Source organism: Argentina silus (genome assembly GCF_951799395.1).
Source record: "Argentina silus genome assembly, chromosome: X".
Lineage (NCBI taxonomy): Eukaryota > Metazoa > Chordata > Actinopteri > Argentiniformes > Argentinidae > Argentina > Argentina silus.
Genome location: NC_139653.1, coordinates 21,034,652 through 21,174,247, shown reverse-complemented (window position 1 = coordinate 21,174,247; position 139,596 = coordinate 21,034,652). Strand labels below are relative to the sequence as shown.

Genomic DNA, 139,596 nt, shown 5'->3' with positions numbered 1-139,596 from the left:
AAGAGTTGGCCCTGTTGGAGTGGGTAAGTATGACGTTAGGCTAGTACGCAGCTTACTATTTGACATGGCATCCCTTAGCCCTGGTCAATGCAGACTCTTGACTTTGACGCACCTTTTTCTCATCACTAGATCAACAGCTTGAAATTGGACCAACCTGTGCTCAAAATCAATCATTTACAAGATGGGGTGTTGTTGCTGAGATTAATGCATAACTTGTGAGTAAAGCGAATGTGTTCGGTTATATTTTACGTTAAATTCCTGTTTATTTTTTTGGGAATGTGGCTTCCATTCTCTCAGCATTTTCAGACTGTCACTTAGCTACTGTGTGTCACCTCTTTGATGTATCTGCACAGCAGTCCACCATGGGCTTTTTGACCATTGGCCATGCATCTGGGGCTTTTTGTGCAGATGATCTTGTCTGTCATGCTTGTCTTTATTGATGGCTTTCTCCCTAACAGGAAGGGAGAGGAGGCCCCTCAGTCCTGCCTGGACCAGCCCGTTCAAGGGAGGCTGAACTTGCTCTCTGACTTCCTTCGAGGTGGGGCACACGTCTAAATATGTTGCCTTAACTATCTATCAAGCGTTATTTGCAGTGTCTTTTCCAAGTGTAATTGCCACATTAGTGCCGAACAGTTACCCACACTGCCGGCTTTGACTACTTATTTAACTACTTGACTACTTATTTAACCACTTGACTACTTATTTAACTACTTTTCAAGGATAAGAGAAGCAGTTTAGAATCTGTCTGGATAGGTTGTCCACTCTACAAATGCCTGTCAGCTTATTAGTCTTTTACTTAATGTGAGATGCAGCTTTTGCCCCCAGATGGGTAGCTCCCTCTGTCCGTCAGTACTCATAACTCTCTCCACATCTCTCCTATCTATCTGTCTTTCAGGAGACTGCAGGTACCGTGCAGACCACAGAGCTATGGTCTCCTTGGACAATCTCAGTAATGGAGTAAACCTAGAGATGGAGCTATCAAAGGTATCTGCTTTATGTCACTGCATAAATGACAGTTATTGATTTTCCAGGAATGATCTGACTGTCCTTACCCAATCCCTTATATAACATCACATGATCCCACAGCAAGGCAAGTATATTAATGCATCTGGGAAATATCAACCACCACAGACCAATCACAGACCACAGGAGTTTCAGAATTTTAAGCCACTCTCACCGACAGTTCTGGAGTTAGAGCATTGCTATTAGTGGGATCACCCTGTAGCTGCTCAATCATACCTGTTGTGTTTTCTCAGGTGGTTCTACTGCTGCTCCACCATGCTGTGTATAATGATCATTATACCCTCCACAAGCTGGGGCATAACATTGAGGTAGGGGGGAGGGCCTCATTATTGTAGACCTCAGTAACCACAGTTTTTAAAGAAAGTTCCATACTGTAGCATGTCATTTATAAGATATATTTCTAAATACATAAGTGGCTCATTCTTTATCCCTTAGGTTGAGCTTGTCGCCATGCTTCGCTTTGTTGTGGACGACGAGAATAGCCTCTACGTGAGTGATGACCTGGAGAAGTATCTGAAAAGGAAAAGTAAGTCACAAACATGTTTCAGCTTATATTTCAACAACACTGCCCCAGCAGTGGTCTGCAATAAATTGGTTCTGAAATAAAAGCAAGTCTCTCTCTCTCTGATCTTTCAGCCCTTTTTACTAGTAGTGAGAGCACTAGTACCTCCTCTTTCACGGATGATGAGTCGCCTGTCTTCAACCGCATACAGAGTGTCCGGTTCATGGAGCTCCACACTGTGGCCTCCTCCTTAGTCAGGTATCATTTTCCACTCTGTGATCATGTCATTTTGGGGGTGTTGAAATGGGCACAACGCCACTTCAGACTCGAGGTGCTACAGTGCCTGTTCCGAGGCATGGGAGTTGCCAAATTACTGTTTAATTAAGTTTTCCCCAAACCGGTAAACCTAACCCATGTACACTACAGACATTTATGCAAAGACTTTTCTTGAACACATAACCTGAGATTTTCCTTGGTCATTTTGATCCAAGTGTAACAGGATTTTGTGTTTTTTTCCTCTTGCCCTTCTCTTTAGTTCTCCCTTGCAGGACATGATGAACACTCCTCAGTTCAGGATGAGGAAGCTGCAAAGGCAGCTGTACCAGGAGCGAGACATGAGGGATGAGGTGGAGAGAGAGTTGGCTAACAGCAGCACCACTATCACCGAGAGAGGTGGGCATTTCTCTGCTATTTAAGCAATCCATCAAGTTGATTTTATTTGTGCAATTGGGTGAAATTTGCTTTTATATCTTCAGGGACTACTACTCATGCTGAGCCTGCATTCTAATTGTTCCTCATCCCCCCCTTATAGAAGCCCAGATCTACCAGTTGCAGTACCGTTTGGAAAAGCTGGAAAGAAATCAGGCTGAACAGGAGCAGGAGCCCAGAGAAGAGCTACAGGAACTTCAGAGCAAGAACCAAACGTAGGGATGGAGGAAGGGTAGAGGGAATATGAAAAAATATGAATAACGTCATGGAGGGTTACGGAAACTAATCTCTGAGTCACTGTGGTGTCTGTCTGTCTTGTCTGTCTCACAGCTATACAGAGTCGTCATTTTGAGGTGCTACAACCATGTAATGTAACCATCTGTCTCCGGCTGCAGAATGTGCATGAAATCCTGAAGAATGTTGCTATAGTGTGTATCTCTGTGTTTCTCTCACAGGTTGAAAAAACGTCTTCAAGAGCTTTTAAACCAGTGCCAGGACCTGAAAACCAACTCATCTCACTCAGAGCGTAAGGTGGATCAGCTCACAGAAGAGAATGGCACTCTCTCTGTCCAGGTGAGACACACACACACACACACACACACACACACACACAAGAACAGTCATGGTCACCAGAAAATAATGTTTAACCATGTCACAGAGCACTATAGACTTGTACGGGTATAAAAGACGCATACTTTACTGCTGGCGACCTTACAGATTTCTGTATCTGAGTGTTCGGTATTGTTACACCGTGCCCCTGAACTCCTCCGTCTCTGTCTGTCTCTGACAGATGCATACAGTGTGTGCACAGCTGGCCAGAGCGAATGCTGAGGTGGAGAGGCTGACCGAGGCCCAGGCGTCGGCTCAGGGGGAGTGTAGCGCTAAACACGGCCTTCTACAAATTGAACTCCACCATGCCACCACTCAGAAGGTAAGGGATAAGAGTGGTTTGTTTGTGTTTTTTTCCAACTAACTAGATATGAAACAGATATTAACCTTTATCATATGACATTGTATCTGATAATGTGGAAACTCCTAATGTCATACAGGATCTGTTTATTTCCAACTATACAGAATATATCATAGAATCAGAGCCAGTGGTGGAAAAAGTACCTGAAAGTCATAAAAAGGATGGATTACTTGCTAGAAAATGACTCAAGTAACAAGTAACTTAAGATCTATTCAATTGCTACCTGAGTAAAAGTCCAAAAGTATCTGGTTTTAGTTCTACTTCTAGATGTAGAAGTATCAAAAGTAAAAGTAAGTGTTGTTTATTTAAAAAGCAGATGTTTATTTATGCTTTATTGAGTTGTAAGCCAGAGCTGAAATTAAGTTAGGCCATATCGCCCAGCCCTATCATTAATATTTATAAAAAATAAAAAATAAATGTTTACAGTATTTTTTTTCTTAATAATAAAAGTTCTAAATATGTTTTATGAGCACAGCTCACCTTAAAACATTACCACCAAAGATACAGGGGATACCCTGAAGCCTATAGCCTATAAAATAACTTGTGCCTCTTTGAGCTGCCATTGTAAATCTAAGACAGTCATACATGTTATAGGCTTACCAATATGTTGCTGTATGTCAGGTGTCTTCATTCTAGCGCAACGCAGCTTCGAATGACAGATGTGAAACAGCGACGACTAGTGTCTGAAACTGAGGTGACATGTTCAACACTCAACACATTACGAATATAACTTAACACTTGCTGGTTTTGATCACAAAATTAATTTGTAATAATATTGTAATTTTAGACCTGAATAATTATGTCACAATAACAAATAAAAAAAATAATAAAATCACATGAGGTCCAGTGATGTCTCCAGTGTTTTGAATATTTAGTTTGTGTAGTGCTATTTTTGTACACAGTCTTGTACAAGTAACATTTGAATGGAAAAAATTATATCTGTGGTTGCTTTCATGTTGTTATAATACACCAGGGAAGTTTCAATCAGTCACATCTTTATATTTATCTGAAATGGTTGATGGTACAAAGTTTCGATGGAGCATCTCCTGTTTTAAATTCTTACTTCTGGTACCAGCATGTCATACCAGGGGGGTGGAGACTTCTGGTACCAGCATGTCATACCAGGGGGGTGGAGACGTTGGTTCTCTATTGTTCATTGATATTGTCACGTGTATGAATAGCTGCTAGTTTTACAGATGAGCGGTTTGAATAGTCATGCGTCTTATATTCATGTCAAAGTATTAATTAAACTGTTAAAACGCACACAATCTGCACATGTTATGTGGAAAGGAACAAAACCGGTGTCGAAGGTACAGAATATAACAGCTATAATCAAACAGATTAGTAGGCTATGATCACTCCATATCAAAGCCTTTTTTCTCTTTGTCGGTTGGACAGATTTCATGCATTTGTAACAAGGTTGTCAGTGAAGCACGTGCCTGAGTAAACATGCAAATGTTCTTGTCAAACTTGCCAGATTTATAAATAATGTATGTTTTATGGATATCTGTACTTTATAGTAGCGAAGTACTTGTACTTAGTTACTTTACACCACTGATCAGAGCATAATATCAGCCATTTAGTGTGTGTGTATTTTCAACTAACTTGGCATCTCTTCCTCTCCCTCAGGAGTGCTTGAGTGAGAATATTCAGATACTTCAGAGTAAGATCTCGTCTCTGGAGGATGAGCTGAGTAAAGCTCAGACTCAGGAGAAAGGAGAGAACATGGGGCCCGTCATGGAGGTGAGGCATTGAACTATTGTTATAGCTAATTCATAAATTGGTTATGAACTCTTAAACCCCCAGTAGTTCTGTGGCCCCCACCATATTTTTTTCTCGCTATTCAATACATTTTCTAATCATTTTTAGTTGCCCTGAGTGCTGATTCTGGGGTGTCTGTGCCATACTTTAATAGAACATTTAAGGTTAACTAACATTAATTGATTTACCTTCGGTGGATTTGTCTTTAACCATAAATGGCTCCATTTCTCCACAGTTAGAGCAACTGAGGCTGGAACTGTCTGATGCCACCCTCAGACAGTCAGAGCTGGAGAGCACTATCTCCTGTCTGGAGGAGGAAAAGCATCAGGCTCAGTCTCTGCATTACCAGGAAAAGGCCTGCCTCCAGGCAGAGAGCCAGCGTCTACAGGTGGTTGTTTCTGACCTTCAGGGGGCCCTGAACACACTGCAGGCTGAGAGAAAAGTATTTGAGGATGCCTCAAGGGAGCAGAGAGAGTCTCTAAACTCCCAACTCAAGGCCCTGACTGAGGAGGTGGGGGCCCTTTCCAGAGCTGTCGAGCAGAGGGAGCTGCAGGTGCAGGAGCTGAGTGAAGAGCTACAGGAGGAGAAGAAGAAGAGAGGGGAACTTAACCTAACCATGGAGAAGCAGGAAAGGGAAGTCAGAGAGGTGATGCAAGGCCTGAAGGGTCAGGTGGAGAACATGGGCGCCTCTCTGAAGAAGGCTGAAGAGGAGGTGCAGCTTGGAGAGGAGAAGCTGGCCCAGCAACAGGAGGAGAGCGCCCAACAGAAGGAGATGCTACAGGAGCAGATGTCAGCTTCTGAGGAGCAGGCTAGAAAACTGAAAGAGGCACAGATGGAGAGGGAGAGCCTCCTGCTCCGGGCTTCAGAAAAGATGGAGGTGCTCCAGACAGAGATATCTGCTGTAACGTCCCTGTCTGCAGTTAAAGACCTGCAGATCAGCAGCCTGAAAGAGGAGGTGCAAAGCCTGCATGTGTCAATGAGGAGAACTGAAGAGGAGATCCAAGCCAAGGAACAGGAGCTGTCTAGGACGCACAAAGAGAGCTCTATTCAGGAGGAGATGCTGCAGGAGGAGATCCAAGGCCTGAAGAGCCATGTGGAGAGTGAGGGTGCTTCTCTGAAGAAGACCATAGACGAGCTGCAGGTTAGAGAGGAGCTGCTGGCCAGGGAAAAGCAAGAGAGCTTCCAGGAGAAGGAGGTGCTGCAGGAGAGGGTGTCTGCCTCTGAGGAGCAGGTAAAGAAGCTAAGGGAGGAGATTCAGACTAAGGAAGAGCAGCTGTCTAGGAAACTGGAGGAGAGCACCCAACAGAAAGACTTGCTGCAGGAGCAGATGTCGGCTTCTGAGGAGCAGGCTAGAAAACTGAAAGAGGCACAGATGGAGAGGGAGAGCCTCCTGCTCCGGGCTTCAGAAAAGATGGAGGTGCTCCAGACAGAGATATCTGCTGTAACGTCCCTGTCTGCAGCTAAAGACCTGCAGATCAGCAGCCTGAAAGAGGAGGTGCAAAGCCTGCATGTGTCAATGAGGAGAACTGAAGAGGAGATCCAAGCCAAGGAACAGGAGCTGTCTAGGACACACAAAGAGAGCTCTATTCAGGAGGAGATGCTGCAGGAGGAGATCCAAGGCCTGAAGAGCCATGTGGAGAGTGAGGGTGCTTCTCTGAAGAAGACCATAGACGAGCTGCAGGTTAGAGAGGAGCTGCTGGCCAGGGAAAAGCAAGAGAGCTTCCAGGAGAAGGAGGTGCTGCAGGAGAGGGTGTCTGCCTCTGAGGAGCAGGTAAAGAAGCTAAGGGAGGAGATTCAGACTAAGGAAGAGCAGCTGTCTAGGAAACTGGAGGAGAGCACCCAACAGAAAGACTTGCTGCAGGAGCAGATGTCGGCTTCTGAGGAGCAGGCTAGAAAACTGAAAGAGGCACATATGGAGAGGGAGAGCCTCCTGCTCCGGGCTTCAGAAAAGATGGAGGTGCTCCAGACAGAGATATCTGCTGTAACGTCCCTGTCTGCAGCTAAAGACCTGCAGATCAGCAGCCTGAAAGAGGAGGTGCAAAGCCTGCATGTGTCAATGAGGAGAACTGAAGAGGAGATCCAAGCCAAGGAACAGGAGCTGTCTAGGACACACAAAGAGAGCTCTATTCAGGAGGAGATGCTGCAGGAGGAGATCCAAGGCCTGAAGAGCCATGTGGAGAGTGAGGGTGCTTCTCTGAAGAAGACCATAGACGAGCTGCAGGTTAGAGAGGAGCTGCTGGCCAGGGAAAAGCAAGAGAGCTTCCAGGAGAAGGAGGTGCTGCAGGAGAGGGTGTCTGCCTCTGAGGAGCAGGTAAAGAAGCTAAGGGAGGAGATTCAGACTAAGGAAGAGCAGCTGTCTAGGAAACTGGAGGAGAGCGCCCAACAGAAAGACTTGCTGCAGGAGCAGATGTCGGCTTCTGAGGAGCAGGCTAGAAAACTGAAAGAGGCACAGATGGAGAGGGAGAGCCTCCTGCTCCGGGCTTCAGAAAAGATGGAGGTGCTCCAGACAGAGATATCTGCTGTAACGTCCCTGTCTGCAGTTAAAGACCTGCAGATCAGCAGCCTGAAAGAGGAGGTGCAAAGCCTGCATGTGTCAATGAGGAGAACTGAAGAGGAGATCCAAGCCAAGGAACAGGAGCTGTCTAGGACGCACAAAGAGAGCTCTATTCAGGAGGAGATGCTGCAGGAGGAGATCCAGGGCCTGAAGAGCCATGTGGAGAGTGTGGGTTCCTCTCTAAAGAAGGCTGAGGAGGAAGCACAGATTAGAGAGGCGCACCTAGCTATGTTACAGGAGAAAACTGATCAGAAGGAGGTGCTGCAGGAGAGGGTGGCTGCCTTTGAGGAGCAGGTGAGGAAGCTAAAGGAGGAGATTCAGACTAAGGAAGAGCAGCTGTACACAAAACTGGAGGAGAGCACCCAGCAGAATGAAAAGCTGCAGCAACAGCTTTCAGCAAAGGACGATGATCTCGGTCATTACAGAGAGGCGCATACTACCATTAAGGAAGAGATCTTGCAGCAGAAAGAGGTGTTACAGGAGGTGCAGGCTGCTGCCCACAGGGAGAGGGAAGTTCTTCTCCAGGAAAAGGAGGCTCTGGTAATCCAGGCCCTCAAGGCAGAACAGAGTCAGACAGGGCTTGAGAGGCAGCTAGAGGCACTCGGCTTAGAAAAAGAGAGGCTAGTTGACGCTAACAAGGCACTGGAGAGGGAGAGTGGGGCTTTACATAGACTAGAGGGAGCACTTCAGCAGGAGCTATCCTCACTGCGAATGGAGAGAGAGCAAGCAAAGGAGGAGGAGGAGAGACAGAATGGAGGCATGCAGGAGCAACTTGCAGCTTCTAAGCAGACCATAGAACACTACAAGGCCCAGGTCAGTCTGACAACACATACATACAAAAACACACCTCACTGCTTACCACAACACATACACCCTCCATCTGAGATGCATGTAAACCAGGTCTAGTCTATACGCTATGAAAGTGTCCTGTGTTGAAATTCCATTAGAGAGCCATGTATGTATTCATAGGCAATCAGACAAAATAACAATTTTCCTGGGTCCTGTTAGTGAATGACTGATCCCTTTCATGGATTACTCTCTTCCCAGATGGAGAAGGCCAAGAGTCACTACTCGGGAAAGAAGCAACAGCTACAGGAAAGCCAGGATCAGGTACATGAGCTGCAGTGCACCCTGGGGGTCAGGGAGAACATGGTCAAAGCTGTCACCACTGAGATGAAGCTGCTCCAGATGGAGTTGGATAAGGCCAGGAGCAGTGAGAAGATTCTCAGCAGCAAGGTCACCAGTCTGGAAGCACAGGTACACACGTGCAAACTCACACAGGGGTTAAGGGTTGGAGCCCAGCTTAGTCACATTGGGTAAAAGAATAAATAGAATTATTAGCCCAGCCATCAACCTCTCTCATCAGAGGACCCAAGTACTTTATTGTATTTGTTTTTACAGTTGTTACAGTTCGATTTTATCTGCAGGGTGCTTTTATTATTATTACATTTTGTTACACATTATTACATTTCACATGATAATTTCAGTCCTTCATGGTATATTTGGGTATTATTTCTCGTGTAAATGCTAAAATATGAGTTCTTGAGATTTTATTTAATCCCACCCCTCAGTTGCTCTCAGCCCCTCCCATCTCTCTCAATATACCTCTCTTGGTTTCCTTGTGCCATAAGTTGTGCTGTGATGTCTCATGTACTTCCTGAATCTTTCTTGAAAGTTGCACAGATTAAGATAAACATTTGTTGGGAGTATAATTATATTTACTATTGACTGACCATCAGATACTAAGTCACCCAATAATGCTTTTGGTAGGGTTGTTTTTAGATTAATATAGTTTTTTTGCAAGACATTCCTGAACCTTAAACCAAAAGTCAGACACCTGAGGGCAATACCAAAACATATATCTATATATCTTTTAATTAATATAATACTTCATTAATTAATTGCTGGAGTTAAGTAAATATGTGAGCTGAGATCTGATTTTTCCATAAATTAATAGGTACTTACCTCTCGGTCTTATCTATTTTAGTTACTTTTTATTGAAATTTATGGTAGTAAGTTATTTTCTGTCTTTGGGGATATGAATACCAAGTATTCTCTACTGCTCCATCAGCAGTAGACGACAGCAATCTCCATTTTATCGGGAAACTGCTTGGTAATGGAAATGTGTATCTTTCAGCGATCCAATACGTAGTATAGTACATTTTTCATAATAAGGTTTTAATCCAGAGAGACTACAGGAGTTGTCCAAGACTTTAAAACCTAGCAGTGATCTGAATTGTGGACTCAAGAAAAAGCTTGAATCATCTGCATACATTGACACTTTTGTGTTTAAGCCCTTAATATCTAACCCCTTGATCATATTATTGTATTATATCTGATTTTAGTTGCTAGCAACAGACAACTTTGTTTAACACCTCTTGACAGTTCAATACTCTCTGATTTGCTCTGGGGTTGTAGAGCAAGGTTGTATAATATCTGGGAAGACTTAATTCTGTGCGCTATATATTTTGCCAGGATTTCTGCATCACAACACTGTAGGGTAAGGGGCCTCCAGTTTTTTTTAAATAGATTGGGTGTTTATACTGACCACCTGGATCCTGTTTTAGTAATAGCATGATCAGGTCCTTCATCAGATTAGTTAAAACGTGCTAGCAATGGATCTTTCAGTATCTCCAAAAAAGTTTGATATACTTCTACTGGTATGCCATAAAGACCATGTTTTGTTTTTTCCATTTGTTTTGTTTTGTTTTTAAAAGATTCAATTGCCTTAAGAAGTTCATCTCTCCAAAGTCCAAAGGCATTGTGGTCCTCCAGTAAGATGGCAGCGGGTGGGCAAGAGTGGAATATTACACTCACATAAAAACAACAACAGTATTACACACATTAATAACAACAATTACAAATATTCACAACAATTTACAACTAAAACAAAGGTGCAAAGTGCTTCCTATCCCCCTTCTGCCATCACCCCGGGGAGTAAATCAAGCTTTTTTAATTGCTCATTCCTACTTGCTAACAGTGCACTGTCAACTTTGGAGAATGTTGTAGGGAAATCCTCTTCCATTGGTTTGTTTGGTAGGCCACACCTCTTCGGTTTTGCTGGAGGACAGTACTTCTCTTGCCGCCTTGTTTGTTGACAAAGCAGGTTGTTGAATAGATCAATAAAAAGCTCTAGCTGTGCTCTCATTCAGTTTGTCTTTTTTTATGGCTAGTTTAGTTAGTTTTAAACAGCATCCATAGAGCTTGGTATAACACCGCTACCTCTGCTGGGCTATTACTGCATTCATCTACATCTAAACTCAAGCCCATTTTAGGCTACATGTCACCTTCCAAATGTATTTCAGGTTGTCGGATTTTCTCTAATTAATTCTCTGAATGATGAATCGATGTGCCCAGCTAATTTTTGCCTGTCTGCATCATTAGTCAGGGAACGGAACACTCCACAAATTTTTATATATTATGACTCGGAGACAATTGTAACCTTGGTAGTCTGTATCAACGAGCGGCTCGTAAAATCTTTCCAGCGCCAGTTTGTCTGATGTTATTGTGTTGCCTATGCAGCCCTCAGACTAAATGTAGCACTTTGCACTAGTTGGGTGCTCATTATAAAAACCCCAACCCTACATCCACACTATCGCTAAATTAGCAATATTTATAAAAAAAATAAAAAATAATGTTTTGCCATCGGTTTAGGCAGATAGTAGGTTACAAGTAGGGCAGAGGAGGATAATGTGCAAACAAGTTAGGGCATACCATTTTTTCTTGAGATTATTTTCCTTGAGACCATTTTGCATTTGGCCAGCATAGTTAATCGAGAGGGTCATAAGTTGCTGTTCCATCTGTGAAAAAACAGGAAACGTATTTTGGGGAAATGCTCTAAATAGCAAGTTGTTCAGTTGTGTTTGTTTGTATACGCTACCAATAAATTAAACCCAAATTGGCCTGTGCTATCAATTACAACTATCACAAAATGTGTTTTTTTTAAGTAGGTGTCCTGCGTCTGTTGGCTACATTGGATGTATAACCTTTGGGATGGGTCATAAAGATGGATGCACGTTTTCTGTCTCATGCTAAACTGTGGTTTCTCTCTAACTGGCATTTGCTGACCAACAGCTGCAGGAGCAAAGCAAGATCCATGTTGAGAAGAAGAGAGGCAAGAGTGATAAGGCAAGGGGAAAAGATGTTGCACAGCTTCCAGTGCCTCAGACGCAGACACCCCAGGACACCAGCAGAGATAGTTTTGATCTTAGTCTGGATGATTCACTCAATGCCACAAGGTAGCTCACTTTTACATTTACCTCTACCTTCTCAATGTACCTTTGCTTCTCACCTCTGCCCCTCTCTCCTGTACCTTTACTGCTCACCCTTACTATAATGTGTAACATGGAACTTCTCACATCTACCATTACTCCAAACCTATACAGGAGACCCTCAGTGGGCAAGGAGTCCAGTACTCCAGTGTTGCGTAGTTCAGAGCGTTTGGCCTCGAAGCGTTGTGCTCTTGGAGGAGAGTCACTGGAGACCCTCTACTTCACCCCGATGAATAAATGCAAGATTAACAGGTCAGTTGCCATCATAATGCTGCTACAGTATATAATAACAAAATAGTATGTGTCCGTTTACAATATTGATTATGTATCAAGTTGAAAATATCTAATGAAGAGGCTTATAGTCATTAGTTGTACAACTATGAAAAGGACTTGGCAGGCACTGAACATAACATTGTTCATACAACATTTCAGTTATCTTTGTTATTGTCATTAATTACAGGACCAGTACTGAATGTAAGTTGGAGAGCAGTATGACCCCTCTAGGTGAGCTGACTCAGAACTCTGCCAGGAGGTCTACCACTGCCTCAGCCCAACGACGTAGGACCACCCAGGTTATCAACATCACCATGAGCAAGGTGGAGGGGATAACACACATACTTGGCATACAGTTCTACATTACCCGTGTAACCTTCTCCCTTCATGAAAGTTGGATTTCAAGTTTCAGACTTACCTGGTGTTCAGCACTGGTGCTGGTTAGCTAGTTGTGTTTTTTTTGTTGGTTGTTGACCTCTGGAATTCTGCATAGGGAGTGAGTGAATGAGTGCTAACTCGTCTACATTCCTCTCCCTCACATTAGAAGACCCCAGGTCACGGTGGTGACGAGGCCGAAAGTGACAGTGAGACCTTCTACAGCTTAGCGTCTTCTTGCTCCCATCCCAACCTCGCACACACAGGACGACCGGTCTCCATGGAGCTGTTTGACAAGCCTGCCAGAGACCAGCTCCTCAGCTTCCCTGGATACAGGCGAAGCACCACTCACAGCGTAGCCCCCCCAAGGAGTGAGTGACACACACTCGCACCTACACAGACCTCCACTCTGCTGCTGCTTTGGTTGCATATGGGGACATGCAATAATGTTTCACACTGTGTGCAGGTGCAAGCACATTCTGTATTGGGGCAGAGAATGAGCCAGAGTATGCAGGCGATGACTGGAGGAGGATAGCAGAGATTCAGGCCAGAAACCAGACCTGTTTACCACACCTCAAGAGCAGCTACCCTCTGGAATCCAGAGTATGTACACAGACACACACACACACACACACTCTTGATACAATTCAAAATCCATCTTTCTCGCTAATCTGACTAACCATCATCCCCTCCAGCCCAGCCTTGGCCCATCGTTCATCATCACGGATGAAGACGTCCGTATGGGCGACCCAACCGATACCATCCGCCGAGCCTCTGTGATGCCTGGACAGATCCTGGATTCCCTCTCATCATACCGCCTCTCCGTGATGCCGGGACCGATCAAGGACGGTAACAGCTCCCAACATCTCTCCATGATGCCCAAAGCCAGCGCCCCCCAAAGCCAGCAGAGCCCAAAAACACGTAGCCTCAGAGGCAGCAACAAACGCCCAGCCACTGACCTGCAGCAGCCACTCACACCTGAGGTGAGGAAGGAGGGGCAGTGGGAACTCACAGGTTCATGCACATCCTACCCTATCCTCCAAAGTAATTGTTGCACTTTTACTAAGTCCATCTCTCTCTCAGGCTAAGAGGCAGGCCAGCTGTTTTCCTCGTCCTTTAACTCCGAAAGAAAAAAATCGCTTTGGACCCTCCAACTTCAACCTCCTCCCCCTGAGCCCTGTAAGTCAATCAGAACACCCTTATTTCTTCTGAGGGTGGGCCAGGGCTCCTTGGGAACCAGCCATCAGGGCTCATATTCAGAAGGGTGACAGGTTCATAATGTTGCATATGAAAATATCATGTGTAGAACAGACATGGCTCTCTGTTGTGGAGTATAGGCATTACATTACTCTAATTATCATTTATACATTACAATTTTATCTGAATGTTATGTAACTTTGTCCTACTGAATTTGGGACAATCTCTTGCATCATTATCTCATCTCAAGTAGGGAAATGTGTCACATTGTGTTTTCTAGGTGCACAACTGGTAAACCAGACTACGTGAATATCGTTGTGTGTGTTTGTGTCTAATTTTCCTCCTGTGTATTCTCTCTCTCCCCTCCGTCACTCTCAGGCTGAGCGTAGACAGTCTATGATGTTCAGCATAAACAACACGCCTCAAAAGAGTTCTAAGAACACTCTCCTGCAGCGCGGAATGAACAAGTTACGTAGCTCCACACGCAAGTCTCCTGGCAACTCATCAAGGAAGTCCCCTGCACATGTGACACGCAAGTCTCCCGGGAATGCTACCTCTCGGTTTACAGCAGGAAAGGCTAACAAAAACTTGAGTGGGAAGTTTCAAGTAGGAGCCAAAGGCCAGAAAAAGTCTCCACGAGCCAACAGCAGCAAGTCCCCAGTCTGCCCTCCAGCGCTCACAAGGTGAGCATACAATCACATAACCAGTGTATGTGAGAGGGTAGTCTTGTGTTGCCAAACTTCCAAGTGTCGTTAGCATTCGTCTTTTGGAAGTTTGATGAATTCATGATTGGAAAGTGTGTTTAAAAGGAGTGTGGGCTGCGTTGCTGACATTTTGATGGGCTCTGAGCAGAAGTGGTGTTCTGAGAACAACCTCCTCCCCTTTTTTGTTACTCTTGAAGAGCAAATTAGTCAGTGTTAGCCAGTCAACTTAGCTAACATTGCTAGCAGGCTATATTTTGGAAAATGGGCATTGCTGTTGTGGTTTTATTTATTTTATTTTCCACAAATTATATTTTGGTTGTTGGGACACTGCCTACGTGGGGACCAATGAAAATTATTGGCTGTTCTGTTTTGAGCTGCCTATTGACTTGGCAGTGTGGTAAACCACAGCGTGATTGGCTAAAAACTTTTGGAGTGTAGAGCCAAAAGAAGAAAAAAAGACTTCCTTTTCCCAAAACATATGGAGCGCATTGCATGTGCCTTATGCAGTCCAAAGAAGGCACTTTGAACTGTTGGTCCAAAGTAAAAATCCATCAACACTTTGTATGACACCGCTCATGGTTAAAACCAGTCTAGAAGTGTTGCTGAGCTGATTCGTAGTAAATACCAAGTTTAGCCTTGCAATATTATTTGTGTACAGTCCATTATGTGCTCTATGTAAATCATAATGATAAAAAATATTGTGTATATATATTAAAAAATCCTTATTTCAAGAAAAATGATCCCACACTTTCCAGTTATCTCTTACGTCGTGCTTTTGTCACGAAAATGAAACCGGTCTTAATGTCGGTCACAGAACAGATTTTGAGTAGGCAGCCAATCTGGACCCAGGCCCCCTGATAATGGTGTCATGTCAGATAGTGTATCTAATCTGTGTGTTTTTAAGAGTTATCTAAATAACATTATTGAAAAATGACAGTGGCTTACACTTAAGAAACTTGGTCCTCCAAAGCAGTTTCATGATGACAAATTACAGTTATTGATACCATGAATATGAATGTTATATTACTAAACTTTTGCGATTATGATGAATTACTACTTCAGTTATTTACTACATCAACCATGTTACATCCTTGTTCACCACAGTTTTGTTGATATTATAACAGGGATTTTGATATTTTTATAAACAGACTCATGATTGACAGATTCATTGTTTCAGTTAGAAGTAGTTTGCATTGAGCAAAGGGAGGAAGAGAGGGTTAGGGTCATTGCAATTGCCATTTCAGTGAAAAGAGGGCGCAATCCTGCATATGGTGCCTTTTAAGATACGAAGCTTTTGGGAAACTCATCCCTGTTTCCATGTGATCCTGATCAGATTAAACTGATTTTCCACTTTCCCTCTCCTGCGCCCTCCCTCTCTACAGATGATGAGCTTCAGGATGAAGGTGTGAAGATGTTTTTTCTCTAAACAACGTATCTACTCTAAAATCGCATTTTTATAATAATGTGCAATAAATTACATTTAATTGTTCAATAACCATGATTTTTTTTGGGGGGGGGGGGGATTTTGTTGTTTTGTCAATACATTTTAATTTGAAGGTCATTCTTGTTTAACGGTCATGGTCTTTTTTCTTTTTGTCAAACAAATGATTTAATAAAATTGAATAATCAGGACTTGTTGCTGCATTATTTTATATTTGAAAGTTGAGAAACTCCACCCACCGGAACGAGAACAACCGGCGTAGACATCGCGCGGACCCGTTCAGGACCATGACGCTGGATATCAGCAAAAAGCCTGTTGCTTTTTGAAAATACCCTGAAAAACATATATATATATATATATATATATATCACAATTATATACCACTAAAACAAGTTATATAATTTAATGAATATGATCAGTAACTTCGCAGGGAGTGAAATTACAGGAAGCCTATCTAATCCACAAACATTGTTTGTCAGGCTTTTTTTTGACCACCCCTAATGTTCAGCCGTCATTACCGCTAATTGATCTGCCAAATGCTAGCTGGCTAGTCTTAGCAAAATGTTAGTGAAGCTCAAATATAATTTAGTATTTACACCCAATAGTTGGATATGTTGGGAGGTAAGGTAGATTAGTGCAAGAACCGTAGACAATCAAGATCACACTTTTGGCGGATCGAGCATAGCCACCCGATGATTTATTGCCGTTGAGTTTGAATTGAAAATCTGTTTGACTAACGTAACAATAATCCCATAACGCTTTTGTTTTGTGCAGACATTAATACAGTTTACTATGTCTCGACTTTCCAAGAAAACACGATCTGTGTGCACGGATAATCCATTGGACAACCGTGAAATCTGTCGGAAGATAACAGTTATGAGGCAGATCTTCACGTCTTGTTTTGGACCTAATGGCAGACTGAAACTAGTACATAATAACGTCGGGGGACAAGTCCTGACCACCTCTACCTCTTCTGTTCTTCTTCAAGCGGTTCCCTCATCTGAGCCTTTGATCAAGCTCATAACGACGTCCATTCTCAACCATGTCTCTCGTTTTAGTGACTGTGGTTTGTATGCCGCTATTCTTTGCTTTGCCCTTATTGACCAAGCAAAGCAATCTAGCCTCAGAGAAAGCCTTGCAATCAAAGTGAACAAGCAGTTATTGGGGGTATGCACCAATTACTTTAATAAAGACGATTGCAGTTGTAAAGTGAAGATCGACTTCTGCAGCAGTCAGAGCTTGGTCACAGTAGCCCGGGGTGTTATCTCTAGCAAACCAGCCTGTGTGTTAACAGAGAGGGAAGCACAGCATGTAAGCACACTTGCCGTGCAGGCCTTCTTACTGACTGTTCCCTCAAACTCCCCAGGCAGGGTCTGCCTTGGAAGGACATTGACTGTGTCTATTGAGGGCCAGTCTGTGGTTGACTCTGCCGTTTTTCCTGGGTTGCTGGTGGATATGCCAGACATGCTTAACCCATCAGACATGGAGAAGCTCAGACCCGGTCCACTACGACTGGTGCTGTTTAATGTGTCTCTCTCTGGGGATCTGTCAGAGCTTAGCGAGGGGACACTTGAGGTACACCAAGGGTCTGACCCAGAGGCAGAAATCCTGGACCAGCTCCTGAGACTTGGAAAGCAGGTGGTTAATGACAAGGTGGACATGTTTGTGTGTCAGAGGGTAATACACCCAGTCCTGCAGCATTACCTGAGGAGACATGGTGTAGTGGTAATAGAGAGACTGGGACTTGCACTCATTGAGCCAGTAGTTCAAATGACAGGTAATGTATTCAATTCACTGTCTTGTTTATTTGGAGGTGATTAACATTTTATATTTGATGAAACTGACCATTTGAAAGGCTCCTACCAGATTGACACTGTTCTAAATAATCTTTTGTGTATCTGTGGGGGGAAATCTCCCCAGTTCCACTAGGTGTTTTTGAATTTCAAAAATCTAATTAGGTAATTATGCTTTTCATCCTTTCTTATGTACCAGGTGCTCAAGCTGTGGCCACATTTCAGACCCCAATCAGTCCTGAAGCCTATGGGCAGGTGAAAGGCCTCTCTGTGAGGCACTTTGGATCCAAAGAGCTGCTTCACCTGCTTCCTCCCGGGGACCCAGTTGTCTGCACTATGATTATCTGCCACAGGAACGAGACCATGCTCAACGAACTGAAAGTAGGTTGCCACAACCGCCTTAACCTGACCTACTGTATCACACAGCAAGCCCATTTCCATTATGGATATTAGATGGAAGCATTCTATATACCAAACCATCTCTGACAAAATAATGGAAGACGGCCTAGGCCTTCATTCTCTTCAAAGAGTCTTCATTTATGAGACAACAAATAATGAATTGGTTGTTTTAATTCCCTAATCGAGATGTTGCTCGGGCCATGTTTCAGGTAGCGTGTCAAAGGGCAGAACATGTGTTGAGACTCACCCTAAGGGACCCATTTGCCCTCTTGGGAGGAGGATGCACAGAGACACACCTAGCAGCCTACATCAGAAACAAGGTCTGCACACTCTTCATCTCAAACCCAAGCAAATGTGAAACATATTTGGCATTTATTGATGGTGCTCTATGTTATTGAGCAGTAAAAGCAATGTTATAAAACGTTCCTAACATATCTCTAATGGAACAAATTGAGCTACTTTTTGAGTGATTTAAACTTCTGTCTTTGCCAGACTATTAATGAAGGACGAGAGGTAGCAGCAGCACTGGGATGCTCCCAGTCTGAGTATCTGATAGGTATGAACGGATTCTGCTGCTCCCTGGAGTCTGTCGCACAAGCGCTGGAGCATGATGGTGGAGACTGTCTCATCGATCTGTCCCACGGCCACCGGTGGACTGTCCCTGGAGATGCAGCTCCCCAAGCCCAGTGGGGGGATGCTTTGGGCTCCTGTGGCTGTGGACTGATGGAGAGTAAACCTGGTCTGGAGTGGTCCTCCCTCAACACCAAATACCCAGAAATCCCTACTTCCCCCCTGATCAGAAACTCTACCTCTCAGCCACGTGTGCTGGACTCTTTCACAGCCAAGCTCAATGCTATGCAGGTCGCTGTGGAGACGGCTAATCTCGTGCTGGACATTAGATACATAATTCAAGATGTAAACTAACTGGAATGTTGATATATTTTCTAATTTTTTTTCTTTCTTTCTTTTTTTGTAGAAAGAAAGCCTGGAGCCTACTATGTTTCTCCTCAGTGCTCTGTGTAATACTTTATTTCAGACACTAGATGTAGCCTGGGCATCGATTACTTAACTGTCAGGTCACTGACAATGGACAATATCATGTTGTTGGTTTAGACTGGTTTGTTTGTTTGTTTGTTTGTTTGTCACACATACACATCTGCATTTGTGTTTGTACTCTCTAACCTATTTGTAGAATGCTACTGACACCTTAAACCAATTAAATAAAGAGGTATCCATCTTCAACTGTAGACACTCTATTGTGTTCTGCCCTGCAGTCTTGACTTTTGACATTAAGTTTGTATGGTAAAAGATGATAAATATGTATTATGAATATGGAAATAATATACATTTAGATTTAAACTTAATTTTCAAGATTTAGAGAAGTGATACTGTAGGCTACACTACAAGGCTGCAGATTTCCCTCCCTAATGAATACATTGGTCCAAGCTCTGTGGTATGTTAATTATACTCACTGCAATAATATTTGCTCTCATAGCTGTCAGGGATCAAGTCCCTGTGGAAATATAGACCAAATTTGTTTCAAAACACAAACCTGCTGATCTGTCAGATGCCTCTCCCAGACAGCTGTGAAAATACACTGACTGACCTCAGCCTATTACTTCCAGGTCAAGGTCCCCATTGCTGTTACTGCTCTTCCCTGTACACAGTGTTGAATCAAATTTGTAGAGAGTTGTTGTGTATTCCAGTCATCACGTGTGTTATAGATATGTTTTGCTAGCATATATTAGAGTTACTTAGCAACATTTAATAATATAATATTGGAATCATAACCTGTAGCAGACAGCTGAGCAGGTTGAGAAAGGACAGCAAGCCACCATTATTAGGAAAACATTATTTTATTCCCTGTGTTTAAGTTTCACACATTCAATTTCATCCAATCATTTATATGAAGTTTCATCATTATCATCATCGGAGAGCTACCACAGTATTTATTGAAAAAGGTGACAGCCTTGGTTACAACTGAAGCCATTGTGGTAAGCGAAGAGACATACAGTAAATCAGTATTCTTAACATACATTATGCTATGTGTTTTATGTTCCAGAATGATAATTGGACTGCAATTATCTGTGAGTAAGAAGGAGGAATCAAAGTGTTTCTAGTGCAGAAAAATACAGTTAGTGCAATATCAGAAAAAGAACACTCAGGAATTAGACAAATATAAACATCCAAAAGTGGTCATGAAGTTGATGCCTGCTTGTGTATTGCTGATCTCATTAAGGTGCTCCTTGGAGACTCTCCATTCTGACGATGGAATGCAGAACCTTTATTATCAAAAGATGAATGGAATCAGAGCTTTCCGTGACCTGGGGTAGTCTTTGAATTTCTCAAGGTAGTACCTGTGACAATTGGGAAAAGGAAAAAGTAATCGTAGGCACTTGGTCAATAAAGTGCCTCATAGTTAGTACTGTGCTGCTGCAGCTGTATTCAGTAGACTATGCTTCAAATTATTTGTATGTTCTCATGCACCTGTGATGGTGGTATGCCCTTGGCCCAATGAAGCACAGGCTGAACAAGGCAAAGGAGAATGCCGGCAGGGACCATGTGGTTATGGCATAGCCAAACCATTCCACAATCTCTCCAAAGTAGTTGGCACCAGACACATATTCAAACAGGCCTCCTGTGATGGGATGAGATGACCAATCTTAATTTAAATGTGTGGCTTCAAAGGTAAGATAACCAGAAGTAATGAAATGCTGTGGGGTGTCCCAATCTCTCTACATTGTTACCTTTTGGAATCTTGTATATAACTTCTCCTGGTTTTCTCAGGTTGCGGAGAATACAGTCACTGTGGACATTGATGGCCATTCCAAGAAGGAATAACAGTAAACCTAACAAATATAATTCAATATCATTACATTTGATAACAGTTATGAAATTAGAGCTTTTGTAATGTTCAAACCATTAGTTGTGAAGGATCATGGACTCACCATCCACTCCTGGACTCCCCAATCACCTCTGGCCACACACCTCTCCTGACAACTCAACACATTTGTCCTCACTTGGCACTATTCTTCTTCCCTTCATAATCAGACATTTTCCTCTCGGTAAGTCAGTAAGGTGTTTGGTGTAATGGTGTTCACATGGGGTTGGCCGCCTCTTTTCCCATTTATTGTGTGTGATGTGTAAAGTAAGTGTCTTTTGTTGTGTAAATCCAATTGATGTTGTGTTTTAAGGGGTAATATTCAAGCCATGAAGTTCAGCACCTTATGGTTTTAATTTCCTGTTTATTCATATCATATTGTGCAATATATTTTTGTTAGCTTGTTTACCACATATTAGTCAATGGCACTGCTTGTCACGCTTATATTGTGTATTCATTGTTTCCCGTTTGTGTCTCCCCCAGACAACCACAAGTATCCTAGCCATTATCCTTAACCCCCCTTGTGTGCTCCTCTGCTGTGCTTGTGTAAAATAAAACCAATAAACTGGACCTTCCTGCCTCCTTATCTATCCATCCAACATGATGTTGTATCTTCCATAGCCTCAGACCCTACCTAGAACCAGCCCCTACACAGTTCTTATCCAGCCTACTCCATTCCTTCTTTTGACCATTGTTTACTGTTTATCAAAGAAACATCTTGATTGATAATGAGATCAGATTTGACTCATCTGTTGTTCCCACCTATCACAAAACGGCAGTCTGTGGCCCATGCTGCATCATACTTGGCACAATGAAGCAGATAGTGCCCCTGTAGAAAACCATTCACAGAGCAGAACACCCCTGCTGTCACCATGAAACCCAGAGGGAAGGGTCCTCCTCGGGTCAGCAGGGAGTACAAAAATGTCCTAGATGATTGAGGAACAGGGGACAATACCACAGGAGATAAAAGAAGGGAAACATTAGATGCTGGTGTATGATAACCGACTCCACATAATAGCCAATAAAAAAAATGCATAAAACTGCTGGTTCTATTTTGTGTGAATGTACAGTACAACTGGGTAAATAACTCTCCAGAGCACAGAAAGGGCAGCGTTAAGTCACCCCAGTGCATTCCTGAGGGTGTCTTTGGCTGGGGGATTATCACAATAGGGAGCCATTCTCTACACACACTTCCCAAAGTTTCCATCTATCTGTTTGAAATTAGTGACAAGGGGCCAGTAGTTATCAAGCCTTTCAGAGTAGGGAACAGCTCAAAAATAGAGTGACGCACATTTGATCCTACTTTTACGCACATGAATAAAAGCAAGTTATCAAGTTTCTTTAGACGACTCCTCAAGGTGTCCTAACTCGTTATGAGTAGGCTGAGTTGCCCATAGATGGCTGCACGCACGATACACGCACATTTCCGGATAGGTGAGATGTTTTACAAAATGTTTACAACGCACAGCTCCTTAAAAAATAACGGTTGGATAGGTATGCCATAACAGTTCTCACTTCCCCGTTTACGGGAAGATCTTTTGGGCTCCCTGGAGAAATTAAAATAATCCTTGTGTTTTTTTGGCAACAGGGAAAATGCAGCAGTGCATTAGCGACGATATTGGGTCCATCACAATCTGCCTTCATGCAACTAACCCTAAAAGCGCAGTTATGACTAAAGAAACAGCCCAGAGTGGGCAAGCGATGAGTGGGAGCAACTCTTATGAATGAATTTATTCTCTATTTTACGACATAGTTGGAACCGCAAAGGACTTTTTGATGACATTATAGTTTGCTCTTAAATCGGATTTGCTTTAAATATTGAATATCCAATTCAATCGTAGTGGCATTCTCTAAATTAAAATAATAACACAAGTAAATGAACATAAAAATACATGATTGATACCACATTTGGTTAAACTTCATGTTTATGGTTTATTTTTGTATAATTGGCCCAATCATCAATATTCGCCGATAATTTGATGTTGAGTGGGGGGGAAATCAATACAATCTTCGGATGATGTGTGGTGCTGCAATTAATTCATTTTGGAGTTATTGTGCTGGTAGCCTAATGGATGTCTATGATAGAACTACCCTTCACTGGCTCCCGGTAGAAACTCGCATCAGATTCAAGACCCTGCTGCTCGCCTACCGGGCGGCAAAGGGAACAGCCTCTCCCTACTTGCAAGCAATGGTCAGCCCCCAAACCCCTGGCCGATCACTCCGCTCTTCCATCTCGGCTGGCCGCTTGGCACCGCCGCCTCTACGTGGATGCAGCAGCCGCACTGCTCGGTCACGGCTTTTCACTGTCCTGGCGCCCCGCTGGTGGAACGAGCTTCCCACTGCTGTCATAACTGCAGAGTCACCATAGATTGAAGACCCATCTCTTCAGGCTACATCTTAACGGTCCCTCCTAAAGACCTCTTCACCCCCACTACCCTCACTACCCCCCAAATGTCTCTCCTGTTAATAAAAAAAATTAAATTAAAATGAAAAATTCCTTCTTCTAGCATTATGACTGCCAATGGCCCCTGGTCTGAGCATTGATTACTTTATCTTATGATGACTGATGGATAGATGATTCACTTACTTAAACAAATGTATTTGTTGTAAGTCGCTTTGGATAAAGGCGTCTGCTAAATGCCATAAATGTAAAATAATAATAATAATAATTTATTATTATTATTTTTTTAAATCGTCGATATTGCACTGCTACATTTTAAAAGTAGGACCAAATGTGCGTTACTGAATTTTCGAGCACTTATGAGCTGTTTCCTACTCTTAGAGGCTTGATAACTACTACTACTAGACTCAGATTTGGAGATGCTGAAGAAAAGGAATGTCCTGCTGCAGATGTATTCTGAAAGAAGTACGGGGATAAACTAATTATTTGTCTCCACTTTTCTTGTCATTTTAAAATATGATCCTCTTGTTATACCTTTGTTTATTAATTTCTACACTGTAATGAACAATATGAACAATCCCTGTCAAATGGTTTATAGTTTCTCCACACAATTAGGTCACCCACACACTATAATAATGCACTATTATAATTAATAGATTAAATGTTTGTCTACTTAAAGATTCAAGTTATCTGGCTCAACATTTGAAATGAAAATAGTTCACATGTACACATGTTTTGCAAGCTTTCTGTCTCACTCAAAACATTAATGCTAGATTTTGCATAATTTACCCCCTAGACATCTGATAATGGTTGTTTGTGTCCTTTTTAGTTTTGCTGTCTTTTCATTTACATTCATCATCACACAATGTACTTTGACATGCTCAGTATCCATGCAGTGTATAATCTGTTATCAATCTCACTTTATCATAAAACATTTGAAAATGAAAGCTCAGTGTGTGTTCGCCTTCGTACAGCATTCCTACTGCACCAGTCTTTGATCCTCATTGTGTACATGTAGATGATATACTACCTCACTCTCTCATCGTGTACATGTAGATGATATACTACCTCACTCTCTCATCATATACATGTAGATGATATACTACCTCACTCTCTCATCATATACATGTAGATGATATACTACCTCACTCTCTCTGTGCTCCCTTATGTGCTATTACCTTTGGAAGTAGTGCAAGCAGAAGGTCCCAAGTAGCAGGTGTGTCCCCATGCTGGAGGATGTGTGGGGGGTGAGAACCAGCAGTAGCAGGGGGACCAGGAAGGAAGGCAGTTCCTGGAGGAACCAGGCCAACCTGGCTGGCACCAGCTTAGCAGGGTTGGAGAGGTCCATGTAGCGCCCATACAATGCCTGGGACCTGGTTTGTTGGACAAAGTGCCACATTCCCCCCAGGATCATCCCCCAGCTGAGATAGTGGATCAGGTCCCCCATACAGTGCATCACGCTCCCCACCTAGTGTCAGGGTCAGTCAGGGTCACAGCCACGGTCCTTTCTCAGACTTATCTCTAGCATCAATGCAGGGGTAGATAGAAACAGCTTTCCTGACTCCTCCCCAAAACAGAGAGAGAGGTGAATTAGCCAAGCGGCAGTAGTTTGAAAGCCGAGAATGCTCTTTCTCAGCTTGGATGTGGGCTGTAAACTTATCCTGAAATGAGAATACATTTTCCCTGCATAAATTCAAGCAATGGATTACAAAGATTACATATTACAGTGTCATGAGGTCATGTGGATTTGGTTCCTTGGTCTAGACATTCATTTTGGGGCCGGTGGATACACAATCATATTCAAACTGTCAGTAAAATACTGTCAGTTCTGCTCTAGGCTAGTGTGAATGATTTAAATGAGATCTTATTGTCTACTTCTGCACTCATTTTTTAGTTTGTATATTATAAGAGAAAGAGCTATACAGTATGTCTCACTTCATTTGTGATATTTATGAACAACTCACAGCTAAACAGAAAGAAACTAAGAAACTAATATAATTTGCAACTTGTAGTTGTATGTAATTGTACAACTAAGTTGTAGTAATGATGTTTGCACAAAGGCAAGCAATGGAACCTGAAATATGGTGTGGTTTTTAGAGGTTGGAGTATGATGTAGATTATGACTACATTACAACTTCAGCACTCAGCCTATGTTTTTAGGAGTAATGATAATGTCTAACACAAGCTGTGAGACTCCCTCACTGAATGTTTTCCACTGTTTGCTTAAACAGTTTATTTTGTGTTTTCACTTATTTCACTTATGGGTAAAGCTTGAGTATACACTGCATTCAAGAACATAGTGCCTGTACTACTAGTTATTTATGTAATTGATATTGACTGTGACTTTCATGGCATTTGTCAGTTTACGTCCAGAAAGCTTTACATAAGATTTCAAAACAATGTTGACATCATTTTCGCATGAATTAAGCATTGTTTCCAGAGTCCAGAATTGTCCTTCCCTTTTCAACACTGCCTGCCTGCTGCTGACAGACAGAATCAGAATCCAGAATTCTTTGCAGATGTTATGATCACAAATGGTTAAACAAACCATGTTTTGTTTGTTGGCATGTTTTTTTCAAACCCTGTTTTCATCTCAATCCAGAATGGAATTTTGAATAATTTTCATGATGATATCAAAGCATCCTACAGGCTCCAATGATGAAATTCTTAATAATCTTTCAGTTTGACATTGTATACATAATAATATACATAATACATAATATGTACAGTATGATCACACATAATGCTCTGTTTATACTTTTTCCAGGGATAATTTCCCACCATACCGTTCAACAGCTGGAAAATCACACCGACTGTGTTATATGTGTTTGACTAAATCAGATTCATGTTCTTCAGCCCAGAGATGCCAGCCTGTGGCAGCACAGAGACAGGCATGGCCAGAAACATATAGATGTGGTCACCTCAAAATGACAAACATTCTGTCTTTCCTTGTAACTCACCGTAATACTGGACAGCTTGGCTGATGAGAGTCCAACCAGCGGTTTGGCTTAATCCTTCACTTCCTTAATTCTTCACACCAGAGAAAGCCAGGCTTTGTCTTTAACTACAGCCTGGCCTAACCTGTCCTCCACACTTTCATAGTTGCTAGGATTAAAACAGAAGAGAGCACAAGACCTTTGCCTGCAATTTCATCATAATCATCTGAATGGGTGTGACAATGATCATGACCAATAGATGTTATGACCAAATCTGTAAACATGACCTCATTTAATTTTTCAATGAAATATCACACTCTCTTCACTGGAGCTAATACTAATCAGTGCGTACGATAAGGGGGGTGATAAGGGGGGTGATAACAGGGTAAATGTAGAGATGACAAACACAACTGCTCAGCAGTTCTGGATGATGGAGGTCCCTAGTGTGTAGAAGTAGGGGTGGTCTAAGCATAGATACTCATCTTGGACATGGGGCAATGTGTCTTCACTTGACAGACTACAGTAATGATATTTCAACATTATTTCAGTAGAGATATAACTCCTGCTTTCACTGGATTCTTCAACATTGGATGCTGAATGGGGTATAGAAAACACTGTCACACAGAGCTACTCAATGCTCCTTTCCTAGCCTCAAATTGTAAGTGTTTTTAATGCTAATTTACCCTATTTTTTGCAAAAAAATTGTCTTTTAATCCTCATGCAAGACTGAGCACATCCCATTCCAAATGTCTAATATTTTGTCCTACATTTTGGTACATGTTTTTTTGGGTACATGTATTGTTTGGTACATGCATTCCTTGCTGCCATATTCTGTTCCATTGATCAAAATTAAGTTATGAATAATTTATGAAGTTAGAGCCTCCTGACAATAACCTACCATGCAAACCAAAAAAAGTAGCAATTTATTTCTATTGGAAGATGAATTTAAAAAGCATGTTTCTTTATTTCTGTTTTTCTCTTTTCAGCATTAATACAATATAATACAAGACAATAGCTAAATTGGACTCCATCCACTTCCAATATATAAAGAATTCTTTCTGCTGCAAGTTGCTAAATAACCAGGATGTGGACATAGAAGTGTATTTGTGTATCGCCTGGAGTGAAGGTACTGAATCATATACTGTTTCATCACAGAAATTAGATTTTACATGAAACTATCCCTTTAACAGACTTCTCCATATCCAACAGTTTACCAAAAGCAATAGACTTTCCACCAAAGAGGCTGCCTCATCTGACATCCTGTGCCCATACCAAAACCATAAACTGCTAGGCTGAGGCACTTCTCTCCAGCTGTCTCTGCCTGTCTAGGAAGTGGAGGCAAAGGAGGACAACATCTGGTAAAGAATGGCATTTCGGTGGCCCCACCGCATGGCACAACATTTCCTCTAGCCCCTGAGCTTCACAGACTTGTTTTCCCAAACCTTTTTCCAACTATATTAAACAAAAAAGCTAAAACCAGCATGCACAGCTATTTTACCTCCAAGACACATACAGTATCCAAGGTAAGTCAGTTGTGATGTTGATAAAAAATAAAATATTCAGCCAGGTCACATACAGTATTAGGGAGTGGCTGCAATCACCTTTGAGCCAGACACCATCTTGAAGAATAAAACACCTGCATCAACAAAGCATAGACTCCCAAACAAGAATGCTGCTGCTGTGTAAGATTACACATAATCCTGCATGAATGCAAATGCTGTTGATCTGACTCACCCACTGCAAACAGAAAGGGAAAAGGTCTGCCAAACACAAGGAATAGGCTAACATCACTATATAAAACTACTGAGAACAAACCATTGTGTGTCTCCTTGTATTCAATAAGAACTGGACAATTTGGGTTCAACAAAATAATAGCACACACACTTGAGCAAAACTGCATCTTTTCCTCTATGATATCAGTTCAACATACACTCACCTAATACTTTATTAGGAACACTATACTAATACTGGATAGGACCTCCCTTTGCTCTCAAAACAGCCTCAATTCTTCGTGGCATTGATTCCACAAGATGTTGGAAACATTCCTTTGAGATTCTGGTCCATGATGACATGATTGCATCACGCAATTCCTGCAGATTTTTCAGGTGCACTTTCAAGCTGTGAATCTCCCGTTCTACCACATCCCAAAGGTGTTCTATTGGATTCAGATCTGGTGACTGGGAAGGCCACTGAAGAACACTGAACTCATTGTCATGTTCATGAAACCAGTTTGAGACGACTTTTGCTTTGTGACATGGTGCATTATCATGCTGGAAGTAGCCATTAGAAGATGGGTAAATTGTGGCCATGAAGGGATGCAAATGCAACAATACTCAAATAGGCTGTGGCATTCAAGCGATGATTGATTGGTATTAACGGGCTCAAAGTGTGCCACGAAAACATTCCCCACACCATTACACCACGTCCACCATGAGAAGGTGTACAGGTGTTCCTAATAAAGTGCTCAGTGAGTGTATATCATTGTTAGTAATTTGCACAGTAAAATGCACAGTATGGTGCTTAGGAAGAAAGACCATGTTTCCCTTGAGCCATAGATCTCTCATACAGTTGTGTATGACATACAGGATACAAATGTGGTGTGAAAAAGATCTATCATATTCAAAAATCTCGAAATTGTTTGATGATACCCCACTACTATCTATTTGCTACATACATTATCTATTCATTAATAAGATATTCATATTCATATAATAAAAATAATGATCAGTAACTGACTTGGTTGGAACTTTCCTCCAAAACATTTACAGAATTATTCTAGGCCAGGGCCTGAACCTCTCACCAATTCCCTAAAACCAATGCCCCCCATTCGCCAATTTATCTCCAGCCAGGCTGCAAAAACAGTGCAGTAGCCACAGAGTAAAAGTATGGAGAATGTTTACATTGTTGGCCAGCAGCCATGTTTCCAGCTGAGCTACAAGGGTTCCAGGATCCCTCTCAGCTACAGTGAATGAACTGACACATGCATGCTCATCTGATCTGTAGCAAACACTCCCTTCATCAAGACAACCTATGCTTAATTTCAGTGTCTCATCACTCTCATGAACTATGAGATGCTGTTTACAAATAGAGCCCAGGTCAACCTAAATAGATATCTATAGAATGTTATTCAACATTATATAAAAAAGGACCCTAGAAGTTTTAAAATACTGTATTTAAAGCTTCATGTTACAAATCATTTTTACCTGGATGCTTTGATACTTAACACAGCAATCCCAGCTCAACCACCATGCTCCCTCTAGTGGCAAAGTACTGATATACATATGATACAACCAACAATAAAAGACAATTTACATGACAGGAATGCATCAATGGACTCAAAGAAAAAGACACCAGATGACACATGCTTTTCAGTCAATTTTACTCTTTTTTTTGTAACATAAATCCTACATCTTATCTGGAGAGCATTTTGTGATGCTTAATCAGTGGAACCTGAGATTAGAAAACTCCTGTTGGGAGCAGTTAAGCACTGTATATTTTTCTAAGGAAGTGTGTGACTCAGAGCATGAACTTTCATTCTCTATGCAACAAAAATAGTAATACAAAACAATTCTAACAGTTAAATATAAGAAACATAAAGTCCAATCCCCCTGAACAGGGATAGTCACACTACGAGGTGGAATACACCACTCCCCTGCTGAAGTAAGGAGAACAGTTGGAACCATTTCAGACATGGGGAGACCAACAGATCAGAACAGGTCAAATTACTACAGTGGTGGCTATATTGGAGACATAGTTGGACACTAGGTAAGCAAACTTACATATGGAAAACTTAAACTAAAAAATAAAACTTAAACAAGGTAAACATTCTAAATGAAAATCAAAACAAAAGCAAACATACTGTATTTCTAAATGTTAATGTGCAACAGTGATCCAAGGCACAATAGCACAGTGTGTCATGCTTTCCTAGTTTCCTTTGACTTGACCTCACACATCTAGTGTGACAACGGATAAAAATGTCATTTTTGTGCCCATTTGGTTATATAATGGTGGTGGTTTCTCTCAGGGTGTTGTGTTCAAACCCAGCAACTGGTTTCACCAGCATGGGTAGAGGGAGGAAGGTGAGCGGGCTGCATTTATTATCGGAAAATATTGAGCTAGTTGACTAGCAAATAGCCAATAGTAGTTGTGGTTATGTGCTGCAAGAGACATACCTCAGGTTAAAGTGGAATTTTACTCAAAATATTTTGGCTGTATATTTCTCATCAGCACAACAGAGCCTCATATATATCCTAGCCAACTCAGATTTACTTCCTGAAATAGTCTCATGATAATGCATTTTGACACAATATGCATCACTATGAGACTATTCCAGGAAGTAAATCTGAGCTCACAACTAGGATATCTATGAGGTTTATATGCACAAAGTAATTATATTTTGGGACCATATCAATGATGGGCTGATGAGAAATAAACAAAATTATTTAAAAGTCAAATTCAGCTTTAAACATCAACATTTCTGAATGTTCAGCACAACTGAATAAGGTCCTGATTGCCCTACTCTGGCACTCATAACACACACTCATCAATTAATTGCTGCTAGCACTACAATGAAATCAGTGTTACACTCACTGAACCATAAGATAAACTAAATGGCTTTGGAGCATATATGACAACTCTGCATTTGTTCAAATGTACCACCACACTGCCTGTAAATACATGTTTACCTACAAAACCATAAAAATAAGGATAAATAAAGGGAACAAAAATATGAATCAAAGGAAAAGATAATATTTAATAGACTAATATGAGAATAATAATAAAAAGAGGTTTTTGGTATTGTACAGCAGAGGGTTAGTGAACTTGGTTGTGTGCAGCCCTTTGTTAGCAACTACAACAGTAGGCATATGTTGAACAGCGGAAGTAGCTACCTACAGTATGATGCTACTCTCAGGGTTTTACTAGGACATACTGTAGTTTATAGCGTCAGTCAAAACACTCATTTTCATCCATGTCTGATATCATTAAATCAAATATTCGCAATTTATTTTCCATTTACATCCGCAGTTTTATTATTACTTCTTTTCTGTGGAAGATTGCACAAGCACAGATCTCAAAGAGTGCAATGTGAAGATTAATGCTTTGACATGATTCTAAACTTTATTCATTTTAAATTCCCCCCTCAGGAAAACGGGATCAAAAGAACAATTGCAGTCCCTGAAAGACCCCACATACTATATTCCCCTCCACCCCAGCTCCAAGCCAAAATAACAAAACACCCCACCTTTCCACCCCACCCAACAATCTCAAAAACAGCAACTGCACTTCAAGCAAGTTTCAACCAAAAGCTCTCAGAACTCAGAGGAAGGTGGGGAGCGGTAGGGGAGGAATAAAGAGGAAGGAGACTCATTTCTAAAGCATTGTATATACTGGCTGTGAGTGTCTGGGTCCTTCCTGTAGAGAGGGGGCGTAGTTAGGGGGAGGAGTGTCCAGGTCAGGTTATGGCGATAGAAGGTCAGGGGTCAGGGCCAGGTGGGGCAGAACTGCATTGGCCCATGGGAAAGTTGACCTCAATGAACGATGAGCGCCCCAGCAGCGTAACTCACAGAGCTGTCCTGCCAGTTCCTGCACTGGCTCGACTGGGCATAGTTCAGGAAAGAGAAGTTCATTTCTACCCCATTCTTCCTCAGCTCAGCCACAGCCTGCAAAACACACACAGAACCACTCAATGAAACATTCACAAACACAGACATAGCTCTGAGTACAATCGGGCGTACATTGCTGCAGAGAGATTTTGAAGCCATCGATATCATATGGCCATACGGGGCACTGCAGAGGCTGGTGCAAAAGGCATGTTTCGTCATTGAAACCCATGGTAATACACATTGAAACCCATGTTAAACTTCATATTCCATTGGCCAAATAAGACTGTACTGGAATCCAATCTCGGTTTCTATTATTTCCTCCTATTATATGCAGTCTTCTCCCTAGGGCTAATTTTTTTTTACCCATAGCCCACAAGCGACATCAGAAGAATAATATCGGCAAATTTAAGGCTTCTTTTGACGTCACTAGCATACAAGTGTGTCTAAGGCTTGTGTGTCAGGTAAGTATGTGAACCCTACGCAGATCAGAAAACACTGAAACGTGTCTCTAATTTAGCAACAGACTGTGCTTGAATTGGTTCCAAGGTTAGTGACACCAATCAGACATTGCTACAAATCAAGATGATAGTGCCCGTAAAGAGCATTTCCCGGGTTCGCTGCGCCTATCGTGATCTCTCATAGGAATCCATTGAAAGGTCAGTAGTTATATTTATATATATATATATATATATATAGTTTCCATATATATATATATATTTATTATCAATGAGTACAATAAGGGAAACATATTTCTTCCTCTTAATAGACATTCCAACCATTACGTTCATGAGAAAATGTATGGCACTTTAAATCTAAGTCAGATGATCAGGGAAATCCCATTTCATTGCGGGGGGGGGTTGCATTACTATGAGTAGACAAATGCTCCTTAAACAAGTTGCCGACTTTTTCACCATTTCCCCTGATGGACTGGCTAATTTTGAGGATTGCTTACATCACATCAAGCACTAATTTTTTATCAGACATTTTGTGTCTGGTCAATTATTCAGTGGGTTTCAGCTAAATGAGCAGTTATTGTATATGCCTTTATTTCTGCTGCATGCTTTTCTTGTTTCATCACAGGCTGACCTACACAGTATTATTCTCGCAATATTCTAATCTTCTATATGTGTCATGATAATACTCACGTTTAGGAGCACTCCAATAGGATGGCGTCCACAGATGGTGTTGTGGTATTTCTTCAAGTAGTTGGTGAAGGACATAGGGTCCAACTGTTCTATAATGCCCATACCCTAGAAAAAGACAGAGAAGTAGTGATTTTTTCAAATCCATTCTGATAGATCTGACAGTTCTAGATACACCAGTGGTGTTAAACCAGTAGTTCTCAAACTTGGGGTCCCCTGAGAAAATCAAACTAACCTCTGATTTGATAAATAAGACAAAAAAAAAGATTTAGTATGAAGACAAACATTGTCTGTGCATTGCACCTGTAGCCTATATTAAAGTTTTTTGGGGTTCATATCCAACCAATTAAAGCATATTTTAGGTGATAAGGATACACTTGGACGTCATTATTATCTGTTGGCATAGCCCGCAATCAAGTTGTCGCTGTCACCGGGAAATTATTGATGTCAATTTGGGGTCGCGAGACAAAACAGTTTGGGAACCCCTGTGTTAAACTGTTGTGAGTAACTCATATAATTACAATAAATATGTAGAACAAACAGTTTCAGAGTCAAACTGAAATACGAAATATTCCCCCCCATCAAAATGTGCGACGTCAAAACAAATAAAGACCGAATTCAATACAATGTAGTCTGCTGCTCTGCCAGAGGGGTCTGGAGAGCACATCTGCTGGTGAAACACGGCTGTGCTCAGTACCTCTGCTGCTCTTTGCAGGCTCTGCAGAAACACCTATAAAGGCTATTGTGTTAGATTCTCCTGCTTTAGGGTGTTACTCCTATCTAGAGTGTACTAGGCCCTGGAATGCTGGATGATGACACTCCATTGTGACAGTCACATGCCCTACTCTCTGCCATATCCTCCAAATAACTTATACATGGTAAACATTAATAGCTTGTTGTTGTCAGAATGTATTTACCATTTTATCAAGGTGCTCGATAGATCTGTAGATCTCCCCTTGGGCTTCGTCATAGTATGTGTAGCGGAATCGTTGACCTTCAGAGAGGAAGACATATTAGCAATGATCAAGTCAGATTATTTGCAGCCCTAAAGGAGGTTTTTTCTTCCAATGGACAGAGAGAGAGAGAGAGTAAATCTCAGTGACGTGATATATGTTGTCCTCAGTACTAATCAGTACCCCAATGGCAGAAGTCAGAGGAGATGATGAAGAGGTTGGAGGGGTCGGCCAGGTATTTGCTGAGCAATTTCCCGTACTCCTGTTCTTTAGACTCACTCAGGGCACCCACCAGCACAGGGACGATGCTGAACTCATCTTTATGGCTGCAATAGGGAAAACAAAATCAACCACAGCAATGGATCAAATGACTTGTGGGAAACCGTCACCTTACTGTCAAAACACATTCTGTTTATGGGGGCAAAACAAAAATGCAGGACAGTGTCAGCATTAATGTTGGCTTCATTAATTAAAGGCCATCCATCAGTGAAAACAAATTAAGAGAATCTGGCCTTGCGGCTGTGGCAGCCGAGGGGGATTAATGAGAAACGGGGGAGAGCTGTGGGTCAATAATGGCTACCTTTCCTCCTGCATGATGAGGTGGTCAGAGGGAAAGACCAGACGGCCTTGCTCTGCTGGACTCTTGTGCTTGTGAGTTTCCCATTAGTTCAACACCCTGTGACATTTGACTAAACACCCTGACATTTGACACCAGTTGGATTGTGTACACACACACAAGCACACGCACACGCACAGCACCTGAGGCCTCTGCTTTTCTTAGGTAAAAAACTGCCTCAAACCCCTGCCAACCCAACAGAAGGGTATATCAATTATGTATGTCTGGCTGCACCAAGATGCCACATGAACAGAGGGAAGTTAGACATACCATGTGTCATCAATGTGATCAGAAGAATAATCAGTTTAAGGGGATTGAAGACCGATGGTTAAAATGTTGTTCTAATAATGAACAACACATTGGGCTCATTCATTAGCCATGCCCTTTAAGTGTTGTGCTCCCCATCACTCTACTGTGTTAGCAATGGTAGCTCTAATCGCTGTCTTACCTCTCCATGGCTTTAGCAGTGTAAGGCAAGTGCATTTCAATACTGTGCTCATCTTCGTCTGTCTGCAGACTCATCCGTTCAAACATTCCAGTTTTCCAGAGGTCAGCATAAACTGCAAAGAGTTGAGGTTGGTTTGAATTTGCATAGATTACTTATTCTTCTTGAGCTACCAAATCATTATTTCAGACAGTCACTCTTTGAGTGAGCATCGTGGTAAGTGCTACGCATCCTTAAACCTAATCAGGGAGAATGCCTTCATTTCGTGTCAGAAAGATGTTTGGCCTAAGATTAGGTAAAATCCTACACAATAAATACTTATTGAATTTGCCATTGTAAGTCATGCTCAAGAACAAATATATGTGTGCATCCCTGTGTCTAGCATTGTAGAAGCAGAACAAATGAGTACCCTTCTGGTCGATCCTCAGGTCGTATAGCGGTGTTCTATAGACCTCTGCAGGTGAGAGGGCACAACGGGAGAGGGGCACATGGTGCGAGGGTCCAAGGATGAACACCCTGCGACTGTGGGACAAGGGGACTTTATCTCACTCACATTGCTCATCAGAACAGTGCCAATACTGATAACTATTATCTGAGCTAGGGGATGTTCCTTCAGGGCAGGCAGATCTAAAATTTGATGAGGGAAAATATAAGAAATAAACAAAACATTTAAACCAATTCAGACCATATCATTTTAATAACAGTGTTTTAGAAAATTCCCTGAACTGTCACTTATAAAAAAGGTAAATGACTCACGTAACAGAAGGGTCAACTTGTTTGTAGGCATGTGCCGCACAAGCGCCACAATAGGTATATCCTGCATGCCTGAAAACACAGATATGTCCATTAATGCAAAATGAATGACATGGTAACAAAATATAAGGAAAAGGGACCACAACGTGATTGCCAGGGCCAATGCTTACGGTGCTATGATGGCTCTAGCAGGTGTGGTTGTAGATTGTGCTTGAGACAACCAGCCTTCCAATTGTGCATTCAGCTGGGATCCTACAGAGGGAGGAAAAAAAACACAAAATAGAAGGTTTAATGTCTATTTCGGCAGAACAAATGTACCGGTAACTTCACTTCAGGTCTTATTATAATAAATGATGACCACTCCTATAACTTTATATCCCACACTTTCTCAAACTAAATGCTGGATCACTGACTGTGTACAATGGCTCACTCACTGGTGCTTTGTGTGTAGCCTGCCCTTATACATGTGAAAGACAAAAAGAGAAGACATACTGGATTGGTGAATGTACTAATTGGTCTAACGAGTAACAATCAGTCAATGCACAATGCTTGGAGGACAAAAGTAAAGTACTGGATAATAATTAGGAACACAAAACCTACAAGGCATTGTTAAAACTAATTTCTGATTATAAAATGAAGAACACAGTCTCCTTACAGCTTTCCTATCCTCTCCAAATGCTGTATAGCAAGAATCAAAGATGACACTTCTGATGTCACCTGATCCCAGTCTGACCACTCAGCCATTGCTCACAGAGAGCAGGTAAATCTAGATCAGTGTGGGTCAATCTCCTCCATTATATGTATATATATATAGATAATATATATATCCTTCATATATACAAAGAATAATGGAATCATGATCAAGTCTGACCCGAACTCATTAACATATGTGTCATTGGTATCAGTACCTTGTAGCTTGTTATCTGGGATTGGCTGAATTTGTACATTGAGGTAACTAGGATAGAGACCTGTTCTTTGTCATCGTATGTTGATCATTACCTCCATCCACCTAACTACTCGTCAAAAAGCTAAGACTCCTGCTATAGTTACTGATCAACCCTAGGATGCGGTAATGGTTATTTGTTTTGTGAAGAAAAAAACCACACACAAACACACACTACATTATCAGGTTAGATACTCGAAATACATGGCTGAATAGGATTCCTTTAACAACCCTTACAACCCTGTGTGGGAGCTGAAGTAACAAAACCAAAAAAAGCATTACCGCCAAGTGGTCCGCAAGTGGTTAGTGGACTACTTAAACAAAGTTCATGCTCAGCTACTGTATGGTCATTATTGTGGTAGCATAATTTTAATTACATTTTATTTGTCATTTAGCAGACGCTTTTTTTCTATAGCGCCTTACAATAACTACATTTGTCTAAGTAAGTGAATCAACTATACAACAGTCATCGTAAGTAAAACCTTTGATAAGAACAAGTGCCATCGCAAGTCCCAGTGCTAGGGCGCGGAAGCCCTAAAAGGTCACGTATTCATACAATTGTTTTACTCCGTTTTCCCTGATAACAAGATAATTTTCTTTGTATTCTCATGATCGAGTTATTTATGTCATTATCTCCAGATAACAAATCTTGTTTCCCCCCGCCCCCCCAGTTCTTTTCCAATTAAAAGGAAACATGGGAAATACAGTAATAGTTAGGGCAAAGCAGGTAGTCAGTCGTTAGCAAGATTTAGTGTAGGCTGTGTGTGAATAATGGGAAACAAAACAAAAATATGTCTTTCCCTCTCTATAATGACGGCATCCTATTGATGTAGAGCACACTATCATGACAGTAGGGGCTTAAGTGTAAACAAAATAGGCTACATGCATTTAGAGGCTTCATTTGCATTTGGGGAAAGATTATATGGGCAGACACCTCTTACTTTGTTTTCTCGAGATCTTGAGAAAATTATCCCATTATCTCAGGAAAACAACATTTGTTATCTTGAGATAATGACATAAATAACTTGAGATCTCGAAAAAACTAAGAAAATTAACTTGTTACAGGAAAATGGAGTAAAAAAAAGAAGAAAAAACGATTATCATGGCTTTTTAGGGCGGTAATGTATGGTGTTAAAGGCATAAAGTCATGATGCATAGCCTATAGCTCTGATAGCCAACAACCGGTATGTTTCTATAGTGATGTGTTGTGAAAACAATGCCTTCAGGAGATCTAGGCCTAGTATGGGTGGCTCCACAAAGGACATACAACTTTCAAATGACATATGGCTCATAAACCGTGACCACAGTGACAGTTGGACAAATGGATAAACATACATGTTCAGAGAACCAATTTGAGTGCAAAATGTATGGGATGTGACGTTGAAGGACTGGCTTAAGAGGATAAACTAGGAAACTGTAATGAGAGGGGGAGGGGGTAGCCGGTGTCAATGCAATATGAACCCTCAATTTTGCTGCCCTACCCAGTCCTTTGTTCCAGGGCTGAGGGGACCTAGCACAAACTGGTCAAAATAGAAAGCAGGCTGACAACAATTACAGTGAAAAACTGTGGTAGCAGAGAAGTTACACAACCCAAACTAGCTACTACTGTAGCTAGCTTGATTGGTTTTTAGTTTAGCTAGGTTATAGTGGATTGATAACGCTCACAATGTTTTTATTTTCCTTGGTTTTCATGACAGGTCATTTCCACTGATCAGCGTACAGGGATAAAAGTGCTGAATAAGCTCCAAGCCACTGACTCTTTCTCTAAAATATATTTCGTGTTCATTTCAGAGTAGGCCGGGACAAAGTGTTACTGAATTGTGAACTAGCCTGATCATGTTGATGTTTTGGACGGGTATAACTTAATCCCTGGAACGAAAACGTTAAATGCAACGTAGCCATAACACGTTTATTACGCATGATGTGTGCAAATGTTACCATGTACATTTTCACAAATGTCCTTACTGAACAGAAGTTCCGAAAAAAAACCACGCAGGACGTGTTTGTAGTGTTTAGCTTAGGTAACAACGTTCCATGACTGGGACGTTCCATTCCACACATTTCCAGCAATTAGACTAGCCCGTTTCCGACAAAAAAGTGACATCCTACGTTTCCTGCAAGCTCAGACAAAGCCTAGATGGGCTACTTGATAATAAAGTCCAGAATGTTAGCCACATTTGCACTGCCATATAGTTATTAGTTATCAAATGCATTTAATCTCCTCAGAATTAATCTACCTAGATATGTTTACCAACTGCAACTTGGTGCCATTTTAGGCTAGGGCCTTTTTTCTTCTGACAACTATGCATACTCTAAATCTAAATTATTATTATTACAGTTACAGTAGCTGTCAAACTGCCTCGCCCTCGGACAACTGCCCAAATAACATAAGATCTGCACCGGGCGTCAGATATCTGTTTGGTCCCCGGTTCTACCTGAGGCGGTGTACCAGCTGCCGGCGTGACTTGCTTCTCTGCACACCACTCGGTTCGACATCTTAGTTCCCGAGCTGCCTATCTTGGTTAGCTGAGACCTTGTCGGGCAAAAAAGTTTAAAAAAAATAATAATACAGGAAAAGAACAACAAAAGCTGACTGGAAAACAGCACTACAGAAGTCGATGACAAATAATGAATACACACGGTCCAGGAATGCACTGCACTGGACAGAGTGCCTGATTAGCCAAATAAATATTGGGTAACTAACTGTTACTGTTAGATAGATGGATAGCTTAATACAAATCAAAAAAATGTAAATGTCACACGGATCGAGTCAGTTTCAGAAGAACAAAAGCCCGAGTCAGTTTATCAATTGGTTGCCCGAATAGCACTAACCAAACTGATTTTGCACTCCAGTCGGATGGCTAGTGTGCATCTGCATTAAAAAAAGGCTTATTGGCTAAAAAATAATTTGGTGTGTACCGATTCGTTGATTTCTCCTGGCAGGTAATGGGTGTGGTTAAATTGTTCTAATATTTACGTAAGGCTGTGTAGATTGGCTACTCGATGAAGATACCGAAAGATGATTCGTTTAAAATTATTGTGGGCGTGGCTACCATGAGGCAGTAGGGGGGAAAATGGGTTTGCGCGATTTACCTTTCCTGGTCCTTTTTCCTGTCATGTAACTGGCGTGCCGTCAGTGAGCTGTGTATCTGTTTAAGTAGATGCAACATGCATCTGACATGTATTATGCCACACTATGCATGATAGATTTGCGTCGATGTGCCAAACTCTCAGCAACATTATTCCGCGCATTTCCCAGAGCAGATGTTCTCAAATAACCTGCACTGCAGCCCATGCACCATCGGAACACCCGGGGATGACTTTGCGTGCACTCAACTCAATATATATATCTATATATATCTATTGGGGAGCTCTAAATTCACAACCTCTGTCCACTTTGAATGTAATCTAGATCAGACAAGGTCGGTCTGATGTGTGTGTGATTTAACAACCACAACACAAATGTTTGACACACAATAATAATTACAATAAACATTATATTATTATAAGATAATTGTACTATCTTGCAAAGCCAGATCTCTGGCAAAACCTCTCTGATCGGCTTCTCATGCCTTACGTAGTCAAAGGCAGTTCACGCATGCGAAAACCAGATCTCTGGCAAAGCCTCTCTGATCTAGTGATCGGCTGCTTATGCCTTACCTAGCCAAAGGCAGTTCACGCATGCGAAGTCGCTATTTCCCGTACAGCAGCTTGAATCGTGTTCTCTGAACGAAAATAAGCTGCAGGTTCCGACAATTCGACTTCCGGTTTCGTTTTCGCCACTTAAAATAAAAGCGCGAAATAAGACCACTAGAAAGTGATGGGATCACCGTATTTTATCATATTTATTATATTCATGAAATAAGGAAATATTATGTAAAATATAAACAATTTCAAAAACGTTTTTTTTCTTTTTACATAGGGAACATATACTGGACTGTACACAAATAATATTCCAAGGCTTAACTTGACTTTTAGTACCAATCTACTCGGCAACACTTCTACAATATGAATCATTTGAGTTCCAATCATGAGTGGTGTCATGCAAAGTGTTGATGGCGTTTTACTATGGCCCAACAGTACAAAGTGCTCAATTTGGACTGCATAGGTAACACATAATGGACTGTGCAGAACTATTTTTCCAATGCTAAACTTGATTTTTAGTACCAGTCTACTCAGCAACACTTCTCGAATCTAACCCAAGTGAGTATCAACCATGAACGGTGTCAAACATATTTGTGTACAGTCATTATGTCCTATGCAGTCTAAATACGGCACTTTGAGCTCTATGGTCACAGTAAAAAGCCATCAACACTTTGTATGACACTGCTCATGGTAGAAACACACTTGATGTGTAGAGGTGTTGCTGAGAAGATTGGTATTAAAAGTCAACTTTTGGAAAAATATTTGTGTACAGTCCATTATATATGCCCTATAAAGTCCAGCAGTCTTTCATCTGGATAATTAGGATATTTTAAGAATTACAAACCCTTAAACACAAAAAAATACATTAAGAGGATTAAATGTTTATTTCCAGAGATAACTGAAATATATATATTTTTTTATAATTATGTAATTATTCCATATTTACAATTTCTAAATGCTTAAACAAGTTTAACTTGGGCATATGGAGATTACTGCCAATATTATCCTGAATAAATAGAGTAAATAAAGAATTCACAAATGTGTACCATTATCTGTAAACAAAAAACACAAAGCACAAATATAATTCACAATCCACAAACACCTTGATTTGTAGTTGTAAAAAATATTTGAATTAATGCAAAATTATTTGTGAGTAAATGCTCTAAAATGTGTAAACAAACATCATGATGTGTGAATAAAAACTAAAACAGTGACAAACATCTTTTCAAAGTTATAACAATAAAAAAAAGCATTGCGTTGAGTTAGAACTGTTGAATCTGCATTTGCGGATCACATTACGCCTGTGGATCTGTTTACAGAATTTTGGCACTAACAATCCGCTTGTACATACAAAACTGATCCACAAATGCATGGCTTTGGCGCAGTTGGCTATCTCCACTGCAATCTTTGTGGAATTGTTTTTCCAGCCAATCACGTAACGCTGTTTGATGACATAATGCTTTGTTTTGTTGTGAACCTTTGTGTTGTGTTCCAGAAACTATGTAAGGTATTTGTCAGTTTATTACGATCATTGGTTTCACTGAGTTTACACAGGAAAAAAGTTAGGCTGTGCTGATTTCCCAACAGTAGATGAGTTTCAACTTTATCTAGTTCTGAGGGTTTATTCTTTCAATGCGAATTGACGTTTTGCTGAAGCCTGCCAGCTGGAAAGCAACTACAGGTAAAGTTAGGTAGTTACTCTTATTTAAATTAAATGCATAGCCGGTTCGCATGGCATGTGGTACAAAAAAGATAAACCAGAAAATGGCTTTTCAAAAACGGTAAGCAACCAGTGTCCCCAATTATTAACGTGTCTATGACTGAAAAGCAATGTGTTATCCATGTGTAGGCTATAGCCTAGGTTCTACATTCTGTCAGCTGTTGAGTCATTCAGTACATTTCAGTCTTGGAGTCAGATGCCAAAGCCTCTATAAGTGCTCTGTTGAAACTTTTGTGTTCTTGATGAAGTGGAGCCCCCTGTCCTCCAAGGTTCCCACATAAACAGCTAAGCTTCTCCACCTGCTCTCTATTGAGGAATAGCTGTTTTGCTAGGTTGACCTGAGGCAAATGTGGAGCTCATAGGTTTACTTGAGTTTGTTGGATAAGACTTTTGTGCAACCTCTGAGCTTCATCTTCTGTGTCACCAGTAAACTTTACTTTGAAGCAGTGTCTGTACAAGACGTTGAGGTTGTTAGTGTATATAAAAAGGAGGGCTTCTGGTGGGCATCTGTAGATGTCAGTTTCATTCTATAAGTGAAATACACACAACGATATAGAGGCCATGGTTGAGATGGAGAAGATGTGTATCAGCTGTAGTAGGCATTCAAATTGGAACTGCTAGTCAGTGCAGAATACTGCAATGAGGGTGGTTTGTCATATAATTATTTAAAGTAAAGAGTAACAAAAATCTTAGCAATGAAAGTATTTGGTGAGCTTAGTGTTGCAATGCTGTAGTCATGTTTTTCTTGGTTTTCATGTAGATAATGTACCTGGGAGTTGCATCGAACCTATCAGCCACCACACTGGCCTATCAGCCACCACACTGGCCTTTGTCAACGACTCTGTTCAGCGCTATGGGTTTCCACTCAAGTATGATGTGCTTTTTTGGTGGAGCTGAAAGTGGCACTTTTTTCCTGTGGCTTTAAGAAGAAATGTAATAGGAAAGCAAAAACAAATGTTTTTCAGTAGGGGTAGGGTGCAGATAATCATGAGGACATTTATTTTTCTTTTTTTCTAGAGTACGAGCAAACCATGGTGTGGAAAACGTAGCAGTGGCACGTCTGATGTTGTCAGTGCGTGAGCCTGAGAATGGGAGTTTTATTGCAGACAAAAGTGTGCACAATCAAATGTAAGTTGTAATGTACAATTATTATTATTATTATTATTATTACAAATGGGAATCTAATGTCATGTACATACATTTATATGTCATGAAATCTGTTGGTTTAGAACTATGTCCAAAGTCCTATAGAAGTTAGAAGTTATTTATTATTGAAAAATGTAACCTCAGGATTGAAAGGCTGTGAGACGTGTGGATGGTGACCAATGTGTTCTACCACGTTTTGCACTCATTGGAGGAGCAGGGACAGCTGGACCTCAGCAGCAGTACTCGACTATTCTACTGCCATTATGTGTTCCTGCCCCGTCTGCAAGCAAATCTTGACGTGTTCTGTGAGGGATGGGATAACCATCCAATGAGAACAGAGCAGAATGTGACGCCAAACCAGTTGTGGGAAATGGGTTAAATTTGTAATCCCATTGTGGAACCAGAGAATCTAGAGGTACAGTAAATAAAATGTATTGTCAAAAGAATGTCTTATCATTAATAAGTATGGTTTGAGCAATAGTTGCACATTGTTTTGTAACTTAGCATGTGATTAAACTAGTGAACAATGTTTTTCTATTTTTACTATGAAACATTGGTTTATGGCTCAGAAATAATCATGAAATCAATTTATAAATACATAGTACAACAACAAATTAAACACTCTGGCACAGAAAAAAACACTGACAGAACAATGTTGTACAATCATAATGAAGGCTTTTACAATTGGGGGATTTATTTTTTCTTTCAGGAGTTGTACATTTCGCTAATCGACTGGAAGGGAAGTGGTCATCCAGAGGACCCCCACTTTGGGGTGACTGTTCCAGCCCACTAGCTGACCAGCAAATGGAACAGCTGAGAGCAACCATTGACCCCATGGGACCGTTGGAGTCATTTGGCATGGACATTTACTTAAACACACTCCAGTTTGTCTGAACTATGCTCAAGGTCTCTGTAGACACATCACGGGGGAGTATGTTTTGAGGTTGTTGTTTTTTTGCCGTGCTGACCGCGTTGGGGGGTTGTATTATTATTTTGCCAGTGCATTCGTCCCAAAGTCATTGTTCTTCTCATCATTTTTACATTACATTTACATTTATGGCATTTAGCAGACGCCTTTATTTAAAGCGACTTACAACAAATACATTTGTTTAAGTAAGTGAATCATCTATCCATCAGTCATCATAAGATAAAGTAATCAATGCTCAGACCAGGGACCATTGGCAGTCATAATGCTAGAAGAAGATTTCTTTTCTTTTTTTCCTTTTTTCTTTTTACAGGAGAGAAACTTGTACAGGGGGGTAGTGGGGTTGAACAGGTTTCTAGGGTTAGGGTTAGGGTTAGTACAGGGGGGTAGTGGGGCTGAAGAGGTCTTTAGGAGGGACTGTTAAGATGTAGCCTGAAGAGATGAGTCTTCAGTCTACGGCGGAAGATTGGTAGTGACTGCAGTCATGACAGCAGTGAGAAGCTCATTCCACCAGCGGGGCGCCAGGACAGTGAAAAGCCGTGACCGAGTAGTGCGGCTGCTGCATCCACGTAGAGGCGGCGGTGCCAGGCGGCCAGCCAAGGTGGAAGAGCGATCGTGCAGAGGTTTGGGAGCTGACCATTGCTTGCAAGTAGGGAGGGATTGTTCCCTTTGCTGCCTGGTAGGCGTGCACCAGGATCTCTTGAATCTGATGCGAGCTGCTACCGGGAGCCAGTGAAGGGTGCAGAGGAGGGGAGTGACATGGGAGAATTTGGGGAGATAACACCAGGCGGGCGGTAGTGTTCTGGATGAGCCTGATGGTGGAGGCGGGGAGACCAGCCAAGAGTGCGTTGCAGTAGTCAAGGCAGACAAACTTGCCAAAACCAGGGATTATCATTACATACAGGAATCATCATTACATACATCATTACTATAAGCGCATCATGCGCCCCTACATCCAGTGGCATCGTTTGGTCTTCTGTAAGAACATATAATGACCCCCCCTCTCCATGTCCTGTACACCAGGAGGTGTAGGACCAGAGCATACAGGATTATGAAGGACCCTCACCACCCGAAACATGGACTGTTCCAGCTGCTGCGGTCAGGAAAACGCCTCCGCTGTCATGCAGCAAAAACAGAGAGGCTAAGACTGAGTTTCTTCCCCCATGCCATCAGAATCATCAACGATGACCCCACCAGTGCCCCCCTCAAGTCACTCACACATGCACTGTCATTCTAACACATATGCACACACATAATCATCCATCTGCTATTTATATTGCTTACTGGCTATACTGTTCATATTGTTTATACTGTTTATACTGTCCATACTGTATATTTTTTAGTACTTCTATTTTATTTTATTGTATTTTAAAACTTATTGTGTTGTTGCACTACTCTGTGGCACTGTCACTTTTGCATTTCACTGTATACTTGTATGCACGTGACAAATAAAGAAATCTTGAATCTTGAATCTAATGATTTCTACATAGTTATCCTTTTTAAACGGCCGCTCGCTTGCTACCATGCCACAACAACAACAGAAAACCCACTACCCTGTGTCTCTTGTATCAACGGTGCATATTTCACTACATGGGGGGGGCAGTTTTCTGTCACTACATAGTGTAAGTTTTCTGTTAGTTTGCAAGTTTGATTATTTCATAATTTTTTTGGTGGCTGCTAACATGGGGAAACTGGGCTTGGAACTCATTGCTACTGTACATGTTATTTTTATTATGTCAATGTATCCTGTATTAACAAGTGTAGCAGCATGACATTATCCATCTACTCTGTTTTGTCATAATAATAAGTTCGATATGCAGCATTCTACAGTGCAGTTCTTCTTTTATAGCATTTTGTGACAGCAAACAGGAAGGCTTGATGTGACCGGTGGAGACTTGGACCACAACTGGTCATGATAAACATGAACGCACTCTCAGGAATTTGAAGAGGCCTGTGGCCCTAACCCTAAATGTCCAACTACTTACAGATATAAATCAGCAATGCAATGTTTATATTTAGTGTTATGTCAGATAAACAGTCTTATGTTCAACATTGATCATTCTCCCACTTTATTTCCTTACAACATACATCTAAGGTATCCATATGGTTACATGTAAATAAGGTTTAAAAGTAGTTATCTAACATCGTGTCAGGCAATATCATGCACGCATTGTGTTGTAGAGTGCATGGTGTATAGATGGAAATACAAATCAATCTGTGCAGTCACAAATGCAAGGCAACACGGTAGACTAGGGGTGAATGGTAGAAGCAGCAGCAGCATGGACAAATGTATAACCTGCAGAGATCAAGAACAGCTATGGAAGGGACAGGTAGCTCCAGTGAAGACAACAAAACAAGGCATGATGTCATCAAACAGCGTTACGTGATTGGCTGGAAAAACAATTCCACAAAGATTGCAGTGGAGATAGCTAACTGCGCCAAAGCCATGCATTTGTGGATCAGTTTTGTATGTACAAGCGGAATGTTAGTGCCAAAATTCTGTAAACAGATCCACAGGCGTAATGTGATCCGCAAATGCAGATTCAACAGTTCTAACGCAACACAATGTTTTTTTGCTTATAAATTTGAAAAGATGTTTGTCACTGCTTTCGTTTTTATTCACACATCATGATGTTTGTTTACACATTTTAGAGCATTTACTCACAAATCATTTTGCATTTATTCAAATAATTTTTACCAATACAAATCAAGAGGTGTTTATTTGTGGATAGTAAATGACAAATACAAATCAAGAGGTTTAGATTAGATTAGATTAGATTAGATTAGATTAAATTAGATTAAATTAATTTAATTCATAAGTTATTGCACAGAGTACAAGTACAGAGACAACGAAATGTAGTTTGGCATCTAACCATATAGTGCAAATAGTGGCATAGTGGAAAAGACATGATATTGTAGACAGTGCATGGTATTACAGTATAAGGTATTACAGTGAGTATAAATAAATGAATATAAGAAGTGAATATACATGAGATGAATATCAATATGATATGTACAGTTGAACAAGGGCAATAGGTCTTGAGGTATGTTACGTAAGATGTATCATTAGAGACCAATATAATAAATATGGTATGTGCAAACAAGCAGTAGTGCAAAAGCTAAATTGAAGAGGTGTTCTATTTGTGCTTTGTGTTTTTTGTTTACGGATCATGATACACATTTGTGAATTGTACTCTTATCTCCATATGGGCGCTTTTATTTTGAAGAAATCCTCATTTACATACACCCGAGGTAGGTGGGCGGAGTTCCACTATTATCGTTCACGGAACACAGATGAATCGATCGACTACTGCAATGGTTTTGTTGTGAGAAAGTGTCAACAAGTATAACGGCGTGTTCTCTGTCTAAATGAGAAATATTTGAGAAATGCGAATGAATTTCAGAGGAAGACATTCAACACTAAGAGCTGAACGCTGTTTTACTTGTATTTAATGTGTTGCCTGCATTTTATATTTTGTTTGTAGTTGGATTTTTGGAAACATCTCAAAATGAAGAGGGCGGTGGACTGTAAAGATAACGGCGACCTTATTAAAAAACATCATAAACAGGCATTCGAATACTTATCCTTGGCATTGAGGATTGATGAGGACGAAAAAGGTTGGCCCATGTCTTTTTTGCTTGATTTTTGCTTATTCCATTTCCATTTTAGGATATCGGAATTCATGGAGGAATCTGAAATTAGAAAAGTGTTATTTGAAAAGTAAAAATGATAAATTCCTCAATATGTTTTCGCAAATAGAACAATTCATCAATTGAAGTGCGTGTCAACATAAGGTGTTACAAGGCTGTCAGGCATTGTTATACTGTATGGTTGTATCAAATCAGTATTTCGCTTTCGATTTGGCTTTTAGGGGTTATAAAACAGCAATCTCTTTAGGAGATTGTAGACATGTCAATATAGCTACAGCAATTTGTATTCTTCTTTGAAATGATGGCTCTCTCTTTCTCCCTCTCTGGTAGGTGTCAAGGAGGAGGCAGTTCAATGGTATCAGAAGGGCATTGCTTTGTTGGAGAAGGGTATTGCTGTTGAGGCCACTGGACAAGGTGATTCCTGCCTATTTCTAACAAATAGAAAAAGTCTGTCAGTATTGTGGCCAGATATCATATTTCTCTGTGTTTTTCACCATCTTCAGGAGACCACTATGACCGGGCAAAGAGGCTTCAAGCTAAAATGATCACCAATCTTACCATGGCAAAGGACCGGCTTGCACTTTTAGGTGAAGTTTACACAAGATTTTTGTATTCCACATCATCATGACCTCTTCCACAAGTGATGTCACTGTTTGACTCATTGTCGCTGTTTGACTGTTTGAAATCGTTAAGATCAATTTTCTCATACCACAGAAAGTGGAGCAGCGTCTAAAAAGAAATTGGATCCTCAAAATCCCTCAGGTCATCCTTCCCCTTCATTGAAGCCAGATCCAAAAAGCCAGCCAGGACTATGTGGCATATCTAGTCATAGCAAGCCTTTCAGCACAGTCAGACCAGGCTACAGGGCAAATGACACAAAGGTAGTCTTATAACCTCCCTACTGACAACTTCTGTAACAAAGTTGAGTTTTAGATGCTCTTTCAAGTTTACCATGTAGCTAATTCGTTTTTTGTTAGTTTTGTTTTGTGTGTAGTGAATTTTTGGCTTTGATAGTTTGTGTATTTTGCCCAAGGTTACCCCTCGGGTTGGAAAAGGAAAAAATGGAAGACCTGCAGCATCAAAGGAACCTCAAAAGAGAGATATGAAGAACTTTAAGAATGTGGACAGCAAACTGGCCAACTTGATTCTGAATGAAATTGTGGATAGGTGGGATTGAGAGAGCCCTAGCCAGAGAGTGATTATGGATATTATGATATGACTATTAAGTGCAGTTGAAACTGCTCTGTAATGATTCTAGAGTGATTAAGACATGTAAATGTTCATTTCAGTGGAGCCACAGTTGGCTTTGAAGACATCGCTGGGCAGGAGCTGGCCAAGCAGGCACTCCAGGAGATTGTCATCCTACCTGCCATTAGACCAGAGGTGATGTTTTGAAATGTGTGGTTCAGTTCTTTTCTGCTCTGTTGTTATTTGCTCAGTTGCATTCTGTTGTCTTCTTATGTTTATCAAATGCTACTAATCACTTCAATCAACAGTTCACTAATACAGTCTGTTGGTAATTGTACCATCTAGCTGTTCACTGGCCTTAGAACCCCAGCACGAGGCCTGCTCCTCTTTGGTCCTCCAGGCAACGGGAAGACCATGTTGGTGAGTGGATCATGACGCCTTGAGACTTGGTAGATGAATTCAACATTTGTGACCACCATGTGGTACTGACTGCATATTGTAGATTTATTTTATTTTTGTATGGTCAAGATTTAGGGTTGAATTTCAGATCCCCTTGTTCACATCCCCAGGCCAAAGCAGTAGCCATGGAATCGAATGCCACCTTTTTCAACATCAGTGCTGCCAGTTTGACTTCTAAATATGTAAGTGGTCTCAACATTTACTTCTTGTGTATAGAGTCACAATGGATAAACTAGCAGCTTAGTGAGCTTTATCTCTCTGTCATCATGGGTAGTGGTAGCCTGGAGGTTAGGGATGCAGGCTAGTAACCAAAGGTTGCCAGTTGGAGTCCCATAGCTGACCATTGTCTTAAGACAGATAGTACCACTCCATCCACACTGATCTGTCTGATAACTTGCATTTAATGCGAATCAAAAGGTGCTTATACTTTTGATTATACAAAGCAGTGCATATATAAGTACGTCTGCAAGTAGCCAGTTACTATAAAAGCCAACGGTTTTAACTGAATTTTGATAGTTTGTAAAGTAGGTTGTAATGCCACTGAAAACCAAGAGGCAGCGGATTGATTTTCTGGTGTGACGGCACTATATTTCCACAGATGTGAAAAATATTTAAAAATCAAGAATCATTCCACTAAGAGGTAGTTCAGGCGAAGCAGAGTCGATGCTCCCGTGGTACCGTGGCTGACTTAATTGATAATGTAATTGTAATTATGTATGTATGTACAGTGCCTTGTGTAAGTAATGGGACAGTGAACTTTTTTTTTTCTTTTGGCCCCACACTCAGGAAATTAAATACATATTCAATTGGATTTAAATCTGAATATGGGCTTGGCCAACCAAGAGGTTAAAGTAGAGATTCTCTGCTTTTATTTGATGGTATTTGTGTACATATTGGTTTCACCATTCAGAAATTACAACACTTTTTATGCATTTAGAGTACCCAAAAGTAATGGGACAATTGGCTTGACAGGTGTTTTTGGTAAGTCAGGGGTGTTCCATCACATCATTTGTGCAGGCATAAGAGAGCTGTTAATTTGTAGTATTGACTCTAGGCTTTTGCTTTTGGAGTTTTTTGGAGTTTGCTATTTGCTTTTGGAGTTTGCTATTGGTGTCTGTCAACATGAGGACCAAAGAGGTGTCAATGAAAGTCAAGGAAGCCATTGTTAGGATGAAAAATCAGAAACAAATATCTTAGACTTGCCAAAATCAACAGTTTGGAACATCATTAAAAGAAACAAAAACACTGTTGAGCTCAGCAATCACAAATGGGCTGATAGGCCAAGAAAGACTTCCACAGTGGATGGCTGAAGATTGATCACCATAATTAAGAAAACCCCCAAATCATCTGTCCCACAGACCAGGAACACTCCAGGAGGTAGGCGTGAATGTGTCAGAGACTACCATCCGCAGAATATGTCACCAGCTAAACCACAGATGCTTCATTGCAAGGTGCAAACCACTAGTTATCCTCAAAAAGGATAGTCAGGTTACAGTTTGCTAAAAAGTACCTAGAAGGCCTACAGAGGTCTGGAAAAGGGTATTGTGGACATAATAACAATTATCATGGACCAGAGTGATTGCAAAAATAAAGTTTAGAGAGAAAAAAGGATCAGGATTTACAGCATACGATCTCATCTGTGAAACATGGTGCAGGGGGTGTTAGGTTTGGGCATGGATAGCTGCCACTAGAACTTGCTAACTTTTTTTTAGGGAATTTCTGCTTTATTTAGATAGAGACAGTAGAGATTGACAGGAAGGATGGTGAGAGAGAGGAGGGATGACGTGCAAGATATGTCGAGGGTCAGAATCAAACTTAATTGGATGGCACTACATCATACAGTTAAACAATGACCCAAAACATACTGCCATAGCAACTAGGGACCTTTTCAAGGCCAAAAAGTGGAAAGGTCTTGGCTGGCCAAGCCCATATTCAGATTTAAATCCAATTGAATATGTATTTAATTTCCTGATGAAAAGATTTTATGCAAAAAGACCCCAAGACAAACAACAACTGAAGATGGCAGCAGTACAGGCCTGGCAGAGCATTACCAGAGAAGATACCTGGCGTCTGGTGGGGTCAATGGGTCGCAGACTTCAGGCAGTTATTGCATGCAAAGTATTGTCCACCAAATACTAAACATGAGTGCTTAATGTGGACATTTCATAAATCTGTCCCATTACTTTTGGGTAACTTGACTATGCATAAAACGTGGTGTAATTTCTGAATGGTGAAACCAATATGTACATCAAATAAAAGCTGAGAATCTCTACTTTAACCACATATTAATTCTTTGATTTAAAAAAAATGCTTTACTGTCCCATTACTTATGCAGGGCACTGTATGTGTGTATATGTAATATGTGTCTTGGTCGGGTAGGCTACTTAGACAGCAAAATGATAATATCTGTTGTAAAAAATGGACAATAAAGATTGTATTTTATCACAGATGGGAGAGGGCGAGAAACTCGTCAGGGCACTGTTTGCTGTCGCCAGAGAATTACAGCCGTCCATCATTTTTATAGGTTGGATGAATTATTTGTTTTGTGTTTTTGAGTTGTAAATGAACTAAACAGTTGCATTTTAAATAATTAGCTTAATTGTTTTTGTTTACCCTGGTTGTTTGATTCTGAATGGCCGAACATAGCTGCATGTAGACCTGTTGATGATGTTCTTTGTTTTCTTTGTTTGAAAACCTCATCTCAGATGAAATTGACAGCCTGCTTTGTGAGCGGCGGGAGGGAGAACATGAGGCCAGCCGTCGGTTAAAAACAGAATTCCTGATTCAGTTTGATGGGGTAAAGACCAATATTGTCATCCACACACACACACGCACACACACACACACACACACACACACACACACACACACACACACTTCCATCCAGTACACATTGATCGTGATACAGTGCTATCAAAGCCATTTTTACACAGGCTTGACTGGCTACACAGTTTTTAGTGAGCCTTGATCTCCACTCATGTCAGCTCTCCTGCTTCCAGGTGCAGTCAAATGGGGATGACAGGATGCTGGTGATGGGAGCCACCAACAGGCCTCAGGAGCTTGATGAAGCTGTGCTCAGGTACATGTACCCCTGAATAGAACATTTACCTTTCATCAGGGGCAATTATTCCTTATTGATAAAACTTGTGAACTGTGAGGCAGGTCAATCATAACTTATTATGTTTGTTTTACAGGCGCTTTGCAAAAAGGGTGTATGTGGCCTTACCCACAGAGGAGGTGGGCTATATCTTAGTATAATATTTGTATTGTTTGTTTTCCTCTTTTGCATGACTATTGACTAACCATGTTTATCAAAAATGTATCCCAATGTAATGTGTAGTATAATAAAAAATGTTAACGGGTATGACTCCGCTTGACTGTAATCTGAATTCTAAGGTTAGAAATATGGTAATTAGTTACCTAGTGCAGAAGATGAGGAGTTCAAGCTGAACTGTAAGGGTCACTCAGGACACAACCACTATGAACCGGATTGGGTATAATTAGTTGATTTGGAAAGATTTATGCGTGGTGAGACAATCTTATGGACGTAAAGACGATATTAGTACTACAAAGCTTTTAGGGAACTTACCCTAGGATACTTGTCTGGGTGCATTGTTAAACTGATGTTACATTTTGTATTTGTCATGTTTCTAGACGCGATTCAAGTTGCTGAGAAATCTATTGGGAAAGCAAGGAAACCCACTAGGCCAGGGGGATTTGATGCTTCTAGCGAAGTAAGTACTCTACATTACTACATTACACTTGGCCATATACTGTACATGTCAAGCAATGTCTTAAACATGCATTAACTCTGCTCCACCTCAAACATTAATATTATTAGAATGACGGAGGGCTACTCAGGAAGTGATCTAACCTCGTTGGCCAAAGATGCTGCTCTGGGACCAATCAGGGGTAAGGGCAACTGGTGGTTAAAGTCCAAGTAGCAGATAATGGACCCTATCAAATACAGTGCTCTCCATAGGTATTGTAAAGAGGAAGAATTTTGCCTTTATTTTGTCTCAATACTCCAACAGTTTTACTATAGGGTAAAAGTAGAGATTCTTAGCTTTAATTCAATGGGTTTTTCTTCAGATTGGGTTCACCATTTAGAAAGTACAACCTTTTTAAAACATACACCCCCTATTTCAGGGCTCCAAAAGTATTGAAAAAATAAAGGACTCATGTTTAGTATTTGGTCGACAATTCTTTGCGTGCAATATCTGCAATATCTGAAGTCTGTGACCCATTGACCTCAACAGACGCTGGGTATATTCTCTGGTGATACTCTGCCAGTCCCGTACTGCAACCATTTTCAGTTGTTTGTTTTGAGGTCTTTTTGCCTAAAATCTTATCATCAGGAAATTAAATGCATGTTCAATTGGATTTAAATCTGACGATTGACTTGGCCAGTCAAGAACTTTCTGCTTTTAGGCCCTGAAAATTCCTAGTTGCTATGGCAGTATGTTTGGGGTCATTGTCTTACTGTATGATGAAGCACCACCCAATGAATTTGGAGGCATTTGCTTGTACTAGATAGAAAATATGTTTGTGTACACTTATAATAATTCTGCTGCTGCTGTCAGCAGTAACTTCATCAACTAAGACAAGTTAGCCAGTTCTTGTGGCAGCTATACATGCCCAAACCATAGCACACCCTCCACCATGTTCAGATTAGGTGGTCTGCTGTAAATCTTGGGCAGGTCCTTCTCCAAACTTTCTTCTTGCAATCACGATGGTACATTATCATATTTGGCTTATCCGTCCACAAGACAAGGTTTTGTAAGAAAATAAAAGTGACAACTTCTGTGTTTAAGGAATCTTTTACTTGGTGTAATCAGGCAGCAGAGCAAGTCCATACTCTGGATCCAGCTGTGTGGTCTGAACCAAGAACTGAGTTTTACCTCAGCTCTTGTAAGGTTTTACTCCTTTGATCTATCACCCAGTTGAAGCAGGATACAAAGCATTGCCCTCTGTATGTTAGTTTGATAGTTCTTGTCACATATAACTTGATCACTCACCATCACTGGGTGTGGTGAAAACCAGTTCCAAATGGTTGGCTTGATTAGCATGTCTCCTAACAGACCTGTGAACTCTGAGGGACAGACACAAACCCTGATAAAAATCATGACCAACACCCGATTTTGAGTCTATTCACAGTCTGAATCTTATACTTGTTAGATACCTTTTAGCAAACTTTAACCTGACCATCTTTTTGAGGATAACTAGTGGTTTGTACCTTGCAGTGAAGCCTCTGTAGTTCGGCTGGTGACGTATTCTTTGAATGGTAGTCTCTGACACATTCACGCCTACCTCCTGAAGAGTGTTCCTGATCTGTGCGACAATTGTTTTTTTTTTTTTCTTAATTATGGTGAACATTGCTGAGCTCACCAGTGCTTTCTTTATTTTTCAATGATGTTCCAAACTGTTGATTTTAGTAAGTCTATGATTTCTGATTGATTGTTCTGATATTTCATTGACGTCTCTTTGGTCCTCATGTTGACAGACACCAATAGCATGATGTGACGGAACACACCTGACTAACCAGAAATACCTATTAAGCCAATTTGTCAATATTTTGGTGCCCTGAAATAGGGGGACTGTAAAATGGGATTGTAATTTCTAAATGGTGAAACCAATCTGAAAAAGAAATTACAGCACTTTTTATGTGTAGTCTCCCAATTTTAGGGTATCCAAAAGTGATGGGACAATTGGCTTGACAGGTGTTTCTGGTTCGTCAGGTATTTTCCGTCACATCATTTGTGCAGTCATAAGAGAGCTCTCAAGGTCTAGTATTGATTCTAGGCTTTGTGTTTGCATTTGGAGTCTGCTCTTGGTGTCTGTCAACATGAGGACTAAAGAGACAACAATGAAAGTCAGGGAAGCCATTATGAGGCATTCTGAACCAAATCAATCAGAAACATAGCCAAAACCTTAAAACTACCAAAGTTAACAGTTTGGGACATCATAAAAAGGTAAAGAAGCATTGGTGAGCTCAGAAATCACAAACGGCCTGGTAGGCCAAGGAAGACTTTAACAGTGGATGACCGAAGAATGCTGACCATGATGAAAAACCCCAAAACAACTGTCCCATATATCAGAAACACTCTCCAGGAGGTACAGTGCCTTTGGAAAGTATTCAGACCCCTTCACTTTTTCCACATTTTGTTGTATTATAGACTCAATTTAAAATTGAATTAAATTAAAAGAATTTGCCATCAATCCACACACAATACCGCAGAATGACAAAGCGAAAACAAGTTTTTTGAAATTTCAGTACATTTATTAAAATTGAAATACAGAAATGTACATAAGTATTCAGACCCTTTGCTATGACACTCTTAAAATGAGCTAAAATGCAAAGTTGAATTGAGTCCAATTTTAAGAGTGTCATAGCAAAGGGTCTGAATACTTATGTACATGAGGTATTCCATTCAATTGTAATAAATTTATGGAAATTTCTAAAAGCCTGTTTTCGCTTTGTCGTTTTGGGGTATTGTGTGTGGATTGATGGCAAATTATGTTAATTTAATCCATTTTGAATTGAGTCACAATAATAAGTCACAATATAACACAAAAAAATGTGGAAAAAGTGAAGGGGTCTGAATACTTTCCGAAGGCACTGTATGTGTCAGAGACTACCATCCGCAGAAGACTTCACCAGCAGAAAGGAGGCTAGACTGCAAGGTGCAAACCACTAGTTAGCCACAAAAACAGGATGGCCAGCTTACGGTTTGCTAAAAAAAAGAAAGAAAAAGTGCCTAAAAGAGCCTGCAGTGTTCTGGAAGTCTTGTGGACAGATGAGACAAAGATGAACGTACCAGAGTGATGGCAAAAGTAAAATGTAGCGAAAAAAAGTGCCCAATATCCACAGCATACCACCTCATCTGTGAAATATGGGGGTGTTATCGCTTGGGCATGTATGGCTTCCACTGGAACTGGCTCACTTGTCTTCATTGATGATGTAACTGCTGACAGCAGCAGCAGCAGCAAGATGAATTCTGAAGTGTACAGAGACATTTTGTCAGCCCAAGTATAAGGAAATGCCTCCATGCTTATTAGACAGTGCTTTATCACACAGCAGGACAATGACCTAAAACATACTGCCATAGCAACTAGGGAGTTTTTCAGGGCCAAAAAGTGGAAAGTTGTTGAGAGGCCAAATCAATCTACAGATTAAATCCTATTGAACATGCATTTCATTTGCTGAAGAGGAGACTTAAGGCAAAACATCTTCGAAACAAGCAACAACTGAAGATGGCTGAAATGTGGCATTAACAAATTCCCAAATGACATTACTCCTTCCATTATTGATAGCCATGGATGTTCTCAGGGCTACACATTGAGGCGATATGAGTAGATGCCCGATTTGCCCGCTTCATTCTTACAAATGTATCCCAAATTGACTTTATGAGTTTATAATTAGGGAATGTTTTCTTAGGGTGCTCTAAGTTACTATTATATGTGTTTCTGGCATTGAGAAAAAGGTGCTACACTCCCCAGCATTAGATGATTATGTGCATACATGTATTTGGCCTTCAGCACCCTCTAGTCCAGGTTGTTATTCAAAAGTGTGATTTTTTTCTTTAATGCAGAACTGAGACCAGAGCAAGTAAAGAACATGGCTGCAAGTGAGGTAAGGTTCATGACACATCTTTGACTAGTAGAACATATAAGGCATTGAACCAATATGAGTATTGCCTCTCACATTTATGTATATACATGAATGCACATTTTCAGATTCGGAACATCAGGTGCAAAGATTTCGAAGATTCACTGAAGCGTATAAAGCCCAGTGTCAGTCCCCAGACTCTTGGTCTCTACGTCCGATGGAACAAAGACTATGGAGATACAACTGCCTTCTGAAACACGGAACTCAGGTAGTTTAAAGTTGAATGGTAGTAGAGATAACGTGAAATAGACCATCACCATTGAATTAACTGGTTAATTGATTCAACTGGTTGTGTTGGTGGATGGCTTGCCAATGAAACCATTATCATGATAATACCAAGTGGGCAAACCACAACACTTCCACAATAACAAGTTTTTAACATGATTTTTTAATCATTAGTTCTCAACCATTAATCATATCTTCAATCATCAAGACCTTAGTAGTAAAATACATACAGTAGGAACCGGATTTCCATTCTGGAGTGTTGAGATTGTGGAATGACTGCTTTGGGAGAATACATGTTGATACTGTAAAAGTGAAACATTTTTGGCCCTTCATCTTAAAGGGGAAAACTGGGCAATTTTTGGACTTTTAAATTTATGTATATAGCCAGTGATTATATAACTTATAAATGCCTCATGAGCTTAATTGCACTGTCTAACCCCCCTCAGAACCTAAAATATAAGCTTGTCTTGCTCCGTTGTTTGTAAACAATTAAATCACAAACAAAAACTGTTCAGCTTCAAACGTGGTTGAAACTATCATTTTGACCTCATGGATAGTCAATTTTTGCATCCGTAGCTCAGTCTATGACTTTGAGAGTGGTTACATTTCTCCAGCCCCATCCCTCAGCTGATAACCCACACAAGTGGTGGGGGGACTGCTTTTTGTTGTTTGAATTCCAGATTTCCCCTTTAATGTATTGATGCTTAAGGTAGACCATGTACTAATACCAAATCTGACCTTTGTAGCTATAATTAATGTTTCTCAATTATATGTTCATTTACACAAGAATGTAACTAAAATATGAATATTTTGATCTATTCTATTCTACCTATGATGATCATATCATGATATTACTTCAATTAAGCCTAACCCGCTGTTAACTTATTGATAGAGACGACATATAAGCTATTATGCAGAGGTTTTAAAGGCTTATCAGTGTAAAATTAAAGATCTGTCAATTATGGGAGGGATTTGCTCCATTTTACGGGAAAAGATTGTTGTAGATAATTTCTGTTCAGTATTATGAAGTGTAATCCTTGAGGCATGGAAATGGCCAAATAAGTGTGTATAAAACATATGCTTTATATCATGTCTTCCTACATGGTCAAATATCCATGTTATTTGTTCTTTTATTTTTAGCAGTTTTTGCAGTTTTGTGATTATTATATGGTATGGGTATTTCTCTTTTCAGTAAGGTTTTGATGCTAAATGTATCAGTCCAGGTTTATTAGTCTTATTCATCTTATGCCTCAAGATGGTAGCAAATATCTTCTAAGCTCCAGATTTATGATCAGTTGGTTGGGTTGATGATCTGATTGGTTGACGACTGGTGAGGTGTGTGCATAATATGAAGTTATATAACTGCCTGGAATGACCTTGACTGATAATAAAGACATTTTTGGGGGTTTTCTTATCAGCATTGTCGTTTTATTATACACAGACATATCTAAACAATCTTTCCACTGTGAGAATGTTGTGTACATTAATTAAAAGTGGACTCAGTACATATCACTGTGACATGCTTGTACTTGGACTCACTCTAGAGTAATAGGCCTAGCTGCATTGCTCATTTGATATATGTAGATGGCGCCACAGTACTTGTATTCCCATGTCCTCCATCTCAGTGCCCACTGCCATTATGACAACACGTGCATAATATATGTGTCTTTGAGCTCTGGAACTGCTATGCTCTTTGCAACATAAAGGGCATTGTCATATGTGTTTTGTTTATGGTCAAGGTGAGTGAAGGACAGGACTGAGTGTGCCTGAGATGCCCTGATTTATTGTCCATGTTGTCACAGGTAGGTGGAGTTGTTAGGCACGATATGCAGCGGATCGCAATGCTTGTTTTCATCAACCCATTGTATAACTGTAAATCACACAGGCCTAAGTGGGGGGAGTGACAGTCATACATTAGGGAGCCACGTCCTCAGCCAAGCCCAGCCTGTCACTGAGAGATATATAGGCTTACATGTGTGTACATGTATGTGCGTGTTCTTCAGGGAAAGGTCACAGTACTGATGACTGAAGTTATAATATGTAGCATTCTCTTAAAGAGAGCTCCTCAAACACCATACGTCCAATTACACTCTGAATGATTGCGCTGACATCAGCTGTCAGGACACTGAAGGGTTGCAGACTTTAGGAATTGTTTGTTGCCATATTTTGCCTTTAGATCTCTTGTACAGCACAGATGCCATCCAGATCACAGAAACACTCAATTCAAAGGCCAACAATAATAGAGCCATTGCCCAAGAGTATTGTCAACGACTAACTAAATATCTGATATAAATAACAGCATGACAGTAGATAAAATATGTGTTTTGTTTCAAGATACTTAATTCTTAATTCATCAACCCCCTACATTTTTAAAGCATCGCTAGTCATGCAGTCAATATATATCCCAGTTGTCATTGTAATCGATCCATATACTCAGTGTGTGTGTTATTGGAATGCATTTTGCTGACAACACTCTAGACATTTAGCCTCAGAGGTGTTAAAAGTCAGCTAGCGGAGGTCAGCAGCAGAGGCATACTTGGGTTTGAGCATTTGAGCAGTTCAAATGTTGAGGTTATTACTTTTTTATCAGAGGGAATTGGCACATGGTTGCTTATGAGGGAACCGTTACCAGATGCACATATTTGTGCTTTTAAATCCAGAGGTGTCAAGTTAATTACTGACTGAGAAGAGTCCTATAATCAGTTTGTGATTGACACCCTGCTTCCTTCAATGTGTAAGTTACGGGACTCCTCCTCACAGTACGTTTCTGATGGTTTCTCTAACACTTCCTCACTAGGGAAAACTAAATAGGTGATCATCTGACACTCCACTGAAATAACCCTACCTGCATTGAGTGGAATAGTCAGATCAGTGAGAGGACCACTCCCCATCTTAGAAAACAGACCTTGAGGGTTGTCGTTATAATAGTATAGCAGTGTGGATGCGTTTTTATTTTATTGTATAACTCCTACTGTATATTTCCTAGAACTATGAGCAAAGCATTCAATGTGCTTTGTAGATTAATTAAGTGCATCACGTAATAGTGTCCTAATATAATTTGTATTAGTTGAAGTGTAACAGTTACAGTGTGGTGTGCACCTTGAAAGACGGTACACAGCATGTGTGCAGTGTGTGAGCAGACTGCCAGTGAACCAGTTTTAAAGAAAAGCCTGATTGTAAATTGTCCAGCAAATGGCAAGGGCTTTCCTTCAAAATATGGGGTTTAGGCATGGTTCAGCTCTAACACAGTGGAAAGCCTTCAGAGCTGAGTGTGTCCACTCCTCAGCACTGGCCTACTACTGTTCCTCTGGACTGCAGGGCCATAATATAACTTCATTAACCATGGGAGTATTATCTTTTTCTCTCCTGGGAGGCCACAAGTCAAATCCAATCTTGTATCCAATGGCAACATCTGTCCTGCATGAAGACATTTATTTTTCTTGGTTACTATTTGTTTATGAACTGTGTGTGTGTGTGTGTGTGTGTGTGTGTGTGTGTGTGTGTGTGTGTGTGTGTGTGTGTGTGTGTGTGTGTGTGTGTGTGTGTGTGTGTGTGTGTGTGCGTGTGTGCGTGCGTGCGAACATACACACTGTGTTAACGCATGATACAAGCAAGCACTTGGATTGGAGCCAAATGATAAGCTTACTCTGAGAGGAGAGGTTGGACCTTGGTAGTAAGGGAGTAAAAAATAAAACAAACTAAAAAGGAAAGAAAGGAACAAATAATGGTCTTTATGGCTTAATTCCACTCATGGAGCTGGACACTATCTCTCACATACAGGTGGTCCACTGATATCAGGTGGACAGGAAATAATGGGAAATTCCGTTAAATTCCTGAGAGTTTAACGTTCCTGGGAGTTTAACGTAACAACAACTCATTAACCTGGAACTTCCATGTGGACAGTCTCTGTAGCAGATTACAACAACGACTGCACTTCCTGCGTCGACTTAGAGTTCATGGTGTTGATCAAAAATGTATGTTAGTCTTTTATCAGGCAGTCTTAGAGAGCCTTATCAGATTACAGCTTGGTTCGGTAACCCCTCTATGCAACTAAAGTCCAAACTGGTCCGATTGATACAGACTGCACAGAAGATTATAGGGGTAAGAAATCCATCCTTGCAGTCTACGTACGAACAGGCTACCTTAAGGCAAGCCAATAGTATAGTTACTGACTCATCCCATGTTCTACACGCTGAGTGTCAGCTACTGCCCTCTGGGCGGAGGTTCAGAGTCCCTTGTTGCAGATTCAATAGATTTAAAAATGTATTTATCCCTGTGTCAATTAAACGTTTAAATAGTGGCTGATAAGAAACGGATGAGGCCAGGATGGACACTGTAGGATCTTTGTTTTATTTATTGTTTTTTTTTCTGTTTGTATATAGGTGCTTTTAGGAACCTTGCTGAATGTATTTATTCACTAACATCTTTGTATGCTCTTTGTATGTGGAATGTTTGTTTTTTACAGCTGCAGCATGGGTGAAAGCCCAACTAAAATTTTCACTTTGTGGGACAATAAAGTTAATCTTGAATCTTGATATAATATCCTTTGTGCGCATAACTGACACTACAACCATTTAGTTTCGCCCCCACTCAACACACCGGAGCTGTGTCTAGCCCTTAGATAGGCGCCAGCCACTGTGAAACCATATGCTTACTCTGTCTCCCCCCAGTACAGGGGCTCATTATAAACAGATAAATATAACTGAGACTCATGCATTTCAGATGAGAAGGGACATCATCATTTAAATATACAGATGATTGTTGATTAACCATTTTTGATGGACTAAATCTAATTTAATTTGCCTGCAACCACCATTCGAAGACAGACACGTTTAGAATTTATAAGGAGCTGCATTATGCCATGCCTTGTGAAAGTGGCTTAAACCATGTGAAAATAATCACTGGCATACTGTCTATAGAACTGCATCAAGGTACCTCTATAACAAACCTCCCTCTAGCAGAGACATGGTTTTGCGGTGAGTAATAGTAAACCTCTAGCCACTCACTGTCTAATTTTGGAAAACCACTGCATTTTTACAAGATTTAGTAGGAAAGCTGCTATAGCATGGTTGCAGGTGCTTGATTATGGAGGAGGATGCTACCGTATGCCCTATGGGTTTATACACTGGGAGTTCACTCTCAATGTTGTTTGGTGAATAGACCAACATGGCTGGGAATGAGACTAGCTCCTTACATTTCATGTGCTATCTCTTTAAGACCCTGCAGCCACAAAACTATAAATGACAGAAGTGGACAGAGGAGAGAAAAGAACTTTCATGTCTACACATGACCTGCAAAACATCCCTATAAACTGAGGGGGGGATGACCCCAACACACAATCCTGAAACAGGGTCAACACACACAGGAGCCGATGAGAAGAAGCAGAATAAACAACGTGGCTTTGTCTGACAAATCAGAACTACATGTAGGTTTTCTGTCAGTGAATATTGTCACATAGAGCTCACTGATCAAAGGCCATGGTTTTTATACTGCAGTCTAGCTGGAATTATATGGCAAAGCTAAAATGCCTACAATGAAATCTTATAGGCAACAACAACATAAGCCAGTTATCTTTACGTCTGGGGCCGTCCCTGTGCCTTTCACTGAGCCTCCTCACAGTGACGTCTTTCATTTGACTCTCCTCCCTTTGTGGACAGAGTAGATACATCCCTGGTGACGCTCAGGATGCATATCCGACCAAGATGGACATGTCGAGGCGTGGGGCGGGATAGCGGGGTGCTATGGGGAAGGGTGCGATGTCAGGGTGAGCTGCAGGCTGCCCTGCGGTGCATTCTTTCAGCCTGTGAGCATCCAGGACTCCTGATGAAAAGTGAAAGTGCAGTGAAGAGTGTAGGTATTTGTAAGAGTAATGCTCTGTCTATCCTTCTCTCTCTTTCCTCAATCCCTCCTTCTTTGCCTGTCTCCTTGTCCCCTTTCCCCTCTGGTCATTCATGTGAGGACAGGAATGCTCTTTCACCTCCACCTTTGCCAAAAGTTCATCATGCAAAGATGAGTGACCTCTCTCTCCCCAATCAGCCTGACCTCATCCCTCTGACTAGGATTAAATTCAGATGACCTCCTGTAACAACCCTGTCTCAATTAGCAGGTCTTCTTCACCTGGCAGGTTTTTCCAGGTTTTTTAAATTCTTTGCAAGAAGAATTTACTTACTTACATACTTATCAACAATGCATATGTTCCTTAGTGGAAAAGTGAATCAATGTGCATATTTATTTCAAACAAATTATGATATCTCTAATTTGTGCTCAAGTTGAGAGAGTAAAGACAACAATAATTTCATCCTTGACAGAGATGAGGGCACATTGCACATGCCCAAAAGCACTGAGCCACCTTGTGGCACTGCCAGCAGCTATGTGCCTCTGCCAGCATATTTCCCCATGGCTGAATAAAAAACACAAACAGGCGTGGAATGCAAACACATCAGCCTGCCATCATGATTCCACAGGAGGCAAAACATCTCCCCTGGGAGGCACAGGACACTCTGGATATGTGTAAGACTGCAACACTGGGAGACTAGACTGTACTGTGGATGGCCAATTTGTTTTACATCCCTTCGATTCAACTCTTCCAAGATGAGATACCAGAGTGGTGCTGTGGTTACCATCCAAACCACAATACGACCACTGGACCATGGGGCAAGTCAGCATTCTATTTAGGCCTGACGTCATTAGACTAACATGTACACACTCTGGATTTATGAGGGGAGACCTCATACACAGCACATTTTTGGTTTTGTATGATGGTATTTTTGTCATGTCACATCAGAGGAACTGGATTCATTATCATATTGTATCTGTCTGTTACCAAAGGCCTATTACTTTCTTTAAATAAAGTATTGAGGATATCATTTTTTTTTGTAAATGAAAACACCATTAAAAAGTAAATGTGGAGTTCCAGTCCCAGATGAGAATAATTACAGTGCAGGACAAAACAAAACAGAAATAAAACAAACAAAATTAACTAGGCTACGCCCTTTGCATTGGGCCCTATGCTCGCATCAAACGTTCCCTGTGGCACCAGCTCCTCTTTTGTAGCTTTAGCTCCTCCTATGGAGACAAACCAAACATAGTTATTCAATTTACACAACAGAAAAACCCAGAGACAAATTACATTGGCTAAACATAATATAAGGTACCACAAATAACTCATAGAAATGATAATTCAACAAAGGGTGCTTAAACAGTGCACTAAGGCATAAATCCCCACTGTTACTTAATTCTCCTATTACTTCCATAACCATGAGTGTTCCCACCCGCAGGAACCCCTCTAGAAATTAACTTGAAAGCCTCCACTTCCTCTTTTTCAAGTGTGCCTTGATATATAATCTAAACACAAGACAATTTACATTCCATTCCATTGACAATACATTTACATACAGTTTTTAGATACAACAATCATTCATAATAACAACAATCCTGCACCAAAAATGTGGCAATCAAGTTTCGGAAATGGCCCAGTGAAACTAAGGCATCTCAAGCCTCAGTCTATCCTGCAAGTCATTCCATACCCTAGGAGCACAGTAACTAAAGGCAGTTTTACCCAGCTCACATGTGACATGTGCTACCTCAAGGACTAACCTATCTTGAGACCACATCTGATAAGTGCTGGATCTCCAGGAAATAAGTGAAGTAAGATAGCATGGGAGTTTATGGATTATAGCTTTATATACATACAGAAGCCAATGGTCCTTCTAACAGTTATTTATGTCCACCCCACTGCCTGGTGTGAAAGACAGTGATGAGTATGACACCTGTAATAAAGTTAAGTGCTGAATGATCGACTGAATCTAACTGTTTTAATGTAGAGGAGGTCGCATTTATATGAATAATGTCCCCATAGTCAAGTACTGACAGGAATGTTGATTCTACCATCTTCTTTCTATTGTCAAGTGGCAAGCATGACCTATTCCTATAGAAGAAACCTAGTTTATCTCTCAGCTTTTTTTTTTATTAATTCAACTATATGTGTTTTAATTAATAAGTTGCCATCAATCCAGATGCCAAGATACTTGTAAGTGCATCATTTCTCAATTTGGGAACCATCTAAGGTGCAGATCTTTGAAATAATGACCACAGATGTGTGAGCCCTCACAAAAGTAAAAGTTTGCAGTCCTTAACTAAGGAGCCAATATAATTTATATACAATGTAAACAATAACAGACCCAATATAGAGCCTTGTAGCACGCCCTTTGTGACCTCCAGAAAATGTGATTGAACATTGTCAGCAACTATACACTGAGTTCTAGTTTGGAGTTTTGGCTTCGCGTAATGATGGGTATAAAGTTAATTTGTATAGATATTAAGCAGCCTTTTGGATATTTGGTCAGGATGTCAGGCTGATGAAAATCTCAGATGATGGAGAGTACATGGATATTTTGTAGAGTCTGTACTCTTTTCATGTTGAAAATACGTATGATTTCCCTCTAAAAACAAAGACATTTCATTAGCTATGACAGAGGTCACAAGGAGGTGGTCTTGAATCTGTTTTCAAAACAAATGAGTGTTTCGTCGGCTTCAACTTTTGACCCTGAACCTCAGGGGCAAGAGGAAGTTAAAAAAAAGTACGGGATCAATACACAATTAACATAATTAAAAAATCACACCTAGGAACATTCTTTTACCTATCCAACCAGAAAGTCATCACTTTAATTTTCTGTCACTGTCTATTTCATGCTCTGTAGACCACACTGCACGCAACATATGTGTTATGGAGCATAGGAGAGCCTGCATTACACTTGTGTTTGTGCTCATAGTGCAGAATATCAAAGCTCATTTACGTCATGGTAGGAGAACAAGCCTGCGGTGAGGTTCGCTCCCATCAGGATGTTTCAAAGCAGGCCGTCTTGGAGTGCCCAGGAACAGGCCTGGAGCCCTTTCCTCCCTCAGTGTCTCACTCCTTCTCCCAGTGTCTCACTCCATCTCTAAGTGTCTCACTCAACCTCCTATAGTCTCACTCCACCTCCCAGTGTCTCACTCCACCCCATAGACCTCTTGGCTCCAGCTGTTTCAGAGTGCATGCAGCCTTATAGCAGACTTAACCCCTTTCACATGACCTGTTTAACAGAGCTCTCCTTATCCTGAGCATTTGAGTGGTACACCGACTGATGGATGGGGCCAGAGAGGAATGGTCAGGATGTTGTTTTTCTCCTATTTCAGAACTTTCACTAATCTTTACAAAACCCTGAATTTTGTGGCATGTAAATATATTTTGTCAAGGAGAAAAGAAGCAATGAAACTTAAACTTAGGGTTAGGGTTAGGGTTAGGGTTAGGCTTAACAGTCTAAACCTCATCTCACTTTAGGAACCCCCTTCATCTTAAATTTTTAACAGCCTTTTTACAGAAGTGAGATAATAAGTAAGAGCACTGTTTGTGAGGTGTTGCAAATGGTATAGCACGACAAACGTTGATTACGTAAGGATAGTGTTTATCATTACAATTTAATACACACCTTTGCAGCATGTACTTCAATAACAGTTAAATGTAATCAACAGCTGCAAAAACATCTTAATGTGCCTGATATGATTAGTGATATGGCGCAATGAAATGGCATCCATGCCTTAAGGTGACAAAGTTTATAACCACAGTCCGTCCTGTGTTTTTCCTTTTAAAACACATCATTACACTTAGCCCTCTTACAGAGCCTGTCGAGTACAGAAGCTGGAGGCATCTCTATCCTGCTAAAATGTTTTTTGTCACATCAAAGTAGGTTATTTAGAAAATGGTTCACTTGCTGGATATGCAGTCATATACTGTACTGGATTCCATATTGAGGCAGGGCTGTGGTTCTGAGCTATGTTTAGGCAGGGCTGTGATTCTGACCTATGTTGAGGCCTGCTCCTCTACCACACAGAAACACAAGACAATAACCATCAGTCAGTCATTACTGTACAATTCTGCTTGTCATCACAGCAGTTATATAACCATCAGTTATACAACCACAACCATAGGCACCTAATGCCTGTGTTGGCACTTCCCTGTGCCTAAGTAAATCATTTATTTAACCTTTATTCAAATCTCTTTTTCAAGAGAGACCTGTTTCAACAGCAGCTGGGGGAACAAGTTTCAGACAAAACAACTTACATGCACAGACACAACATTGAACAAACTATGGACACACATACAGTACAATAGTTACATATAGAAACACAAATGTCATAACTAAAAACAACTGTACTAATGACAGTTACACATATACAGTATGTGATATTTGCATCGACTAAGTGTTTAAACTCCACCAAAGTGACTAGATCCTGAAGTTTTAAACTGTTTTGGAGAGAATTCCAGGACCATAGGGATGAGTAACTAAAACTATTTCTGCCATGACCTATTCTTATTTTTGGGATCGTTAAAAGTAAGTGCAAGTGAGATCTTAATTGATATTTATTTTCTGACCTAATCAAAAAGGAACAGAGACCAGCCGACAGCACTGTAGAGATCACAATGATGTGTCAGACGTTTGTGGTTGGTAATGAACCTGAGGCCTTAATATACTGAATCAAGTACTCTCAGGGTGGTGGTGAGGCCTGCATATATACAATATCACTAAAATCCAAGACTGACAGAAATGTACACTGTACCAGCTCCTTTCTGGCCTCCAAAGAAAAACAAGCCTTTTGCTGGTAATAAAAACCTATTCTCAGCTTGAGCTTCCTCAATCAAGTTCTCAAAGTTAACAGCTTGTCATCCATCATCTAACTCTCAATCTAAATATGACAAAATAAGAACAGACCTGTATAGCAGTGATTACGTTTGTATGTTTATTTCACTGTAATTGAACAGCTGTAAGCAACAATATCTTGATACCCACTATAAACATGTGATCTACTGAAAGAGAGGGAAGCTACTGAACATATTCAGTATGACCTCAGCAACAACATTCATAAAAATTCAGGACCATGCCATGGAGATCCTCAGGAGAGGTGTAAATTTCCAGTTGTCACATTCCCATAATCATACTTATGGATTTATGGACCTCATCTGATTTTTACAATGTGTGATGTTCTTTGATAAGTTAAACAGGTGAATGTTAACAGTGGAGCTAACAGTGCACATTGAAAAGGGGGACACTGAGTGTGACTATAAACCGTAAGGAGCAGCAAACCCTCAACCTCACCCATATTCCAGTTTAAGGTCTAAACTGTTCTGTAAAAACATGTTGTAAACAGGCCATGTGACAAGTGTTTTTCTGTAAGAACCAAACCCATGCCAGGTGCTAGGCAGCTGGGCATCACTGAATCACTGTGGTGAGTCTCTCCTGGGACAAGTGGTATGTTGCCCAGGTGAGAAGGACATGTCCATCCTCTACTCATAAAATCAATCTAGAATAGTCTAGTCTATTCTACTCTTAAGGATTTGATTAACGGTTGGATCCCTTAAGCATTTTGAGGAAAATAACCTTCAGGGATATGCTCTGTATAATGTTTTGGTTTACAGATTGTTGTTACATTGATTCTTTTTGGAAACTTTTTGACTGATCTGCTATTTAAAAAAAGAAAAAAAAGTGAGTGAGAATTCTGAGCAAAATTAATATGTATTGATGTTAGTTTTCAACCTACCGTGTTCCAGTACATGTCTATGACCTCTGAGTTAGGAGAGGCTTATGACCTCTGAGTTAGGATAAATTGTCCCAATCAATCTGGTACATTATAACACCTTTCCGAATGTGCATCAGAGAGGTCTGCATTCGGTTATAGGTAAAATGGTCAGAATGTGAGCATTCTCATCCCTTTTAATTAAGTCTAGAGAGTGTCATTGGGTCATCACGTCTCAATAGATACAGTATGTGTCACAGGTCAGCAGGTGAAGGCATGGTGTCTTCTTTTCTGATGACCCTCTTGAAAGAAGAAGATAAGTGGTGCCCCTTAGAACACCCTGTCACAAATAGGCCAAACTATTGACCTGAGGGGGTGGCAGGACAGCTGACACATCAACGTCATTCACAGGGTCATGCTCTTTGAGAAGATTTGAGATGGTTGTTTCATCTAAGTTTGATCCTGAGTGACAGTGTTGAATTGTTGTTGACCAGCTATTCCCTTAGACATATAGTCTTAGGGGCCCATGTGTTTCTCCACAAAAGGTTCAAAACAGGTCAGCTCGACTCAAGACACAAGCATAGACTCAAGTTGTGGTAATTGTTGTTTTTCTGTTTGCCTCCTGTGGCTGCAGTCCAGAGAGGAGCCTTGGACTAATCCCATTTGCCCCTAAAGGCTTGTGGAGAGTATCTTGTGTCCAGCCTTAGTGCACAGATCATTCCCTCAGACAAAGCAGGAGGCTGAAGAGATTAGCCAACCGTGCTGTCCTTGCCCTCACCCAGAAAGGCTGCCAGTCACCCTGGTTTGGCCTCTGAACAGGCAGAAAAGAGTCTGTCAGACATCAACAAGCTGGCAGGGCAGCAGAATGGTGGGCAACATGCCCCTGAAACAAGAGCCACCATCATATTCCAAGCTCCCCTAAGGTTGTGTGTGTGTGTGTGTGTGTGTGTGTGTGTGTGTGTGTGTGTTCACTAATTCTACCTTACAGTGAAAGTCGTTCTCGTTCTGAGTAGTAGAATTCACTCAAAAAGTTAATACAAGGTGGTACTATTCTGATTCCTCAGAAAACTCTCAGCATAGAGGGTCCAAACGCTGTCCATATCGTCCTCACATGCTTCTATCCATACCCTAGCAGGATGTTTAGTTTAATTTACACTTTCCCGTTTCCTTGTGGAAATCAGTTTATACTCTACGCCAACATATTCCTCTGTGTCTAAGCTGATGCGCAGCCTCCTTAGGGACAGGCTTGAATTCTACCATAAATGAGTCCTACTTACATACGTTACCTGCTTAAATAAACACAGGGTCTGCAGGAGAAATTGCCACCTGAACGGAGTGCCTACATAAATGTTTGTACATGATTCAGAGCCAAAGACCTTGAGCCACAAAACCAATCCACACTGCTTCTTGGACTCTACACAGAGTGTGTGTTCACATGCTTTTGGACTGAATAGCATTCATCTATTCCTTTCCTATGGTGTTTAACTAGGGAGAACTATTTATTAACTTTTCATGTATTAAGTGATACTGTTTCAATGGTCATAGTCACAAATGAGTATAGTGAAAGATAATGCTAATGTACCTCTTTGGCTTGAAATATTGTATGGTGGATTCTTGATCATGTGACATTCAAATGCACATCTCTATCTCATTAGTAAGGATCTGACACACTGAAAATCTATTAATTAATTTGGTCATGAAATCTTAAGCGGTCTAAAATTGAGCTCTGCAGGGTTGCGTGGTCAAGTGTAGGAACTGTTTTGGTGGGAGGGAGGAAGAGAAACAGCCTAGTCTTTGTACAGTGTTTAAGTCACTATAAGAGCTGTGGTCTACACTGATGAATTTCAGCAACATGTGTATGCTCTAACAGGATAGTTTCTCTGACCTTTTTGTTTTTGGAGTGGGGTAAACAGGAACTCCATCTGTTACGTGCATATCCTGTTTATACAGGGCTAATTTGATGAGCAATGTGCTCAGACATTTCACATAACCAATAGCTACAGTATAGGGGCATACACTATCATGTATGTAGTCAGTATTGAGGTGTTACATTGTCAGGTTGTGTACTGTTAAATATTTCTATCCATATCACGGCAAGCCCCTTTTCCCCATGTGGATTTTGCCCCCTAATGGTTTGGCAACCTTTGATGTGGTGGTGTAGCCATGTTTCTGCAAAGGTTATGGGCAGTTTATGGGTTATTGATTCATTGGTTCTTGGCAGAGACCACATCTTCAGGTGTAAGCCAGGTGGATGGATGTTCTACTCACCTACGTCTTCTTTGAAACATCTTCTCGTTTCAAAGAAGATGTGCGGCTAAAACCTTTGCCTTATTTTCTTGATTTCCTAAAGATGTGATGTCAGTTCACAAAACAGCTGTTCTTTGGTGCTGGTTTTAAAAGCCCTCTAACAAGTAGACAGTGATAACATATGACAACAATCAAGCTTTAAAAACATCAGCAGCTTCTATAATCATAGATTTCTCTGGGAGACAGATAGCTTCTATAAGGAGCATATCAAGCATACTGTATGTCTTGTATTCATCATTTAGCAAGAAACAAGGAATAATGCAGGCTGCAAAGGAAATCCCTTTTAATTTGTCAGACTCATTTATCAATTTCCTGCACAGAAAGTCCAAGAGAATAACAGGCAATCCATTTTACTCTATGCTTTGGAGAATTCACACAAACAGCCCCAGTGTCCCAGAGAGTAGCACCCTTGCTCAGCAACAGGGGACAGAGGAGGGGGTGTGAGAACATTTCTCCCATTTTCAGCTTTGAAAAGTGTACCTCTTTAAGCTTATGTACATCTCCTGACCTGGTGTATGTCTTGTGTGAAGAAATGCCTTGTTTCCTTCAAACAGCTCTGTGGTTTTCCATCTGAAAATTGTGAGCTTTTAACCTCGCATCCTTAGCTTTGCAATAGCCCTCAAAACCGTCATCATGAGCCTAATGACACAGTGGCCTACTGTACTGTAGCTGCTGTGTGATTGCCACGCTTCACTCCCACTGCCAAAGTCAACTGAAGAAAGTCAAGCTTAATCATGGGTATGGCAGCTCCTTCCAGTAATCTGCTCACGCCTTAGCATTGTACAGTAAATGCCAGTATATTCAGCATGATGTAAGCCTCACAAATGCATACCTGTGACAGTAACTTTACCACAACACTGCCTCTAAAGAACCCATAACCCATCTATATCTGTACATGTAGGCTTACATTATATTAAAACTCAGCACAAGCAGATACAGGACCATGAGTACAAATTATTGATTATGACTTTCCCTGTTTATGTTCATCCTCACCAACTGTTTTTCTAACTTTCCTTTACATTCTAGTGAGTGCAATTTTTTTGCTTTCTTCATGTCCTTCGTGTCCTGGCGACCCTGCACCCTTAAGACACTTTTTTGGAGTGAGTTGACCACACCAATCCCCCTTTCCATGGCGTTTACTTTAACGAGAAAAACTGGGCCTTTGCTCAGACAGAATTAAACTTGGCCTCTGGTCTATCAGTCTAGCAACACTGTAATCTCATACCTTGAAACCTTCTGCCTGCATCTGTAAATCCTCAAACTAACAACGTGGAGAAGTGTCGATGACAGTTGCACACTAATCTCTCTGCTCTCTTTGTTACAACCTTTCCTACCTGTAGTATACAATCACCACATGTTTCCTTCTGTCCACTTATCAACTTTATGGTTGAGTTTATGGCATCCAATTATAAACAACAAACAACAAAAACACTATTCAGTGTAACTGAGTTGAGATGGTAAGCTCAATCCTCAAATTGAAATACCCCGACATGCGCCATTCCATTAAACTGCTACCTTTTCAGTGGCGTAACTGGGTTACATCGGGTGTTTCAGTGGGTGGTCACGTGTTTTGGCAATACAGAGGATGCAAGTTAGAGACTTGTGTGTGCTGGTGTGTGAGGAAGCAATACCGTTTGCGGCAATGTGATGCCAGTGGTGCAGTACCAGGATCTGCCAGTACCAGCGCTCAACTCAACGGCTGGGGTTGCCAGTGGTGCAGTACCAGGATCTGCCAGTACCAGCGCTCAACTCAAGGGCTGGGGTTGCTGTAGGGAGAGTTTAGAGGGGTAAGAGTAACTGAGTCGAGATAAACTCACACTTCAGAAGTTGAAACCCTTGGGGCGTTCAGTGGCGTAGCACACTAAGGCGCATACCATATCATCGCAAGGTCCCTGGTTCGATTCCGGCCATTGACATATCCTGCATGTCATCCCTCCTCTCTCTCACCCATCCTTCCTGTCAATCTCTACTATCTCTATTCCAATAAAGCAGAAATGCCCTAAAACATATATTAAAAAAAAGAAGTTGAAATAACCCCACCCGCAGCATTGAATTGCTAGCTTTTCGGTGGCGTAACTGGTAAACATTGGCGGGCGGTCACATGTGTTGGCAATACAGAGGATACAAGTTTGAGACTCGTGTGAGCTTGTGTGTGAGGAAGCTATACTGTTTGCGGCAGTGTGACATCTGTTACATCAGCCTCTCACTTATTCTCTTCCTTAAACTTAACACTTAGCCTGGTTAGCCACAGGCAATAGGTGATATACATTTTCAATTTGAGCCACTGTATATCGTCTCCCACAATCATTATCACATTATCCACTTCGACCATAAGACTCACACAGCAGCTATGTCAGAGAATCACAGTCTGTCTCTCTGGACAGCACACACAGGGAATACTGCACTACTGAATCCTTGTCGTGTGGCATTTGGGGTTGAGGGTGGGGGTAAGGGATGACTGGGAGCAGTGTTAGCTGCTGGATGGGTGACAGTTAGGGTCAGGGGTTCAGTCTCACAGCAACAGCTCTCTCCAGGCTCTCTATGGGGCTCAAAGGAAGGGTTTGACGTGGAGGCTCGGAAGCGCCAAAGCAGCTGGCAGCAGCCCTTCCCTCCACATCCTGAGGGCCAGGAGGGCTGGTCTGTAGAGGCAGGAGCAGTGAAACAAGGTGTACACTGTGATCTCCATGCAGACTGGGGGGGCTCGGGTTACCCCATCAGGAGGTGTGTTACCACAGAGTGGCTCACTGTGGATCGGGGTAGGGAATGGGGGTAGGAGGGATCGCAGAGGAGATGGAAAGGAGGGTTAGGACTGTGTGCTGGAGAAGGAAAGGCCATTTAGGTCAAAATTAGTGATCTAAAAAAATTATATGCTTGGATCAAAATCTGGGTTATAAAACAACTATTGGAGAGATCCCAAATTATTCATCTTTCAAAACATGGCCTACTTTAACATTTGTTTAACATTTATTGTTGTCTGTTTGTTTGTCTGTTTGTACACATACTCTGTGCTTGTCTCCTCTTGAATAAAGAGAGGATTTAGATTCTGCACACACTCCTATAAAAAAGGTGCCAAATAAAACCTGGTTTAGCCAATGGAGCTGTATGACTATACCCACTCAGACCATTAAAGCCAACACCTTGCTGTGTTCCGACATGTGTCAACATTTAGGTTAAGTGCCACCAAGCTGATAATGTTACAATCAGCACCTGCAGGACCCTGGCTAAATAGAAGTGACACATCCCAAGGGGGAAACCAGCCTCAAAGGCACTAATTGTCATTTCTTAGTGTAGGAGTTCCGTGTTAAACAGAGAGGAATTACGTTGCAATGGTTCCAGTCAGTGCACATTGTTACTGGTCCAAATGTATCCAGTAATCTCCTAAACACAAGACGCTATGCCCCTTCAATACAAGCTGTTGTGCGTCAACATCTCACCAAGTGGTCAACCATGCACATAATGACTCTGATCATCATTATTTGGCTTTCAAAAACTGTCTAGGGGGGTTGATTCTTTTTTTATATTGCTACAGCATCTACTCCATCTAGGTTGGAAAATGTGTAAGGTACAGTAATAATATCCATCAACATTCATCTGTGTACACAAATATCATACTCTCAATCAAGATAGAGAATGTGCATGGAAACCTGCATGGAGTCCAAATATCATGGAAGAGGAACAGTAGGCCTAGTGACACTGGAGTATTGTACTAGAGTATTTTGTAGACAGGTGACATGATGTGCTTGTGTGTGTAGGAAAGTAATGTTTTACCACTATCTTACTACATGTGTTTACATGTGGCTGATACAATGACTGTTTGATCTTCTATTGTGAATGGTGATCAATGCCCCCTCTTGCAGTCTGGAGCACTTATTTACAGTTGAATGGGCATGTCTGGTGAATCCTGAGGATATCACACCTCGCCTGATGATAACAGTTGTACATTCTATGCCATTGCTGGTCTTTGATGTTTATTTTTGGGAAAGGTGTTTGAGGAGAAAACAGAAATACATTCTTTGAGTTTTGGTTTACGCATGCCTACTCCTGTGTGTCCTTGACACACATAGCCTAAGACTTATGGTTAAACATCCATTAGTTTACAGCAGTCTGTTTATTGTCCCACATGATGAAATCGGGGAGGGGACTATCGATCTGTCTCTGTCCATCACACGCTTTATCTCCGACACCACTGGGACAATTTATTTTTTTATTTTTTATTTTTTACAAAACTTGGGTGCATGATGCGTTTGCCATACAGATGCGACATTTCCAAAATGACAGACTGCACCAATTTTGACGAAACTTGGGTTTAATGACGCGTCTTGCCATAGAGATTTTTTAGGTTTCGAGGGTGGCGTCGATTCATCTCGCGATGGTGCGGCTATAGTGACAGGTTGGCATTAAAAACATCATAATAGGATGCAAAGAGGAGAGTGCACCGCAGACCACCAAAATAAGCACTACAAGCTCCGGTACCTTTTCAGCCTACCTCAAATCCGTGGACCGCCGTAAGATGTAAGAAGCAACACTGATAACGAATCAAATACGCACTAGGCCTACACGCTCGGGTAACTTTCCAGTCATTGAACTATAAATTGATTATTTTGTATTGATACTCTATTCTCATTCTTCTTATTTTCCTCAATGTAATATTGTGCGCTAACAGTTCTGCTAAAACAGCACGACATACTCGTGACCAGGTTTTCACTTTAATGTTAATGTTCATAGTGTGTTATACTATGCATAATGTGCATAGTTGACACCGCATAGTCTCGAATCATCAACATCAGGTATTGTACCATGCAAACCCCTCACAATGTATTATAACTCATCCATGGTCATAGCATATTGGGATTCTTACTGTAAATCTAGGGATAAGTGTCTGTCACGCAGGGATGAGCAATCATTATCAATCATAATAAATCATATTAGGTAACACTTTTACATTAAGGTCACATTTGTAAAGGGTTTATAAATGGTTTATAATTAGTTAATAAATCCCCTATAACCAGTTTATTATTCAATTATAAACCATCTACAAACAGTTATAACTCATTAGTTTATAGTACGATATTCACTTGGTCCTTGCAATCCGGTGTAAAAACCTCCCAAATGTGCAATCACTATGCAACAATTGTAAATAATATTGCATTATTTCACATCAGGGTTAGTTTTCAAAGCATTTATAAGTGCATTTATAAAGCATTAACAACTGGCTCCTGATTGCAAGCTCCCTTTTTGGCAAGCATCAAGTGAATATCGTTCAATCTATACTAATTACTTACTGTATAACTGTTTGTAAATGGTTTATAATTGAATAATAAACTTATTATAAGTGATTTATTAAGTAATTATAAACCATTTATAAACCCTTTACAAATATGACCTTAATGTAAAGTCTTACCTTTAGTAGGTCATGTGGCCACTAGTATGTAGTGTCTGCTTTATCGCCTCCATAACCGTCTGAAGTTTATTAGGCAATAAATGTACAGTTCTTTATCTCTATCATGTCCAAGTCTTCACTGGCCTTAGTTAACTACTGTAAAGTAGCACTCCTGGTATGTCCATGAAAAGTAACAACATGTTACTTTATGATCTACATCGTTGTGTGGGGTCATTTATTTTCTCCCTGTCTGGCACTGCAATTAGACAACTGATAAATTCGGTAGGCCTAGCCTACTCAAGCCAAGGTCCAAGTGACAGGTAGCCTACCTCTTGATTAATGCACACTTGACTCGACGTTGTTCTCAGACGATGCTGTATTACATTTTTAATCAAATTGCATAATGAAAAACTATTTAGGCCCATTTCTTTTTCCTTTTTTAGGCCCATTTCATCGGGATACTTATACCACAAGAAATAGATTTTGGGCTTGTTTGGTGGATAATTGTAATTGTCTTGGGGAGGATTTGATAGGCTCAGAAATAAGTTAAAACCAAAAGAAAGCCAGCAATTACATTTCCAGTTGAAGTGGCTTATATGACTTTTACCATATTGGCTGGGATTTATCACAAAATCGCCATCTGTTTTGTCGTTAAGACTGGATTACAGGCGTACTCGCTATCATTTGGACAGTGAGTTGCAGGGTGCCAGTATTTATTTATAAACTGGATTTAGTCCCCATTGGCACATGGAGCAGTATCTCAGTGTATGCAGAATTGGGAGCTCCTTGAAATCAACAGGAATTCATGCCTTGGCAGCGATATTCAGAACATGGATTTTACATTTAAACTTCCTCCAAAGATTGCCAACATCCCATGGAGGAACAATAACCTCAGCGTTGTGCATGCAGAGCCTCCACTGACGGAGCAAGGAGAGACCATCGTTGGTGTTTACCTGTTGGTGCTAGGTGAGTGTTTTAGTACAGGAGCCTAGTGGCTAAATGCAAAATGATTGAGGAAACTATTTACATTGAAGATTATTCTGAAGCATTGATGAGAAAACTGAAACATTGTATTCTAATGAGCTATGCTTCATAGTTTCCTCGTAGAATTAAGCGTTAAACTTAATGCTTTGAAGCTAGGAAAATGCTGTTTAAACCAGGATTTGCAGTTCAGGGCAAATGGGCAAATGCTCAATGCTTGATTCACTCCACCTATAATTGTACACTGCAACATTCGCTTATGTTGTCCGCTTGCATAATATGTCTTAGAGATCAGACATTGGCTTTATTCTACCAGAACAGATGCAGGCAACAGTAAAATAATTGCATGCCTGCGTGTCCACCAATTTCTCCATCTTCCAAAAGGCCAATCTACTGCCAAGTAGTGGTGGCGCAGTTGGCCCTCTTAGTCAAATATGACTCAGCTGAGTCAGGGCTCCCTCCTCAATCCAGGTCCTCTCTAGCAGGAGAGAAATCAGACAAATCAGAATTGATTTGTCATTCTGAGCATGAATATGTCCTTTTGCACCAAAGAAAAATCCTGTCCCTGAAAACAACCTCATACCTAAAGTGTATTTAAAAAAAAAAAATATGTTAACAATAACAGGAAATATTAAATAGGTGGTAATTGGACATGTTTGCCTTCCTGACTTGTGTCATCCAGTTTGGTGGTCTTGGCTCTGTAATGACAGTGAGTTTGTGTGTCTTTCTATTTCCAGGTTGGCTCTCCTGGTTTGGAAACAGTTTAGTAATCGTCGTCCTGTACAGACAGAGGGCCTCCCTTCCGCCCACAGATTTCCTCACATTAAACCTTGCAATCTCAGATGCCAGTATTTCTGTATTTGGTTACTCCCGAGGGATTCTGGAAATCTTCAACATCTTCCGGGATGATGGATTCTTGGTCACCTGGATCTGGACATGCCAGGTAAGAGCCAGACCAAGACTGTGGTTCTAGCTCCATAATTGAGGTGAGTTAGGAGTCTAGAGCTAGTGTACAGTAATAAGATGGACTCTGCCTCCTTACAGTACATTGAAACTGTCAACTATGCATTTCCAAGAATACACAGTATTAGACTAATTTACTTTAGTTCTGTTTCCAAAAAAGTAATACACAGAATGTGCAAAGGATATTGCACCACATTGGTCATGTGAACTACTTCTCTAATCCTGGAAATAGAATTTGAAACCTCTGAAATGCGTTGTCCATTTGAGATACATTTAATGGATTGGTGAAGAGGACTAGAATCTAAACTACTGTATCCATTTGCTAATATCTTTGACCAATTAATGAAGTAAAGGAATCTTAGGTAGAATTACAGTGAGGAGGTGTGTGTGTGTGGAGAGGGATAACGCTATCCATGTGGGTTGGAGGTTAATCTTAATCAGATTACTACAGTGGGCCCAAGAGGGGAAATTATCCCAGCAGCATGGCATCTGTCAACAACCACAAAGGCTACATGGGAATTTGTGGTTTAGATTTGCAAAACAATTACCTAATTGTAAAAGGTTAACGTCATTCCCTATTGGTCAATGTTTGTGACATACTGTAAAGAGGGTGAAATGAACAGAAATTGATTAACAGGACTGGTTCATTCAACCTTACCAGAACCTTGCAATAGCGTCATAGTACCATTGATGAACATGCTGAACACTAAAGTGGGTAAATGTTTGTAATATGTTATTGACTCTACTGAAATACTGCAGATAAATGTGTGGTATCATGCTGAGAGATTGTGTATACACAGCTTCACCTACAGCTATACATTAGCAATGGCAAGAGCTCATTTCCTAAATTCTTTTGACAGGATTTCACTACAGGCATTTCCAGGGTATGTGAAAGTATTTCTACCTCTATAACTAATGTTAAGTAGCCTGAACACCAAAACGTTTTCTGAACATCACAATTTCATACTGCATACTTTGGCTCGTATGTTTTTATCATTTATTATTAGTCTCCTCCCAAGCCATTTACTTGCATTGAAATAGTTGTCATACTTCATACTTTTGCTTGGAATTTTTCCAGCTTATTTTTCTTGCTCAAGCCTAGCTTGTAGTGGGAGCCCTGATATCCACACTCTATGTAAGGAGTCTCTGTGGAGCCATAGAAAAACATAGGTGTAACAATAACAGCTTCAGTCTCAATACTGTTATGACCCTGCAATCTCAGATGGAGAGACAGGGGGAGGCCTATTGCTGTGTTATAATTAGGTTTATGAACACGCCTTTCTCAAAGAAACAGCACACGAGGTGATTTCATCTCTCAGCCATCCCTGCAATCTCAGGTTTTTGGGTGGAGAAAAATATTGTGATTTTACGGATGGGTGTCAGAGGGAAAATGGGAGTACTAGCTAGTTAGGAGAGAGGGAGAGACAGAGAGAGTGTGAGGGAGGGAGGGAGGGAGGGAGAAAGACAGGCATGTGAGAAGCACTAGCAGATTACTGCATCAGCATGACAGGACATGAACAGGTACACGTGGGCTGGGCCAGGCCCGCTTGTTTTTCACCCCTGTCTCAGAGGGCTCCGGCGGGATGGGACAGGATGGAATGGGATGTCACTGAATTAGACCCTTTCATCTCCCAATGGAGTGTAGAGGTAGAGGGGCTGCAGCTTTGTGTGCTCTTCTTATAGAGAATAAGCAGAATTCTTATAATTCTGTGGTCTAACTCAGATTGTGCTGCAGTGGCACACAATCTGGCACAAAAGCAGTTGAGTTCCCTAAATTACGTAAATGAAGTATTTTTCTGCCTAAAATATTCCCATTAACTAAAATCAAGCTTTTCCAGTGAGTACTTCAACAGACAGTAAAGTACTCATCAGTTCTCCATTATTCATCTGGGGAGTATGAGACCTGCCTGCCGCAAGGAAAATGCATATTATGTTAACCAGTTTAAATCTAGACAAGCACTTTTGTAATTGTCTTTGATGGAGAAGCAGAAGTAGGGTAGGCAGAATGGCAGTTCCATACAGGCTGGGCAGGCTGGGGAGGGAAAAGTCTTGATGATTGACAGTAGATAGATAGTAATGAGATTTCCTCTTAAAGAAGATCAAGAGTAATCAGAGACAGCACACAGCAGAGACATGTCACTACGCAATGTCACAGCAGGGTCCCCCGAGTGGCACAGCGAGAACCAGACTGGAACACAGTCGCTGGCATCTGCGTGAGATGAACTATAATCAGAGCCTCACCATAGTCTCAATGCCTATGTCTATAACACCTCATTCCAGCTCATAACATGTGATTCAGTCAGGCCATACGTAAAATGACTTATATACTGTATACCTTTATATTCATCTTCTAGTACATCTCATATACAATACATCGTATTTAAAAGACAGTCTCTCTCTATTAATGATATTGCTCTAGTTTGAGACAACCATTGCATTAGGTAGAGGCCATCTGCTGGGATGTTCTAGAGCCCATCAGACAGTAGGTGTCAGGAGAGGCTCTGAAGTGACAATGAGTTGCTATCTGATACAGACAAAAGCAAACAAACCAACAAACAAGGCCTGGAACAACCAAGCAGTTTCCCTAGGGCAAGAATGATTTCTGTGACCTATCCTACAGTACAATACTTTGAGTGACAGACAGAGACAGTCAGTCATTTAGAGGTGTGATCCCATGGAGTACTAACACTTTGTTGTCTCCTCTCCTAGGTGGATGGCTTCTTCACCTTGTTCTTTGGCCTTGCAAGTATCAATACCTTGACTGTCATCAGTGTCACCCGATACATCAAGGGATGCCACCCAAACAAAGGTTATAATCAAGTATTTTCTTAGGGAAAGAGGGAGGTAGCAAACTTTATTGCTGAACTCATGCCTTCCTAACTTACATTCCAGTAGCCCTTATCTGGAAAGAGCAGAAAATAATGTTTTCTTTCTGTGTTGAGGTCTCATTACTGGCTTGAGTTCAGGGAGTAAGTACTGTTTGATGACTGCAATTTCATTTACAGTTCTATGCCATACCATAGCATTAACTTAATTTGAGGTGAGGTTATTTTTGGTGTAATTGGTGTCGAGGAATGTCTTAATTGAATGGAAATTAGGCAGAAAAACCACCTCTGTGTTGGGAGCTTTAAGATTATTCTTACAATGTAACTATTATACCTTGGTTTGGTTTTATTGGTACAGTAAAAAAATCTTCAATCAATTACATGTCATTTCATAATCATAACAATTCTATTAATCAGTTGCATGTATGATAAGTAACTAATGAGTCACATATGCCCTTGGAAGCATATCACACCAATTGATTTTTTTCTTCTCACTGAATACAAAGCTAAATGTTCTTTGTCAACAAAGGTTATTTTCAGTGGTAATGACTTGGAAGGGCTGCCAGTGCTAAAAAAGAACTCATTGTTCAATAAATGTCACAATGTGACATTCATAACTAGGCAAGAAGGCTGGACATTGAGTGCCTCTCACTTTTCCTAACATTTGGAAAGCTAAGCCCTTCTACAGAGGGACTCAAAGGCGAGGAACTTTGGTCATGCAAACAACAGCTTTTACACACTGTGTCTGTAACCATATCATTTAAGGGGTGAGGTTTCTTTACAACACACACATATTCATAGCAGCTCTCCTGTTGTGTGTATCTACAGCATCCTGCATCAGCGTGAGCACCATCTCCATCTCACTGATGCTCATCTGGGTTGGAGCGCTATTCTGGTCTGTGGCTCCACTGCTGGGCTGGGGCAGCTACACAGGTCAGAAAACTGTCCTCAAACCACTTCCCCTCTCAATGGAAAGCCAAACAATAGAATAGAATAGAATTTAATAGAATGAAATAGATGTTGTGGCGATTAAGAAGGAGATGGAAGGTTTGAAGCGTGCACCAGTCTGATCCTCCATTCTATTCCCTTCAGATCGAGGTTATGGCACCTGTGAGGTGGACTGGTCCAAAGCCAACTATTCCACCATCTACAAGTCCTACATCATCTCCATCCTAATCTCATGCTTCTTCATCCCTGTGCTTATCATGCTCTTCTCCTACATGTCCATTATCAACACTGTCAAGACCAGTAATGCCATGTCAGCCGATGGCTCCCTCTCTTCCCGTCAGAGGAAGGTGGAAAGAGACGTCACCAGGGTAAGTGAAGGAAGAAAAGAAAGGTTTATACAAGGGGTGCAAATTAAAGGCTCTTACAACTAGAGCATGGTAGCTACAAGCTAGGGTTTCAGTGCAGCAGTAGGCCTCCTTCTGCTACAATCATTCATATTGTTTGTTTGTGCCCTGCTTCAGGTTTCCATTGTAATCTGCACTGGGTTCATCATGGCCTGGTCGCCCTACGCTATGGTGTCCATGTGGTCAGCATGGGGATTCCATGTGCCCACCATGACCAGCATCTATACACGCCTCTTTGCCAAGTCTGCCAGCTTCTACAACCCCCTCATCTACTTTGGTATGAGCTCCAAGTTCCGTAAGGATGTGGCTGTGCTGCTGCCATGCACCAGCAAGAATAAGGACGTTGTCCGCCTGCAACAATTCAAACACATCAAACCCAAAGCCGAGGCCACGCCCCCTGTTGCATCACTTCCTCTCCAGCAGTGGGAGACTAAATACACTGCAGGGGGGCTGCTAAAGCCCACCCCTGACACTAACTCAGGGGTCAACAGCCCTCCTCACACCCTACCTCCCACCAGCCAGGAGGTGTTCTACATCCCTATGCCCATGCCCACTGAAACGCCTGAGTACGAGAGTGACAGACTCTGAAGACTGCTCTCAGCTCTTTACTGCTTCTGGGTTTTACTTGAATTAAACCACTACTTGAATTATAGAGAGGAACACGATGTACTTTTTGTATTTGTTGGATTTATGTAATTGTATCCATGTTAACGTGCTATGTCAATAAAACCTTTTCCTGATTCTCCAAAGTGGAACTCGTTTATTCATTAAAACATACCATAATAGGAGCATTATTGCCACACGCCCAGCACTAAGTTCCTCTCACTATATGAGGTATACTGCTATGGTAGTTTGCTGCTATGGTGGTTTGCTGCATGGTAGTTTGCTGCTATGGTGGTTTGCTGCTATGGTAGTTTGCTGCTATGGTGGTTTGCTGGTATGGTAGTTTGCTGCTATGGTAGTTTGCTGGTATGGTAGTTTGCTGGTATGGTAGTTTGCTGCTATGGTAGTTTGCTGCTATGGTAGTTTGCTGGTATGGTAGTTTGCTGCTATGGTAGTTTGCTGGTATGGTAGTTTGCCGGTATGGTAGTTTGCCGGTATGGTGGTTTGGCTCATCTTAACTTCATAGGGTCACAAACATTCATGATTCATGAGATGAGTGGTTAACTGAAGCAAGTGATGCATGGTAGAGCTGTGGACTGTCCTCTGCACAATGGAAACGTGGTGGCGTGATGTTTGGTCAGGATGTCTTTCCAGGTATCCCTGATGGGGCACATGCTGATCATATCTCTTGAATGCCCCACATTCCCTAAAAGATGGCAAGTAGATGGTGCAGCCCAGTCCGCCCAGCTCCCAAGCACCAGTGCACCTCAGAAATGTGCCCCCATCTGCACAGCCCCTTACACTTAAACCACTGAGATGGGCTCAAGGGAAATCAAAGGATCACTCCTGTCAGTGTGCAAAGCATCACTGCCCCAGCTAGGAATAACTCTGCACAATTGACAGAAAAAGGCTGCTGAGCTGGGCAAAGCAAAGGTTTTCAATAAGGGGTGCCAATTATTTTTCTAAACTGTAATAATTCAACCAGTTTCTTAAATGGGGGTGAACTAGAACAACTTGCAGTGCCTGTATGGCACATGGCCTTAAACTAAGAGCCTGTTGAAAGAAAAATGAATAACTGTGAAATGGCACCTGCTTCTTTGGTAAAATCACTAAAGGCATGAAAATGTACTGCAAAATGTTCCTGAGGCAGTCTCTGCATTTGCGACAGCCATAATCACAAGCACAATGAGCTCTTTTACTGGGGCCCTTAAGACTATTAAATCAAAATGGCAGGCAGACCCAACACAAACTCCATCCACAGCCCATAATAAACTACCCTTGTGTGCCAATCTGCACAGACCTTTGGGCTATCCCTTGTGGTGCCTCGCAGGATGAAGAGATTGGACTGGTAAGGCACTGTGTGACTGTGACTGTGACTGTGACTGTGTGTGTGTGTGTGTGCGTGTGCGTGTGCGTGCATGCATGCATGCATGCAGGGGTTCCTTCCCAGGGAGAAAGCTCTAAAAAGGAACACTGGGCTATATAGAGAGACTGGGCTACATAGAGAGACTGGGCTACATAGAGAGACTGGGCTACATAGAGAGACTGGGCTACATAGAGAGACTGGGCTATATAGAGAGACTGGGCTACATAGAGAGACTGGGCTACATAGAGAGACTGGGCTACATAGAGAGACTGGGCTACATAGAGAGACTGGGCTATATAGAGAGACTGGGCTACATAGAGAGACTGGGCTATATAGAGAGACTGGGCTATATAGAGAGACTGGGCTACATAGAGAGACTGGGCTACATAGAGAGACTGGGCTATATAGAGAGACTGGGCTACATAGAGAGACTGGGCTATATAGAGAGACTGGGCTACATAGAGAGACTGGGCTACATAGAGAGACTGGGCTACATAGAGAGACTGGGCTGGGCAGTTTCTCAAACAGGTGATGATTAGTTTATTTGGTGCCAGACTGACAGGGGAGGAGTGATTGACCCAGTGTGATTGTACACACCTACCTGGCACTCTTTGAACTATTAGAGTGCTTTGTTAATCATGGGAATAGGAGTTTGAGTCAGATTACACTTCACCCCTTCAGATCCTTCCAAATCTACCAATGATTAAAACTGAGATATTCACCCACATGTATAACTCTGGTGTCAGAGCCTCATTCAACTCAGAGTCAAGGAAAACTGAAATTCATGATTTATGCCAAAAATATGCAAATGTGCATATGGTATGAATAAATGAAAAAGTTATAGACCTATGATACCATGATATTTACCCCCTTACTTGGTGAAAGTTAACAACTTGTTTTTTTAAATCAATTTCCACTGATCCATTGTTTGTCATTCTCTGAAATGATGCTGTGTTGGAATTACAGAGGTTGTCATGACCTAGCATCCTCTCCTATCGTGCTCATGGATAATGGCTAATGCACTTGAATGCTGTTTGGAAGAATTTCTGCGCGCGGAGTGGGACGGGCAAAGGAGAATACTTTGGCCCCGTTCCGTTCTCCACTTTTAATGAGCGCTCCCACACAACTCAGATCACGCAGACCTAACTGTGAAGGTGGACCCGCTCCTTGCCCATTCACACGAGTACCACACACATGCTTGAAGATTTGGATTCTACTTCAATTAACCTGGCCAATTTTTTGAAAACTGAGGAAGAAAAACCTGACAGCTAATAGGAATATTTTCACACGTTTCAGGTAGGTTTACCTTTTAGTGATGGCTGATACTTCTATTTGAATTGTGATGCTTTGACTTCAAATACTCTCTACAAATTTGAACATTTTCGTTTTAGGTCGTTACTTGTCATGTTGCTTGTCTGTAAGTGGTCGAATGCCCTTTCTTATGACCCAGTGCAGAATTTAATTTGATATTATTAAATACATTTCACACTTTTCTCAAGAATTTGCTGGTGGGTTGAATATTCAACCGAAAACGTTTTTTTTATGAGTTATTTAGATTTATTGTGGTAGTGGTAGATTTATATTACCGAGCAGCAGCACGAGTAACTAGTACGGACTTGAACCAGTAGCCCACAGCTATCTGCACTCCGCTCCAATGAAAGTCATTTACGGGGTTTTTCCAGAGAAGCGCAACCCTCCCCCTTCACAATTCAGATTTTAGCAGAACCACGGAGAGGCAAGCGTGGGGTACTTTGCTTTTGAGGCTGACCTCCTCTTAATGTCAAATTTCTATACACACTGAATGATTGATTATCTTTTCCCAAATATGTTCTCTGATTGTCTACCGATGCCATACACTATGTTGATGGCCAATATTGTCCCATTTTGGATTCTGGTCTTAAATTTTCATGTTTGCAGAACACATATGACTTTAATCAAGTTTGTCCAGCAGCAGAATGCCTGGTCTGACTTGCATTGAAGACAGTGCCAAGAATTAAAGTAATCCAGTCTGTGCTTCACTCAATAAACAAACAGTTGCCTCTTAACAGAACTCAGATGTGAGATGCAGAAGACTCATCTGTGCCAAGAAGTGACCTTGTAGAGACATGTTGGCTTTTGTTGTGTCTCAGATCCCTCCTATGCCCACACTGTTCTTTGGTGTCCTCTATCCTAGGCTACAGTAGTTGGCACTTACTGTACAGTATATCCAACAATATACAATTCAGGAACCTCAATTCACAGGGAAAATAATGTTTTTCTTTGTGACTTTTTCCCAGTTCTACCCATACACTTAGATTACAAGTCTGACATAATGTGGATGTTGTAACTAAACACACTACATGTGCAGTGTTTAGGTGCATTATGACAGCATACTGTATTTCTATGATAGTACATTATTGTTTACATTACATTGTTGCTCTATGCTACCAAAACTCCCCACTGGGTATGTCATATCATATCAATGATCTCTTTCAAAGAGGACACACCATTTCAGGCAGATCATGACTGCCTCAGAAGAAGTCTGTTTGTGTTATTGTGAATTTATAACTTAAAGATATGTTTGCCCACTGTCTGGGATGCAAACAGTTGCACTGGGATTAGGGCCCATGCAGGATGAAGTAATGAGGATTGGTTGGACAATTTAGCAGGTTGTAAAATGTGGAGCAACATCTGATTGCCCAAAGCTGATGTACTTCAGCAGTAAATTAGCTTATACAATGTACTAATTCTGACCTACATTTTAATCGGAAATCTAATTTGGTAATCGGAAAGGTGGTGCTACAGGTTGGGCTTTTGTTTAAAAATCTTTGACTCCTGTGAAAGTAAACAGTTTGTCTTTTCTGTGCATTGTTATTGCCCATGTTGAGTTTGGAGAGGACAGGTTCACCCTTAGTTCATACAGTACCAGCATAATAATCTGAGGTACTACAGGCGAGTCAGGTGTGTGTTACCTGCTCATGCTATGTGATTCTCTTGTGTGCTGGGCTATGAAACATGCCCAGACAGCCAATGTATGTCCTGTTTTTATCCTCACTGTACTTTATCTTATCACCCTTAGTACAGTGGCGCCCACAGAAACAATGCTTTGTCCTACTTACAGTACCTGGGGAGTTGAACCGATCAGGTTTCTGCTGGTTATATTTTGTGTTTTAAATAAGTGAGAGAAAACCCACAGGTAGGAATTTGTTGTCTTACATTACAACATTTCAGACAACAGCAGACCAACACAAATGGTTTTGAGCAAAGGTACTTTGCCTCTGCTATCTTGGTATTGTTGTGTTCTTACATGTAATCTGTTAATGTGAGGTTATAGTGAGAATGCTGCTCTAAGGAATGTAATGCAGTTGAATGGCTCTAACCATGTGACCTGTCTGAGCTTTTAGGTATTGTATTAAGAATGTGGGGCAGCTGAAAGAAGTAACGCCCTCCATGTGCCAATCCAATCATGGAACTCCTATGGCAAGGAAACACTTATGCAGGGTTGTTGATGGAAGAGTTAACCTTGGTAACTTCCCTGCAGGCTTTCTGTACTAGATGCATAGCACCAGGCTTTGAAGCCCTACCACCATGAATAGTTCTGCTGCTCCCTTGGTAGGTTATGGGCCAGCTCTCAGAGCTTTACTCTGAGATTTGATTCTGCCTCTGCAAGTCCCCTCAGCATACATGCATCTGAGGTAAACTCCCAGGGCTCATGAAAGGATATCATTTGCACTGCATTTCATACCTGGAAAAAGTGCTGTCACTCTGGGGTTTGAAATCAAAAGGGAGCAGGATTTAGGTCTACAGTAGAATTTTCTGTAGATGTCTTGACAGGTGTTTGGCCAGTAAGTGCTGTACTTAGAGCACACTGACTCAGTTCTCCTATGGAGCAGGTCTCTTTTACAGATGCATATCTGTCTCAGCTTGTCCTCAGCCCCCTCCCTCTTAGTAAGACAGATCTCAGCACTGTGGATCTGTCTGCCTGTCAAAACACAATACTGGAAAAAGTAATGTAGAGTCTCAGAGTGTAAAGCACGCAATGGATAAAGACCTTTATATCCCATTAATGTATATCACTTATTTTGCTGTATTGTGTATTATAATATACATATACTGTTTTGTCATCTTACAGTGGTTACAGATACAGTTATTGATAACCTTGCACTAGAGGCCATACCCTTTTCTGCCCTATCAGCAATTCAGGATTTGGGCTAATAGTATTCAGTATAACATATGTATAACTACATACAAACAACACAGAACTGAACAACACTGAACATGTTTTATTCTGACCCTGTTTGGGGTCACAGTATGACACAGTTAACCTGCCAACATGTGCCCGTGGTGAGAGACAAGGTGCCGCCCTTGTAGAAGGGAGGTTCAGCATTCCATTGATAACAGGGAGGCCTAAATTGTTGGCTTCAGTCATCACATCCCCAGTGAAGAGTTCTGCCCCACTGCCCTCGTGGAGGGCAGGACCTGAGGAGTTGGCATCCTCATGTCCAATCTAATTTATAACAGTCTGCTCTACAGACATAAATCTGTATTGTGACAGAAAAATCAAGTCATCTCCAATACCACCTGAACTATTATTACTACAAAAGAATAGCAATGTCTGGTATGCAATATTGGAGACAAAATCATGTTCTTGTTGACACAGGTTTTGACATAGTTCGTGTTTTCTTTGAACATTCCCTTTCAGTCAGAATCATAGGGATAAATTTTTTTGTGTGTACAGTAAACAGTAATAAATAATATGATCAGTGTGTTGTGATCATGACTGACCTTGATGTTGTTTTTCTTCTTGATAATATTGTCAATCGGTGGAATAGCCTATAATATACTGTAAACTCCCTTACAATTGTGTTTCTCATGGATGTACACTTTTATGGTGTTCCTAATTTGATGTATTTGAGTGACCTGATTGTTATGACATCCTTAAGCGCCTGAATCTGTACTGTAGATGTTAAAGGAGACACACATGATCTGTTGTGCTTATTGGCAGTAAACCAACAGTAAACCAACAGTACACCAACCTGATCGTTATCTGACTTGGCTGACCTCAGGTATATTCTATAACCTCTGACCTGCCATACCGGCATGGGAAGTAGCTGGGTGCTGTTGAAGATAACAGGACGATCTCTATTTCAGGGGGTCCTGAGTCTCTAGGAGGACATCTGACTGATCTGCAAAACCAGCACACTCCCCACCATGCTCAGAGCACCAATCACTGCTGTCTGTCTTGGTAGAGATTACATCACACACAGACACACACACATACACACATACACACACACACACACACACACACACACACACACACACACACACACACACACACACACACATACACACACACACTTAACAATTACAATTATGTTACTGTTTGTGCTGTTGTTTGAACCTGTCTCCATACTGTTTTTAGCTTTTCTACTATGTTATAGTAGTGGAGCCAAGCCAAATGGATCAAAGAACAAGAAGCCTAAGCAAGGTAGTCATACTGCCTACTGACTACTAAATAGGTTGCAGTATAAACGTTCAGTCACAGCTATCATCTAGTCTTATCATTATTTTACATATTAGTCTCTGTTTTGAACCTTTCCACTGATTCCCCATATTTCAGTTGTTCCTGCTATAGAGTGTGATGTCCGGGCAGGAAAGATCAATCTCCCAGAGTTCATTGCCAAATGCCCAGCCCACTGTAAGGAGACCAAGCAGCAAGTGTATGGGACTGGGGTCTTCGCCTCCATCTCCAGTATCTGTAATGCAGCCATCCACGGGTGAGTATAGGTACATTACCTTTTAGCCTAATGCCATTCTAGGGGGCCCGGATGTGTATTGGGTATCTTTGGTTAGTACCTTTTTCTGATCCTGGATGTAGCACTGGTTATACCTTGAACAGAAAAAAAAGCAAAGCTTTTCTAGTAAGTCACTGTGGTTAAACAAAAGCTACAAATCATGTGCCCCTCAGAGACTGGGACCATACAGTACACCTTAGTTGCAGTTTGACCATATTTAGCTTTTTAGTGTTACTGGGGCCTGATGGGGGTTTTGTATCCACAGTGGGATCATCACTAACTCTGGAGGGAAGGTGATTGTGAGGAAGATGGCAGGACAGAATGTCTATAAGGGCAGCTTCTCCAACGGTGTCCGCTCTCTGTCCCTCCCCAAGTGGAGAGAGTCCTTTGTTGTCTCAGGTACTGAGGTCAGGTCTTAAACCACAGCAGAGCTTCAACCTCATGCACAGACACGACAGCAGACCCTCAATATTGTTTGAGAATTTTACAGTACATTGTTGGTTCTAATGTGTTTTAGTTGGTAAGCCAAAGAAAGGAGTGATCTACCCATCCACCCTGGACTACGCCCCCTCACGTCCAACCACTGTGAAAACTGGTGAGAGATAGCTTTTGCGGGAGTTAGGAGGATTCTCTTTAATTTTTTTCCATTAAACCTTTATTTAGTTTTATGAGGTTAGTCAGAATCATTTAACAAGCCTCTCAGCTGGTTTATTTTTAATGTTTTGGCTTTCAAGATAATCAAGAATAGGTACAGATGCTAGGCTGTCATGTTGTCACCACAGCCCAAGGCTCGCCGTTAGAAAGTTTAATCAAGACAAACACCATGACTTGATCAGATGCAGTCTACAGATTACACAATCTGGTATGGCAGCCACAGTCTGAACTCGACTAAGTATGAGTGAAACGTCAGACCACTGCAGTTTAAGAATGTCAAGAATGCATTACAACACTGGAGTTACTGTAGAAGCCTTTCCTCCTCGTCCATCATTAATTTCATCCATCTCTCTTCTCCTGCAGGTCAGAAAGAGGCCAAAGCCCCTGTGGTCTCGACTGTCTTACCAATGACAGCAGCTCCAGAGCTCACCACAACAACCACACCAGAGCTCACCACTACCACCACACCCCCACCCACTACCATGACTACCACAACAATGCCACCCACCTCTACCACAACCAAGGCCCGCGCAGCAGTCCACAAAGTCAGGGATGCAGGTGAGTCCCACCCACATGGACACACACGCACATGTGGGAACTCACACATGCGGACAATCACGCACGCACGCAAGCACACACACACACACACACACACACGCACACACACACGCAGGCACACACACACACACACAGACACACACACACACACACACACACACACACACACAAACACACACACAGACCTCTCTCTCTCTCTCTCTCTCTCTCTCGCTCTCTCTCTCTATCTCTCTCTTTCTCTCTCACTCTTGACATACAGTATTTCAGTAGTGGATCCCTCTATGTACTGTATGTTACGTAGAGGATTGTGTATTTACTTGGATGAACAGAAGCATGAATAATTGCATCCTCCTCTGCATCAACCTTTTAGTTACTGTAAGAATAGATCCAGTAATACCAATCCAAACAACAGATCCACTTTGGATGGTATGTCAGTTAAGGTCCAAAGAATTGACCTTTACAGTGAATCATAACCTGTTCAAATGTTCATTTGTACAAGAAATTACCTGGTGAAGATGAGTGATTTCCAAATTATACTTGCATTGGATCAATGTCAGCAATGAAATGAGCGCTCTACTCATCTCATGCTCAACTGATTCAATGTGGTGTGAAATTTGATCACATTACTTCTTACCACTCTAGTCAAATGGAAACATTGTCAGGTAATGATTAAGGCTATTTGCCTCAGTACTCCTACCACATGGGCCAGGTACAGTACAGAATGTGGAAGGATAACACCCAAGGGTGTGTGAGGTAGGCTCTGTGTCTGCCCCTCTCTCTGGGTGATCCCATATCTGTCTCTCTGATCCAGGCAGCAGTCACCCGTACTTTGCTTCCGTGGCAGCGGCCGCCAGTTCAAGTAAGTGCAGCCAGGTCTAGCAGTTTGGTCCCGGGCCTGGTTGGTGGCATGAGATGGTGAACGGTTGCTTTTCACTGTCGGGTTCTGTAGTGTGGGTTTGTGGGTACTCTCAAGTGTCTTGGTCTCGTCACTCTAATCCTATATGGTAATCCATATCTTGGTGTATTTGTTTCCATCAGGATTAAAAGCATTCTGAATGCTTTATAAAATCTCATAAGTTGAATTGATACATTGATCAGTCCTAGCAATAATTCATTTAGGTCACTTGCATGAATCCTGTTTTTGTCACACACCAAACATTCTTTACAGTAGTCCATTTATGCAATTGTAAAACTAATCATCACTGACTCTTGGCTCTTAGATAATAGTAAAATAAGATTTTTCCTCAACTATTCTCCATTATAATGCAAGTCTGGTTGAATTGTTGATAGTGTTTTCAAAGGTCAAGTTTGTCACTAAATCTATGACATAACTTGCACAAATTGTTTTAAACAAAACATGTAGAATGGCAGTTTCCAATCTAATACTACCACTATCCCTCTGGCCAGTTGCTTAATTGATCCTTCCAATATTCTGTTAAAAATAAGCAACAGTGTATGTTTCTGTAAAATCATCATAAACTACATTGTGTCAATCTCAACATTGGCTATAGGGCAGTCACAGAATGGTCAAGGAAAGGGTCCAGTCCAAGGTATGTTCAACCTTTCATTTGTTGAAAAGCATTAGCCATAGAACATCCTGTCTAGAGACACTAACCCAAGTCTAACTATAAACCGTTAAATTTCTTCAAAGCATTCAGAGGCAGTTCCTATCCAAGTAGATTTTCACCACGCACCAACACAGGTAATCCACGCTTTGATCATCCTGATGTGTTATTTGTCCTTCCCTACCTCGTCTACCCTCAGCACTCTGCCAGTTAGGAATGTCTCACACAAACAGCTGGAGTTTTGTCCATTATATTCTCTTTTTTTTGTTCCTCTCTTCCTTATTTGGATGAAATATCCAGACTCTGCATGACACCACTGCTCTTTATGTACACAGCTGCCTGCTAAGAGTGTTTACCGGACCGCTAGCGCAGGGTGTCCCAGAATGTTGTCCTCAAACTAGGCCAGACTTTTGGCCCATTCACCCTCCTGTGTCTGTTCTCGTAACTAACAACACCCACACCTACCTGTGAACTTCTAATGACTTCTGAAACATTGACCTATACAACACATCCTATCACTCTGCCAAACATGTGGATATTTAAATATGGCAGGGAAACACATTAATGGATGGTGGCAATTAGGATTATGTTACAATGTGTGATAGTAGCTAGCTGGGTCCGATTTTTGTATGGAATATAGTGTGGGATAATTCTAGTTGTTGTCCTTTGTTGAGTAGTAGAGAGTTAGTAAAAAATCTCAAGAGGCACACCAGTGAATATGAGTGCACTCACTCTGATAGTTTTGTAAGAAATACTGTCTTGAATATTGTTTCAGATGCTTTAGTTTTACATGAATAATCTAGTTGCATAGCTAGTTCTGTTTGTTTCTATGTATGTGATTTAAATAACACTATTTTTGCCTGAACTTGGTTGGCATATTAACAAATGTAGCATCTATTTGTTTGTATGACATACAAACTAACTCTAGCTGCTAACTCTGCTGTATGATCAGGTTGAGCTGCTGTGTTGTCCCTTACATTTCTTTTGCGTTGTTGGTCACAGGTCTTCGCAGGCCAGAGACAGGGTCTTCCATCAGGAGATTGCCAGCCTCTCCCTCCGGGTCAGGTCAGCTTCACTCCCACCCTAGCCTTGTCACACACCATATCCACTGATACACAAAGACATGCTGGTGATTGTCAGGGAAACTGGGTCATGGGTAGCAGGCAGCAGAGGGGACAGATTACTCTGGGTATCAGCCAGTGGGAATAGGGTTATGGAGGGCCCTGACTTCTGTAAGTCTGACCCTCACGTCTCCACCCATAAGCCCCAGTGATCTTTACCCCAGGGCCATTACTAATCCACTCCATCATGCATCTCAGCTAACATAGCATTCCTTTCAAGATCACGGCTGTGAAGTGCTGTAGTCTACCATCAGTCTACCACTACCTCCTAATGTGTTTATTCTGAAAGATAAAATAACAAATGAATTAAAGCCTGTAAATATACCCAGCATATGTCCTTTTCTTTTGAAATCATGCTGTGGCATCCCATCAACCCCAGTCAAAACAAAACAGCTGGGCTACATTTGTAGATGGAGCAGTAGGCCTGGACCTGAAACACTCTACTTCCCTCTCTCCTAACCCCTCTCTCTGTCTCTCCGTCTGTTTCCCATTGCTAACCAGCTGTCAACAGGGTTCAGCCGGCCCTGTCTGAAAGGAACCAGCACGTGGGCCAGTCAAACCCCAGTAAGTGTCTGCAGACCCCGGACCCTTCAACTGTACTTCAAAACATACCTACACAGTGGTGGTAAAGAGGTAGACAGATCTGATCAAACACAGAACTAACCAGGGCAATAAAACCCCAGTTTAAATGTTTTATAAAGCAGCACTAATGTTAACCCTCTGCGTGAGGCTCTGGTCTGATGGAAAGCTTCTCTTAGTATTAATGACAGAGCAAAATCAAAGGATGTACAGGTCAACAAGCAGATTTCAACAGACTTTTATGACACCAAAATTGACATGGTGGAAAATGGACAGTAGGTAAGAATCTGCTGACATCTCCCCTTTAGAGCTCAGACAGAAGTGAGTTTAACCTCAATCTCTTTGGATAAGAAATCTCAGATCTGTAATAATATTCAATGACAGATCCCATCTGTTGGTGCCTCTTCCCCTCCCTGGTAAATGCTTACAGAGGGAGAGAGGTAAAAGCAACAACATCAAGCAGCCCAGTGGTGCTCCCTGAGACTGACATACTGCATGACCCAAACCACTGTACCACTGAGGCCTGTATGATATGGGTCTTCTGTTCCTCTGTGGAGTAAAAACAAAAATCTAAAATGAGTTGATTAGATGTTCAGTATGGTCCAATTAGTAGTGTGTGACTTTTAAGAAAACTATGTGCAAAGAAAATACATTGATATTACCATTAGACAATTCATACAAGGCAGGAATAAGCAGATGGCTTTGACCTATACTAGGTGAAGATCAATATCCTTCATGACCTTTTGACCACATCATCTATTGAGCTTGAGTAGCAACAGTAGTAAAACTAAACCCTCTCTTAAGCACTTGTTTTATCATAAGCACAACACACTGTCTGCTGTGTGGGGCTAGGGCTTTGGCAGGCGCCAAGATGCTCCAGTCTCTGTGTCCTACTGTATATACTGTCCCATATTTGACACAAGCATTGTAACAATACTCCCACGCTCCATTAGCCTGGTGGCTAGGCTCTCCCAGCCTCTCCCAGTCAACAAAAACACTGCTCCCCAGCTGACACTGTATGGGAACCCAGAGCCCAGGGTGTGTGTTGTTGTAAGCCCTTGTTTCACTGGACTCTCGTCCTCTGTGAAGTAGGGGTCAATGTGAGTCTGTTGCAGCCCAGACAGACATGCTCTGTTGTTGTGGTTTGCTGGGCTGTTTTGGTTACTAGTTGAACCTGCCACAGCGCTCGCACATGTGAACAGCAGATCAACTGGTAGCTGCAGTAGGTGTTGTTTATCAGATTAATCAACTTTTGAGTTTTCCTTGATCCTAATGTGGAAGAGTTTATAGGATTTCTGCTTACATGTAACATCCACACACCCTTTTTACCAGACGGGACTCTGGTAAGGCGCAACACAAATGCATGTCTGTTCACATAGAGAGTCCACACAGGAGATTAATCGAAATAATAGCCTAGAACATAATAGCCTACACAACATATTGACAGTTCTTACAATGAAATACTTTTTTAAACCAAGAAAGTCACTTTTATATTCTGTTAAGTGGGAAAATTACAATAAATATCATTCCCACACTCAAGGCAGGGAGGAATCCACCTGCTTGACAATTGATACGCTCCTAAATATGGCGACCACTAATGGGTTTCGAGGAGAGGATGTATTTTCTGACAATTGACAAAGGGCTATAGCTTCGAGCTGCACATCACAAGACAACCTCCAACTTAGTCGCTGTACATCCTCAGGCTATCGTGTACAGAATGTGACTGATGTTTGAGTATGAGCAACATAGCATACCCCACTAATAAGGCTGCAGGTTTAGGGGAGGTCACAAGTGCATTGGTTGCAATGGTGACACTGGCTGATGCTTGTCCATGAATGCAGCTTATTAATTTTCCCTCTCGCAGCTTTTGCTAGAAGGGATTGGCAGCCCAGCTCCTTCGCACACCCCGATTGGTTCCCTGGACCTAGATGGCCAACAGGTATCAAAGACCAAGGATAAACATTCCACAATAATTAAACCAATCATAATTAAAAAATACATAAATCAATTCCTTAAACATTTAAATTATTTTCTGGTCAAATTTGTCAAAATCAAAGCATGAGTTGTAAACAACTTTTACTAGTGTATGCTGATACTTGATTTTACTATTCCCTTTCTGAAAAGCACAGAAAAGGTCACTGAGTATACTACAGTTGTTGGTTAATCCCATTTCAATATTGTTCAGTTTAAGAAGTACATTGAAAATCAATTGTTGAATTGAAAAATTGTCATGGGATGGGCAATTCTCTCTTCATGAATTAAATTTCAATTAACTTCTTACGTTGAGTGAATTAGCATTTAAATTGACCCCAACCCTGGCACATTGAAATGGAATCAAGCTCAATTCCTGTTATTATTTTGATAATCAAGTAGGATCAAATAATTATTGATAAGCCTAACAATTGGGGTCATTGTAGTTGCTGATGCCTCCGCCCTCTCTACTGTACATTCAGACATTAATCAGGCTGCTCCGGACTCAGGCTACACATGGAGTGAGGGGAACACACCTGAGACCTCAGGTAAGTCAGGAGCACACATACAGTAGACATATACTCACCAAACACTTTATTAGGAACACTATACTAATACTGGGTAGGGCCTCCCTTGAGGCTCTCAAAACAGCCTCAATTCTTTGTGGCATTGATTCCACAAGATGTTGGAAACATTCCTTTGAGATTCTGGTCCATGATGACATGATTGCATCACACAATTCCTGCAGATTTTTCAGGTGCACTTTCAAGCTGTGAATCTGCCATTCTACCACATCCCAAAGGTGATCTATTGGATTCAGATCTGGTGACTGGGAAGGCCACTGAAGAACACTGAACTCATTGTCATGTTCATGAAACCAGTTTGAGATGACTTTTGCTTTGTGACATGGTGCATTATCATGCTGGAAGTAGCCATTAGGAGATGGGTAAATTGTGGCCATGAAGGGATGCACATGGTAAGCAACAATACTCAAATAGGCTGTGGCATTCAAACGATGATTGATTGGTATTAATGGACCCAAAGTGTGCCAAAAAAACATTCCTCACACCATTACACCACCTCCACCATGAAAAGGTGTACAGGTGTTCCTAATGAAGTGTTTAGTGAGTGTATCTCTACAGCTGTGCATGCTGCCCTCTCTCAGAGGAGCACGATACTGCAGATTCATATCCACTCCACATCTGTTCATATCATAAATTCAAGCCATGCTTGTATGACTGATGTGTTCAGGTTCTGTTGTTTGTGTATGTGTTCAATTTTTACACACTGTAAGTATACACCATGCATATATCTCTCAAGATGTTTTAAAACTGTCCATGCGCCTCCCATATGAGAGCCAGACTTTGCCTTGGTCTCTGCTATGAGGGACATATGCAGTAGGCAGGTTTACTGGTTCACTATTGGGCATGATAGAGCCAAAGATATGGGAATGAGCCTGGTTACATGTCATTCTCTTCAATGGTCTGTGATTGGTGAGAAATGGTTTAGCCATGTCGTCCCTGACCTATCACAATCATGGAAATGCATCTTTGATGCCCACTTTCATTAAACTAATGGATGTTAAAACATCTTCCTCTAGCACCTGACGCTAGGCCTGATATGTCAATGAGAGATGGTATCATAGCTTTGCACCATAAGTCACCTTACAGTATCTACTGTATACAGTATACAATATAATTGATTGGAATGATGATCTAAATTATTATTGTTAATAATTTTTTTAATCAATCTTTCTTATTTTACCATTTCTCTCAGTAATTTTCTCTCAGTAAAGCTTTGCATTTAAAAAGCAAAACTCAGGTCAAGCATTTACAGTGCCTTCGGAAAGTATTCAGACCCCTTCACTTTTCCCACATTTTGTTGTGTTATAGACTCAATTTAAAATGGATTAAATTAAAAGAATTTGCCATCAATCCACACAATACCCCAGAATGACAAAGCGAAAACACGTTTTTTGAAATTTCAGTAAATGTATTAAAATTGAAATATAGAAATACCTCATGTACAAAGGTATTCAGACCCTTTGCTAAGACACTCTTAAAATTAGCCAAAGTGCAAAAATGTCATCAACAAATCACTCAATAAGTTGAATTGAGTCCATCTTAATGCAAGGATAATAGTTCATGTAATTTTTGAATGAATATCTTTGTTTTTATAGGGTCTCTGATTTGCATAGGAATCAGTTACACACTGTGTAGATTACAATGTCACTACCAACTCAGCAAATTTAATAATTTTCTCTTGATCCTGACAAACTCCCCAGTCCCTATCAGTGACAAACATACCCATAACTTGGCAGCTACCACTATTCTTCACACGAGAGATGGTGCGGAAACTGCATTGCATGTGCTGGATTTGCACCAAACTTAATTCTTTTAGTAAAACCAAATAAACACATTTCCAGCCACTTTCTTTTCTGTATCACTTGAATTCATTGTTGCAAACACAATCATGGATATGAGGTAGATTATTTTCCATTAAGGGATTCTTTTTGGCCACTTGGTTATAGACCAATTTTGTAGAGTGACTGAGATGATGTTGTCCCATCGACTGTGCTTTTTCCTCTCCACTATTCAACTTTGTAGATTTTTGTAAGTCTCCCCAGGCCTCAGGGTCGCATTCCTGAGCAGTTTTGTTCCTCTCCATTTGCTCAGTTTGTAATGACAACCTGATCCACACACTGTGTAATTGATTCCTATGCAAATCAGAGACCCTATAAAAACAACAATATTAATTCCAAAATTACATTAACTATTAACCTTGTATTAAGATAGACTCAATTCAACTTATTGAGTGATTTGTTGACGACATTTTAGCATTTTAGCTAATTTTAAGAGTGTCATAGCAAAGGGTCTGAATACATATGTACATGAGGTATTTCTGTATTTCAATTTTAATAAATTTACTAAAATTTCTAAAAGCCTGTTTTCGCTTTGTCATTCTGGGGTATTGTGTGTGGATTGTTATTTTAAATTATTTTAATTTAATCCATTTTAATTTAATCCACAACAAAGTGTGGAAAAAGTGAAGGGGTCTGAATACTTCCCGAAGGCACTGCATGTAGAATGTGCTTTTCTTCGAGTTTATTTGTTTTTAGCTTCACAGTCCTGTTACCAACAAACACGCCTCAAATCACAAATGCCAGAGAAACCTCATTCTTTATGGACCAATGACAAGACACAAAATGGCATCTACGAGGTCCTCAGCTGAAGATTATAGGGCATGGATCAATCTGTTGGTGACACTGTTGAGACATCTAAATCTAAATTGAAGAGAGATGGTTTTGAGACCAACTGACTGGACATTTTGAGCTTACCCCACAAAAATAAAACCACACACCCAACCAAATGAATGATTTGAGTAGGAGTGGGCCAGAGTATTTGCCTGGGTGTGTTTCTAAGTGTTCTAACTGTTGTAAAGAGCATGTATCAGGACCTGTGACTACTGATATTGTTATTTTCAGCACCCAGGTCCACAGATCCAGATGGCAGCCGTAAAGTGCTGCCAGAGACAACACACACTAGAGGTGGGTAACACAGCAATGGCCACAGCTCCACACCCTTATTATTATAATTTTTTACCCTGCAATCGTTCACCATTGGCAAGTATATCTGCAAACTGATTATATAGAAGAGCTCTCATGATGCAGGAAAGATCAGCAGCCTTCCTTTTCCCTAATCATAAATGTTGCTATTTTACTCAAAAGACTGCTGCTTTGCTCTGCTAATGTGACTAAATGAGAGATACAATATCTTCCTTGTTTGGTAAGAAGAAGACCTTATAATACCGCCATGATGTGTGCTGTCCCTGTTCCTAGAGAGGTATAACTTGGCTAATGCTCCGCTTATATAATGTACACACAGTGGAACCAGTGGATGCCTGGAAGCCAGAAGTAAACCCTTTTGATTCAGGTGAGTTAGCTTGCACTGTCGCATGCTTCTTTCCTGCTTCATACAACTGCCTTGCTTTACTGATAAAGTCTCTATCCAAAGTATTTGATATATTTGAATATAAGCTATAACTTCTTATAACATTAACTCTGTTGTTCTGTTAAAGTCGTTTTTGTTTCCTGTTATTGTACATTTTCAGTCACTGCACTATAAGAACCACTGCACACATTCCTATTGGAATCCACCTTGAGCTGACTCCCCCTTGGAGAGAAATCACAGGGCTACTCCCCAGGGAGGTTACTCAGGGAGACAGCCTCTCTGTCCCTGGTCCTGGGAAGCATCTGGGTTGCCACTTTACTGCTCAGCCTATAATCTGGACTGAAATTCAAATGGCATGGGTGTCTCAGGAGTGGATCTTTTGTCAACAATTACTCAAGCCAGGAATACCCATTTGCCAAAGTAAACTTAGGGTTTGAGAATTCAAATGTTGAGTGCTCTGTTATCATCTGTCTTGCCAGGCTTCAGCATGCGAGAACGAGACTCCATACCTCGAGCACCAGAGCCTGTGTCCCAGGGAGACCCAAGTATGTTCCTTATCCATGTTTCCTCTTTAAGACATGAACCCGGGCTTGGCTTTGTGTTTGTAATCCTTGTGATATGGCCTGTGTCTGCAGACTGTAAAGTGGACATTGCCTTCCTGATGGATGGAAGCTGGAGCATTGGGAAACGTCGCTTTAAGATCCAGAAGGACTTCCTGGCTGAGGTGACCCAGGTCATCAATGTGGGCGTGGCTGGCCCCATGATGGGCATCATCCAATATGGGTAACCTCTCTAATCCGTATAGCCATGATCCTGTTCCTCAATAACAGAGGAGAAAAGGGGAATAAAGAGATTCATGATGTGTGTTTTATGTGTTTTTTAAAGTGATGATCCAGTGACAGAGTTCAGTCTGAAGGCCCACTCTACCTCCAGAGATGTAAAGCCTGCCATAGACAAGATTATCCAGAAGGGAGGTCTGTCCAACGTGGGTGAGTGACCTATTCTACAGGACTGCCATAGATACTTAAAAACGAAAGAGAAAGGGGCACAATTATCACATGGTTCACAAGATTTTTACCCTATTTTCACATAGGAGGCTAGCATTAAATCTAAATTTGCCTTTGCCACTGTTAGCTAAATTACAGTCCTGCTACAGTGAGCAGTGTTTTTCTCCTACCCTGACCAAAGGCATTTGGTTTTACCATACCAGAGGGTCAGTCTTCTGGCATAAGTGTTGGTTTTCTGCTTTGGTTGGTGCGTCAGTACTTAACTTTAATTCAATACCACATGTGTCTATGTGATTTTCTAAATGTTGTAACCCAATGCAAATAGTGCTCTGTGTATGTTTACAGAGTGGAACTCCCATCCTATCAACCAACAATGCCAGTCTTTGCCTCCACACTCATTAAGAACAGATCTTCTTGGATTCTTACAGATATTTTTGCACAGACCACCAATCTTGTTGTGACAATGATATACAGTAGTTGGTCTCCAAAAGGATGTGTACATAAATCTTTTAATACTCTGAGTGAAGCCCCTGATAGGGAACTGACAAAGTATGTATACTAGAGCATTGTTACTGGAGGGTGGTTTAGGAAAGATGTTTGTAACAGTATAACTGTATAGTAATTACTTCTCTGCTCATAGGAAAGGCCCTCTCCTACATCAACAAGCACTACTTCAGTGACGCCAATGGCAACCGAGGAAGTGCACCCAATGTTGCCGTGGTCCTAGTAGATGGCTGGCCCACAGACAAGGTGGAGGAGGCATCTCGACTGGCCAGAGAGTCTGGCATCAACATCTTCTTTGTGACCATTGAAGGGCCAGATGACAATGAGAAGCAGAATGTGGTAGAGCCCAACTTTGTGGACAAGGTAGAGGATGGTCACAGAGTCGCCCCCTGGTTTTACAGTACACTCATCAGTGTCAAGGCACTGTTAGTCCTCATGCATGACATTATTGTCCTAAAGCTTGAGTGTTTTGTTTGTGTGTGCCTATCCATGAGTGAGCTATATCCTTGAGAATAACATCAATTCTCTTTGACTTAAATCAAATTACATTCTACAAGACACAGTTTATAAACTATAGTTATTAGATGTAATTCACAATTCATCCCATCTCCTAGGCTGTGTGTCGGACAAATGGCTTCTTCTCCCTGCCTGTGTCGAGCTGGTTTGGCCTGCGGAAGGCTGTTCAGCCGCTGGTAAAGCGTGTGTGTGATACAGACCGCCTGGTGTGCAGTAAGACGTGCCTCAATGCCGCCGACATTGCCTTTGTCATCGACGGCTCCAGCAGTGTAGGCACAGGGAACTTCCGCACTGTGCTGCAGTTTGTTGCCAATGTCACCCGAGAGTTTGAGATCTCTGATACTGACACCCGTGTAGGGGCTGTGCAGTATACGTATGAGCAGAGGCTGGAGTTTGCCTTTGGGCAGCACAATAACAAGGCCGACCTACTCAACGCCATCAAACGCATCAACTACTGGAGCGGTGGGACCAGCACAGGTGCTGCCATCACATATGCAGCCGAGCAGCTATTCAGCAAGTCAAAGCCCAACAAGCGCAAGATCATGATTGTCATCACAGATGGGCGCTCCTATGATGATGTCAGGGCGCCTGCACTGGCTGTCCACCACCAAGGTAAGGGGCCTGGTGATTGGCCAGTGAAGTTAAGACCTTTCAGCCACACTCTGTCCTGGGCATATTGACACAACAGCAGTCCAACTTCTTTATCAGGTCTGTGTTAGCCTGTGGTCTGGTGCTATGTGATGTGAGTGTGTGTTTGTACATGATTTACAGTGACAAATACTAGGCTAATCTGTAATTGGTTGTCTCTCTTGTGGCCTAGGTGTTATTGCCTACTCCATTGGCATTGCCTGGGCGGCGCAGGATGAGCTGGAGTACATTGCCACTGACCCTGACAAGGAGCACTCCTTCTTCGTAGACGAGTTTGACAGCCTGTACAAATTTGTACCCAAGATCATCCACAACATCTGCCAAGAGTTCAACTCCCAGCCCCGGAACTGAGCAGGGCTGGAGCTCCATGAACATGGGGTTTAGAGGACTGGAGAAGTGGAGGGGGTTAGAGTAGGTCATCAGGGGTGTATTCAGAATGAATGCTCCTAAAAGTAAACAGTGTTTAATTTAATTTGATCTCTCTGTTCAATAGAAAATTGTCATTACACATTGTGAACACACCCCTGGCCCTGTACTGTCACAATGTACTTGGGAGACAGGGCAGTGTCTTTACAGAACTGAAGTCAGCAAATAGAAAATGTACCCTTTCTGTTGTACAGTTGCTGGTGCTTGATTGGCAATAGTTCACATGTGTTTGAACAGGGAGGGCTTTAGAATATAACAGATTGTGGGTATAGATAGCCAATGGGTCACAGTTTGCTCATGAGAGAGTTCATAATGACCTCTCATTGACCCAGTACAAAAGGTGCTTTAATGCTAATTTATCCATGGTATGATGCTCTCAATTTGACTGTTCGTATCATATAGTAGTAACAGTGGGGAGAAAAGGGTATTTTGTGTTCTTGGTCTTAATCATGTAACATGATTGATAAAAGTAAAATTACCTTATTGGGACATGGTGCTCACAGAGAAATATAAAGTTTTAGCATGCCTAGCACTTCCTCTTCTGTCTTAACATACTTCATAATAGTCCAAAGGCCACCCTGTCCTATTGTGTTGCCTCTATGGCTAGAACTAGGCAGCGGTCAGTCTTGGGCTCATTATTTACATACATGTATGTACATTCACAATATGTGGACCAAAACTTCAGAAAGTTGCACGTTTAATAGATATTAATTAGAATTTTCTTTAACTGTTCAACTGACAAAATTCTCCTTATGAACGTTCTACTGATATCATCAGTAGCAGTAGGCTTGTTTAGGTGCAATATAGAACGTTGCTAAGGAAAATTGTTAGTTTACCAATTTAAATTGTTTTTTACATTAAACAATTAATATCTATTAAAATGTTCAACCTTGAGAGGTTTATAAAGACATATTGTGAATGTACATTTATGTAAATAATGAGCCCAAGAATGGCCACTGCTTACTGTAGATCGAAGCCATAATAGTGCCTTTTCTAACGCCTTTATGAGCAGTTGGCATTCAGACTATAACAGAACGGTGCTTTTTATGCTGAGTTTCAAGTTTCAAGTTTATTTAGTTTTAAAGTGCATTATCACCAGGGTCTCAACACACTATACATCATATAAAAACAAAACACATTAACAAAATACATTAACAAAACACATAAATAAAAACGTGTACATGGGGTACACAGAAACATCGACATGGGGAATGGCAATAGGGAGTGGGAGTTGCTAAGGACAACTGTATGCAGATTTAAAAAGGTGGGTTTTGAGATTAGATTTAAAAGAGGTAACAGTCTCTGACCCCCTAACAAGGGCAGGCAGGCTATTCCACAGAAGTGGTGCTCGATAAGAAAAGGCCCTGCCTCCAGCTGTTTTTTTTTCGATGCAGGGGACGACAAGCAATCCAGCATCTTTAGATCTGAGGTTGCGAGTGGGTTGGGAAGAGATTTGAGTAAAACTGAGTAATTTTTGAGTAAAAATGTCTCTATTAAGAGGTAATTTTCTACAAAGAAGACAGATATCATAGGCTATATCATCTGAATTTGACCATTTACAGTTTGGTCTTACACAGAGGAGACATCTCATCTTCATTTGTCACGGTGTTGTCACTCATTCATGGTCTTTGTTGTTGGTACCTTGCTATTCTGGTCAGAGGTTGATGAATATATTCATGCACAATTAACTATGCATGCTAACTGATTTCTGTGTAAGGGTAAGCCATATAACACTTTTATCCAGAAAATTAAACATCTCTCTATATGTCAAATTACAAATGTATTGTAGTTAAAACTGATGAGCTTCAGCAAGGGGTTGCAGACCAGTTATAATTGCATAATATTTAACTTATACAATAGAATATATTCCTTAATAGTGTCCATCACAAATGAAACCAATTGTCCTCCCTCTATTTTTCCGTGGTTTCTTGTTCACATGGCAGATATTTCCTGGTTTTGTTCAGAGTATTTATAATATTCTCCCTGTTATTTTTGTTCTGTTTGTACATATTAAAAGCCTTTTGCTTGTAATTTTCAAAATACATTGATCAATATTTGAATGCGATTTTTAATAAAAACTATCAAAATCCTCAGCATTGAATGTGTTGTGATGTCTTTGGAGATTAGACATTAATGAATGTTAATTGAGTCAGTCAGCAATATTTGATGCAAATAACTTTATTTTGACCGTGAATACCCTGCTGTATCATTCCTCCTATCATTCCTCAAAAACAAATAACATTCAGAGCCACAATTCCACTACACAAAGAGTGGAGGCATCCTATCATCTTTAGCCTCCTCTTGATCAATATTTGATTTGGAATTGTGCATGAAGATAACAACACAGACACTTACAGGCCTACTGTGCCACTATTTGGATACCACAACGGTCAGGACTGCAGAGTCATTTCCGATCTTCCGCCGTAGATTGAAAACCCATCTCTTCAAGCTACATCTTAACAGTCCCTCCTAAAGAACTACCCCCCCTATACTAACCCTAACCCCGAGACCTCTTCTCCCCTGTATATATAATATATATATATATATATATATATTAAAAAAAAAAAACGAGCCTACTGGCATTACAACTGCCAATGGCCCCTGGTGTGAGCGTTGATTATTTTGTCTTATGATGACTGTTGGATAGATGATTCGCTTACTTAAACAAATGTATTTGTTGTACGTCGCTTTGGATAAAGGTGTCCGCTAAATGCCATAAATGTAAATGTAAATGGATAGATAATTTTGGCTCTATACTCCAACAATATGGATTTGAGATGAAATTGTGAATATGTTGCGAAATTAATGTCATCCTTTATTTGTGGATATTTTCATACGCATCTATTCGACCATTTGGAAGTAGTCCCCCATTTGAAGAATTCACCTTAAGTATGTTAAAGTAGGTTAGTATTGATCCCATATCCATTGCATGCAATAACTGCACAAGCCTGCATCTCTATGAACTCTTTGGATGCATTTGCAGTGTTTTGAGTAATGTCTTTCTCAATGCTGAGTAAATGGTGAATAATGAGTGTTTAATGAAGTTTAATGAAGTTTCTAGGCTAGAGGAGAGACCAAAAGATGCTAACCCCTCATCAGCATCACAAATGAGATGATGGCATCTTTTGGTCTGTCCCTTGTGACATTCTCACTCATTGTAATATGATTAACTATGATTCACACCCATGGCAGCATCAGGATGAATTCAGAAGTGTTCAGGAACATATTCTCTCCTTACTTGCATGACCTGACTCAAAACACTGCAAATGCATCCACAGTTGATAGCTGCAGGCTTGATGCAGTTTTTGCATGCAATTAATAAGGGGCCAAATAACCGTTAGGTAACTTTGGTATACTTTCATACCAATTTAATTAGTCAAATTCTTATTACTTCCAATGGGGGGGACCATATACTGTAAATAAAATACTGCTTGTATTCCTTAATGGGAAAGTAGAAATGTATCAATGGCAATACTATGAAAATACCCTAAATTGGTATTCTGTGCTTTCGTCACATCATTTGAACTCAAATCCAAATTGCTTGAGTATGGAGCCAAAAAAGTAGGAATTTTATGCTAAACTATCAAAACTCGTAAGTGTGCTGTACAGTACATCCCTTTGGATTACCAAAAGCATAGCTACTGTTTAGGTATACAATCCTCTATTTCTCAAAATGTAAAATTAAAGACACAAACCAGATTTGACAGCAGTTTTAATTTGAACAAACTTTCATATACAAACCAGAGACAGAGATAAAATGGCTCATTTTAAGTTGTACATGGATATCATGATTGATTTGTATGACTAGAAATGGGATTCTCTTCTCCAAATAATACACTGTAAAGTGTAACTGTAGATCTGGGGACAATCTTCTCTCAGTTTTGGACGCAATACACACCCTGTAGTACTGTACAAATGTACTGTTTACAAACCAAAACCTGGGTCTCCATATCTTGACATGATGCATCAAACTAAACAAAGGGCATGTCGACAGCACAGGCAAACTACACAAGCCTCTTAATTCAAAACAAGAGCAAACAGTCCAACCTCCGTGGCTTTTTCTAAAGACGGATGGACAGCTGTTACCACATTCTGCTCATATAACATAACCAGATGGTTTACTTGGAGACATGAGTTTATAATTTAATTTTTGCAGTGTATAGTAACTAGTAATTCTAACAAACAGGAAATGTTTACTTAAAAGTCTGTTTCACTCTGCCAACTTTGCTTTGTACGGCACAAAACTGATTCCCCACCCACACAATTTATCAAAAGGAGCACTCCAACTCAAACGCAGCACAATAAGTTTTAAGACTGAATATATATTTTGTTTATTATAAGTATTTGTAATTTTACATCCAATGTTTTTTGTTTTTTTTAAATGGACACTATTGTGACAACCTTTCCCCAACTCCACTTCTCCCACCCGGCTCCCGCCCCCAAAAAGATGTTTGTTCAAATAACATTTCAAGACCTTTTTAAAGCAAAGGCACATTTGTCAATAAGTGTTTTAAAAAGGAAAGCAAAGGCAGGTAGCCAGTCTTGGAAGCAGAGAAATGCGAGAGGCTTCCGTGACAGCCACAGCAAGCCTTCAGTACCCAACATTTCCATCACATCAAAACACAAAACCTGACTTGAAGTAGGGAACAGTCCACACTAGTCTGAGAGGAAGCCTCGGACTGGCATGGAGGCCAGGGAGTTGAGGTGGGGCGTGATGATGTGGGGAAAGGGATAGGCATGGAGCCCCAGCTCTCCAGTCCACATAAACACTTGTCCTAAACCCCCGAGCTGTTGAGGGCAGGCATCAGTCAGCTTGTGTTGGAGCTGGCTATTGGAACTCTGGCCGGTCACACCCAGGCCTGCCTGGATGGTAGACGGGGGGAGTACAGAGCCTTGTGCCCAAAGCAGTTCTCCTCCTAATGGCCTTCCAGACAACCATAGCCCTGGCCCTTTCTGTCTGGAGTCAGGGCTAGTCTGGGGCTAGTGGCTACACAATCCACCAGTCAAACAGGAGACCGGTAGCCAGAGGGAGCTGTGTGTGGTGGGATTGGACCCACGCCTTAAGGTCCTGTCCCTCCTGTGTCTATTGGTCCCTGACTTGAAGAGGCTGCATCAGTGGGCAGGGCGGCCAGGGGAGGGCAGCTCCACATCATACAAACACCTTGGCAAGAGCATCTGCCCCAGCACTGGCAATGTAGCACTTAGACGGGTGGAATGCCACGTCGTGGATTGACTCATCAAACTTCTTACGGTGGGCGGTGAACTCCTGGATGCAGGTCTTACTATCCAAATTCCAAAGACGGATAGAGCAGTCATGACCTGCAGAGAAGGGGACAAATTAGGATGGGAATAATAATGCCTACAAGGATAGACCGTAAATCAATTTGCCTGGAGACAAGGGATCTAGCCAACCTCGTTAGAAATACAGAGATTATACATAAATATTGTTACTTACTGCCGGACATCAAATACAGTCCATTGGGGTCAACAGCTAGACTTGTGACTGCATCCAAATGGGCCACCATGGAGTGGATCAGCTTCCCTGCAATTATTACAAAGACAAATGTTTGCTAAAAGGCTGAGGATGGCATACACAATGGATATAGTACATTTAGACATAAGGAGGGATGCTGTCCGGGTATAACCTATACAACACCTGTGTTGTTGTCGAAGAACTTGATGTGGCGATCCTCCTGTGCGGTAATGGTGATGGGTAGGGTGGGGTGGCTCAGAACTTTGTTGATCTGACAGGGAGTGCCTAAGGTGAGAAAAGGGACACATTAGACCTTTTTCATTATCCATGAGGCTTCCTCAGTCCACCCACTGTCATGGATCCATCGCTCCAGATTTACCTGGCTCTACAGTGGACTCCAGGCTGAGGACCAGCTGGCGAGTCTCCATGTTGAAGAGGCCAATCTGACCACTGGTGAAGGAGGTGACCAAGTGTGCTGGCTCACTGCACACCAGGTCTACTGAGGAGGGCACGCCCAGCTCTGCAGCAGCAGCAAAACACACACACACACACACACACACACACACAAACACATTACACTGACAATCAAACACATTCTCAGACAACTCTACACATCTCACTAAAACATTGCTTCAAAAATCACTCAATTTTACCACAGAAATAAATAAAACATCAAACATCTCAACTAAATTAGTGTGACATGTCTCTGTACCTTTGTTCTCATTGAAGACTGCCAGGGCAGGGGAGGTGTTGTTGGCATCCCACAGCCTCACAGTGCCATCTCCAGAGCAGGAGAGGAGACGCTGGTGAGCACTGCTGTAGACCAGACCATACACTGAGTCAGTGTGTCCACACAGCGCCCCCCGCAGGACTGATGGCTCTATGAACCGGAAGGAAAAAAGTGTAAATTCCCAATTTTTGTCTGAAAATCGATTGCATCTCTTCTTTTGGAATTTCAGAATTACATAGAAATACTTGGAGGCGGTTCTTACCGTATGAGTCATAGGGGTCGATGTTGGGGTTGGGGGTGTTCCAGCTCTGGATGGTCCCGTCGACTCCCCCACTGAAACATTGCTCCCCTGTACTGCTCATGACCACGCACAGCACAGCACCCCTATGGAGAGAAGGCCAGTGTAAGTGATATTTCCACACATGGTCACGTGGACATCCGAATCGGAGCTTTGGAACTAGAGGGTGGGATGAGGTGATGGTATTTACCTGTGGGCCCTGAATGTGTAGATGGGTTCCACATCCAAGGAGGCACTCCTGCAGTCAAACAGAGAGAGTGGGTCCGAAAGCTATAAAAACCTTTACATATGGGGCTGTGGATACACTTATTTGTAACACTAGAAAAAGTTGTGGACATAATCTAGACTAAATGAAGATGGCAGACAGACATTCCAGAAATAGCTGTCTCCATCACTAGTACAGTTCATCGCATGGTTATGCACTAGACATAAAGGGGTAGTCTCACTTCTTGGCAGGGGCAGTCTTCTGCAGGTTCCACATTTTGAGTGTGTGGTCCTCTGAGGCTGTGACCAGGACAGGCTCCACAGGGTGGAAGGCTAGGCCACGGATCCCATCAAAGTGGCTGCGCAGAGTAAACTTGGGGTTCCACGTCTTCCTCAGAGCATCCTTATTGTTGGCGATCTGAGAGGAGGAAATGTGAATAAGATCAAGCAAGTGAACAGTCTATCCCTTGCAAGTTGTTACAATCGTATTCAAATGTAAACAATTCTACTGGTACCTGCTACCAGCTAAGGGGGGTGTTTAGCATAAGGGGCTAGTGGTGGGGGATAGTGGTAGGGCTGGCTATGCTCACTGTAATGACAGTTCGCCTACGGATAGGCAGTTCATTACTAAAGGTAACTCCTCCAGTCTACAGAGACTGCTGATTGCTTTTCCAACTCAACTTTATTTTTCGAGTTAGTTGTCCCTATGCCTCCTCTTTCTCCCCCTTACCCATTCTGCTCTACTGCCCTCATCTTCTCCTGAGATACTCACATCGTAGGCCAGGCTGTCTGCCTCGTTGGCCACTGTGAGTCCAGCCAATTCCCCCAGCCCCAGCTCACTCTCCATGGCCTCATCAGCACCCATGATGAACGACTTCCCTGAGGTGGGCGGGAAGGTCAGTGCCTCCACTGGGAAAATAAAGCCACAGTCAATCACCAATCAATGACTTGCAGGGCACCCATTAGAGCTAAGCTAATACAGGGTTCCATAAAAGATGTTAGCGGGTTGGTCTCAATGTCATGTATGTTCAGGAAGTGAATTTAATTTCCACTTCAAGAATTAAAAAGTGCCCAAACTATTTTAAATGTAGAATTTTCTTTCGCTGTTAATCCAGTGAAGACGAGGATAGTACCTTCATCAGTCCGGTTCGCCTCATGATCGTTGAGTCTGGCCACGTTGGGCCGTGCATGGGGTGTGGCTGAGGGCTGCATGGGTGTCATCTCCTCAGCATCTCTCAGGTTGGCCAGCATGTCCTGCAGCTTGGATCTGTTGGGCCCTGTTCCAGCAGCCAGGGAGACAACATTAGCACACAACACACAGTGATGAAGAGAGATTGAGATACACAATATGTAAAGAAAGAGAGAGAGGGATAGTCTTATTGTAAAGGGAAGGTACTACGGGATAACAAAAAGCCCTATTATGAAAAGCAGATTTATCAGAGAGAGAAACTATCAGACAGTGCAAAGTGGAAATAAAATAAGAAGAAGAAAGGAATAAGAATGTAAAAACAGAAGTAAACAATAAGCTGTAGAGAGAAAAAAAATAATAATTAAAAGACTTGACAGCAGTTGAGAGTCCATGTTAGTTGAAACTGAAGAGAAAAAAAAAGAGGCATATGATATAAGACGAGTGTTGGGGCATGTGTCTCCAGGACTTGGGGTTAGAGGGGTTTGGAGGATGGGTCTAATACAGCTGGCAGGGCGGTAGATATGAGACCACAAGGAAGCAAAGGTTCCTGCGCCTCACCTGCCAAGATACCCCCACCAAGGTCTTTGGAGAGTAAATGCCAGTGAACACTGAGCTTCTCTGAGTTGTGGATCTAATACAGAGGTAGTAGGGGGAAGAATACAGTAGCTTTGTCCTTCAAGGTTGGAGTCCAAGTGCAAGTGAGTCCAAGTGCTGTATATGCACTTCAATAAGAATTAACCACAAGAGGGTGATTACTTAGAGTACCATGTGATTCTGTTGCGTGTTTGATTCCTGTTAGACTAAATCCAGTAAAAGCTTTTACCGGAATCAACCTAGGACATCAAAACTACACATACCGTATATGTTGGTGACGCAGATGATGAAGATGATACCACCAATATATACAGAGAAAAGTGCCAATATCCTGAACACGTCCATGAATGGATAAGATGCAGCTTTTAAATACGGCTGTGACAGCATAATGAAAGACACAACAATGACAGGGGGAGAGCGAAGCATGCAGTGAAGAAACAATGACAACAAAGATTTGAAGAAAATAACAGAATAACAAAACACAGAGGTTGTATTGTACAGTGATACAAATAACACAAACCACTTTCTCACAGGACACAGACATAATTGAGGATAGAGCTATGGCAAGAAATAAGAAGGAGCGGCTAAAGTAAAAGATGAGAAAGAGGGCGAAGATGTTTGTTCTTGATTTGAGGCTTTCATTTAATTTCTCAAACTCTATAGAGAGGGGCGAGGGAGGCAGCGATGCCCGAGTGGACTTACTCTTCACCCCCTTTTTCCCCTTGCGCTCCTTTCTGTACTGCTCCTTGAGTTTGGTTATCAAGCCCTGGTCCACGTCCCAGGCCTCAGACATGGGACACTGCTCGTCCTTCTCTACACAGGGGGACAAAACCAGACCGAGAGGCTGTTCAGGTGCAGCCCTGGATGTGGCCATTGGCCAGGCAAAGTGCAGGGTCTGGTCTCAGGCTGCTACTCTCCTGGAGGTTTCTCCACCAAAGATCTAGCCGAACTTAGTTGGCCATGTCTTTTAACTGAGCCCTGAGATCATTTAAATATTTAAAAGGGAATTCAAAGGGAGGTCGAAACCCCCAAGGAGAGCAGGCCTTTAGGACATCCCTGTTGTAAAGAAAGATAGAGACCACCTGCCAATGAGATCAGTCCTGAGTTGAACCCTGCCCATGAGAAGCACAGAGGCCAAACAAGAGATGGACCATTCACTGTGGAGATGACCATCAGCTCTTTTACTGTTGACATAATCACCTGGAAACGTGTGCGTGTCCAGTGAAGGGACTTGATGCAAACTGGGGTGTTCCTTTGTCTGTACACATTAATCTATGTTACTTTACTGGATGAACATTTGGGGGATCAAATTAAACACAAATAATACATTTCAAGCCATGTGCATATCCTTAAACACATTTTGAAATACTCGCTCATCCTCATGTTGAAATCCTAAAGAATATTTAAGGAATTCCTTAAAATGTTCTTTCTGGTTTAAACATTCCACAACTCAACAAACCAAAACAAAGGAACTGCCCAATATTGCTTCCAGACCAGTTTGGTAGAAAACTTGTGGGACCCATGTCATTACATACTGAGCATAGTCAGGAAGAGAATCAAGTAAATTCCCTTCATACACCATCCCAGAAGTGGAACAGACATTTTAGTCACAGGCTTATTTGGAGACTCAAAACACACAAACAGAACAGATCACAAACAAAGGGTTAACACAGAAAAATCACAACTCAAAGTCATGACTTATGATTGACAATGGCATATGGATGGTGACGAACAACAGTACATTGTAAACAATCTGCAATCTGTAAACAAATTAGAGAAATTGACTGAAAATAAAATAGCAACTATTAACTCATTTAGTGCCGAGGGTGAATAAAGTCACCCTAATTGTCAACATTCTAGAGTGCCAAGGGTGACTTTATTCACCAAAAAATGATGATGCTTCATTTTGTATCAAAGTATTGTTGCTAGGGAAATACCACATAAAATGCTTGGCACTCTAGGTGGTGAGTGTTCCGGAATTCGTTGGCAGTTAGTGAGTTAAATGGCTTTGACAAATGTATATCATAGGCAAATATGACATTACTTAATGGTTAGTGTGGCACAATGTATACAAAAATTAATAATAATAATAATTAAATTAAATTAAAAAAAAGTTTAAAAAAAAGAAAATAAAAAAATAGATGAAATCTAAAATTAAAACTGTATGTTGTAAAAGGAACAACCGGTCATAGCGTCACACCGTACCACTGTAGCCTATCCTCTCCCCGGTCCACATGTGTTACTTTCTAACACTGTCTGTTCCCCATCTCTCACCGAGGAGTGTTTCCCCTTACTCACCCCAGTCTGTGCCGTCCCCTGCGCTCCGTGACTCTGGCGAGGTGTCCATGTCATCAGGGCTGGACAGGAAGTCAAAGCCCTTCATGGCCTCCTCTGTGTCTGGGTCTTCACTGGTGTCCATACGGGGAGATATGTTCGGTGATGATGACGAGGATGGTTTCTTCCTTATGATCTGTGGAACAGACAGAGGGTCTGTCTGTCTACGGGTGCTTCCCTATCACTGATCCATAATCATTATGAAAAGTAGGTGTAAGTGATGAATGTGGACCAGAGTGTGTGTCTGTGCATAAAGTTCTTACCGTCCCTGTTTCCAAGATGGTTCGGTCCTTCCCCTCACTTTCCTCATCTTCCTCCTCATCGCTGAACTCTGCTGCTGCACTTTCAATGAACTTGAAGGCCTCCAATACAGCGCTGGAGTCACTGAGCTCTGTTTTCCTGTTCACACACAATCACACAGTGTTTGTATCCATGGTGAGACAACACTAAGATCTCAACAACACTGAGCTAATGATCCTACATAATGAAAGCAGATCGACACAGAGAGCAACATGACATTTCTACTCATAAGGGGTCACCCAATGAGCAAGCTCATTATCACAGACACGGAAAATGATGACTGATCGTCGCAAAAGTCACACTGGGCGGCATTAGCATACAGGACTGCATCAGTGGCGTATCAGTGTGGAAGAGTATAATCACGCCCTTTCATCTTTCATTCTAAGGAATCCCAATTCAGTGTTCTTCAGCAACGTTAACTATCACAGACACGGAAAATGATGATCCTCAAACACAGGATCAAAGCTACAGAGAACCACAAGTACACAACTATTTAGTTCCATTTCTGAAACCAAATAAGCCTCTCAATCTGTGCTGTCATGCATAAATACATACTGTTGAACAGCATATTGGTAAAAAAACGATTTGCATTAATTTACATGATATGGTGATGTATGTTGGTCCTTTCATTAGGAATGTGAGGAGAACTCACCCTCCTGTGCTTGCGCCCTTTGGTGATGTGTCTGTCCCGTTGACCAGGGGCTCTGTGCCTGTCCTGTCAGTGGACCTCCCTCCCCCAGCCTCTCCAGCCAAGCTGAGCAGAGCCCTTACCCTCTGGGACTTCACATCCAGGATGGTGTCTGTGTAGCCTACCTCCTGCAGATACCTGAAACAAAAGACAGGGGAAATTGCTGGCTTCTGCTCAGATCATAGTTGATCTAGCGTTGGCTCTGATCTTGGCTCTGAACACATTATGTTTAATACATTATCTAAGAAACTCTGTTTATGGAAATAAACTAATAGGTGTATGATTTTGAGAAAACCTCAGAACAAGAAATGATGTAAAAAGTGAGTTAACGCAATCCTCTTCAATAGTAAGAAACCACTGTCTATGTAATAAAATGTATATGACTAAATCTTCAATTACCTAACCACCAACATAATGCCTCTACAAAACATAGGGTAGTATAAAATATATCAGTATAATATCAGTTTAGGAGGTTGATTTAGTTACATGCAAGGATGGAACCAAACGTTTGGTAACAACACTTACTGATACATAATCTATAAACCCAGATATGGTCTCTGTTAAAACATGCTGATAGACCAGCAGGATTCCTCATGCTGCATATATATATGGTGTCCTCTCTGTAACACCGATCAATGTCAGCTCTGTTGAGGCCAGTGCACTCAGCCATCTTATCATACACTTGTCCTGCAGTGACATCCGCAGTTTTAATTGGTTTTATCAGGATATGGACGAGGGGTTGGTTTAGCACATTATTGATCATTTATACTTACTACTTGTACGTGTTGGTGGCCAGGGCTCCCTCATTGACACTGCCTGGAGTGTGATCACACAACACTAGTACGTAGCACTCACAGGACATGGTGTATGGGTAATGACCATTCTTGACCAGGGGAAGGAGCTATTCCCCATGTTTTTTCCTGCCAAAGCATGGCACAGGAGCAATATTCCACCAGCCATGTCTGGCACGTCTGGGGCAAAGAGTCTGACTCCTAGACTGGCACTGCTCTGCAGACCAGCTTCACTGCCAACTACCTTTGAGAAGCCAAGTGGTTTGACAATAGTGTGTCTGAGGGTTGCGCTGCTACAGAGTATAGCCAAACACCACACACTGTGATAGTGTTGGACTCTATAAATATGCGTCTCTACTCACTGTCTGAGGAGCTGGCGGCCTTGCTTCCAGGACAGCTGGTTGTTCAGTGACCCAGGGGCCTCGTTCTCATTCGCTTCATCTGGGGGACAGGAGCAAGAAACTAATCACAACACAAACTCTACCCCACACACAGCCAGTGACAAATCATCTTTTTATAAAACATTGCTTTTTATCCAGTCTAGAGGACATAATGAAATTAATGGGCCAATTTTAAGAGAGACGTAGGCCTGTCCACTTTCGCTTCTTATTGTACTAAAAGGCTGTTTCCTCCATTGCTCCTTATACTGGGTCATTGAAGACATGCTGCCATGGAAATATTGACATTCAATACAGTCCAGAGACATCATTAACTTTTAAACTAGTGCAACCCCACTTCTTCTATGCTTTATTAAATGGCGCTCTAGTAGCTTCTTGGAGAGATATGGGACCTTGAAATGGTGTAGGGCTGTCCTCAGATTATACTGTTAGACTTTAATTCTATTTCAATATATTCACTGGTGATAGCTTCAGTCAGGTAAATTATCCTATACAAAAAAGCAAAGATATTACAAAATATTATTACCAATAACAATCACAGCAGAAAAATAACTTTTAAATTAAATCACATTGGGAAAATATGAGCTATGAGCAAACCATTAAGAGCACTCTTCTAACCTTAAATGGGGATCCCCTTTAAATCAAGATAAAGGATTAAATAAACTAATAAAAAGGAACCAGAGCTTAGAAATTAATTCCTTGCCTTTTCCTGCACATGACCAAGGCTGTCCAGAGAGGTGCGAAACCAGAGTGGCATATTAGAACAGTGGTGCCAATGAAATTACTGGAGGCTTCAAATAGTTCCAAACATTCCACTACGATTTACCTAATATAGATTTTTTAATGTAAGATATATGTAAGTGGACGGGGCTAACAAGACATCAGACAGGGAAAAATGGCAGACTGAAATATGCAGTTTCAGTCCCTCTCAATGAAAACAATGAAACTACCACACATTTGAAAAATCTCTCTTGAATTGATTTAACCACACAACTTTCAGTATAACTAAGAAGTTTTGCAGCTGAAATTGCAGTATGTATTCAGTTTGAAGATTTCAATCTAAGCGAGCAATATTTGTCAGACTGGCTAACCAGGCAAGCAAACGGTTGCCTGACAACTTGCTCCATAGGTCTGCATGAAGATACTTTCATTGGCCCATTCTTCTAATATACAATTCTGTATGAGACTGTCTCTCCCTCACTCCATGGTTCAATGTTCACATCACCAGAGTCCTCCGAACAAGCTAACTACACAGTCCTCTTGAATAAACTTGACCGGTCCCTAATTGACTTAATTTTATATATAAATTAGGGACCATTGAATTTGTGAATCTATACCAATTTTAAAATAGTTACAAAGGTGCTGATAGCTAGCTTCCGACTTTGTGGCTGCGTCCCAACTTTTCTCTTTAGCTTCTCCCGTTCCCTAATAACCACCTGGTCCTACCCCAAATACAGTCATACAGTAGTGACTAAAATTACAGTAACAGTGGATTACATTCACCCCTCACTAACAAAACTTGCAATAAAACAATATAAGTCTTGAGGCATCACAATGACTTAGACCCATAACCTAGTTTACAACACACCTTGAGCTATAAGCTCTGTTACTATGAAACAGTAACATACAAGCATATAAAACAGCCTCAAACTAAAAAACCTTCAAAACTTGTGTTTGTGTGTGGTGAAAAAAACCACAAATGTAATGACGTGTAATGTGTAAACTGAGACTCCTCTGTATATGACAGATAGCGTGTCATGAGGCATTCCTAGCTGGTCATCAGTGAGTCTAACCACTGGCTTAGTCTGTCCCTGAACAGGGACTACAGGTGCATCTGAACAGGGACTACAGGTGCATCTGAACAGGGACTACAGGTGCATCTGAACGAGGGCCAAGGGCTAATAAAACTTGTTTGGCTTTCCTGTTGATCATCAGGCTCCACTGACTGACTGATGGGTGATAGAGAGTTGCAGGTTTCACTTGGTAAGTGGGCAACCGTGGATTGTTCTTTGTTCTTTGCAATGAGGTAGGGCTCTGGCTTACACTTATTGGCCTGTTTGTGCTTTCCAGGTACACCAAGGTACCAGGTACACTGTTCACCCCCACAAGGCTCAAATCTTCAATAAGTTTACTAATAATAAGTGGTACTCTGTGGCTCAGTTGGTAGAGCATGGCGCTAACAACACTTAGGTTGTGGGTTTGATACCTGCTGGGACCATATATACTGAAATGTAAGCACTCACTGCAATGTAAGTCGCTTTGGATAAAAGCGTCAGCTAAATGGCATATATTATATCATATATTAAGTTTACTCTTGAAGTCTCGATCTGAGTGAATCCTTTTTGGTAGGCCATAATGCTGAATGGCCATAATGGTAGGCCAACTGTGCTTTGGAGGTGATGTTGACAAGCTCAGCAGCTCGAGGAGGTAGGGTCTTGCATTGTATACATCTCAATCAATTCTTGCAGTGTTGCTCAATGTCCCGTGCCATGTGATGCCAGTAGAACCTTGAGCGGACCAGGTCCAGAGTCCTCTCCAGATGCTCCATGTCAGCATGCAGTGACTTCATGACTGTGTGGTGATACTCTCTGATGAGAAGAACTGGGGCTCTTGGGGTTCCTATATAATACTCCATCCTTTAGGGTAAGCATGTCCCATGACCCCAGGAGAATGGCTTCCTCAGAGTTACCAGTGTTTTTTCATGGAGGGTCTCTTTTGTGAGCTTAGGGCCCTGATGACGATGGATGTGACTGTATCCCTCTGCTGCGCACACCACAGGTCCTCAGTACTCAAACAGGAAAGTCCAACCATCTCAAAGGCAGTGACGTTGATGAAGACCTCAGGAATAGCTTCTGCTGAAGCTCATAAGGTTACGGCTAGACATTCTGACATACTGTGAGGAGATTGTGGCAGTAATCAGTAGGCAGGTGGCCCAGACATCTGGGGAGGGGATCGCAACCCAGTCGTGTACCTCAACACAGGTGTGAGGACATTTTGACTGCACATCATCATCGATGTTTAACTGACCTGTTCTATACAATCAAGGTAGACTAGCACTTCAAGGAGGTTTATGTCACCGACAGCCTTCTTCATCAAGTGCTGAAATGTTGCTGTGACTCCGTGTGGCATCATCTCAAACTGATAAAAGCCAAGGGGACAGATAAATGCTGTTTTTCCTTTGTTCACCTCATTCATGGGGTTTGATAGTAACCACTTTGGAGGTCCAGCACTGAAAATCATTTGCTTCCAGATAAGCAGTCCAACACAATGGTGTGTCTGTTCAGGGTGCGGTAGTCAATACAGAACTTGATTTGGCCACTCTTCTTACTCACCACGACTATGGGGGATGCATAGGGGCTTCGAGAGTCACAAATGATTTCAGCCTCCAGCAGATGTCCAAGGTGTTTTCGGACATCTTCTACATCTGAGAAATTATGTGGGACCTCTCTCTAAAGGGGCGATCATCTGCCATCCTTATCTGATGCTACACTCTTTTAGAACACCCTAAAATGCTGGAGCTCTCTTACTCAGCCATCTTCTCAAGTGCTCTTTACAGTTAGATGGTATGAAAGGTGTCACCGAAGTAGTCATTGTTGAATGGAGAAGGAGTGTCTGCGACTTTGTGAGTGTGGGCCACGCTTTCAACAGAATGCAGTTCCCCCATCTTAAGCCTGAGTTACAGGCCTACCTTTCCCTCATTTCTTTTTTTTTTTGAGAGCCACGCACCTGCTTCCCTGGGAAGGCACAATATGTATGCCACTGGTCACTATTATTTGATTAGCCATCACACTCTTCTGATCAGTACAGTCAAGGACAATCTTGCTGCCTTGATGAACTTCATACAGACTTTGATCTCTGCTCCAGGGGGCCTCACATAGGTTAATTTAATGAACCCTATGGGTTCTCTCTCGTGGTAGGCCTTTAGGTGGTTGAAGCTCTGTTCACATTTTTGAGTTCCACAGTCCAGCTTCTCACACAACTTCCCTAGTAAAGGGTTTGTTCCCAAGAGCATGGACAAGTCATCATGTGTTACTAAAGCAAGTGTGTTTAAAGGCTACTAGACACACACTACTTCAGTGTGTGTACAGTCCACTCCTTTACTGGCTCCTCCGGCGTTTCCCTTGTACCTGGCAGAGCAAATGAATCGCTGGGCTACTTCCTCTGCATTTCAAGGGTTCTGGCACTGTCTGGAGGAGTGACCATCTTCACCACAGTTGTAGCAGAAGAAGTAGTCTCTCTTGGGTGGTGGCCTCTGACCCCACCGCTCGGGAGAAGATTGTCACCCCTCTGGGGATCGCCGTCCCTGCCTCTCAGCGTAGGGTTGACTCCCCCTCTCTGGAGAGTACAGTCTTTGCCTCTCAGTGATGGGTCGACTAGACATTTGAGGTTCAATGGATGAGACACTCACCGTCACCCACATATTCACTGTAGGTCACTCACTTGCTTCTGCAGCTCAACTACGTGGCCAGTCTTCACAGGAAAACTCTTCTGGGTCACAGGTTTCTGGTGTGATTGTCTCTCCGCTTCTCGATCCTCCTCATGGACTTCTTGGAGTAGGGTGGGAAAAGACGGGCTTGTTTCTCCTCTCTATTGAGCCTGAGGTGGATCAGGACCTTGCAGCTACACATATTCAAAATGTTTCTTCTGCTATAACCAGGTACCATGACATGCCACACACAGCAAAAAAGACAGTGTGCTAATATCCAACACCGCTATTGTAACACCAGACAAAACACTGCTGTGGAATACCTGAGCTAGCTTGGATATAAAAGAAAAATGGGACTGATCTAGTTCTGAGTGGGATTGGATCAACTAAGGGTTTGTTTTAGCATGAGGACATAGTGGTGCTAATAAGATGTAGATGAGGTGTCAGTGAGGGGACTGGGTTGGCAATGCTGAGGGGAGAGAAGGCTCCAAACTGGGTCATGCCTAATTCAGGAGACTGAGGAGCAGGCAGGTGCAGCACTGGGTGCACACACAGCAACCCCATCCCACGCCCACCCACACACACCCCTCCACCCAACACCTCTCCCCCTTCAACCCCACTCTCCATCATCAACACTGAGCGCTGGTGCCTTGAACAGCCTCAATGAATATAGATGAGGGAATAAGAAGGGTATATCTCTAATCATAGGAGGGAAGGAGGCCAATTATTCTACATTGCTTTTAAAAGGTAGGTACACAACCACTGCCTAGGGCAGCCTTTCAATGCAATGGAAACCTCCTTGAATAGAGTTCTGTGGAATTACAATGTGTAATTCTTATACATTTGAGTTCTCAGTAACAGACCACGCGATGAATCTACTGATTAAAAAAGACAGGACTCAACATGTGCAAAGCCAACAAATACTTTGACAACCATATACGCAGAAATGTTGTCACACAGAGTATATAAATACTGCAATCACTATGATTTACTACTCACCCAGGGAGAGAAGTGGTTTGCTGTGAAAGACTTACCAGAGTCATAGCTTGGAGGCTTCATGTCACCTTGGTTCAACTCAGTCCCATATTTTAACTTGTGGTACTTTGCCCTAGAGGGGAAAACAGAGAAACAAAACTGGGCTTAGTATGAGCAAAACATGTTTATTGCAGAGAAATTGATTAACCAAAAATCCAGCCACGCTTAAGCCTTAGGATTTCACTTAAACTCCTTTGCTTGATTTGCACGTCTGATTCAATTGTAGTGATTCAATTCACATGATTTTGTGATAAAAGCAGCAACATAACCCTAATCCTCTTGATCTGCCGATGACATCTAAAAAAGGGATGTGCAGAAGTTAATATTTCTGCATGATGGCACACCGCCCCAATCAGTAGAATAAAATGCATCCAAAAGGCCTTTTCTGTATGTGTGTTACATCCTACCATGGCACTGCTTCCAAGGCTATCCTGTAGGACTCTAACCATCAAATTCCTTTTAAATTAGGAACATCCTGTATTTTGTGGGCTATTCCTTATAGAGGTCTTCAAAGATATGACCTGTTGCTAAGCAACCATAGACACCATTCCTCAAATTTCTTGTTGAAACTAGGTTCACTGGAAACAAAACGACGTAAATGCAAAGCAAACAAACTTTTGTTTGTTAGCTGGAGACACGGCCAAGCCACCACAGCCGATCTCTAGCCCACCAACATCTGTGATTGGTGACAGAAGGGTTCTGTAGCTGTGGCCCATCCTCCACTGCAAAAAAACACATCAGCCATGCCCTCCCATGAGAGAGCAGACATAACAAAGCCAAGTCTGGGAGGTTTTAAACTTAATTTGAAAGGTTTACAGACTTAATCGTGAAGAGGTTTTAGTAAATAATTTATTTGGTCAAGTGCTCATCCTCCTCCTCTAAAATCAACTTTTGTTGGCTTGTAATTGCACAATATATTTTGTATACCAAAGTGAGACAACTGAGTTCAATAGAAGCATGCTGAAACCTTTACAGATGCACTGTATGAGAGTGGTGCATTGTGTGGGAAGAACGGGCCATGCGTCATCCCAGACTAACTTGTGGAACATGCACTATGGCCAGCGGTGTATTTATGTGTCCGGAGAGGGAAATGCGGAGAGGAGGGAGGGATGGAGTGAAAACAAGCCAGACAGGGAGAGAATGAGATAGAGAAGAGAGAGAGAGAGAGGAGGGGGGCATAAATGACATCATCAACATATCCCAGTTCCAGAGAAGCCATGCGAAACATTGGGGGAATTGCAACGTGTCTCATTGCTGTTACCATGGGGACCTGCAGTCCAGATCTGACACCATGGTGCGCACAGACAGGGCAGTCTAAATAATTCTGCAGCTTTACTGAAGAAATGGAGCAATGGTGAGCGACCTTGTCATGTCTAGAGAGAGAAACTGCTCTTGTCCTGTCCTGTCCTTCCTCTGAGGACAGTGCAGTGTCATCAGTATCTGACACCAAACACATGCCTCCTGCCAAAATGCACTCAATAGAAGACAGCTGTGCTCAGGGGATACTCGACCACTCCATCACTGCCTCGACTGAACCCAAATAAAAAGCATTTTAATGTTTGTTTGACCAGTTACTGTTGTAACGCTATGGCTATGGTGACATGTTATCATACATGTGATGGTATATTGCTGAGTAAAGTCATAAGGTCACATGTTGAGAACTGACCTCTCCTGCTTCAGGGCAAACTCCAGCATCTTGATCCTCCTGACCAAGTCCTTCTTTAGGTTCTCCTGGCCTTTCCTCTCGCCCTGCAGGAATGCGATCTGGGCCTGTGTTCACACACACACACACAAAATAAATAAAAACATATTCAGCACAGCCAAAAAATCATTGTCATTGACATGTCAACTCATTTAGTTATCGTTCTGAATCTTCTAACATGATAAGGCTTTATAGGCATAATTGTCTGTGTCATCTTGGTCAAAGGAACAAGAAGAATGCCGCGGAATGCCCCTCAGTGACTTATGCTCTATTGACATTCCAGACAGTTTGGGGGAGATTGCCAGGATATTGCCTAAGGTAGAAGAAGGATTTAGGCCAAGTTTTGGACGTCCTAAATACATAGGGCTTTTGGCAATACTTTCATTTGATGCAGAGTCAACCCCACACCAACTGTTTGGAGAGGTATTGGTAACATGCGAAAAAGAATACCAAATGTGGCACAAGCTTCAAACATCTGAGAGAAAATTGCCTCCAGAGACAGAAATATATCAAATCAATATGCATGGCATTGACATGATAGCAAACAAATCTGTTTTAATCTACTCCCTCTGCTTCCATGCCTTCCTCCATCCATTCCTCTCTCCTTCACTCCTCCGCACCAGTTTCTCCTTCAATAACAGGCAACAGCAGTTGACGCACACAGTCTGAGTCAGAATTACATCACTAGGTCCCACACACACACACACACACACACACACACACACACACAGACACACACACAGACACACACAGACACACACAGACACAGACACAGACGGCTTTCCTGAACCTGGCAGAGCGCAGCGCAGAGGAGGCTACATTACAAGCACCCTGGCACAAATCATCACCAACAGATTTCAACTTAATTACTCCTTTCTGAGAAAAAAAGAGAGTAGTAGGAGTTACTGTGGAGTTCTGAGTTTCTCTTCGAAGGCACTGCTGCTGCCTGCAGTGATGAGTCATGGCAGAGCCTCAATCTGCATGATTTAAATAACGTGAGCTTCATTTCACCCACCCTCCAATGAACAATCCCACAACCCTCCATCTCTAACCTAAACAGTTCACATCTTCAGGACCCAGGGGGCAAGGAGTGTTACTCTCCATCCTATAAGAGGGCTCAAATAGTCTACATTAAATAACAAATGTTTTCAAACTAGAGACCTCATGTTTCCTGGACACAGATCAAGCATAGTCCTGTACTAAATCTCACTTTCAATAAAGAATATCTGCAGGCTGCCATGTTGGAGCTCAGTTCAATGACAAAACACCATAGGCTACACTACAGAATACGGTGAGAGACACTGGGATCTGCGGATAGTTTTTAATCCAGATAAAAACTGATTCTGTATGTGAAATGCTACCCTAAAATATTATTGAAAATGTTGTGTAAAACTGGCTCCTGGTGTAAGTAAGAAGGGAAGAGAGTATGCTCTGACTCGCCATCTCTTCTCAATAAAACATTAACCTTGAGAGGAATGCAATGAGTCAACTTGGGCCATAAAAACACACAGGATGCATTTAATTCCTGACCTTACACTGACTGTATTATCAAGCCAGAGGATAAGGGACTCTCAGTCTGCGCCACTTTGGGACATGGCCACAGACGGAGGAACTGAGCAGCAGTCTAAAACTTTTGGCTTCTCTGAGATATGAAAGGGACATGTAGGTAAAGACCATTTGTGCCACTGTCTTATCTAATGTCATCCCTGGGTCTGTGTTTTCTTTCACAAATACATTAGCCTATCTATACACACTCTCATAAACACAGTTCACTTTGATCAGTGGACCTTCAAGTTAAAGTCAGGAATGTCACTGTTAAAGTACGTTATTTCAGTAGCTAATAAAACAAATCAGCCTACTTCACAAAACATATGGCCAAGGCAAAAACACTTTGCTCTACCACCTTGAGCACATTTCAATTAGATAGGATCCTAGGGCTGAGTTCTGTGCATTCCAGACATGTTTTCTTCCAGACTAGTTTTGCGTCATTGCCAAAGGCGACTGAAAAACAATGAAGGCATTTAGCTTAGACACAGGGAACTCTGTTAAAAGCTCAGCAAATCTCAGTGGTCAGTCCAATACACTGATCTCACTCCATCCACATGCACATATAGTCACACTACACACAGATTAGGCTATTACATACTCAAATGACTTTCAGTTATGGTTCTCCTTCATAAAACACAAATTAGCAAGAGCACATAACAGACTACGGCAGACCCCATATTTACAATGCAAACAACCTTGTTCTCGATGAACACAGGGTTTGCTCTATCACAGCTACCACAAACCAGTGAGAACAAAGATGGCTGGACTGATAACTAGCCAAGTACATTCCACACATTCCATTATGCCAGTACAGACAGACAAGAGCAGCAAAACAAGAGGGGAAAGGCAGCGGTGCAGCACTGCTCAGCCTATACAAGGACCGTACTGAACACTACAGCGGCATCAGAACACATCTCACAAGAGAATAGGTAAAAGACCATGAAAACACTGAAGCCATATTAAACTAGGACCACATGACAAGGTCATAGTTGGTGAAGTTGACATCGTACAGTAGCGTTACCAAGCAGTAAGTGAAAGACAAAGACACTGGCTGTTATATGAAGGATGCTCCTATGTCCCATGCAAGTATTAATATTACACAGTAGGGTTCTCCCCAGGATTTTTGAACAGCGTGGCGCTGGATTGCATTATCAAAACCCAACTCGAAAAAAGAGCTAAAACACTGAATTCACTGAGGAACATCATAACACTTTCACTTTTGTTTTAACAACGATGTAGTTGGCGATCAAAGACAGTTACTCTATCATTACTACATATATCGTTTAATTTGCCTTAACATTTTTACTCCTGCATTCTTTGGGGAACCCTGCAAAGCACACACACACACACATACCTTTTCACACAACTTTTTCATCATCAGCATTTCTACGGACAAGTGGGTTCTGAGACTATACTGTGCAGCTGTGCCACAACTCCATTACAAGCTCAGGAAAATATGATAAAAATATGAACAGATGCTAACATCTTGAAGAGACCACCAGGCTACCATCCATAACAGTGTATGATAGAGGCAAAATATAGGGGGGGGTGGACAGAGAGTAACAGTCATTATTTTGTTCTCATTAACCTAGCCGTATGCAGTTACAGGTATTTACAACACAACCATTCATACTCATTACTGTCCCAATGAATTAGACCTATTGTTGGAGTACTACTAAAGACAGAACATAGCCTACAGAATCATATTCTAGCCTAGGCAATATTCATGATGGTTTTAGGAAGCATTACAGAAAAAGCATCTTCTGTCAATGCATGCATGCGTAATGAAGGGGGTGGAGGGAGTAAACAAATCAATGAAGGAGCAGAGGAAGACATTTGCTGGTGAAATTTGCTGAGCTTTAATATAGGACCATGGTGGCAGCTGGTGGCCTTTGGCCTCTCCACAGTCTGTGTCATCACAAGACTGCAGGAATCAATGCCAGCCAGCAGCCTCCAGCTCTGTTGTCAGACTGCCTTGGCGTGCCAGGGCTGTCAGGGCAGGCCTCGGTTTCACCTTGTACTTCCAACACTGCAGTGTTTCGCCAAAGTGCCAATGAAGTTGCAGAGGTGTTAGCTGACATAACTAGATAAAGAATGTTCAAATCAATAAACACCAACACCCACACACACACTCTTTAGTTGTGTCTGTTGTAGACACAGAAACCCTGACAGATTGGTGCAAGTTTAAAACTTGGGAGGCAGGCAGTTCTATATTGTGAGAAGGCAGCCATCCTACATAACCACATACCTAGTCTTTTGTGTAAGTGTGAGTAAGTGTGGCAGAAGGAGAGAAGAACTCATTAACAATGTTTGTAGTACACCACTGGACAGGATGGAAGTGCTCTACTCACAGTTAAACAGTCCCCAACTCTACTCACAGTTAAACATCCCCCAACTCTACTCACAGGGAAACTAGGTAACCCACAAAACCATTTGATATGTAGATCTGTGGTCTCAGGGGTACCTTCTTAAAAATATGTGCTCCTGTTGAAGGCTAGTGGTACTCAAGTTAACCTTGTTAAGACCAGGCTTTTTGAAATGAGTGAGGCCTTGCCACACGTCAAACCAATCAAATAACTAATGCCTTCATTGACTAGATTTTGTGTATAGAGCACACTTCTGGCAAAACAGAAGTTTTCCCTTCAGATTTCCTTCAATGAGGGTTCTTGGAATGTAAAATCCAATGAAATTGCAAGCACATTCTCCATCCAGGTTCAATCCAAGCCAGATCGAAAATTCTTCAGACCTCCAAAGATAGGGTGAGAACAACGCAATTTGGAGGTATGGCTACGAGAGACTATACTCAAGTGTATGTCTCTTTCTCTCTCCTTCTCTTTCTCTCTGAGGAGCAGCCACACACGCACACAAAGGGGAACAGAAATAAATGCAGCTTGGCCGTGGATGTAGTACACTACGTTCACTGAGGGATGGTAATACCAAAACTTACAGTTTCTGGGATATGAAGGAGATTAAGACGACTGTAGTTCAGATACCTCATGGCCATGATCACTTTCTCACCCACCATGGAGATACCTCATACCCAGTCACCTTCGACCTTCTCTTGGTGTAAAATTATGGCTGCTGACAGATAGTTCTGGCAAAGAGATCCCCATTTAGAGGAGGGATTGCCCATCCAGAGACAGAGACAGAGAGAAGGCTATAGAGGACTGGATCACTGCCTACCCAGCCTCATCAATCAGGCCTGAGGAGGATCGTGCTAATCAGAGTTAGCCTGCTATGTACTCTACTAATTAAAATTAATACACTTAACTTGTATGTCCTTGCTAATCTGATTTACAGCCAACATGCGTGAGTCCACCACAACCTAGAATTTTACATTTCAGCAGGAACCCAACGGCACCTGATGGGCTCGGGCTGGGCCTGATTTTCTGAGAATTAATTTGGGCCCTGCCATGCTCGGGTCTGTCGCGACAGAGCTGTGGCTGTGTGATAACTCGCCGCCTACTGCTCTCTCTCCCTCTCCCGCTGCTCTCTCTCCCTCTCCCGCTGCTCTCTCTCTCTCTCCCTCTCCCGCTGCTCTCTCTCCCTCTCCTACTGCTCTCTCTCCCTCTCCCACTGCTCTCTCTCCCTCTCCTACTGCTCTCTCTCCCTCTCCCGCTGCTCTCTGTCCCTCTCCTACTGCTCTCTCTCCCTCTCCCGCTGCTCTCTCTCCCTCTCCCGCTGCTCTCTCTCCCTCTCCCGCTGCTCTCTCTCCCTCTCCCACTGCTCTCTCTCCCTCTCCTGCTGCTCTCTCTCCCTCTCCCGCTGCTCTCTCTCCCTCTCCCACTGCTCTCTCTCCCTCTCCTACTGCTCTCTCTCCCTCTCCTACTGCTCTCTCTCCCTCTCCTACTGCTCACTCTCCCTCTCCCACTGCTCTCTCTCCCTCTCCTACTGCTCTCTCTCCCTCTCCTACTGCTCTCTCTCCCTCTCCCGCTGCTCGAGTCATAGACGCACAGCACCTGTTCAATTAAATGTTTTTGTTGTTGTTGTTATGCAGAAATAATGCCAATGCTAATTTAGTTTGCATTTCGAGCTCTTTGCTTACGTTGTCTTGCTGTTTCTATCCATCCTAATTACTGAATTGGTGTTAAAGCCTGTGAAAAAATAAAGGGAAAAACATTCCTAATGCACGAATGTACCTCTGCTCTGTCATGCCCTCTTCTCCTGCACCTGACCAAGTGTATCAGATCTATTGAAAGCAAAACAAACGTTGTTCCGTGAAGCCTTCTCTTATGGAGTGCTATTGGCATCAACATTTATAAAAAGACAAAACAGGCGACAACAAGATCTGGCTAATTTCTAGAAATATATACGGTAGGCTTTTCTGAGAAGTGAATACAGTTGTTGATAGTAACTAAGGTGAGTTTTCAAGCAGTCTCTCTCTCCACTCTTCTCAGTGAATAGCTTTCCTGGCCTCACTCCGCAATGCTGAAATGTTGCTGTTGTGCGCAATGGATGAAGGCACAGACATTTTCTGGATTTTTAAATTTTTTTAAATTGGGCTCAAGCTCATGAAAATGTCTTTGATGTCGGGCTCAGGCCTCATCTCAACAAGCCCGGGTCGGAACCCAGGCCCAGGTTGGAACCTCACTCTGTCACTTAAATGGGAAACAAAACTCTTAATATGCCAAACCTGGTCTTGTAAAAATGTTAACAGGGAAGTTGCAAAAAGTACAAGCCAAGTATTGAAGGAAAACAGAATATCCAGTTGGACATTTGATTACAGCTGTGCCACACCAATATGTGGCTCTGCCCATCATCAAATTCAGACTGATGCTCCACTGACAGGCTGGTTACACTGCATTCCAAACAAGCCCAAGAGTGAACCTTTATCCAAACAAGTGACAATAATACTAACTGTGTTCATGTGCTACTCGGATATAGGAATTAGGAACCTTGGAAATGTCCAACTTAGTCAGCTCTACTTGTCTACTACCCATGTATGCATTGTCCTCACTATAATAGGGGTTGAGATAGATAGATAGGTACTTTATTGATCCCCGGGGGGGAAATTACTATGTTGCAGCTGCCAGTGTGACACATAACCACAACACAAAGAACAAATGCAAAAACGTAACAAGTACAAGAACACAAAGTATAAAAGTATAAAAGGATGAGTAGTGAAACAACTGGGTGATAGAGACACGTCTAGATTCAATTTGGATTCTGGTACAAAAGGAAAACTAGACACACTAATGACGGGAAGAAGAACAAGGTATGAAGTAACCCTGACATTAAAAAGAGAATGATGGGGAAAAACGAAAAAGTGGAACAGAGAGGACAGTGAGAAACACTACCTTACATTAAGGCACTTAGCCCATTCAAACTTTTCATTATTCATAAATGTCAGTTTCCTTTCAATTAAATGAGCTTCTGCCTGTTACTTCATATAGTAGTACCTGTTAAAGTGAAAGCATATGAACCAATATTGACCTATTTTATTTCATGTAAGGGTCTTAAGACACAACAAGGGTACAGTCTGAGATCTGAGCTTTGGATCACTGATACATTCTTCCTGCACACTGTTACCAGTGCACATTGACCTATTCTAAGTCATAAAGGCAGTAAGATACACTACACTGGTCTTGCATGTCAACAATTACAATGAATTAACATGAGTGAGTTGCCCCTTTGCAACACTTTCTGCAAGTGCAAATACAGTGGGAAATACAGGGCTGCATCTGGTGGTTGCACAGCAGCAGAAGGAAGGAGGACAACAAGAATTCAAACAGAGCGAGCATGATTTTGGCGCCACAAACAAACCACCCAATCAGCTAATTTGCAGTCTCACTCTGTTTTACCACAGACCTCTGTGCAGCAATGCTGATAGTGCTTCACAACAGCAGGAAGCTATAGGGCCCACCTCACAACTAGCTCCAACAGCACTTTATAGGCTTCTGTACTACTGTACAATATATCTATGCAATATACCCAAGGCTCATCATGCAGCTTCTGATATCAATACTGAGTCTCACATGGGATTTTGACAGTTGTCAGCGACAGAAATGTTTTTTCTAGCATCAGTATAAAAGGCAGAGCTTGGTTGGAAGGTCTAGGCTACTTGCTCTGATTGCATACATCTGAAATATGTGAATGACTAGTCCCAGGCAATTACTTGCAGTAAGACCGTGATCTACATAAACCCCCAAACTCTCAGCACCTCCTTCACCCCATCACTGAATCACCGCCCTCTGTTTGAAATGTTCTGGGTATTTTGCTCATCCACACCACTCTCTCAATTCTACAAAGGAAAGAACAGAAATAGCAGGTGTCCTTGCTTTGACAAATTCAGGCCAGACACTTGCAGATGACACCACAGTTGAACAGTAAAACATATTACGGTTAGGGAAACCATGCATTGTAAATAAATATAATTTGCACAATAAACATTACCAGAGCTACTCTATTACCAGAGATACCCTACAGTATATTTGAAACCCCATAATTGTGATAGGCCTAGGATACATGATGAACACAATTCTTATAAAACAACCCCCTCTGTGACAACAACTAACATGACATAGGACTACATTTTGCTTGCAAATTTATGTCACACAGAGTGAGACAGAAAGCAAAGCATATGCAGCACAATGAACTAACATAGGCTAACTGTCATCACTACTATTGACAATACACATAAGAGGGGCCCTGCAGAATAAGTCCATTTCTACCTCACCAGAAGCCAAACCGTAGGCTGCTGGCTCTGCTATTTACTTCATTTATCTGACCTGAGCCGCTTATATTTTGGTTCGGCTCAGTTGAGAAAAAGGGCAATATTGTCGCTATAGATCTCTGGTTACTGTACGCATGTAAAGTGTTTAGTGGAAAATCGAAGAGAGGCCACCGTTGTCTCTCTAGATCCTGTGATTTCATTCCCACTCTACTCTCCCACACAAGGATATTTTTACAACAAGCTATTTACGGCAAACTTCCTCTCGAGGGGATGAAAGAAAACTAAAAAAGAAACACCTCTCTTGATAACAGCAACACTCCCCTTAACAACTAACCGCTGAAATATTTTACCAGGGCAAATCAACAGGAGCTCTAGGTCAGCAGAATAGGCAGGGTGATGTCACTCAGCAGTCAGGCGTAAGGGTCTTCTATATGGCATACAGGCTACAGAGAGACCCTGCTAAAAACCTGCCCAATAATATCTAGGCCTTGATTCTAAGCTTTACATTTACATTTATGGCATTTAGCAGACGCCTTTATCCAAAGCGACTTGCAACAAATACATGTTTAAGTAAGCAAATCATCTATCCATCAGTCATTATAAGATAAAGTAATCGATGCTCGGACCAGGGGCTATTGGTAGTCACAATGCTAGAAGAAGGATTTTTTTGTTATTTTTATTTTTTTTAAACAGGAGATAAACTTGTACAGGGGGGTAGTGGGGGTGAAGAGGTCTTTAGGAGGGACCGTTAAGATGTAGCCTGAAGAGATCGGTCTTCAATGCTTCAATGCTTTATTCAATGTCATAATGTGGGGTTTTGATATATAAGGTAATTGACAAAGCCAGTGTCATAGAAAGACAGACCCAACCTATTGTGTGTACAGGATGCGCAAAAACAGACTATCCCAGACAACATTCTGCAAATGACCATGCCAGCTGAACCATGGTCAGAACAGCACAGGGCAAACTAAGCAAAGGCATAGCCTACATCTCAGGAAGAAGGAAAATCCTTGTAAAGGAAATGTCTGTGTCCCCTCCACATTGTTCTGCTCTTCCACCATCACAATGCATGCAAAGTGACCCCTATTTAAGTGTGTGTGTGTGTGTGTGTGTGTGTGTGTGTGTGTGTGTGTGTGTGTGTGTGTGTGTGTGTGTGTGTGTGTAGAATATGTACATGTCAGAGGCGAGAAACTGAGTGGGAAGATTTACAAGGAGAAATTCCTCCCATCCCTGGCATCGCTTTATCTATAAATGAGGTGAATCAGCAGTACAGACATCAGGACCAATTCATCAGATCACTGAAATTGTCCTGGGATCACAGGACGCATTACTGACATCTCCATATAATGGGACCTCAAATTATGTCAGGCAACTATGACCGGGCACTGTAGCTATAGCGAGAGAGCTACTGGCTAGCTAAATGACTCCCATCCTACTCATACAGTTAATGTTCTAGACCTTTCAGTCTTGGTAGCAGCGCCGCTTTCCAGTCGCAAGAAAGGGTGGCTAGCCTAGTAGTAGGAGCATATCATGCTAACAAGCGACTAGTCTAGGACTAGTATGAGCAAAGTAGGGGGCGCTGCGGCTTACTACTAGGTTAGCCAGATGGCTAATGCTAACTTAAACAAACGTTTTGTGTAAGGCATAGCTAGCATATGGATATGGCTAGCGTCAAACTATGCTATAACACCAAAAGTACGCTCGAAAGTGAATACAACAGCATAGTAAGCAACCTGTAATTCGGCCCGCTCCACCTCCCATTGTGCTCGCTCCACCTCGAAACGGGCCCATTCGTGCTGCAGGAAGTGCAAGATCCCCGGGATACTGTACTGAGCACGAGCCGCCTCCCCTGCGTCGCCTTCAGGCAGTGGTCCTTTTCCACCACCGGGTAAAATCGAATTGTTATTATTGTTAAAGAAGACGCCGGGCCCTGCCTGTTCGTCCATGGCCGGGCTCGGTTTACCGACGGATTCTGTTTACTTTCCTTTGTATCGCTGATTTGTGAAGTCTTCGCACAGTAGATGTAATCGGAAGGGCAGAGGCTGTCGACGACGATTCTCGGCTCGGGGGAATGAACTCACTTTCTGACAGCTAGCTGTCATTGAATGACGTCAAAGAGAATGATCACGCCCCACCATGTTGAGGTGTGGGATTTCGTAGAGCAGACAGTGACCGTGTTTGAGACGATAGATTTTGAGCATTTGCCGAACAGCGCCTTTCAATACCTGTTGCACGATAGGGATAACATCTGTCCAGTTTGATAAAACATTTCAACTGCATGAGATTTACGAGAGTCGCGAGATCGAGGCTCACGCAGTTAGCGCTGTGGAGCCCCGTAGCTATTCTCACAAGCTGCATAGCACCAAGCACCTTCATTGTGGGAGGCACTTTTCATGACAAATCATTCATGTTTTGTTGAAATGTGTACCTGAATCTGGAAAAGCCCTTATTGCTGCGATGTGTAGACTGTGGTAGGATATACATCATTATGCTATTTGAGGGATCTATTGATTGCACATTCAGTTCAGTTGATGGTTGTGTTATGTGGTGATTATTGTCCCCCATTGATGAAATCTGGGAGGGGGCTATGATTCGGTCTCTGTCTGTTCATATGTCACAAAATTCTGTCCGTTCATATGTCACATACTTTTTCTCTGACACCCCTGGGACAATTTTGACGAAACTTGTGAATGATGCGTCTTGCCATACAGATGCGGCATTTCAGAAATTACACTGATTGGTCCAATTTCTGTGAAACTATGGTGAAAGATGTGTCTTGCCATAGAGATTGTTTAGGAGTTTTGAAGTGTGTTCCTTCCTTTTGGCCAATTTATTATTTTCAAATAATGCTGTCAAATATTCAAATAAACGCAATTGGCTGTAAGAAACTAATACATTTGCGATTAATACATTTGGGATTGAGTGAGTGAGTGAGTGGTGAAGCCTGTTCTCTAGTCTAAGTAAGTTGGTTTAATCTTGTTTAAAGTCAGTGTGCTGTTGGTAGCTTGAGTATTTTGCTGTGGCTATCCTGCCTTAAGATAAGGAAGCTAGTTTCTATTGAAACCAGCTGTTTGAGGTCAATTGCTGTGAAGTTTAATCTTGTTTAAAGTCAGTGTGCTGTTGGTAGCTAGAGTATTTTGCTGTGGCTATCCTGCCTTAAGCTAAGGAACCTAGTTTCTATTGACTTCTCCATCACAGTAGAAAACTCTACTGTGACCTCCTCCCATACAGCCAAGAACCTTGGGGTGATCCTTGACAACCACTTATCCTGTGTGGCGAACATCACAGCGACAGCACGCTCCTGTAGATTCTTCCTCTGCAACATCAGAAGGATACGTCCGTTCCTCACCAGAAAAGCAGCACAACTTTTGGTCTAAACACTTGTGATCTGCAACACACTCTTAGCCGGTCTCCCCGCCTCCACCATCAGGCCTCTGCAACTCATCCAGAACACTGCCGCCCGTCTGGTGTTCAATCTCCACAAATTCTCCCATGTCACTCCCCTCTTCCGCACCCTTCACTGGCTCCCGGTAGCAGCTCGCATCAGATTCAAGGCCCTGGTGCTCGCCTACCGGGCGGCAAAGGGAACAGCCCCTCCCTACTTGCAAGCAAATGTCAGCCCCCAAGCCTGATCACTCCGCTCTTCCACCTCGGCTGGTCGCCTGGCACCGCCGCAACTACGTGGATGCAGCAGCCGCACTACTCGGTCACGGCTTTTCACTGTCCTTATTCCCCGCTGGTTGAATAAGCTTCCTACTGCTGTCTTGACTGCAGAGTCACTACCAATCTTCTGCCGTGGATTGAAGACCCATCTCTTCAGGCTACATCTTAATGGTCCTTCCTAAAGACCTCTTCACCCCCACTACAAGTTTCTCTCCTGTTAATAAAAAAAAAAAAAAAACATTGTCACTGCCTATGGCCCCTGGTCTGAGCATTGATTACTTTATCTTATGATGACTGATGGATAGATGATTCACTTTCTTAAACAAATGTATTTGTTGTAAGTCGCTTTGGATAAAGGTGTCTGCTAAATGCCACAAATGTAAATGTAGAAACAAAATTGATAATTAATCAAATAAGTACTACACATACCGGTAACTTTCCAAGTCTCAATGAATACATTTAAATTAAATACAATCTTACATCTGTCTTTTTTTAATTATTATTTTTAGAATAATTATATATTATTTCATTTTATCAATCAATCAATCTTTATTGCTAACAGGTATAAATGTACACATATAGTGATTGGATGTGAAAAATGAAATCTGTCTTTTAAAATAAATATTTAGCGAAAAATCTATATTTAAATTATATCTAAATATTTGATAAAAAATGTTATTAATAAAAACAATATTTAATGATATATCTCTACAAAAAAATAAATATTTAAGGAAAAATTATGACTGATTTAAATGTTTAGCTCTTAGACAAATTCTTAATTTAAATCTAAATCTGAGATTTACATTTGCCAGATTTGATAAAAACTGATGCTAAAGTTCCATAGCAATCAGTAAATCTTCTAAAGTGTAAATCTCAGATTTAGATTTAAATTAAATATTTAATTTTAAAACCCCGGATTTAAGATTGAATTTAAATATTTGTCTGAGATAAATATTTTTTTCTGTAATCCAGATTTTTAAGATTTAAATTCAATATATACTTTGTTCTTAAATATTTATTTTGCATTACAGATACAATATATACATTAAATATTTCTTATTTGCTAAATATTTATTTAGAAATCAAATATTTCGATATTTAAATATTTAATGTTTTCCTAAATATTTAGTTGAAAACCTATATTTCTGATTTCAATCAAATGTTTATTAATTGTACCCAACTATATTCCCCAGCCAGATAAACAGGTTGTAATACCAAAACTAGAAAAGTAAGTTCCTGAAGAAACTTAATGGACGGTTTGGACTATAGATAGTCAGATAGATGGATGGATAAAAAGATAGCTATATACACTCACCGGCCACTTTATTAGGTACACCTTGCTAGTACTGGGTTGGACCCTCTTTTCTAGCCCATCTGCTTCAAGGTTCGATGTGTCGTGCGTTCAGAGATGGTCTTCTGCAAACCTTGGTTGTAACGAGTGGTTATTTGAGTTCCTGCTGCCTTTCTATCATCTCGAACCAGTCTGGCCATTCTCCTCTGACCTCTGACCTCTGGCATCAACAAGGCATTTTCGCCCAGAGAACTGCCGCTCACTGGATATTTTCTCTTTTTCGGACCATTCTGTGAAAATCCCAGTAGATCAGCAGTTTCTGAAATACTCAGACCAGCCCGTCTGGCACCAACAACCATGCCACGTTCAAAGTCACTTAAATCACCTTTCTTCCCCATTCTGATGCTCGGTTTGAACTTCAGCAGGTCGTCTTGACCATGTCTACATGCCTAAAAGCATTGAGTTGCTGCCATGTGATTGGCTGATTAAATATTTGCGTTACCAAGCAGTTGAACCTTGTACCTAATAAAGTGGCCGGTGAGTGTAGATAAAACAGTAGAAAGATGTTGGCTGAGTAGTTGAAAGAAAGTGACATAGTAGGATGGACAGATGGATAAAAGATGGTCAAGGGTAGGATAGCCAGATAGATGAGAGGTTATAGGATAGATAGATAGATAGATAGATAGATAGATAGATAGATAGATAGATAGATAGATAGATAGATAGATAGATAGATAGATAGATAGATAGATAGATGGATGGATGGATGGATGGATGGATATGATAGATAGATGTGAGGGGAGGTATAGATAAATAAATAAAATTAAAAGGTTAATCAGTATGGGTTATACTGAGTAAAACAGTAGTGACTGGTGATAGGAAAAGAGGATGGTGGCTGAGTAGTTGAAATACAGTGACATAGTAGGATGGACAGATTGGGTAAAAGATGGCCAGAGAGAGTAAGATAATCAGATGAGAAAAGGATGGAAGATAGATAGATAGATAGATAGACAGACAGACAGACAGACAGACAGATAGATAGGATGAACTTAGTTCAACTTAGGTAGTTCAGTGGAGTGGGTAGATAGTGTATGGTGGTTTCAGTGGAGTAAAACTGGTAGCCATGAGAGTGCATTGTGTAATCATTCTTAGAATGAGTTTTGCAGATCTCATGTCCTCCACTCGCTTCTTCTCAAACACCATTGGAGGAGAATATCTAAGTGGAAGACCCTATATCTTCTCCTCCAATGCATGTTCAGTAGGAAGTGAGTGGAGGACAGAGGAGAGGATGCGAGGAATTGAGTTTCTAACAAGTGAGAAAGGGCCAAAGTATTCCCTGCTGGGCTGTGCCACATTAAAAGAAAAAACTAATAATATTGCGAATGCACTGAAATGGAAAATATGCTGGAACATTTGATTGAGAACTATTCTTTTTTACATAACTATGCCTTATAAAATACATGTTGAAAAGTAAATTTGTGTATGCCAGTTTGTTATTAGATTCTTACTGCTAAGATAACCATAGATAAAGAAAATATGTTTCCCACAAAGATACGGTAGACTCCCTTACCGTAGCGTTTTGAAATTCTTTATGTAACTCGAATTAAACAACTCCATTCATGTAATCTAGGTCCGGGAAACTGGCAAATAGTGTTTGATAGTCAATAACACACAGACAGTACCATGGCAACAGAAAGTAGGACTGTGATTGTGCTACCTCTTGGGTTTGTAGATCTTGACGGAGTCGCCCACAAGGGCTACAGCAGACTTCTGTGTGAATTTGAAGGGGAACTTGAGAGCAGCTTAAAAGGGGATTCAATTTACACAAAACATGAAACCCTATAACACACACTTGAGCAATTACAGCAGCTATTGCCTTGGAGATGAACGATCCATGAGCTCTAGCAGTCTTACGACACTCTTCAATCACAGATACTGTACATTAGCCACATGATTTCAGTGAGTACACCTTTGCATATACAATAATATCAACAAATGTCTTTGACCAGACCATACACAAAATGAGAGAAGGGAGGCTTGAGGGTCTGATTGAGGATTCATACTTACCAGTTGAGCCGCTGGGAAAACTCTGCTGTCATGTCCTCCATAGCAAGGCCAGGACAAACACTGAGGACTTAACATGGTCACACCACATCCATACAGCGATCAGGACGGCGCACAGTCGATGGGACAACATCATCTCAGTCACTCTACAAAATTGGTCTATAACCAAGTGGCCAAAAATAATCCCTTAATGGAAAATAATCTATTTCATATCCATAATTGTGTTTGCAACAATGAATTCAAGTGCACAGCAAAGAAAGTGGCTGGAAATGTGTTTATTTGGTTTTACTACAAAGCATTAAGTTTGGTGCAAATCCAAC

The 139,596-nt window shown here is 41.6% G+C and overlaps 8 protein-coding genes across 13 annotated transcripts; 5 read left to right on the top strand and 3 right to left on the bottom strand.

Moving 5' to 3' along the window:
* Positions 1 to 1,298: 1,298 nt before the first annotated feature.
* LOC310823122 (uncharacterized protein) lies at positions 1,299 to 15,852 on the top strand. Its single transcript, XM_083695868.1, has 19 exons — positions 1,299 to 1,331; positions 1,459 to 1,549; positions 1,660 to 1,783; positions 2,061 to 2,197; positions 2,337 to 2,448; positions 2,689 to 2,806; positions 3,024 to 3,164; positions 4,833 to 4,946; positions 5,200 to 8,331; positions 8,566 to 8,775; positions 11,593 to 11,756; positions 11,904 to 12,041; positions 12,250 to 12,385; positions 12,607 to 12,808; positions 12,904 to 13,040; positions 13,133 to 13,420; positions 13,521 to 13,616; positions 14,013 to 14,317; positions 15,721 to 15,852. Exons 2-19 carry the CDS (start codon positions 1,474 to 1,476, stop codon positions 15,722 to 15,724), a joined length of 5,634 nt encoding a protein of 1,877 aa, XP_083551994.1. The 5' UTR covers positions 1,299 to 1,331; positions 1,459 to 1,473; the 3' UTR covers positions 15,725 to 15,852.
* Positions 15,853 to 16,326: 474 nt separating this feature from the next.
* On the top strand, positions 16,327 to 19,213 carry mkks (MKKS centrosomal shuttling protein). Its single transcript, XM_083695126.1, has 4 exons — positions 16,327 to 17,556; positions 17,772 to 17,957; positions 18,185 to 18,291; positions 18,464 to 19,213. The coding sequence occupies exons 1-4, from the start codon at positions 16,572 to 16,574 to the stop codon at positions 18,893 to 18,895; spliced, it is 1,710 nt and encodes a 569-aa protein (XP_083551252.1). The 5' UTR covers positions 16,327 to 16,571; the 3' UTR covers positions 18,896 to 19,213.
* A 626-nt stretch (positions 19,214 to 19,839) lies between these two features.
* Positions 19,840 to 24,709, bottom strand: srd5a2b (steroid-5-alpha-reductase, alpha polypeptide 2b; the record flags this gene model as incomplete). The annotated part of the gene is made up of 5 exons (XM_083694628.1): positions 19,840 to 20,328; positions 20,459 to 20,609; positions 20,719 to 20,820; positions 21,615 to 21,778; positions 24,432 to 24,709. The coding sequence occupies 5 exons, from the start codon at positions 24,707 to 24,709 to the stop codon at positions 20,262 to 20,264; spliced, it is 762 nt and encodes a 253-aa protein (XP_083550754.1). The 3' UTR covers positions 19,840 to 20,261.
* Positions 24,710 to 29,551: 4,842 nt separating this feature from the next.
* memo1 (mediator of cell motility 1) lies at positions 29,552 to 39,465 on the bottom strand. 2 transcript variants are annotated; one of them, XM_083695855.1, is made up of 9 exons: positions 39,080 to 39,465; positions 35,872 to 35,953; positions 35,705 to 35,773; positions 35,358 to 35,470; positions 34,952 to 35,063; positions 34,071 to 34,213; positions 33,852 to 33,928; positions 32,938 to 33,042; positions 29,552 to 31,849 (listed from the first exon to the last, which is right to left on the bottom strand). In XM_083695855.1, the coding sequence occupies exons 1-9, from the start codon at positions 39,138 to 39,140 to the stop codon at positions 31,718 to 31,720; spliced, it is 894 nt and encodes a 297-aa protein (XP_083551981.1). In that variant the 5' UTR covers positions 39,141 to 39,465; the 3' UTR covers positions 29,552 to 31,717. The 2 variants fall into 2 exon arrangements, with proteins under 2 accessions (XP_083551981.1, XP_083551982.1); XM_083695856.1 differs by having other exon boundaries at positions 34,167 to 34,213.
* A 7,940-nt stretch (positions 39,466 to 47,405) lies between these two features.
* On the top strand, positions 47,406 to 58,689 carry LOC310823384 (spastin-like). Its single transcript, XM_083696226.1, has 16 exons — positions 47,406 to 47,698; positions 48,062 to 48,145; positions 48,235 to 48,318; positions 48,446 to 48,612; positions 48,765 to 48,898; positions 49,021 to 49,114; positions 49,265 to 49,339; positions 49,489 to 49,560; positions 51,827 to 51,902; positions 52,084 to 52,175; positions 52,378 to 52,457; positions 52,573 to 52,615; positions 53,033 to 53,112; positions 53,220 to 53,290; positions 56,971 to 57,011; positions 57,116 to 58,689. The coding sequence occupies exons 1-16, from the start codon at positions 47,590 to 47,592 to the stop codon at positions 57,239 to 57,241; spliced, it is 1,428 nt and encodes a 475-aa protein (XP_083552352.1). The 5' UTR covers positions 47,406 to 47,589; the 3' UTR covers positions 57,242 to 58,689.
* An 18,650-nt stretch (positions 58,690 to 77,339) lies between these two features.
* LOC310822281 (opsin-5-like) lies at positions 77,340 to 83,218 on the top strand (the record flags this gene model as incomplete). The annotated part of the gene is made up of 6 exons (XM_083694627.1): positions 77,340 to 77,475; positions 78,228 to 78,433; positions 81,163 to 81,262; positions 82,107 to 82,211; positions 82,371 to 82,594; positions 82,748 to 83,218. The coding sequence occupies 6 exons, from the start codon at positions 77,340 to 77,342 to the stop codon at positions 83,216 to 83,218; spliced, it is 1,242 nt and encodes a 413-aa protein (XP_083550753.1).
* Positions 83,219 to 85,727: 2,509 nt separating this feature from the next.
* On the top strand, positions 85,728 to 105,964 carry vit (vitrin). 5 transcript variants are annotated; one of them, XM_083695981.1, is made up of 22 exons: positions 85,728 to 85,895; positions 89,730 to 89,823; positions 90,004 to 90,069; positions 90,202 to 90,358; positions 90,642 to 90,775; positions 90,894 to 90,971; positions 91,394 to 91,588; positions 92,400 to 92,447; positions 93,100 to 93,138; positions 93,240 to 93,290; positions 94,156 to 94,218; positions 94,776 to 94,838; positions 96,718 to 96,792; positions 97,307 to 97,372; positions 100,309 to 100,371; positions 100,709 to 100,756; positions 101,254 to 101,319; positions 101,410 to 101,557; positions 101,660 to 101,763; positions 102,422 to 102,648; positions 102,900 to 103,413; positions 103,622 to 105,964. In XM_083695981.1, exons 2-22 carry the CDS (start codon positions 89,790 to 89,792, stop codon positions 103,798 to 103,800), a joined length of 2,418 nt encoding a protein of 805 aa, XP_083552107.1. In that variant the 5' UTR covers positions 85,728 to 85,895; positions 89,730 to 89,789; the 3' UTR covers positions 103,801 to 105,964. The 5 variants fall into 5 exon arrangements, with proteins under 5 accessions (XP_083552107.1, XP_083552106.1, XP_083552108.1 ...); XM_083695980.1 differs by lacking the exons at positions 85,728 to 85,895; positions 89,730 to 89,823 and having other exon boundaries at positions 89,928 to 90,069; XM_083695982.1 differs by lacking the exons at positions 85,728 to 85,895; positions 89,730 to 89,823; positions 100,709 to 100,756 and having other exon boundaries at positions 89,928 to 90,069.
* Positions 105,965 to 107,511: 1,547 nt separating this feature from the next.
* strn (striatin, calmodulin binding protein) lies at positions 107,512 to 134,313 on the bottom strand. The gene is made up of 18 exons (XM_083695390.1): positions 133,992 to 134,313; positions 124,002 to 124,105; positions 122,335 to 122,408; positions 116,839 to 116,917; positions 115,650 to 115,823; positions 114,961 to 115,096; positions 114,662 to 114,833; positions 113,066 to 113,176; positions 111,714 to 111,857; positions 111,353 to 111,489; positions 110,823 to 110,998; positions 110,567 to 110,614; positions 110,341 to 110,462; positions 110,061 to 110,228; positions 109,728 to 109,868; positions 109,532 to 109,633; positions 109,331 to 109,417; positions 107,512 to 109,194 (listed from the first exon to the last, which is right to left on the bottom strand). The coding sequence occupies exons 1-18, from the start codon at positions 134,202 to 134,204 to the stop codon at positions 109,025 to 109,027; spliced, it is 2,358 nt and encodes a 785-aa protein (XP_083551516.1). The 5' UTR covers positions 134,205 to 134,313; the 3' UTR covers positions 107,512 to 109,024.
* Between the last annotated feature and the right edge of the window lie 5,283 nt (positions 134,314 to 139,596).

Coding starts and splice junctions, on each gene's coding strand:
- strn (XM_083695390.1), bottom strand. CDS start 134,204: ATGGACGAACAGGCAGGGCCCGGCGTCTTCTTTAACAATAATAACAAT. Junction 116,918..122,334: donor GCCTCCAAGCTATGACTCTG/GTAAGTCTTTCA, acceptor CCTGTCCCCCAG/ATGAAGCGAATGAGAACGAG. Junction 114,834..114,960: donor CCATCTTGGAAACAGGGACG/GTAAGAACTTTA, acceptor TCTGTTCCACAG/ATCATAAGGAAGAAACCATC.
- LOC310823122 (XM_083695868.1), top strand. CDS start 1,474: ATGCTTCGCTTTGTTGTGGACGACGAGAATAGCCTCTACGTGAGTGAT. Junction 3,165..4,832: donor ACCATGCCACCACTCAGAAG/GTAAGGGATAAG, acceptor CCTCTCCCTCAG/GAGTGCTTGAGTGAGAATAT. Junction 12,042..12,249: donor AATAAATGCAAGATTAACAG/GTCAGTTGCCAT, acceptor CATTAATTACAG/GACCAGTACTGAATGTAAGT.
- memo1 (XM_083695855.1), bottom strand. CDS start 39,140: ATGTCGAACCGAGTGGTGTGCAGAGAAGCAAGTCACGCCGGCAGCTGG. Junction 33,929..34,070: donor CTCTGACTTCTGCCATTGGG/GTACTGATTAGT, acceptor TCCTCTCTGAAG/GTCAACGATTCCGCTACACA. Junction 33,043..33,851: donor TCGAGCACCTTGATAAAATG/GTAAATACATTC, acceptor GTCTTTTTCTAG/GGTATGGGCATTATAGAACA.
- LOC310823384 (XM_083696226.1), top strand. CDS start 47,590: ATGAAGAGGGCGGTGGACTGTAAAGATAACGGCGACCTTATTAAAAAA. Junction 52,458..52,572: donor CTTGATGAAGCTGTGCTCAG/GTACATGTACCC, acceptor TTTGTTTTACAG/GCGCTTTGCAAAAAGGGTGT. Junction 53,113..53,219: donor GATTTGATGCTTCTAGCGAA/GTAAGTACTCTA, acceptor TAATATTATTAG/AATGACGGAGGGCTACTCAG.
- vit (XM_083695980.1), top strand. CDS start 89,955: ATGTTACTGTTTGTGCTGTTGTTTGAACCTGTCTCCATACTGTTTTTA. Junction 94,839..96,717: donor CGTGGGCCAGTCAAACCCCA/GTAAGTGTCTGC, acceptor TCCCTCTCGCAG/CTTTTGCTAGAAGGGATTGG. Junction 103,414..103,621: donor ACTGGCTGTCCACCACCAAG/GTAAGGGGCCTG, acceptor CTTGTGGCCTAG/GTGTTATTGCCTACTCCATT.
- mkks (XM_083695126.1), top strand. CDS start 16,572: ATGTCTCGACTTTCCAAGAAAACACGATCTGTGTGCACGGATAATCCA. Junction 17,958..18,184: donor GCTCAACGAACTGAAAGTAG/GTTGCCACAACC, acceptor TGTTTCAGGTAG/CGTGTCAAAGGGCAGAACAT. Junction 18,292..18,463: donor CAGCCTACATCAGAAACAAG/GTCTGCACACTC, acceptor TGTCTTTGCCAG/ACTATTAATGAAGGACGAGA.